Source organism: Vicia villosa, unplaced genomic scaffold (genome assembly GCF_029867415.1).
Source record: "Vicia villosa cultivar HV-30 ecotype Madison, WI unplaced genomic scaffold, Vvil1.0 ctg.002711F_1_1, whole genome shotgun sequence".
NCBI lineage: Eukaryota > Viridiplantae > Streptophyta > Magnoliopsida > Fabales > Fabaceae > Vicia > Vicia villosa.
The window spans coordinates 871-145,049 of NW_026706010.1; the positions used below are offsets into that span (position 1 = coordinate 871).

The 144,179-nt window shown below is 35.1% G+C and overlaps 5 protein-coding genes, 1 non-coding gene and 2 pseudogenes across 13 annotated transcripts; 6 read left to right on the forward strand and 2 right to left on the reverse strand.

Annotated features, from left to right (window-relative positions):
- Positions 1-23,069: 23,069 nt before the first annotated feature.
- On the reverse strand, positions 23,070-26,002 carry LOC131639616 (uncharacterized). Its single transcript, XM_058910103.1, has 4 exons — positions 25,348-26,002; positions 24,309-25,303; positions 23,735-24,219; positions 23,070-23,661 (listed from the first exon to the last, which is right to left on the reverse strand). Exons 1-4 carry the CDS (start codon positions 26,000-26,002, stop codon positions 23,070-23,072), a joined length of 2,727 nt encoding a protein of 908 aa, XP_058766086.1.
- Positions 26,003-28,977: 2,975 nt separating this feature from the next.
- LOC131639617 (protein neprosin-like) lies at positions 28,978-44,024 on the forward strand (annotated as a pseudogene).
- An 8,912-nt stretch (positions 44,025-52,936) lies between these two features.
- LOC131639620 (DNA repair protein RAD4-like) lies at positions 52,937-67,566 on the forward strand (annotated as a pseudogene).
- Positions 55,672-56,970, reverse strand: LOC131639619 (uncharacterized). Its single transcript, XM_058910104.1, has one exon. The coding sequence runs from the start codon at positions 56,968-56,970 to the stop codon at positions 55,672-55,674; it is 1,299 nt and encodes a 432-aa protein (XP_058766087.1).
- Positions 57,656-57,762, forward strand: LOC131639629 (small nucleolar RNA R71). Its single transcript, XR_009294998.1, has one exon. It is a non-coding gene; the product is annotated as a small nucleolar RNA R71 (small nucleolar RNA).
- Positions 67,567-87,287: 19,721 nt separating the features above from the next.
- On the forward strand, positions 87,288-88,833 carry LOC131639621 (protein neprosin-like). The gene is made up of 7 exons (XM_058910106.1): positions 87,288-87,434; positions 87,531-87,617; positions 87,700-87,891; positions 88,002-88,166; positions 88,281-88,334; positions 88,523-88,669; positions 88,792-88,833. Exons 1-7 carry the CDS (start codon positions 87,288-87,290, stop codon positions 88,831-88,833), a joined length of 834 nt encoding a protein of 277 aa, XP_058766089.1.
- An 18,321-nt stretch (positions 88,834-107,154) lies between these two features.
- On the forward strand, positions 107,155-112,621 carry LOC131639626 (CSC1-like protein RXW8). 4 transcript variants are annotated; one of them, XM_058910113.1, is made up of 11 exons: positions 107,156-107,333; positions 107,544-107,651; positions 107,757-108,756; positions 109,466-109,612; positions 110,122-110,185; positions 110,286-110,495; positions 110,664-110,962; positions 111,129-111,405; positions 111,560-111,835; positions 111,931-112,164; positions 112,247-112,620. In XM_058910113.1, exons 3-11 carry the CDS (start codon positions 108,497-108,499, stop codon positions 112,457-112,459), a joined length of 1,980 nt encoding a protein of 659 aa, XP_058766096.1. In that variant the 5' UTR covers positions 107,156-107,333; positions 107,544-107,651; positions 107,757-108,496; the 3' UTR covers positions 112,460-112,620. The 4 variants fall into 4 exon arrangements, with proteins under 4 accessions (XP_058766095.1, XP_058766096.1, XP_058766097.1 ...); XM_058910112.1 differs by having other exon boundaries at positions 107,155-107,651; positions 108,488-108,756; positions 112,247-112,621; XM_058910114.1 differs by lacking the exon at positions 107,544-107,651 and having other exon boundaries at positions 108,488-108,756; positions 112,247-112,621.
- Positions 112,622-132,800: 20,179 nt separating this feature from the next.
- Positions 132,801-140,243, forward strand: LOC131639614 (DNA repair protein RAD4-like). 5 transcript variants are annotated; one of them, XM_058910096.1, is made up of 14 exons: positions 132,801-132,901; positions 133,714-133,746; positions 133,847-133,932; positions 134,083-134,376; positions 134,474-134,566; positions 134,927-135,019; positions 135,154-135,255; positions 135,791-135,840; positions 136,392-137,141; positions 137,570-137,813; positions 137,899-138,093; positions 138,198-138,353; positions 139,069-139,278; positions 139,621-140,243. In XM_058910096.1, exons 1-14 carry the CDS (start codon positions 132,853-132,855, stop codon positions 140,017-140,019), a joined length of 2,754 nt encoding a protein of 917 aa, XP_058766079.1. In that variant the 5' UTR covers positions 132,801-132,852; the 3' UTR covers positions 140,020-140,243. The 5 variants fall into 5 exon arrangements, with proteins under 5 accessions (XP_058766079.1, XP_058766082.1, XP_058766081.1 ...); XM_058910100.1 differs by having other exon boundaries at positions 132,854-132,904; positions 134,099-134,376; XM_058910101.1 differs by lacking the exon at positions 132,801-132,901 and adding an exon at positions 132,936-133,607 and having other exon boundaries at positions 134,099-134,376.
- Positions 140,244-144,179: the final 3,936 nt, after the last annotated feature.

Here is a 144,179-nt window from a genome sequence, read left to right on the forward strand (position 1 = left end):
AAGTGATAATTAATAAAACATAATTTAAGCCAATTTATTTCGGATCCCTACGGTTAACTTACTTTACATACCGACACTTTAGTATTTTAGCCAGACATATTAATACGATTAAACATACATATATCGGTTCGGTTCATAATAATAAGCATATTAAATGGCATATAATATATCATGCAAATAAATAATATAAATAAGGCGGTAAATAAAAACCTGAATTAAAATAAATCTGAATTGAATTGAATCTTGAAGTACTCGAACTTCCACCACAGGTTGGCTGGATCGTTCTTCGGAATTTAAATGGCAGAAAATAAAAACAAGGAAATAAAGCGATAAATCTAACGTAAGGCTAGATCTATGAAAAGTTCACAACAATTTCCAGTGTAGAAATCGTTGTGAGAAAATAGACGGTTAAATGAAAACAGAATAAGGAAAAGCAGTTCGCGGTACAATTTCGGCAGCACTTCGTTGGCAGGAAATCGGACCCTTTGGAAGTGGGATAGCAGGTCCTATTTATAGGAGGAGGTTTGCAGTTGGAATCCGTGAATTGAGGGACTTTCTGCAGACTGGGCGTGGAGACGTGGGTCTCCGTTTCTTCAGGAAGACTTGAGACGTGCGTCTCAAGTGGAGAAAATCTAGGGCAGTTGGAGACGGGTGTCTCCTCTTGGTGACGTGGCTGAAGAGAACGTGGAGACGTGCGTCTCCACTTGCTTGCAGGTCTGGGCCACGCGCCTTTTGATTCATGGTGGGCTGAATATCTCTTTTGGGCCTTTTGGGTCCTAATTGCACCCTTCTTTCACTTCAGCACTCCCTTTTCATCTTTTAGGCATAAATATTGGTCATTTAAGCCCAATTTTCTTTCCTTTTCGCAAATAGTCGAAATTGAAGTGTAAAACCTGAAATAAAGCAAATACACGCGTAATATCATAATAAATTAACATAATAAACGGAAAATGCTATAAATATCTATGGATTTTAGGCTAAATATACGATATAAAATCGTGTTATCAATATTATTCTGAAAGACTTGCTGAAATGCTGTTCAATTCAAAGCTCAGAAACTTCATCTTCATCAAAGCTCACTACATTGCTGTTGTAATATATTAGTGAGATTAAGCTTAAACGTTAAGAGAAATATCACTGTTGTGATTATAGCTTTTCAGAAGCATTTGTAATACTCTTAATTGATTACATTAAGTTGTAAGGAACTAGAGTGATCGTGTTGATCAGAATACTCTAGGAAGTCTTAGAGGTTATCTAAGCAGTTGTAACTAGAGTGATCGTGTTGATCAGGAAACTCTAGAAAGTCTTAGAGGGTATCTAAGCAGTTGTTCCTGGAGTGATCAAGTTGTGATCAGAATACTCTAGAAGACTTAGTCGTGGGCTAAGTGGAAAACCATTGTAATCCGTGCGATTAGTGGATTAAATCCTCAGGTGAGGTAAATCACTCCGTGGGGGTGGACTGGAGTAGTTTAGTTAACAACGAACCAGGATAAAAATAACTGTGCAATTTATTTTTATCGTCCAAGTTTTTAAACTACACTTATTCAGACCCCCCCTTTCTAAGTGTTTTTCTATCCTTCAATTGGCATCAGAGCGCCGGTTCTAAGGTGCAAGCACTTAACCATGTTTAGAAAAGATTCAGGAAGAGAAAAACGCTTCAGTAAAAGATGGCTGGTCAAATTTCAACAGATCCACCTGCATCTACATCTGGCTCTGCTGAGCAATACAACGGTAACAATGGTTATACCAGACCACCAGTATTTGATGGTGAAAACTTTGAATACTGGAAAGATAAACTGGAAAGTTACTTTCTTGGTCTAGATGCTGATCTATGGGATCTTCTGATGGATGGTTACAAACATCCAGTGAAAGCTAGTGGCGTAAAGCTTACAAGGCAAGAAATGGATGATGATCAAAAGAAGCTTTTCAAGAATCATCATAAATGTAGGACTGTTTTGCTGAATGCTATATCTCATGCTGAATATGAGAAGATATCTAACAGGGAAACTGCCTATGATATATATGAGTCATTGAAAATGACCCATGAGGTAAATGCTCAAGTCAAGGAGACCAAAGCTCTTGCACTAATCCAGAAGTATGAAGCCTTCAAGATGGAGGATGATGAAGACATTGAAAAGATGTTTTCAAGATTTCAAACTCTTACTGCTGGATTGAGAGTTCTGGATAAAGGCTACACCAAGGCTGGTCATGTAAAGAAGATCATCAGAAGTTTTCCCAGAAGATGGGGCCCAATGGTGACTGCATTCAAGATTGCGAAGAATCTGAATGAAGTTTCTTTGGAAGAGCTGATCAGTGCCCTGAGGAGTCATGAGATTGAACTTGACGCTAATGAACCTCAGAAGAAAGGTAAATCTATTGCATTAAAATCTAATATTAAAAAATGCACTAACGCTTTTCAGGCTAGAGAAGAAGATCCTAAAGAATCAGAATCTGAAGAAGAAGAAGATGAACTGTCCATGATCTCCAGAAGGGTAAACCAACTCTGGAAGAGCAAGCAAAGGAAGTTCAGAGGCTTCAGAAGTTCAAAGAGATTTGAACATGGAGAATCTTCTGATGACAGAAGATCTGACAAGAAGAAGGCTGTCTGCTATGAGTGCAATGAGCTTGGACATTACAAGAATGAGTGTCCAAAACTTCAGAAGGAGAATCCCAAGAAGAAGTTTCATAAGAAGAAAGGTCTTATGACAACATGGGATGATTCTGAATCAGAATCAGGATCAGACTCTGAAGGAGAGCAGGCAAACTTTGCGCTGATGGCGACAGAAGATGATGGATCAGAATCTACATCAGAATCAGATTCTGAAGAGGTATTTTCTGAACTATCTAGAGAAGAGTTAGTTTCCAGTCTAACAGAGCTTCTTGAATTAAAAGCTCATCTTAGTATCAAATACAGAAAGCTGAAGAAGCAATTTGAATTTGAAACTAAGAAGCTGGAATTGGAAAATTCTGAACTGAAGGAAAAAGTTTTAAATCTATCCAAAAATAGTGGATCTCCTTCCGAAACAGAAAAAACCATTCCTAGCATGAATCATATTCTGAAAGAATTTGACTTGAGCTTCAGAAAATTTCTATCTAGAAGCATAGGCAGAAGTCAACTTGCTTCTATGATATATGCTGTGTCTGGGAACAAAAGAGTAGGCATTGGTTATGAGGGTGAAATCCCATACAAGCTTGAATCTGTGGATGATATGAAAATATCATACAAGCCTCTGTATAACCAATTTAAATTTGGCCACTCCCATGATATTAAGCACACATCACATGCACAGAAGTTTAACACTGCTCACACAAAGAAACATGTAACACGACCTAAGAAATATCATGAATCTCCTATTAAAGATTATCATGTTGTTTCTCCTATGTCTTATATTGCTAAACCCAAGTTCAATCAGAACTTGAGGAGAACTAACAAGAAAGGACCCAAGAAAATGTGGGTACCAAAGGAAAAGACTATTTCTATTGCAGATTCTCTTGGTGACAAAGAAGACAACATTCAACATGTCATGTCACCTGGACTCAAGATGTTCTCAACACTTGAAGGGAAGAAGGACTGTTTTCCAAGTCCTGGTACTTAAATCTGCTGGAGAGGTTGAGTTTGAAGGAGATCAGAAGAGCAAGTTTATTAGTTCTGGAACCATCTGTTTAGTTTGTTTCTAAAGCAATGGTGTTTCGTTCTTGGTTATTCTGAATGCTCTTAAAACTACAGAATATACATTATTGAAACATTGATTGTAGAAGAATCAATCAATATCTGGATTGATGATAAACTTGGTTTTGAAGAACCAAAGCAGCTTAAATTTTTTTTTGCAGATATAGTGTGTCTTATCAGAAGCTGCAGAACCAAGAAGCAAATCTCCAGAAGCTGGCAGTCTCAGAAGCAATGGATCAGAAGATCAAGCTGCTGCATCTTTAGAGAATCTGAGAATCTCTGAAGAACCAACAGTCAGAAGATCACCTAGACTTGCTTCAGCTCATTCAGAAGATGTGATTCTTGGAAAGAAAGATGATCCTATCAGAACCAAATCATTTCTTAAGAATGACGATCAGAAGCAGTGATCAGAATCTAAAGGCGTAAAGTCTATTCAGAAAATTACAGCTGTCATCTATTATCTGATGATGAACACGTGTCTGTAGGGTTAGTACAAAGCGTGCAGTTGAAAAGACGCCGACCTAGGTAACTGTATTAAATCATTTCATTTACTGTGTTCTCTCTCTTAATGTCATTTCTCATTAAATGCATAATAATTTCTTTTTTAAAAATCTTTTAAATAACCCGCTTCATCTTCATTCCCTCTTTTTCTCTCTTTCTCTCTCTTTTGTGCATTCACTTCGTTGCATCTCTTTTCAAACCCTAGTTTTTGATTTGATCTCAAAGCATAATCATCATGAACTCATCTTCTTGTTCATCAAATTCAAAAGAAAGGCTCACTTCTACACAGATCTCTTTACGCAAATACGAGTATGCTCCATTGAAAACATGCTTAATACCCACGAAAGAACTGGAAGTTCTATGTGAATCTGCTGTGGACATCAACAACCTTAAAGCAAATGGCTTTCAGTGTGATGCAAGAATCTTTGAGCAAGGATGGTCTAAGTATCTTGATAGACTGGTTGGTCCAATTTATCCTGAACTTGTGAAGGATTTCTGGGTACATGCAACGGTTACCCCAACTGCCATCATTTCATTCGTGCTAGGGCATGAAGTGGTTATCACTGAGAAGCTCATCAGGAAGCTGTACAATCTTGATGATGAAGAAGGTTGGTCTGGTCTTCAACCCAATACAGTTGACTGGACTCCAGTTGAAAAACAAATCTCTACGGTTTTTGGAGTTGATTCTCATAACACAGGCACCTTAAGGCCTTTTTATAAAGCATGGGCTGAGATTATATCGGGCTCTCTTCACCATAGAAAAAGGATGCTCTCCTCCTCCTACATCAGTCCGACTCACAAGTATACTCTTTTCTGCATTGGCAAAAAGATAGAGATCAACATCTCTTATATTCTGTTTGAGAATCTGAAAACTTCTATCTTTGAGTCAAGAGAAGATGAAAGGGCGAAGTACCCTCATATTCCAAGAACAACCATTCCATTCGGAAGGATGATTTCAGATATTCTGATTGAAAGCAAAGTGGTGGACTCCATCAGAAAACTCAATGCATCGCATTTTCTTGGAGTGGTTCAAGGTCCCATTTTCAATGGTGTGGATTTGTTCAGACTGGAACTCATTCAAAATGTACCTTTTGTGTGCACAAGCTTTCTTGACATTCTGTCAAGAAGAATTGTTGTTGAAGGATTCATCTCCTTGTTTCATAAAGAACTTGATCAAGTGGTTAAGCTTTACCTGGAAGATTGTGTTAGGAAGCAATCAGATGTTGATCCTGCTTGGATCCGTGGCAGAGTACTCCCGTTCAAAGCTGATATTCTGAAGAAGGATAAGAAGGAACGACAGGCAAGGCTAAAAAGAAAGGCCCAAGAAGATGAGGCTGAGAGAGCCAAGAAGTTGAGGGTCACCTTTGATCCTGACAAAGTAGGCTCTTCTGAACGCAGGAATAAAAGGATCAGAGACTCCTTTCACAAAACCAGATCTTCTTCTGCACACTCCTCCAGGCAGGTTTTTACTCCACCTCCTTCTGTCCCTAAACCTTCTCCCCAATCACCTCGTTCTGAACCAAAAGTAAACCTCACCTTACCAAATCCTTCTCCATCATCCTTCTCCTCTCCCATTCTAAACCCCACACCTTTAAGTATTCTTCCCCCAACTCCTTCTGATAAATCCTTCTCACCAATTCCCTTTACAAATACTCCATCCTCTTCTCAATCCATCCCTTCTGATATTCCACCCTCATCAATCATTCTCTCAGATATCCCTTCTTCCTCATCCTCCGCACCTCCACTTCTATATCCCATCCATTACCTACCAGAGAATCCCAACCCTACTGTCTTCTCTACCCTGACTATAAATTCACCTTCAATCCGCCTGAACCTAAACCCTATACCTGCTTGGAACTATTCAGACATGAGGTAATTAGCAGTCTAGACCTTCTGAAGGATGCTTTTCTAAATGGTCTAGATGACGTTTCTACAAGAAATCTTTGGAAAAGATTTCGCAAGGATTTTCAAGTAGAAGCAATGGGAGTACATAAGAGATTAGTGGCTGCTGCCCCTGGTTCCCCTGGATATCTTCTGAAGGATAATAATGGTATATACTACCATCCTCTCAGAAACTGTGTTGCTGCTGAGTAGAAGCCCTTTATGGACGAATTGGAAGTAGCAAGATTGGCTGCTGCATTGGAAGCTAATCCTTGCAGGGAGATTATGGTTTGGAGACCTCAACATCCAGTTCTGCTTGGGGATTTCAAGACTCTCTTTGACTTTCTGAGGGAAAACCCTTCTAAGGAAGATCCAAGCTTGGTCATTCCAGAAGTTGTTGACCCACCAGAAGTTGAAGGTCCTTCTACTCCCAGGAATCTAGCTGCCATTCTTCGGGCACTTGAGAATGGAGACTCTGAGATTCCGGCTGCAGTATATGAAGATGCTTCTATGCAAGAAGTAGTTGCAGAAGATCATGTTGTTGAAACAGTTCTTGTTGAGGAAGATTCTGCAAATGATTTATCTATAGAAGCTGCAGATCATAATGCCATCCATGTGAATAGAAGCTGTGAAGCTTCTTCTGAGGAATCTTCTCGTCTTGCAAGGACTCTGGAAGATATTCAGAAGAAACAGGATGAGCAAACCTCAGTCAATGATGAGTTTAGAGCTTTCATGGAGAGGCAAGAAGGACACAACAATATGGTTCAAGAGATGCTGGCTAAGATCATGTCAAGGCTGGGGCCATCTTAGATTGAGTCTTTGTTGTTTCGTTTTGTGCTTTTGCTGCATCTGTTTTTTGTGCATCTTGTCTTCCTTCTCTTCGTGTACTTATGTACTTCTGGATTGTTGAGCTTAAATGAAAGTTATCCTTTTCTTCGATGTGTTTCTTTTTAGTTTTTCATCTGAATCTTTTATGCTTTTTGATGTTATGACAAAAAGGGGGAGAAAATATATGATAAATGATCTGGTTAATATTATCAGTTACCAAGTAAAAAGACTCCACATTTACTAACAGAACTTGCAAAGTTCTATGTTTTTAAGTTGTGTTGTTGCAGGAATCAAAGATTCAAGATCTACATAAGAAGCAACAAGATGAATCAAGCCCTTGGATTCTTGAAGCAAGCTGAGTGCTAGGAAGCTTCAGAATCAGAAGCAAGAAGGAAGAATGATCAGATATTCTGATAATAGAATATGATCCAAATCATTGTCTATTTGCTCTGATACATTGTCTATTGGATCTGATATATTCTATATGGCTTATATGGTTCTGATACATATTTTGTGTTCTGATACACATTTTATGTTCTAACTCATTCATGCTGACTTTTGTCGTTTAGTGTTGTTCTGTAACATTTCAGGATGTAGAGATGCTCTGATGATGCTCTGGTACATTCAACAATGTTCTGATACAACCTAGCATGAAGTGATGTAAGAAGAAATTCAAAGCTCTGAAGCTATCCGAGGGAAGCAGAAATCAGAAGCTGTGAATATTCTAAAGATCCAGAAAACTCAAGTTCTGAAGCTGTCCTAAATGGAAGCAGGAATCAGAAGCTGTGAATGTTCTGAAGATCAAAGAAATTCAAGTTCTGAAGCTGTCCTAAAGGGAAGCAGAAATCAGAAGCTGTGAATGTTCTAAAGATCCAGAAAACTCAAGTTCTGAAGCTGTCCTAAATGGAAGCAGGAATCAGAAGCTGTGAATGTTCTGAAGATCAAAGAAATTCAAGTTCTGAAGCTGTCCTAAATGGAAGCAGGAATTAGAAGCTGTGAATGTTCTGAAGATCAAAGAAATTCAAGTTCTGAAGCTGTCCTAAATGGAAGCAGGAATCAGAAGCTGTGAGTGTTCTAGGGATCTAAAGAAATTCAAGTTCTGAAGCTGTCCAATGGAAGCAGAAGTCAGAAGCTATGAATTATCAAAAGACAGAAGCTTGTGTGATCGTCTCTACCGAAATAATCAGGGAAGTCTTTTATTATTAAAGTTCTTCGAGTATTTATTTCAGGGGGAGATTATTCATCTCAGGGGGAGATTGTTAATCTCAGGGGGAGACATATTCACATGCTTATGCTATAGCTGTGTAATTTGTCTTTAGCCGTCTGCTCTTTCTGATCGCAAATTCATATTATTTATATATGTTTTTGTCATCATCAAAAAGGGGGAGATTGTTAGAACAAGATTTGTTCTGATCAATATTCTTAGTTTTGATGATAACAAGGATATGAATTTTGTGTGAGATAATGTGGTACTCTAATACATTGCAATTTCCCTTTCAGGAAATATATAAAGAGTATGCACAAATCAGCGCTCAGAAGCTTTGTCTCAGAAGGTTCAGCATGCAACATCAAAACATGGTCTGGCAAGACATCAGAAGATGGTCAAGGCAGAATCAGAACATGGGTCTATGGAAGCATCAGAAGAACTTGAGATCAGAAGCAGAAGCACTGAAGTTCTCATGGTATCACGCTCAGAAGCACTTCAAGGTCAGAAGACAAGAAGATGCTATGCACCAAGCTGTTTGACTCTGATGATATTCAAATATTAAATTTAAACATCAGATCAGAAGAAAGTACAAGTGGCAGGCTACGCTGACTGACAAAAGGAACGTTGAAAGCTATTAAAGGCAGCGCCAGTAGACACAGCGTGAACAAGGCTTGAGGTAGTTGACAAAAGCGTGAAACATTAAATGCAATGCTGTACGGAACACGCAAAGCATTAAATGCACCCAACGATCATCTTCTCAAATGCCTATAAGTATGAAGTTCTGATGAGAAGCAAGGTTACCAATTTTGAACGATATTATTCTGAAAGACTTGCTGAAACGCTGTTCAATTCAAAGCTCAGAAACTTCATCTTCATCAAAGCTCACTACATTGCTGTTGTAATATATTAGTGAGATTAAGCTTAAACTTTAAGAGAAATATCACTGTTGTGATTATAGCTTTTCAGAAGCATTTGTAATACTCTTAATTGATTACATTAAGTTGTAAGGAACTAGAGTGATCGTGTTGATCAGAATACTCTAGGAAGTCTTAGAGGTTATCTAAGCAGTTGTAACTAGAGTGATCGTGTTGATCAGGAAACTCTAGAAAGTCTTAGAGGGTATCTAAGCAGTTGTTCCTGGAGTGATCAAGTTGTGATCAGAATACTCTAGAAGAATTAGTCGTGGGCTAAGTGGAAAACCATTGTAATCCGTGCGCTTAGTGGATTAAATCCTCAGGTGAGGTAAATCACTCAGTGGGGGTGGACTGGAGTAGTTTAGTTAACAACGAACCAGGATAAAAATAACTGTGCAATTTATTTTTATCGTCCAAGTTTTTAAACTACACTTATTCAAACCCCCCCTTTCTAAGTGATTTTCTATCCTTCAGGTAGTGCTCCCTTCTTCCTACGACGCCCCCTCTATTTGGTTCCTCTTGTGTTTGAGTCGACGACCCCTTAATGCATTCCGGGTCTACAAAATATGTGAGTCGTCCTTGACCTCTAGAATCCCGCTATAGGAAAGGCGGTGTCTGCGATGCCTTCAAAGTTTTGTCTTGGTTGGTTAAAATTTCTCATAGTGGGTGCGGCCTCGAAGTTTGGTCTTTGGATGTTGGTGGTGGATTTGGGATGGTTAAAATACATTGGTTATGGTGGTGTATTGAAGTTCAATGGTTGTTTGGGGTATTATGATGTTTGTTGGTCGAATGAGTTGTATGGAGGGTATTCTTCTTGTATGCCTATGTCGGGGGTAAGTGGTGGTGATCTGGAAGAGCCCGCCATATTGAGTTCTTGGAAGCGTAGGTGGTGGGGTTGAGTTTCTGGTTGAGTTTGAAATGGTTGTTGGTGGTGGTATTGTTGGAATTGTTGTTGTTGTTGTTGTTGGTAAATAGGTGGTTGTTGGTTTATTGGTTGTTGTTGGTAATTGGGTGGTTGTTGTTGTGGGTAATTTTATTGTTGGAAATTTGGTGGTGATTGTTGATGTTGGAAATTTGGTAGCGGTTGTTGTTGTTAGAAATTTTGTTGTTGTTGTTGTTGTTGGAAAATATGTGGTTGTTGTTGTTGGAAATATAGTTGTTGTGCTCGAGGGTCTGCCAAATAGAAAGGGTCAGACACAAACATTTCAGGATTTGTGACCGTTCTGTACCAGTCGACATATTCAGCCGTTGGTTTCATTTCGGCTGGCGCCACAAGAAATTGTAGGACAATGGTGGACGACGAGCCCATATTTTACGGTGCTCTTTATCGAACGTCTTCCAATTTTTTACATACCACTGTTGGCTGACCTTTTGCAGATGCCAATGTTCCAAACACTCAGGGGGTCAGGGATACCTTGATGCATGCCGAATTGGAGCTTCACACAATCACTTTGGTGCATCTCCACAGTGGTGAACCGTATGATGGGTGATTTTACCGTCCAAACAGCCGCCTCCTTAGGGTCGAGTTCATGGCCCAGTTCCAGATGATGATGGATTTTCGTGTATGAATGAATATGTATGATTTACTGTTTTGGAATTTGTTGATGTTTTCTCCATGGATGAACTTTTGAAGGTTTTGGGATGAATATGATTTTGGGATAAAGGAGTTTAATGTGTTAAACCTGATGAATTAGTGTGTTAAGAATGTATTATCACATGAATGATTTGTTTTGGATCAATTTTTGGGAGCTAGAAGTGAAAACTGGATTCTTATTTGAACTCTGAAGTAGAAATCATTGATTATGCTTCTGGTTAAGGGTGATGGACGTTATCAGCGTGATGGGTAGGGCGTCATGCATTTTGAGCCGGTGACTTGCGTCACTAGGATGACGCCCAAGGCGTCACACATTTATGATTTGTGTAGTGGATCTGTTTAATTGTATAAGATGCGGATCTTTGATTATTTTAACTTGGGAGTCACTGTTTGACTTTTGTTAGGGTTAAGATGATGAAAATTAATTATCCTAAAATTATTTAATCGGGTAAACGATGATTGGTGTGATTTTAGTGTTGTGTTGTGAGTGATTTATGAATTGTGGTGATGTTATAATATGTTTAATTGCAATTGTTGTGTTATTGTTTGGATGAGAATATAATTGTTTGAGAAGAGTTTTATATGCTTGAAGTGTACATAGTCATGTTCTGGTGTGCATGTATTAATTATCGCAGTGTGGTAATCCAGAGAGGGGATTGCGGGGGTTGTCAGTGCATTATGTTAGGATTAGAGAAGAGTCATAACACATTGATATTGATGATATGATCATGCATCATTTGAGTTGTATCAAGATACATGTTCTTTAGTTCAGAGAGGGGACTAGTGGCATGTTCCATGCTTAGAGATGGGGCTTGGAGCTCAGAGAGGGACTTATGGGTTCAGAGAGGGAACCCAGTTTTTGAGAGAACCAAATGTTGAGCTGGTACCACATGCATATGCATCGAGTTGCATAATTGCATGATATATGTGTTGTGTGTGATTATTGAGTTATGTGTGAAAATGTGTAGTACAACGTTGTATGCAATTACCTGTAGAATATGTATGTGTTTATACTCTACCTTGCAGTATATACCGCTTACTTTATTAATGTAATTTCTCACCCCTTTATTGTTGTGGTTTGTGGTCCTCTTTGTAGTGCAAATAAGCAGGTAATTGAGTAGTTGCTTAAAGCTGAAGGATGTCGAGAGGTTGTTCTTCTTTCCTTTTTATTTTGTGTTATTAGAATTACGTTTCTTTGTTCTGTAACACTGGGTGGGAGGAACGATGCTATTTTTATTATGTTTATGTTTATTGAAGTGAAATGTTATACTTTTGTGTTTGATGCTTACTATGTCATTTTGAAGATATTTTAACCGTATTTGTTGAAATTTAGTAAAGTATTTTATAATACTTATATGAGTTTGCAAGGCATGTTTATCTTTATGATTCTGATGCGATGAGACCTTAAATGAAGGTGAGCATGCGATGACATGTGTTGAATATCTTGTTTATGAAATTATGTGTTATAGAGCAAATAAGTTTGATCTCGAGTAACATCTTAAATGTATATATGTATTCTTGGCATGCTTTATTTTATAATAATAAGCACGTGGCTTTTTAAGGTGTTACAAATAGTGTTGTCGGTTTACATTAACAATTATCTATGTAATATTTTATTATTTATGTATCTCATAACAATTATCGATGTTAAACTTTAGGGTTAAATAAGTTTTTAGTCCCCATAAATATAGAAGAATTCAATTTTAGTTCCTCTAAATTTTTCTTTCAAATTTAGTCCATCCCTACAAATGACCCCCTAAATTTTTTCATCCCTAAATTTAGTCTCTCCCATTAGTTTTCACTAATAAAAGCTTACGTGTCACGCCACGTGGAAGATAGTTTGGCAAAAATTAAAAATGATTGAGATTGTGGGGGTTTTTAACCTCCTCTAAGAAAACCCAGAAAAAATGAAGAAAGATATTGGTTGTGAACTTTTATCCAACACATTGCGAACAAGATGCAAACTGAACAATGTCACATCCTTTTTGTTGCATCTCTTTAGTTTCTTTTAAGATATTGGTTCATTTTTCTTCTATCATAATGTACAAGCTAATTTGATATATATCCGTTAATATGCAGACTGAGTGGTCCATTATTGAGAGTTTTATAGACGGAGCAGAGCTTGTATGACAATTAGAGTTTATCTCTTGAAACGGCATAGTGAAAGATGCCGATATTTATGTATTAAAAAATTGAAATCAAAGTGTGGTTATCTCATAACTGAATGTTTAGGGAGAATTAAGAAAACAAAGTTTAGCCATATGGAAAACAAAAACATAATATAGCTAAATAGAATAATATAGCTAAATAGAATCTGGAAAGCCATACATTTATTTAGATAATTTGTATGTAATGTGTGGAGGAAATAATTTGATTTTACGTTTTATTTTTCTCTTTTTATTAAAGAAATAATCTTATTTATGTCAATTTGTCAAGTATTACATTAATTCAATGAATCAAGCCAAGAGATTACAGTCTCACATGGAACTTCAACTTTTTCAACCTACAGATTCCTTCATCCATAACCAATTTCTTCATATATATGTCAAATGTGGAAAACTCTCATATGCTCAGCAACTATTTGATGAAATGCCTAAGAGTGGTATTTATTCTTGAAATACATTTCTTTCTGCTTATGCCTAGGTGGGTTTCGTTGAGGATTTGTTAGGATGCAAAATGCTAACCCTTACAAGGCTTGCAAAACTAAGGAGAAACAAGTAAACAAACTAAGAAAATAGAATTAAAAGATAACTTTGATTTCATTGATTCATTTTCAAGTGTCAAAGACACTATATATATATATATATATATATATATATATATATATATATATATATATATATATATATATATATATATATATATATACTGTAATACTAATGGATAATACTCTAAAGGCCCATACTAATTAAATCCCAATTCAACACATTTAAAGATCCTAAGAACATTCTAGAGTTATTACAAAAACAACAACTAATATAAACTACTAAATAATATATTAACTCTCTATCATTGCCGCCCGGTTCACATTGAACCTTGTCCTCAAGGTTCTAGATTTGGATAATAATAGAGATTTCAATATGATTTTCGCTTTTATCAGTAACTCTACCAATCACTTCTGCTTTGAACTTTAGTGAATTAAGTGTATCGATGTGCGGTTTAGCATCCGGAGGTTTTGGTGGGGTGGCGGAATGAAGTTTTCTATTTTGCTTTTAAGAGCATCAAGGAACTTGTTAATATAAGGATTGGATGTATCTAGCTGACATAAACAGTTGTTGTGAACCAATTATTTATTAATTGAGAGTGCTTCTAATTTGATGATAAAGCTAGTTTGATGCACATTCACACCTACTTCTCCATAGTGAAACTGAATAACCATTGATTCTTTTCCAGAACCTTCCACACAAACAAACTTGATTCCATCACACCTACTTTTGCTTATATTCCTTTCCCCTAATTGCCCCAGCTTGGAATCTTCAGCCTCATCCTCTGAATCCTTAGCCTCTTCCACCACTATCTCCAATTCAAAACTAGTCTTGTTATATTTGTCTTCAGGAAGAAACACCCAATTTGAATATTTAGCAGCTGCAGTGTTCCTCCCATAGTCCCCAACAGCCAAATGTTCTCCATTTCCGCGGATACCGAATTGAGGAGGAACATAAGTTTCAATATGCACATGTGTAACGCCCCAGACTGCTTTCGGGATGATCGACTGACCCCACAAACCAACACGAGTCTTTTCAGCATGCTTTGACCTCACTCGCATGCTTTCCGGGAAACTTCCCAGAAGGTCACCCATCCCAATACTACTCCAAGTCAAGCACGCTTAACTATGGAGTTCTTATTGAACGGGCTCCCGAAAAGAAGATGCATCTTGTTGATATAGGTAGTACCCATCAATCCTTATAAGCTTTCCTTCGACCATGCAGTCTCATACCTGCACAGCCTTAGGATCCCTCTCATTCCGAAGTGGCAACCACCCTTGCCATCTCAGGCCTCAGGTGTTACATGCGGTGCAACCACCCCTCGCCTTATTCGGCCTCGGGTGTTACATGCCCACCAGCTTCCGCATGGTTCGTCCTCGAACCACATCGTACTAGGAGAGGTCTGGCTCTGATACCATTTGTAACGCCCCAGACTGCTTTCGGGATGATCGACTGACCCCACAAACCAACACGAGTCTTTTCAGCATGCTTTGACCTCACTCGCATGCTTTCCGGGAAACTTCCCAGAAGGTCACCCATCCCAATACTACTCCAAGTCAAGCACGCTTAACTATGGAGTTCTTATTGAACGGGCTCCCGAAAAGAAGATGCATCTTGTTGATATAGGTAGTACCCATCAATCCTTATAAGCTTTCCTTCGACCATGCAGTCTCATACCTGCACAGCCTTAGGATCCCTCTCATTCCGAAGTGGCAACCACCCTTGCCATCTCAGGCCTCAGGTGTTACATGCGGTGCAACCACCCCTCGCCTTATTCGGCCTCGGGTGTTACAACATGCACATCAAAAAGTTTATTTATATCATCCTCATGCACGGTCTCGTATACGTTGAGTTACTTAGGCATTGGATTACCATTCACATCCTGACTTTGCAGCTCAGGGACAATCACAAATTCAAAAAAAATTTGAACATTTACAAGATCTGGAGAAATATAACTGGTTTCATCCTTCTTGGTTAAAATAGAGACTACCAAGTATATTGCACAAGCCTTGTCCTTCCAATTCCTTGTCGGGTTCGCAGCCAAGGAACTTAACAAACTCTGTATTTGCCCAGAAATGATGTTTCTTACAGCATCTCCATAATGTGTGGCAATTCCCTTAAGCAGCTGACCAGCAATCCTCCTGCGTGGATCAACGTGACTGCCTTCCATATCCCTCATAATATACTCAATAAGATTTATCTCAAACAGCTCCTCATCATCTTCCCTCAGCCTCACATTAGGGATCACAATTCCATGAAAATTTGCGGTATAGTCCAATCGGCAGCAAACAAATTGTGGTGAACACTGGTGTTAATTGTGGTCAAAAACTTGATAGCTGTGATGGCAAGTTGATCATGACTAGTCAACTGTGATACATTCCCCAAAACAGTCCACACAACAAGTTTCAAATCATTCAAGAACCCCTTAAACTCCTCCTCATACTTTTCCATATAATGATTAATATTATCACAATCAGAAGCCCTAAGTTCATCCACAAGAGCAAGATTTTTCAAACACTCACACCCCAAATCACCAGAGCCAACAACAAACACTTGAGAATCCTCTAATTTTTTTTGTAACTTCCGTCCAAAAACTAAAATTTGTGCATCATAATGACTATTAACTGGTCTGAAATCATCAGAGTCCCGTGGTTTAGAAGGAAGTGATTCCATAGAATCAAAAAATTGACAAAGTGGATGAAACTTCCCAGAGCATGCTTTGACAACCTCTTGTCCAATAATTCCATCAAACATGGAAGCCATGGGGTTCAGTACAGCCTTAGTCTCAAACGCAAATTGTTGCAAAAGTTTTGGATTTATATCGTCTATTTTCTCATCACCTTAGATGTCATTCATATGACTAGCAATGGCTATAAGCTTTTGAGCATCATCCCTTACGCCAGGAACAGGGAAGCTTCCTAGCTCAGAAATGAACCTATAAGCAAAACAATCTTCACTGCCACTGACAATAAGTCTTTATGCATGTGAATCAATTGAATAAACAATTGCAGTATGACCTACCATCTCCATTTTTGTTATTTCTCGACCATTCATAAAAACCTGTATGTTTCCATTGCTAACATCAGGCTGAATGAGACTTGCGATATTCAGATGAGCACTAAGTATACTAGAATGCTTATGTCCTTCCTTCCCCAAAAATCTAGATACTTTATCATACCAATAGTTTCCTGGCTTAAGCTTCTTTGAGGATTTGGACAGTTTTGCAAGATAAACAGTTCTTCATAAGAAAGAGGCTTACCATTCACACAAATGCATTCGGGTATGATTCCCATATGAGGAACAACACCATGTGAAGATCAAAATCCCAGTGTCCCACAAAATCCAGCAAGTACTCTCACGCCTCTAGAAGTATCAACACCCATAGAGAAATCAACAAAATTAGCAGCAAAACCTACTGCAGCACCACTAGAGGAGTCAACCGGTACACGATTAAGAATAATAGGATTTGTAGGTGTTCCGAAATGCGGATTTTCGCCACTAATTCCATAAGCCAATTTGCCAAAAACTGTAGTTCCAACACAAGTAGCATCAGATTCAATGAGAGCTGAAACAATAGGAGATGTAGAAGAAGCATTCTTTCGAACAAATGGATGATGATGTTCGAGATTCGACAAAGTCGAAGGGATCAATGCGCAAATCGGTTTTGTCGATGATTGAGGAGTCTTAACGAAGAGAGCTTCAATTTCCTGGTCGAGATTTCTCAGTTGGTCAAGGGTGAAATCGGAGTTCCAATTTTTTCGCAAACGAAGAACCGAAATTGGGGGAAGTATCAGGGACTGAACGAATCGGTTGAAGACCGTAGCTAGGAACGCTGAAATTGTTGGTGGAAGGAGTGGGAGATTCGTGAGAGAGACTCAGATCCATTATCTGGTTGTCCATCAATGACGACGTTGCCATTGATGCTGTGGCCATCGATGAGATCAGAGGTCTTTGAGACCAGTGTGGCAAAAGATTTTTGGTGGGTTTTGATATGGGGCAAGAATAGGGTGCGGATTTGGTGATGGGAGAGAGGAGAAATCGGGATCGGAACGGCACTCGAAGGTGAAGACGTGGTGGAGGCTTGAAACGGCCATTTTTGCGGTCGTTTTGGGGTCTGGTGAGGTGTGTTGATGTTAGGTTTTTTCCTACGCCTAGTCTCACTGACGAAATGAAATGTTGACTCTGTGGTTTTTGTGAACTTTTTTTTGTGTTTTTCTTAAAAGAGGGAGGAGTGACTTGGAGATTCTTACCAAAATCTCTTCTATTTTTAGAACGAGTTTGATATTGATGACAAGATGTGTTTGTTGGTTAGAGTTGTTGATGATAAGTATTGTAGTCATATGAATAAGGAGATGATGAGTAGGTTGAATATGGGTTAGGGTTAGGTGGATGTGGTGAATATCCATGATTTGGATTCAAATTTTGTGATGATGATCCAACACAAGAGTAACATGATGTAAAAAGTTCCCATGGAAAAGATGGAAATGAAGGTGTGGTAGGGAATGTAAAGGAGGGGTTTGTGGGATAGGTAGGAGGAATACTTCATGGATGATATGAATGTGTATGAAAATGATAATCCATAGGAGGATTTGAGTACATGATGAAAGCACCAATTGTTAGGATGCAAAATGCTAACCCTAACAAGGCTTACAAAACTAAGGAGAAACAAGTAAACAAACTAAGGAAATAGAATTAAAAGATAACTTTGATTTCATTGATTCATTTTCAAGTGTCAAAGACACTATATATATATATATATATATATATATATATATATATATATATATATATAATAATGGATAATACTTTAAAGGCCCATACTAATTAAATCTCAATTCAACACATTTAAAGATCCTAAGAACATTCTAGAGTTATTACAAAAACAACAACTAATATAAAATACTAAATACTATATTAACTCTCTATCAGGATTTGAATGCAGTCTTTGATCAAATGTTGTATCGAGTTTCAGCGTACTCAGTCTTTGCAAGTTATCCGCTTTCGAGTAAAGCATTGAATTTTTTTGTGAGAATGCAAGAAGACGGGTTCATGGGAGAGTTGTGGTTGGTGAGTTTGAGAAAATTACTTTTGTTAGGAACGCTGTGACTGATTTGTATGCCAAGTGTGGCGATATTGATAGGGCTCACTGGTTGTTTAATATTGATACTATCCTTTGCAAAAAGCAATACCATTTTTAAAACAGAAAACTAAGTATATCTAATTACTGACTTATAAACTTTTTAATATAATTTCTATTTGGAATTATCCTATTGGTGTTACATAGTTAAAATCTAATCAGTTTAATATTTGCCTTCATTATGCAGAAACCATTATTCTTATCTCCTGTTAAAGTAAAAGCAAAAGTCATTTGGCTTTTGTTGACCTTGATGAAAAAATTGGCAGTAGCACTATTATATATGATGATTTCTTTGCTTGTTTTTGTAATGGTTTATTTTCTCTTAAAATAGTAGAAATGAATTTGAAGCATCAACAAATAGTAGATAGTAGTAATTATAATGGACGAACATCAACTTGAATTTTCAACATCGGGTCATCTAATACGTGTAAAATGGAATAACAAATATAGAAATTCAAAAGTTTAAATAGTCAGACAGTTGGAGGTCCACCATCACCTTCCCATATCTCAATTCATAAGAGCCGCACTAGAAAGAGTTATTTTCAACTGACTCTTTCTAACCCAAGACAAACACCGACTCGAATTTTCAACATCAAATCTTCCACAAAGTGTAAAAGAAACTAGCAAACATAGAAATTTAAAATTTTAACTATTAGAGGTCCACAATCACCTTGCGAAATCACAGTTCATAAGAGATTTAAGGAAATGGTCATTCTCAACTGACTCTTTCCTAGACTAGACAAACACTGACATGAATTTTCAATGATGGGTTATCCATAACGTGTAAAACAGACTAACAAAAATGGCAATTCAAAACTTTAAACAATCAGGCACTTTAAGGTCCATCATTTCCTTACCAGATCATAACTCACAACTGTCATACTAGAAATGGTCTTTCTAAATTGTCTTTTTTCAACCCTAGACGAACATCGACACATTTTCAACATTGGGTCGTCCAGAAAGTGTAAAACGGAGTAAGAAACATAGAAATTCAAAATTTTAAACAATCAAAATTCTAAAATTCCACCATCATATTTCTAAATCATAATTCACAAGTGTCATATTAAAAAGAGCCCTTATCAACAGAAACTTTCCAACCTTGGACGGACACCAACTCAAATTTTTAACATCAGACTGTACACAACAAGTAAAATGTACTAAGAAACATAAAAATTCAAAACTTTAAATAATCATATTCTCAAAGGTTCGCCATCACCTTCCCACATCACACTTTACAATTGTCACACTAGAAAATGCCATTCTCAACAGTCTCCTTCCAAACCTAGACAAACACTGGATCACATTTTCAACAATAGACCGTCCACAACTTGCAAAGTGGACTCACAAAAATAAATTCAAAGATTTTAAAAATCAAACTCCCGAATTTTTACCATCACACTAGAAAAGGTCCTTCTCAATAATCTATTTTCAACCTTGGACAAACACCGACTCAAATTTTCAACATCGGGTCGTCCACAATATGTAAAACAAACATAAAAATTCAAAAGTTTAAACAATCAGACTCTTGGAGGTCCACAATCACCTTTCTAAATCACAATTCATAAGTGTCACACTAGAAAGCTTCCTTCTCAATTGACTCTTTCCAACCTGGACGAACACCGACTCAAATTTTCAACATTAGACCATCCACAACGTGTAAAACAGAATAACAAACATAAAAATTTCAAATTTTAAACAACCTAACTCTCTGAGGTCTATCATCACCTTCCCATATCACAATTCACAACTTTCACACTATAAAGGTTACTTCTCAATTGTGTCTTTCCAACCTTGTACAAACACTGAGTCACATTTTCAACATCGAACCATCCATAATGTGTAAACCGGAATAACAGACATAGAAATTCAAACATTTAAACAGCCAGACTCTTGGAGGTCCACCATTGTAACACTCTAAAAATCTCGCGCCTATTATTATAAGATAAAGCATACTTAAATCACATAATAAAATAACTTTACCAAATAAAGGAAAATATCTGTTCGCCCCGCTCAGATTGGAGCAACGTAATTTTTAAAAATACCAAACAAAAAATAAAAGAAGAATAGTATTGCGCCATCTTCCATTCTAAGCAACTACTCAATTACCTACTTATCTATACTTCAAAGAGTAGCCCAAACCACAACGATAACAAAGGGGTGAGAAATCACATTAATAAAGTAAGTGGCACATACTTCAAGATAGAGTATTAACACATACATATTCTACAAATAATTGCATACAACATTGTACGATACATTCTCACACTGAACTCAACAATCACACATAAACATATATTATGCATACAATACATTCATGTAATGTAACTTAACTATGCAACTCGATGCATATGCATGTGGTATCAACTCAACATTTTGTTCTCTCAAGAACCGGGTCCCTTCTCTAAACCCATGAGCCCAGTCTCTGAACTCCAAGCCACCTCTCTAAGCTTGGGACAAGCCACTAGTCCCCTCTCTGAACTAACGAACATGCCTCTTGACCCAACTCGAATGATGCATGATCATATCATCAAAACCAATGCGTTAAGACTTCTCTATGATCCTAATATATTGCACTAACAACTCTTGTAATTCCTCTATTTCCCATTTTAATTAAATAAATCACAATAAACTAAATTAACTATCACCACATAATAATTAAACAAATTAAACATGTACTAAATATAAGAGTTTATAAAACATATTGATGTACTAAATATTGCTTAAGTGGATTGAAAATTAGGCATATTGCTGAAACTAAATTTAGACTCAAAAGTCAAAATTGGGCTTTCGATATTTTAGTTAGTTAATTTTTATAAAATTTAATTAAAATTATTATTAATTTATTTTATAAAAAAAAAAGTTAAATACAGTATAACCTCTTTAAATTAATAATATGAGGATCGGAGATATTTATTAATTTAGAGAGTTATTAATTTATTGATAAATTAATAATTATTAATTTAAAGAGTTTTTAAGTAATTATATTGTACATACCAAACAAAAATGCAAATTTGTCTATGCCTCTTAGAATTACGTTGCAACGAACCTTGAGACTCAACATAAATTAGTAACTATTGTGTTCATATACATTGGAAATCAATAATGACTTTTGAAATTCGATAAATGTAAATAAAATGAACAAATGTGTTCAATGTATTCTTAAAGGAAAATGAACAATTATTGAATCATATTTGGGAAAATACCCTTTTTCGTCCTTTAACTTTGGCTCGGGGTCCATTCTGGTCCCTTAACTTTTAAAAAGTGCAAATCAATCCTTTAATTCTTAAAAACGGAGCACGTTTGTCCTTTCCATCCATTTAGAGAAAACGGCCGTTTGATTCTGCATACGTGGCACATGACATGGATCTTCTATTTCATTCTCCCTTGTTCCCCCAGAATTTGCCCTAGCCGCGTCCAGAATTGGGATTAGGGATAACACAAATTGGTATCTTCTTTCAATTCGTTCTCCATGAAACATCAAGTTAGGGATTTAGGGAATTCATCAAGCTTCAATTCGTCCTCCATGAAACAGAAAAGCGATGATAGTATGAAAACCAGTTCTTTTACGGTGGAGAATCTTCCATGGAAACCAAGTTGTCATTGTGGAGATACGGCTACTCTTCGCAGGTCATCAACGTCGAAGAGCTATGGAAAATATTTTTGGGGTTGTTCTCATTTTAAGGTATGTTTGTATTTTCGGGGTTGTTCACATTTTATCTCCATTGTTCATTTTTGTTCCTTTGTAAAATGCAGGGAACAAGGCAACCTGGGTGTGGGTTTTTTGAATGGTTTTATGAGGATGTTCAAGATTACAAAGGTCAAATTATAATGTCCAGATTGGAAAAGTTATCAAAAAAATTGGATGATGCAACAATGGAGATTGAAAAAGTAAAGCTGACAAATGAAGAATTAAGGAAGGAGATAAACAAGATTATGAAGTTTAAGAAAATCTATCTGTTTGTTATTTTAGGTGCAGCTATTGTGATTATGTTCTTGATGAAATGAAACGATAAATATTGTATTGTAATTCTTCATCTATTGTAATGTAATGTTTAAGCTATAATGAAGTGAGCTTTGTTGTTAATTTCAGTTGTTACATTTTTGTTAAGATCAATCCAATTGTTGTAAGATTTATGTTAATTTCAGTTTAATCATGTATTAACATTGCAAAAGTAACAGGAAAGAAGAAAATGATGTGAAAACACAAAAGTAACACACTTAATTTCAGTCAATAGTGTCTTAACATTGCAACACAAAATACCAGTACACAGATTGAGTTTCAACATGAGCATAACATTACACAAAATGACATTAGCATAACCTTGTTCAACATGACACAAAATGACATCAGTACAAAATGACACAAAATGAGTTAAGACCATTACACAAAATGACACCAGTACAAAGTGCAATACATTAGCATAACATTAGACAATCCTCCTAATTTTTTTTCTTGGGTGTTGTCCTCTTGGTTGGTGTTGTCCTCCTTGTAGTTGGGCCAATCATATTCTTGGCAGCACTTAGTCGTGTAGTTGGTCCAGGGGGAACAAAAGGTGTTGTTGGTCTTCTAACACCCAACTTTGTTGGCCTCATAGTTGTCTTCTTGGATGGTTGAGTAGATTTCTTGGATGGTTAAGTAGATGTCTTGGATCCTTGTGCAGATGCAGGCTGAGACAGATTCACAGCAGGTTGAGTAGCAGACTGAGTTGGCTGAGTTGGTTGAGAAGCAGGCTGAGTTGACTGAGTTGCTTGAGTGTTCTGTTGAGTACCTTGAGTACTCTGAGTAATCTTACATGTTGTTTTGTTGTGACCCGGTTGCTTGCACCTTGAACACCTAATTGCCAATCCTATTCTCCTCATTTTTTTGTCAGAACCATCTATCTCTCCTTGCTCCAAATTTCTCCTCTTCTTTGGTCTCCCAGGCATCCTCCTATACTTAGGAGGGAGCACATCTGGATATTCAGTTCTGGCCCATAGATTTGATCCATTCAAAGGATAAATTATAGATGAGTACACTTTCATGTACATTGACTTCCTATAATATGCAGGGATGTATTCCTCAACCTTGAAGTTCCTACTTTTAATGCTAGCTAATGCATGAACACATGGAAGTCCAGTTAATTCCCACCTCCTACAGGTGCACACACATTCCTTCAAATTCACAACAAATTTATCTGCATGGTTTTCTACATGATGAACCTCAAATATGTGTTCAGCAGACATCCTACACAATAATAGAAAACTTAGAGAATTGATGGAAAATTTTAAAGTAACATATTACAATAGATAACTCATACCTCACAATCCATGAATTTGTGTAAGTACTTGTTCTATCAACCTTCTTTCTGATGTTAGGCAGCACATCATCATCAGCCAAATTTTGAAACCTCATCCTATTTGTTGCCCATTTTTCCATACAATATGTCCTGATCTCCTCTACCATAGTCACTAAGGGTTTGGACCTTGCTTCAAGAATAACACTGTTGAAAGATTCAGACATGTTATTCACTACAACATCACATTTATTAGTCCCTCTAAAGTAAGATCTACTCCAAAATCTTGGAGGTGTCTTCATCATATGTAGGTATGCTTCTTCATTGATCAGCCTCATCCTCTTCATCTCTCTTTCCCAAGCCTGAGCATAAGTAACCTTAGCAGCCCTCCATATTATTTCCTTAAGCATCTTCCTAGGATATCTTTTCCTGAAATTGTTGTACAAGTGTCTGACACAGAATCTTTGCTCTACATTGGGCAACAGTTCATCCATGGCTGGTAATAATCCCTGCAACACAGTCAAAGAAATAGAAATCAAAATACTTAAAACAATAGGAACCATAATCAAATTAATAGAAAACAAAAGAAAGGTAATACCTTTTGCTGATCTGACATGAAGGTGTATGTGAGGCACTCATTTTTTCCACCAAGGTCATCAATCAATAACTCCAAGAACCATGTCCAACTGTCTCTATTTTCTCCTTCAACTACTGCAAATGCTATAGGTAGCATTTGATCATTTGGATCCCTACCTATAGCAGCTAGTATTTGCCCTCCACATAGCCCCTTTAGAAAACAACCATCCAACCCTATTACATGCCTAGAAAACTTAAAACTTTGCTTACATGCTGCAAGACATATATACAACCTTTTGAAGTATGGAACATGATTTTGTGAGCCTTCTTGAGATGGTTCAACACCAACCTTCACTGTGGAACCTGGATTTGTTCTTAGCAATTCATGACAATAATCATAGATTCTGGTGTAATCCCCTAGGAATGACCCATCAACCATATCTCTTGCTTTAACTCTTGCCCTAATTGCCTTGGTTTTGTTCACACCTACATTCCATTTCTTTTGTGCCTTTGCCTTGATATCTTTGATTTTCATCCTAGGATTGGTTTTTAAGGAGTTTTGTAACCTCTTGCTCAGCCACTTGGTAGTCATCATTTTCACATTATAATCCCTACTGCAACTATGTACATCAATCACCTTCCTTAATTTCCAAGTTTCTTCCCTTGATGATTTAGCACAATAGGCTTCCCAATCACATCCATCCTTACACTTTACCCTCACTCTTACATTATCATTTTTGGTGAACTTTAGGTTTCTTCCACTGTGAACAGCATATGATGTGATTGCCTCTTTGAAATCATCTTTTGAACTAAAGTAGGAACCCACCTCCCATTTGAAATCAGCCATATTCTTTTGAATCTTAAACATAGGGATATGTTTTTTTTGCCCACCATAACTGTCATCACTGTCACACCCACTCACCAAACCTTCACTCTCACTACCACTCCCAATTTTACCACCCTCATCTCTCTCTTCATCATGTTCAACTAGATTGTCCAATTCATCCTCATCTATATCTTCATAACCATCAGAAGAATCATAAATTCAACATCAAGAGCACTGTCATATTTGTATTCACTATCATCACTACTTATGGAATCATCCACTTCCCCACTATCAGAATTGTCATCTTTCTCATTTTCCATACGATCTTTCTCAGCCTCCAAAACAACATGTTCAGCATGTTCAGCCTCCAACACAACCTTCTCAGCCTCTAACACAACCTTCTCAGCCTCCAACACTATATTCTCATCCTCATCCTCCAGCTCAGCTTCATTAGAGTTACCAGTTACTTCTTCATGCAACTTAGAAAGCATTTCTTCAACTACCCTCTCCTCCTCATCTCTTACATGCTCCTCAGTGACACCATGCTCCTCAACTACAACATTTTCTAACCCTGCTGGATCTGCAAACTCATCCTGGCCAGTTGTGTGTTTAATAAAAATGTCTACACCTAAATGAACCTTATACAAATCAGCTACTTCTAATGCTCCTGCATCATCATTCAGTTGTTGCATCCCAAATGTTGGGTCTTTGTAATAGATTTTCTCAAAATCCCTATACCCTAAACACTTAAGTGAATCTGTCAGCTCAAAGTAACTCCATGTGTCAACATCTATTTTCAACTCAGAAACTTCCCCTCCTTCATAAACTCTAAGATCACCATCAACAAATTCACCACTATGGTGAATTGTGAGTACGATATACTCGTCCATTTCACCTAAAATCATAAATATGTAAAACCCTAATTACTCAGATTAAATACATACATGCAATCAATCGATTTACTATGAAACCCTAATTTATCAGAAGTAACAACCTGGATTTGACGGATTTAGCAAAATAAAACCCTAAATTCTAACACTAAAACATGCAAAAACCCTTATTTCTACCACAATCAGACAAGCCAAATATCATGAACTTTCTAACCTGGTTGCAAAAGCTTTGAGGATGGCCTCCCTCACTACACTACGATTCGCCTTCAACGTTCTTCGCTGCACCACGAACTTTTTCTTCACAATGGGCAAGTGCTTGAAATGTTCAGAATGAGATGTTTTGTTCACAAAACTTAAGAATATAACTTTTAAATGCCAGGTCAGACAATCAAAATGCCACATATGCACGCTTACTAACAGAGTCAGACGGAAGGACAAACGTGCTCCGTTTTTAAGAATTAAAGGATTGATTTGCACTTTTTAAAAGCTAAGGGACCAGAATGGACCCCGAGCCAAAGTTAAAGGACGAAAAAGGGTATTTTCCCATCATATTTCAATAGCGTGTAATTTTTTTTCCAATTTCTATGAATTATTAATTTATAATTTTCTTGGGACCAAAAATTATAAAGGGATCTCTCGAAAAATTATTATCTTTTTATTTTATCGAGTTTTTTAATTTGTTACATTGGTCTAAGTCGCGACCGGACAAATTTATTATTTTATGTTGGTGATTTTAGTATCATAAATGTATTTTGGTAGTAATGTGATTTACTATAGGCCGGTGCAATTATGCGTTAAGTTTGAAACGAGTTAGGGTAGTGCGGAGTGCACACTCGTCGAGCCAAACGTGTAATTGAATACGAATAATTGAAACGGGGTTCCAAAGGGCGTATCCCCTGGCGGGGTGCGAGGCAGCTCCCCGTCGGGGTCCAAGGGGCAGCGCCCCGTTGGAAAAATTTTCCCAACGGTTGTACCCTTTCCCAACAGACATGACCGTTTTTTATGAACAGGTGTGTCTTTTCGCTTTCTGTTATTGATCTCCTATATAAGGAGTCATTTGGCCTCGATTTTGGTACACAAAAATAATACTTCCTCTCTACATTCCTGATTTGTTCTCTATTGTCAGAAACAGATTGCTCTTCGAGAATTATCCCCACAAAGATTTCGTGAACTCGTGCAAGAATAGGGTCGAAATACTTTGTTTGAAAAGTGTACATACACGATTCTTCGAATTTATCCAGGATTATCATACCGAATTTCTAACATTTTAGAGAGTTTATTAATTTACCGAGTATTAATATAAAGAGTTTCTACTGTAATAAACTAGCTTAGTCATCACTGCCATTTAATTATATTTTAATTAATTAATTATTATAAAACTTAATTAAAATTATTTATTAATTTATTTTATAAAAATTGTTAAATAATAAACTAACTTAGTGATCCATTTAATTAAAAATAATTTTTATATCCCAATTATCGTTGTAAAAGTCAAGAAATCTCAAAAGAAATAAAATTGAAGGATAAAAAAACTGAATTTTAAAATAGGAATACCAAAAAGTTAAAACAGTACCTAAATAAAAAATTCAAAAATCCATGTAAACCTAATTAATCTATTTAATAATAGGCTTGAGTTGGGAGGCCATATCCACCATTTTTTATTTATCGATAAATATAGAAAAAACATTATTTAATATATTCATATACAATGAATATTTAATTATTTATGCATATTTTATAACTGTAAAAATCCTGTACCTTTGTGGGTGTGACTGTGATATAAGCTCTTGAACAGAAAGGTGTGTGATAGGAAGACACAGTTATGATTTTTGTATATAAGTTTGATTCCAACCGTAAAGTGTAACAAGATCATGATTTATTTTAAGACAAAAAAAGATATATTGGATTCAATTGTATTTAAATTTTTGTCTTTTGGTAATAGTTAAAACTTGTAAATTCTCTTTCACAATTAATTAATAAATAGTTACGAAAATATTTTAAATAAAAAGATAATTATTATTGGAAAAATAATAAAATTTATTACTAATTTTTAGTATATGTATAAAAGTGAAAAAGATAAAACTTAAAAAGAAATGAAAATAAAAGGAATAATAATTTAATTAAAGAAATAGAATTACTCCTTAAATAAAATCAACTTCTACTCCAAACAAGCATATCAATGTGCTTGTTTTCAAAAATAAATAAGATACGACCATTTATTAATTATTTAATAAAATGGATTTTTAATTTAATAAAATGGAGTTTTATGAAGAAAAAAAATTAATTAAAATAAATTCAAATTTAACATCTAATAGAATAATAGAATAAGGTTGATGTGTCAAAGCGAAAAAATAAAAAACAAAACTAAAATCTTCTTTAATGAAGATAATGACGTGGAATACCAAAAAAGAAAAGAAAAAGAGTGCTTTCTAAATTTGATTTTTTTTTTTCAAATAACTAAGTTTTTGATATAAAACATTCAAATATTCTTTTGTTCTTGCCAAACAAACTCTAAGTTATCACTTTACTCATATTGAGTGCCAACATTGCTATAAAAAAATAGACAATAAAACTATTTAAGCATAAACATTTTATTCAAACTCTTGACTTTAAACATTCATGGATTTAAAACTATTTCAATGAACTTAGACAAGTTATTCAAATTGATTTTAAATATCATTACTATTTTTCTTATTATCTAAAAAAAGTGACTTTTTTAATTGAAAATCTTATCCATCCGATCTACATATAGACAAAATATATGAGATGATCAATAAATTAACAAAAATCAAATTTTGATATAATTGGGAATATATTGCCAGCATAACATTAATATTCTTTTCTATTCTACGTCTATGGTCTAAGTCTATATTCTTTTCATTTATTTTTTCCATATTTAATTACCTAAGGAGTATAAAACGAAAAGAAGACTCAACAATGATTCATCAAATCATTTATATTCGGTAAAGATAAAGATGATGAATGTACTATTCATTTTCATGTGTTCGGTATCCTTTGTTACTAGCCATCAATTTGATAATAAGCAAAACACATTGAAAGAAGATTTAGAAATAGAGAGAGAGCTAAAATGTTGGTGATTTTAGTATCATCAATGCATTTTGGTAGTAATGTGATTTACTATAGGCCAATGCAATTATGCGTTAAGTTTGAAACGAGTTAGGGTAGTGCGGAGGGCACGCTCGTCGAGCCAAACGCGTAATTGAATATGAATAATAGAAACGGACATAACGATTCGTTTGAATAGTTGCACCCGTTCCAACAGACATAACTGTTTTCCGAAAAGGTGTGTCTGTTTGTTTCTATTATTGGTATCCTATATAAGGAGTCTTTTGGTCTCGATTTGGAATATGAAATTACATACTTCCTCTCTACATTCTGATCTGTTCTCCATTGTCAGAAACAGATTGTTCTTCAAGAATTATCCCCGCAAAGATTTCGTGAACCCAGACAAGAATAGGGTCGAAATACTTTGTTCGGAAAGTGAACGAACACGATTCTTGAAGATATCCAGGATTATCATACCATATCTCTAACAAACGAACAAAGTATTTTCCGATAATCATGGATGGAGGAGGAAGCACCGTCAAGGAGAGAATTAAAAGTTTCGGAAAATTGGACAAGTTTCATGGACAATTTAATATGGTGAACACACGAAAAATTTACATCATAAACCAGTGTTTCAAATAATGGTAATTGAGGCTTTCGAATCAAGAAATCAAAAACCGGAAAAGAATCGTCATCATAAATCTGGTACGCATGTATCGTTTCTCATAGGTTTCATACGATGCAACCAAAATGAACGTGTTACTGTTCCTGTATTTTTCATTTGAAAATCGATAAGTTGTATCATATAAATGTTGAAAATGTTTGAAGAACTCTTATAATTCATTGTGCCGTAATTTAGTTAAATTTGTACCTGTCATACTTGCCGAACTTAATTGAATTCATATATTGTCTAATAGCAGAAAGTTTTACTTTAAAGTCATTTCCGTTGATATACAGTCTAAGTATATATGCTTTTTGAAGTAAATAAATTACAATATGAAACAAAATTAATATGATATGTGCACATGCATCTATACATGTTATATTACTCACATGAAAGTTCATGGAAATCATATAGAAGTGTTTCAAATTAGCATGAAACGTAAATACTCCGGCCAAACTCACATATGTTATTACTTAATTTTATATCTATTTTCTCATGAACCTTTACATACATTGACAATGTGTAATTTTAAATTCATAAATGATACTGTGCTGGCATGGTATGTGTGGAGATGCAAGGAAAAGAATCGAGTAATAATGTAACTAAATTCTTTCTTGCCATTAGATAAAACGAAAATATACAGTAAATTGTCAGTAGATGTAAATAAATGTTATTGTCAATATAAATGCTGATATACACATTAGTAAATTTATATGTGGGTCAATTTTTTGACAAAATTATGTGTTTCCCTGATTATCAGTATAGTAGAAAAGTGTACGATTAAATTTGAAATTATTTGAGTAATAAATTTGTTTATCGTCAAAATAGTCAAATTCATTAGTGTTTATAATTTCAAAATTATGTGATTGAATTATTGTGACTAACATGTTTGTGTTTAAAGAGACTTATTATAAGACATATAAAGAGCATCTAAGGATGAATCATGACTTATATAGACCTCTGAATTTGGAATCTAATTTAATTATTAAATTCAGAGATGTGAAATTTTGAGAACCTTATCTTGGAGGGATAAGGAATTCAAGTTTTTGGCAAATGAAGAACCTTGTGAGAAAAGTTCTCCGCGGATTGTTGAAACACAAACCGAAAGTAAGTCAATGATTGTTGAAAATCAAATCGAACATAGAATAAAAGAAAGCCTAAAAGGCTAAGGATCTAGGACCGAACAAAATCAATTTCCGACATATTTCTTGTATTTAGTAGAAGAAAACAGTGAAAATTTTGTTCTTAAGATTCTAATTATTCTTCAAGTCGAAGATGGTCCTAAGATTTAAAATGAAGAGGTAACTTCAAGGGACTTCTTTTAGAAGGATGTTATCCAAGACAAAATGGATTCAACAATCTCAAACCATACTTGGTTGGAAACAAGTGAGTGTTTAGAAGGAAGTATCATAAAGATGGTATACTAAACACCTACAAGTCTAGATTAATAGCCAAGTGTTTAGACAAGAAATGTGTTAATTATTTAAACGCATATGCACTAGTAGCATAGACGGCAACAATTAGAGTATTGTTTGCATTAGCTTTTGCATGAACTTATAGTTCATCAAAAGGATGTCAACATGACATTCCTAAAATGGAGATCTCGATGAGGATATTTACATGGAGATATTAGAAGGTTATATAATTCTTGTTAATGAACAAATAGTGTACAAGCTTGTTAAATCCTTGCATGAATTAAAACAAGCACTGAAAGAATGACATTAAAAGTTTGACTTTGTCATTGTAAGATTCTCCGATTAAGGAGGAAACATACAAATTCAAAGAGTTTGTCATCATCAAAAATGGGGAGATTGTAAAGAATATATCTTATATATAGTTTTGATGAAGACAAAGGTTATCAAAGAGGAAAGGATCAAAAGTTTCTTGCACGTCAATGATGAAGTTGATTAAGAAGGATTAATATAGAAATTCAAGTGAAGACTTGAGATAAGTGAACATAACCAAGGTACTCTTTGTAATTTATATTATACTATTTTAAATTGCTCATAATTTCATCTCTCACTTCATCTGAAAACCTTCTTGCATCATCATGCATGATTATCTAGAAATATTTTTTCATCTAAATTCTTGTGACAAGTGTTGGTACACAAAGTTGTGTGAGAACATTGTGATTTTCTTGTCTCCATGTTAATTATATGTTGATCATTATCAATGAGATGAATGGAACTTTATAAATAAAGAGGTTTCTAGATTCGACATTCAAGATGAAAAGATCTTGAAATGATAAACACCATTTTCGATCAAATCAAAGTGAAATAGTGGGGGTTAAAAACATGTATAACTAGTTCCACAATGGAATATGAGTTTGTAGCATTAGCTGTTGCTGGTAAAGAAGCAGAATGGCTAAGGAACTTGGTATATAAGATTCCGATATGGCCTAAACCGATATCACCAATTTATATCCGTTGTGATAGTAATGCCACACTGGCTAAAGCATATAGCCAAATATACAATGGAAAGTCTAGACATTTGGGTATTAGACATAGTATGATTAGGGAATTAATCATGAATGAGGTGATATCTATTGAGTTTGTTCGGTCGCAACAAAACTTAGCTGACCACTTGACGAAGGGGTTAGCAAGAGACTTAGTAAAGAAGTCGGTAATTGGGATGGGATTAAAGTCCATTTAAATCTATTAGTTATGGTATACCCAATTCCCTTCTAATACAACGTTAGAAGCAGAATTCAATGTGGAAAGATCATAGTTAAAGATTGGAGCAATTGTGTTTATCTTCCCAAGGTATGTGCTCAGACCTGCAAGTGATGGCTAGGTTGAAGTATATCTTCTTAATGGTTCTTTTGAAAAATTGTTAATGCAGGTGCAAGATTAAAAGGATCACCTATGTAAGCATGAAGTTTTGCCGCTTCAAGAAGCTTGGACTTGGCTTCCTATATGCTTATTAATGGATAAGGACACATGGCTTGTAAAGTGTCAAGTATGAATAGTAGAGTATTGTAAGAAACATATGTGTACTATATCTTTAGATATTCAAATGGATTGACGGGTTCAATCATTATGACACCCCGATTTTCGAATATTTGGAATGTGTATTTGTACTAAGATGAAAATTCAATCGCAAGACATTTTCTTCTATGCATTTGTTTGATCGTTATACCTGTAAAGTAAATCAAGGATTATACTAAAATGGGGGGAGTTTGTTGGTGATTTTAGTATCATCAATGCATTTTGGTAGTAATGTGATTTACTATAGGCCAATGCAATTATGCGTTAAGTTTGAAACGAGTTAGGGTAGTGCGGAGGGCACGCTCGTCGAGCCAAACGCGTAATTGAATATGAATAATAGAAACGGACATAACGATTCGTTTGAATAGTTGCACCCGTTCCAACAGACATAACTGTTTTCCGAAAAGGTGTGTCTGTTTGTTTCTATTATTGGTATCCTATATAAGGAGTCTTTTGGTCTCGATTTGGAATATGAAATTACATACTTCCTCTCTACATTCTGATCTGTTCTCCATTGTCAGAAACAGATTGTTCTTCAAGAATTATCCCCGCAAAGATTTCGTGAACCCAGACAAGAATAGGGTCGAAATACTTTGTTCGGAAAGTGAACGAACACGATTCTTGAAGATATCCAGGATTATCATACCATATCTCTAACATAAAATTGCTTAATAAGGCTCCTGTCAAGAGTATTTATGTATTTCACTCTCATGTGTAATTATGTTATCTTTTCTTATGGTTAAATTTCATCCCTGCATAGCTAATTTTATTTGTTTGACTATGGTTTTTATAGACAAAATTTGGATACATTATTGATTGCATCGATATTAATAATCAACCAGCTTTTGATCATTCTTTGCTTATGAATCATAAGTTACAGGTATATATTCAATTAATTCTAATGACAAAACTTTGAAGAAATTTAATTTATTTTTATTTTTATTTATTTTATTAACTATAGGAAAAACCTAGCTTTCGAACAAAAAAAAAAAAAAATAGTGTGAAGAGTTCATCAACTAAGACTGTATTCGGTCTTCAAAAAGCTCAATGTCCAACTGGAACGGTTCCTATTAAGAGAACAACAAAGGATGATTTAATTCAAGAAAATCATATTTTAATAATGGTTTGATTGGAAATCTTCATGGTAATCATGTAAGTTTTCATCAGTACTTATAAGTTTGTTTTTTATATATGTATAATTACTTTATAATAGTTTCATCTATAGAGTAACAGAGTAGTTACACTACAAAAAAACTCTTCCCCAGCGACATATGTAGCGACGTGGTTAACACATGGGTAGTTGCGACGTGTTTCCCACGTCGCAACAAACTTTTATAATTAAAAAATCAATCCAACGTTATAATCAGACGTGTCAGAGGTTGCTTTTTTTAAAAAACTGTTGCGAGGTGTGTGACACGTCGCTAATAAAAAGAAAAAAAATAAAAAAATACAAACTTTAACGTTGTAGTTGGTGGGAGATTTGAAATTTTTTGAATTTTAGTAGTGACGTTACTCCCACGTCGCAACGTATTACTTGGGAATATAACTCTGTCACTTTTACAGATGTGTCATTATTATTATGACCGTTTGAGTGTAGCGACGTGGGATCCACCTGGCAAAGTAGCGACGTGGTCAGCACGTCGCTGATGTCCTTATATATTTTTTCACAAAACCAAAACCCTCGGTTCCAGAAATCAGAAACACACCAAACACATTTCCCCTTTTCTTCTTCTTCTTCAGCGCATTTCTTCTCCAACTCCCCCTCCATTGCTGCAACTCCAACTCCCCCTCCCCTTTTCTTCTCCATTGTTGTCTTAACCTCCCTCTCAAATATCACTAAAGGTAACGAATTTTATTTTTTATTTGTATAATTTTAATTTTTTAGAACTTTTAAATTTCTGAAATTAATTTAGAGTATTTTTTGAAGGATTGAAGTTTGAAGATTGAAGAATTGTGAAGAAGAGGTACTACAAGAGTGAAGGAGATTTGAAGAAGAGGTATTTTAGTAATTTTTTATATTTTATTTTTATTGTGATATATATTCTGTTTAAATATTTTGTTTTTTATATATATATATATATTCTGTTTAAATATTCTGTTTTTTATTGTGTATAATTTTTTATATTTTAATATATATATTCTGTTTTTTATAACTAAATAAATTTATTTGGTCTAAGTTTAAATTAAATTTGTATATATTCTGGTGTTGAAGTATTTTTTTCTATACTGGTGTTGAAGAATTTTTTTTCTATTGTGATTTAGTAATTTTATTTAGTATAGGAGGAGATTTAGATAATATTTTTATTGTAAGGAAATGGAATTTTCTGAATTTATTTAGGTGGTAATTAGGTTTAGTTTAGTTTAGGTTTTTTATTGTGATATTTTAGAATATAAAATATATGTATTTTAGAATTTTAAAAATTAATAGAAAAATGTTTAGGTTTATTTTTAAAATATGTTTTTTATTTTCTAAATAAAATATATGTATTTTATCATATTATTCTTAAAAACTAAATATTACTAAAAAAGAGTATATATAGAAAAAGAATATATGTTATGTTATTGTTATTATATTAGAAATACATTTTTTTTAAATTAAAATATATATTAAAAGTAGAATATATGCAATAGAAAAAGAAAAGTATTTACTATTTACTATAAAGTAAATATTATATGCAATAGAAAAAGAAATGTAATATAAATTTTAAATTATAAAAATGATTTTTATGAAATTATTTTTTATGCTCCAAATATTTTTATAAATTATTTTTATTATTTTTTATGCTCCAAATATTTTTATAAAATATGTTATTATTGACCAATTATTCAAAAAATTGTCTTTATTTACTATTTAGTTTAAAAAGGAATTTTTATTCGAGAGAAATAAATAAATGATGAACACATCAATTACTTTAATAATAATTTATTGTATATTCATATATGTGATCATTAAAAGAGATGAAAATATTTAGTGTAATAGTGTAAAAAAAATAATGGATATCAAATTAAGAAATTAAATTTTAAATTATAAAAATGATTTTTATGAAATTAATTTTTATGCTCCAAATATTATAAATGGTATAAAATAAAATAAAATATAATATGATTATATGGTATATTTCTAAAATTGAAATATATGTTATTGTTATTAAATTGAAAATACATTTTTTAAAATTAAAATATTATATTAAAAGTATAATATATATTATATATGTATTTTTAAAATAAAAAATATAACATGTATTTCTAATAGTAGTATTTTAAATACGCGTAGTTAAAAATATTTAATAGTAGTATTTTTAATATAACATGTGTAGTTAAAAATATTAGTAGTATTTTTATTAAATATAACATGCGTAGTATACGTCTAAGAATAATATCAAGTTGATTAGTATTCTAACTCAAAATGACAACGATTGTATAAATGTGCAGTTTGGAATATTATCGGTATTATCGTAGTTGGATGTACGATAGAACATTTCCAGGAAGAATGGGACTTAAACCCAATTTTATAGTAGGAGTTGAAGGGTTTATCAGTTGGGCGTTTGCTCAGGAATTATGTCGAAGCGAAGGAGGAGTTAGGTGTCCCTGTCTTAAATGTGAATGTAGACCAATAATTAGTGACCCACAGGAAATAACAGCTCATTTGCATAGAAGGGGTTTCATTGCAAATTATTGGGTTTGGACGTTTAACGGTGAAGAACTGCCTAGTAACGTACCAGAGACTAGCAACTCTCAAGCTTCAAGTAGTCGGCCGCCTGTGGAATATGAGGAAAACTTTAATCTGATTGGTGACATGGTTGAGGATGCTTTTGGTGTGAACGTGACCTATGATGAACCTGAAGATTTTGGTGGGGAAGAGATGCCGAATGAGGAAGCGCAGAAATTTTATCAGTTGTTGAATGAGATGAATACGCCGTTGTTTGATGGATCGTCTGACTCAAAGTTATCAATGTGTGTGAGATTGTTGGCCGCCAAGGCAAATTGGAATGTTCCTGATAAGTGTTTGGAATTCTTCGTAAAGATGATGTTGGACTCAACTGCAATGAAAGACAACTTGCCTACAACATTTTATGAAGCAAAGAAGTTGGTGTCGAAGTTGGGCTTAAGAGTAAGAAAGATTGATTGTTGCATTAATGGCTGTATGTTGTTCTACGACAATGAGTTTGGTACTCAAGATGGGTTGTTGGAGGAATGTAAGTTTTGTATGAGTCCAAGATATAAAGTTCCAAGTAGAGCCGTTAACACTAATCAAGACCGTGTAGCAGTAAAGTCCATGTTTTATCTTCCGATAATACCAAGGTTAAAAAGAATGTTTGCTTCAATGCACAGTGCAAGTCAAATGACATGGCATCACACAAATAACACAAGTCCAGGCACTATGCGGAATCCATCTGATGGCGAGGCATGGAAGCACTTTGATCGGATGCATCCTGATTTTGCCGCAGAACCTAGAAATGTCAGGTTGGGATTATGCTCTGATGGATTTACTCCATATGTCCAAGGGTCGGGAACTGCATATTCTTGTTGGCCAGTTATTGTAACCCCTTACAACCTCCCTCCTGAGATGTGCATGACAAAACCATACATGTTTTTGACGTGCGTCATTCCAGGACCTTCGAGTCCAAAAGCAGGAATTGATGTGTATTTACAACCTTTAATTGATGATTTGAAGAGATTGTGGATTGGAGAATGGACTTATGATATATCACGTAAAGAAAACTTTACAATGCGAGCTTCATTGATGTGGACCATCAACGACTTTCCAGCATATGGCATGTTGTCTGGTTGGGGTACGCACGGCAAAATGGGTTGTCCGCATTGCATGGGAAACAACAAAGGGTTCACGTTGGATAAAGGTGGGAAAAGCTCGTGGTTTGACTGTCACCGCAGATTCCTACCACGAAATCACTCCTATAGAAGAAACATGACAAACTTTAAAAAAGATGTACGAGTGAAAGATGCGCCTCCGCCTCGATTGTCACCATGGGCTATATGGGAACAAGTTAGTGAGCTACCAAAATTTACAGATACCGGCAAAGAATGCCGAATTGAAGGATACGGAGTCACGCACAATTGGACAAAAAGAAGTATATTTTGGGACCTCCCGTATTGGAAAGATAACTTGTTGCGCCATAATCTAGATGTTATGCATATTGAGAAGAATTTTTTTGATAATGTATTTAACACAGTGATGGATGTGAAAGGCAAAACGAAAGATAATGAAAAGGCCAGAGAAGACATGGAAAAATGGTGTAACAGAAGAGAGTTGGAGTTGAGGCCTCTACCGAATGGAAAGTTATTAAAACCCAAGGCTTGTTTCACTCTGACTTCCCAAGAAGCCAAAGCTGTTTGTCGATGGCTAAAAGATTTGAGAATGCCCGATGGGTATTCATCAAATTTATCAAGGTGTGCTGACCCTAACACTGGAAAATTGCATGGAATGAAAAGTCACGATTGTCACATTTTCATGGAACAATTGTTACCAATTGCATTTGGCTCGCTACCCAAACATGTTCTTGATCCACTAACTGAAATTAGTCAGTTTTTTAAAGATATTTGTGCGTCAGCTTTAAAAGTGGAAGACATCATGAAGTTGGACCGAAACATTGCAATCATTCTTTGTAAGTTGGAGCAAGTATTTCCTCCAGGTTTCTTTGACTCCATGGAACATTTACCTGTGCATCTTGCATATGAAGCTTTTCTTGGTGGACCAGTTCAATATAGGTGGATGTATCCGTTTGAAAGGTTCATGGGTGATTCAAAGCGATCAGTGAAGAATAAAGCAAGAGTTGAAGGTTCTATATGTGCACATTACCTGCATCGAGAAACATCACATTTTTGCAGTCATTATTTCAATCACTTGATGTTAACTCCTAGAACCATACGGAATCCGGTAAATGTCAACCAGAGGAGTCAATTCACCTTATCAGTATTCGGTCTTCCAGGTCGACCTTCTGGAAAGAAGAGTGTGCATTGGTTGACCCAGAAAGAAATGCAATCCGCACATGTCCATGTCTTGATCAATTGCGTTGAAGTTAAACAATACCTTGAGTAAGTTTACCCAATTTTTTTACCTTTGTTGACAATGTCTGTATACCAAACTTATTTAACTTATGCCGTATATTTTGTAGGGAATTTAACAATGCCTATTTTCATAGTACCGGTGTACAGTCAACATCCGGCGTCATTCATGCTGAATTTCCCTTATGGTTCAAGCAAAGATTGTCTACCGTGTTTCCACCAACTCCAGAAATACTTCATTTGAGAAACTTGGCAGAAGGCCCTATCCAAAGTGCAAATGATTGGCACACATACTTCGTGAACGGATATAAGTTTCACACTGAGGCATGGACCGAAGGGAAAAAAACCATAAACAGTGGTGTATTTGTAAAAGGAGTTACAGATGGTGGTGAAGATGACTTTTATGGAGTTATTAAACATATCTACGAGTTGGTATACCATTACTTGGATTCAGACAATAAAGTTGTCTTGTTTTATTGTGAATGGTATGATCCAAGTAGAGGCACCAAAATAGACAGGTCATACGGTACTGTTGAGATTCAAATGAACCGAAAATACAAAGAGTATGATCCTTTCATAATGTCAAATATTGTTAGGCAAGTTTATTATGTACCCTATCCTTCATTTGTGACACGTAAAAGACGATGGTGTGTTGTAATAAAAACAAAACCCCAAGGTCATATTGAAAATGGCGATCAGGTAGAAGATGTTGCCTATCAAGTTGATGATGTTGATCAAATTAATGAAGTGGTTGCAGCTGAAGACATTACAAGTTTGAATGACACAACTGTTGAGGGACATCAAGTTGATGCATCTATATTGTTGGTTGAAAATAATGTGGATGAAGAGAATGATGAAGAGTTTGAATCCGATGACAATAATGAAGAGAATGACGAAGAGAATGATGAAGAGAATGATGAAGAGAATGACGAAGAGAATGAGGAAGAGAATGACGAAGAGAATGATGAAGAGAATGATATGGATAGCGAAGATGAAGAATAACTAAACATTGAATGTAATATCTAATTATGTGTTAATGAATAACTATTTATTTGTTAATGAATAACTATTTATGTGTTAATGATAATCTATTTATGTGTTAATGAATATCCAGTATGTGTTAATGAATATTTATTTATGTGTTAATGAATACTCTATTTAGTGTTAATGAATATCTTTGATGGTGAATAATAAAATAGGTAACATGCCACCTAAGAGTAAAGATAGTGGTAGGAAGTCCCAACGTCCGATCTCCTAGTCCACGCCCCACACAGGCTGGAGGATCTCCCCGTCCGCGTCCCACACAGGCTGGACGATCTCCTAGTCCACGCCCCACACAGGTTGGAGGCTCACGCACCCCACATCCCACACATGTACCAGCACGTGAGGTTGATGAGGCAGTTGATGAGATAGATGGAGCTGATCTTCGTGGGAGGGATGATCCTGGTGAGATTCATGTCATTGACGGCGGATTTTGGATTCAACCCGAAGGAAGCAAGTAAGTTTCCTATTTAAATTTTTTTATAGTATGTATACATTTTCATTTTTTCTATAAATTTATATCTAACATTTTCATTTTTTGTTTCAGTTTTACGCCGAGTCGGACTGCTGCTAGGGTTGTTAACTATATAATTCAGCAGATGTATAAATCAGCTTTTAAGAGCTATGGGGACGTCAAAAATAAAGATGAATGGTTTAGAATGTTTAAGGTATTGTTATTTATATATGTTATGCATTTAATTTATTGTTTTAGTTATAGTTATTTAAATAAAATTCTCATTATAATTACTTAACATTTTATTTTAATGTCATACATTATTGCAGGAGAAATGTGTGTGGGATCCTTTGAGTGAAAAAACTGTTCAGAAAGTTTTCAATACCAGATGCTCTAAAAGAATGTCTGATATGCTGCGGCGAGTAAGGGAGAATCATGAGCTTCATGGCATCCGTCCTAACTGGATAGGCGAGGAGGTTTTTCATGAGCTTGTTACATATTGGAGGAGTCCAGAATTCCGGGCTAAATCAGAAACTTTTAAGAAGATGAGGGCATCTGAAAAGGGCGGTTGTGTCAACACAGTTGGAAGTATTAGCACCGCCGAGCATGTCCGACGATTGGTAAAAATTTTATAATTTTTAAGTTACATCTTTATTCATAATATATTTTACTAATTATTTTTAATTATATTATTTAGGCTAAGGAGTTGGGGAGAAAACCATTGATGCCTGGGCTGATTTCGAGGACCCGGACAAGGAGATCTGGAGGTTTTGTCGACGAGCGTACGAAGTCGTATCTTGTAAGTGAAATTTACGTTGTTTATTTTTTTTTAAATTAATACAAAACTTCTGACGTGAATTTCATGTGGCAATTGATAAATTGCCACATTAAAATCATGTGGCAAATCATAAGTTGTGGCGTGAATATCACGTGGCAACTTTTTAATATATTTTAATTTATAGTATATACATATTTAATTAGTATAATTAAATATGCATTTAAATATTTAACTTACATTTTTTTTATTGAATATGTGTGCAGGAAGATTATGATAGTCGACTTGCCATTTTTCTGGAAAATAATCCTCAATACATGCCAGCAGAGGGGGAGCCGCTTAAAGCGGATGTTGATCACTATATTTGGGCTGAGGTTATTAAAGAAAAAGGACCTAATGGTTGCTTTTTTGGTGCTGGAAATTTGGCGGCCAACTATAGGCGTGGTGACCGCAATCTGTTTCAGAGAGTTCAAGATGGAGAGGGTGGATCGCGTCAACCAAATCTGACTCAGGAACAAACTGAATTAGTAAGGCAATTGGCGAGACGCGAAAGTGAGGCCCAGATCGAGATGATGCGGAAGAAGCAAGCTGATATGGAGGAGCAGCATGCGCGTCAGATGGAGGGCATTATGAAGAAGCAAGCTGAGATGGAGGAGCAGATGAGGCGGTTTATGCAAGGAGGTGGAAATTACGGTAATGTTCCTCCTCAAGAGCCGGAGGATGACGGGGTGGCTGATGATTTTAATCCGGATAATTATTTTCCGGATGATGCCTCTTAAAACATTTTGTATTTTATTTGTTTTAAATTTATTTTTATGTAAAATAATCTACATTTTAATTCATTAAAACATTAATTTCAAATTTTTAGTTTTAATTAATTGAATTTAATTTTAAATTTTTAGTTTTAATTAATTGAATTTAATTTTAAATTTTTACTTTTAATTAATTGAATTTAATTTTAAATTTTTAGTTTTAATTAATTGAATTTATTATATAATAATTATTATATGAACTTATATAATACAAATTTATTATATAAATTAATTTTTATGGATATTAAATAAATTTTATTTTATAGGTTTTATTATATAAATTTTATTATATATATTTTATTATATATATTTTATTTTATATATTTTATTATATATATTAATTAATTATATAAAATATAGGCTAAATTACAGTTTTGGTCCCCCTGTTTCAGGTTTTTCACGATTTTGGTCCCTCTATTTTCTTTTTAAACAGTTTTGGTCCCCCATCCTAATTTTGTCCATGAACAGTACATGTCCGTACATGAACAGTACATGTCCGTACATATGAACAGTACATGTCCGTACATGAACAGTGCATGAACAATTGCATCAAAATTGAGATGGGGACCAAAACTGTTTAAAAAGAAAATAGGGGGACCAAAATCGTGGAAAACCCAAAACAGAGGGACCAAAACTGTAATTTAGCCTAAAATATATCAAACAAAACAGCGTGAATAAATTTTAAAAAAAAAAAGTATTTAATGTAGCGATGTGGTTCCCACGTCGCTACCTTAGTCAGCAAACACACTGTCCCACACCTGCCACACCTGCTGTGTGTGCAGATGGATGTTCCCCATGTTTCCTTGTTGCAACGTGGGAGTCACGTCGCTACTTTCTGACGTGGTCTCCACGTCGCTACAAGTTGCCACTTTGTCTCCTGCGACGTAGTGACTCACGTCGCTACTTTTTTGTTGCCACGTGATATTTCATGTTGCGACGTGTTTCCCACGTCGCTGTAGAGCATCTTTTTTGTAGTGTTAAACATATATATTTATATTCTAGTATGCAGAAGTCATCACATTAGAAGATGATGAAAAGAGTTATTATGGAGTTGCTGGAACAAATAGTGTTTGTAATTTTAAGGTAAACAAAGATCAATCAAGTTCCTCTGTGATGTTTGTTCGAGATGGACCTGAGAGCATAAATTATATCGGGATGGGATGGCATGTAAGTTTTATTTGATTATATATATATATATATATATATATATATATATATATATATATATATATATATATATATATATTGTAAGTCTTGTTTTGTAAGATTTGTTAAATTGATGTAATGCATTGATGTCAGGTGGCTCCACAATTATACAATGACGATGAAACTCATTTTTATGTCGTATGGACTGTAAGTATTTTCATTACCTTTTTATTTCTCTTGAACAATTTATTAGAGTTAATAAATTTCTATGCATATAATTTTGAACATATTCAATTATTTTCATGTTCTTTTAATACTTATTTTTATTTTAAGTTAATTACAAGAATAAAAGTTTTATTTCTAAACAATATAAGGTGATGTTGAAAAATGACAGACAGACAACTTCAAGAATACAGGATGCTTTAATTTACTATGTCCAGGATTTGTTCAAACTAGCCAAACAAATTACCTTGGTGGTCAATTTTCGAATACATCAATCCATGGTGGACCTATTATAGAAATAACATTGTCTATTAGTCAGGTTATTTCTATACCTCTAAATTTTACACTTAATATTTTTCAAACAAGTATTTTTAAGAATTTATAATTAGTTGTTTTATATGCAATGTTTAAAGGCATGTTATGGTATATTCATTTTTGTAGTTTTTTTTTGGTTTCCAGGATCCTAAAACAAAAAATTGGTGGATAAGTAATGAATATGAAAATCTTGGATATTTTCCGCCGTCTTTGTTCTCAAACTTGTATTCTGCTGGTCAAGTAGGATGGGGTGGTAGAACATCAACTTCTCCAGGTGCTCCTAGTCCTCCAATGGGTTCTGGATTATTCCCTGATAATAATTATTATCATGCAGCATATTTTATAAATGTTTCACATCAGAATGACTCCACAACAAGTTATGGACCCGAATGGTATTTAACAGAGTCATACTTTGATAAACCTGATTGCTTTTCTGCTGAATACTATGGAAAACAAGATCGAGAGGTTGGATTTTCTCTCCAATATGGAGGGGTAGGGGGTAATTGTGGTGATTAATTCATATTGGTATAAGTTTTTATCGAACTTAAATATAAATAAAATTTTAATTCCATCAATTTATATATTTCTCTCTCCACATTTAACTGCTTATTATTTTTAGCCATTAGATTGAACAGAATTAATTGTCAAGGTGTGGAGTAACTTAAAGTAAGAATATCCCTTATATATATATATATATATATATATATATATATATATATATATATATATATATATATATATATATATATATATATATATATATATATATATATATAGGGCATATCATATGAGAATGGTTTTTTTATATGAGAATGTGAGAATTAATCTGAACCATTGGATTTTAAAATAAATGGTGGAGATTATATGTGAATCTTTTTTTATCTCTCATCAATTAATGACATAGGAGAGAGAAAAAAAGATTCACACATAATCTCCACCATTTATTTTAAAATGTAATGGTTCAGATTCATTCTCACATTCTTATATAAAAAAACCATTCTCATATGATATGTTTTCTATATATATATATATATATATATATATATATATATATAGGGAGTATATCAAGTGAGAGCATTTTTAAATGAGAGATGAGAGGAAGAAATATCAACCATTTGATTCATCAAGAGAGAGAATGTTAACGCATTAATGAGGCTATTAATTTCTCTCTCTTAATGAATCAAATGGTTGATATTTCTTCCTCTCATCTCTCATTTAAAAATTGCTCTCACTTGATATACTATATATATATATATATATATATAAGGGATATTCTTACTTTAAGTTACTCCACACCTTGACAATTAATTCTGTTCAATCTAATGGCTAAAAATAATAAGCAATTAAATGTGGAGAGAGAAATATATAAATTGATGGAATTAAAATTTTATTTATATTTAAGTTCGGTAATAACTTATACCAATATGAATTAATCACCACAATTACCCCTACCCCTCCATATTGGAGAGAAAATCCAACCTCTCGATCTTGTTTTCCATAGTATTCAGAAGACACTTTTAGCAACAGTACAAAAAAGAGTTTGGATAAACGGTATTTGAAGACTAAAATTACTTATCCAACCGTAGGTATAAGGTGTACACAATTTTTTCCAATTAATTAACCTAAATAACTTTAACACTCACTATCACAAGACAAAACCCATTGCCACAATTTCACCTCTCCAAAACCGCACAACTCTGACCTTTCTGAAATCCATCAAAAGCTTTTCGATTTCAACTTTTGTTCACCGCACTCTATGAAGTGTGAACTCTTGCAGTTCTGAGGAAAATCTTCATCGAATTAGGGTTTCACGATCTACACATTACCAATGGCCCCAGTGATCATGTTGCCGTTGGGATTCATGGCGGTGTTAGTCATAAGCAGCAACAGTTTTGGAGATCGGCGAGATCAAACAAGGTTTCTCATTTCTTGGTGGTTGAAATTTTGATTTCCTCTTTATCGTACTGGTTGTTACTTTCCTCGCGTTTTTCTTGCATTTCTAAAGAAGGTGAAGTTCTATTCTGAGTTTCAGTTTAGGGTTTTCTTTTGTGTCATATCACAATTGATTTTTCTTCTTTGGACTTGTTGAAATTATCATTGTGTATTTTGATAGATTTGAGTATGTGATCGAAAAAATAGCAAGTGTACTATTTTCACCGATGTAGTAATAATGGGTTTTACCCCAAGTATCGATCACGAGGATTGCGTAGGAAACACAAGTTATTTGAGTCAATTAAACAAAAGAGCAAATAGGTGTTTTGTTATAATGCAATAAGTAAATTTAAATAAAAGAAATAATAAAAATAAGCTGAAATTAAAGTTTGACTTTTTAGATGTAATTTGAGGTAATGCCAGGGTAGGTGTTTGATCTTCCTTATAATGACTCTGTAAAAAGATCTCTTCAACAAGTTCATAGACTGCAACTATTTGTTCTTAAGGGTGTTTCCCTAAGTCCATAGTGGAAAGCCTTTTGGTTTTCAATCCTATTGCCTAAGTCCTTAGAAACAAAGGTTTGCAAACCAAAGATGTAAATAAACAAGAATGTTCAAATAACCTTTCGGTATCCCTAGTCCTAGGTGATAACTACTAGATCAAATTGTTTAAAAACCTTAACAACCGTAGTCCTACAAATTGTTAACCGTAGATCAATCTTTGTTTTTCCGACAAAGAAGGCATAAAAACATTAAACAATCAAATTGCATAAAACTAATACTTGATTAAAGAAATACGGAATTCAAAAGTCATTACAATTCAAATCAGGGACACCCCCTGGCATTGGGGGGTTTAGCCTCTCATAATATTCAAGAAAGACAAAGTAAAGAATTTAGACATTACAAAGATAATTGGGAACTTTGATCTTCAATGGTGTCCACCGTTGAATCTCTCCGTCTCCGAAACCCTTGATGAAGCTATCTTCTCTCTTCTGTGAATTTCTATCGTATGATGCAAAAGTCCCAAAATAATTCTCTCAAACTCAACTAAATAGTCTAGGTACCAATCTCAGGCAAATGAAATGTCTAAAGTACCCTCAAGGTGGAGATTTAGTGAAAAAGCCCTAAAATTGGAAGTTTTCACGCTCACAGCAGCACTGGCCGTGCTTGGACGCACGGGCGGCCGTGCTGCTTTTTATTTTTATTTTTGCTCCCAGCCATCCTGTCACGGGCCGTGCGTGGAAGCACGGGCGGCCGTGCGTGGTCCCTGGATTTTGTATGGAGAGTGCCATTCTCTTGACACGGGCCGTGCGTGGAAGCACGGGCGGCCGTGTTAGACCCCAGAACCTTGAATTTTCATCTTTCTCTTGCCTCTCCTTCCTTCATAGTTGCTTTGACACTTAAGATGACTTGTTCAAACCTGAAATTCGTACATAACTAACCAAACGGCATAAAAAGCATCTAAATAACTTAAATTAAAACATAATGCAAAGTAAACATAAAAACAATCAAACATGAAATACTTAAACAAAAACAATAAAACATTGATCAAAGTGTTACCGAATCAACAAATTTAGACCGAATCCATGATAGAAATTAGGTAGAAATGGTGACCGATCACAACCCCAAACTTATCTCATTGCTTGTCCTCAAGCGATGCAAGAGACCAAACAGAGGTCACCCTGGATTTTTCTTTCCACAACACTGCCGATGTTATTCGCAACTTGCGTCTACCATTCTATTAGAATCTCTGGCTTGCCAAACCAAACTTTCTACCACACTTCCACATCAGAGTACCTTTTTACCTGCAAGCTTTTTCACACTTCTCGCCAAATCTCTCAGGGTTAAAGTGTTTTACACTCACAAAATAAAGGTATGCAATATCAACTCTTAATTTTGAATAAATTCTACCTACACTACACTAACAAAGTTCACACACTTTTCGAGGTCTTCTGGGTTGTAATGGGGTTTAGGTACGGTGGGATACACAAGGAAATGGATAAACAATTGGTTTTAGGTTCAACATTCATGTTGTGTTTCTCGTAATTGTGCTCAACTTGTTACACTGGGAATTTATTCGACTTAGACTCTTTTGCTTCACTCATTCTTCGTGAGTGCTTAATGTAACTGAGTCTTTCATTCGGGCAAGTTTTTCTCTTTCTTTCTTTTTTTTTTAATGGGACATACATTCATATGTCTCAAAAATTTTATTTTCATTTTTTTTTACTTGCCCTCTTCTTTGATGATTACTACCCCAAACTTAGATTTTAGCACAACTCTGAAAACCACAACATTTATGCCGAGCAAGGGTTGGAAGTGTTTGGCTGCGGGTTACAGATATGGTTATAACAAACAAAAGGATATGGCTCAACTGGGGTAACAACGGATAAACATCTAATTTAGGATGGCTAGAAAGGCTCAGGTGGTAAAACAAACAAATGCCTCAGAGTGTGTCCTCATATTATGCTGTGTCAGTAGAACGTACGCAAAATCAGAATGATAAAGTCATACCTGAATGATTTCTCATGATGATTATTTGTTGTGTTTGGCTTTTTGTAACCTCACCATGTTGGATAAGCTTAGAGGTTCCAAAGCACTCCTCGTGTCATATGGCTCTTTTCCGGTGCAGGTATACCATACAATCCTCTTGGTCCAGTATCAGCAAGTCGCGTCCAACAGTTACTTTTCTTTCGGCTGCATCAACTTCCAGGGTGCCTTGGGGGAATAGGTTCAGGTTGCACCTTTCATCCACTAAATACCATTCATCAGTCATTCGGCATCCATAAGTCAATCTATAACACAATGTCAACATAACACACAAATAAAAACAAAAATGGAAAACAACTAAAAGCAAATGAAAAGAACCCCTCCCACACTTGAACTCAACATTGTCCTCAATGTTTTAGAACCAGCCTTGGAGAGGTTGCTTACAGAGGTATTGCATTCCAATGGTCACTTCCTAGCTTTCACTAGAGATGCTCTCTTTTATTTCCTGAAAATAAAACAAACAAACAAAGAAATTAATTATTAAAACCGTGGGTTGCCTCCCACGAAGCGCTTCGTTTAACGTCGCATGGCTCGACGGTCCATTACCCTTTATTATGGAGGGTATTTCCTTCTCCAAACCTTGTTGCTTGTTACTTTCTCCACCAAAAACTCATGGGGATGAAAAGCATGGACCACTTTTCTCGTTAACTCACTTTCAACCTTCATCTTCTCACCTTGGTTTTCTTCTTTCTTTTTCTTCTTAACTTCTATAGCGACCTTAGGACTTTTGATAGAAACATGAGCCGGTTCCACCTGAGAAGCTATGCTTGAAACTTTTTCTTGGAGATGTTTAGGGCTTTCGTATTCTCTCTCACTTTCGATCATACCAACAGAAGCTTGATCATATACACCTTCACTTTGTTTCTTGACTTCTAGCATCTTTAAGGTTACTTCTTCATTAAAGGCTTTCACCGTCAAAGTCCCTTTCTCTATGTCAAAGTTGCAACGACTTGTCAACAAAAATGGTCTCCCAAGAAGGATAGGAGTTTCTTCATCTTCAGGAATGTCCATGATGTGGAAGTCAACAGGGAATACAAACTTGTCAATCACCACTAGTACGTCTTCAGCTATCCCATATGATTTCTTGATGGTGTGATCAACGAACTTCAGCTTTGTCTCACTTTCACTTATCTTTCCCAATTCAAGCTTTTTAAAGATAGATAATGGCATTAAACTCACACTAGAACCTGAATCAATTAGTACCTTTTTGAACATTCTGTTCTTGATAGTGCATGGTATAGAAACCGCTCCAGGGTCTTTCTTCTTGATGGGGATCTTCCTTGCTGGAGAGACTATACTACACTTTTCTGTTGCAATTTCTGGTTCTCCCCCCATTGGCTTCTTTTTACCGATAACCTCCTTCATAAACTTCTTGTACAAAGGCATTTGCTCAAGTGCTTCAAAGAAAGGTAGATTAACCTCTAATTTTTTAAACAAGGATGCAAACTTCTCAAAATCCTTTTCTGTTGAATTCTTCTTTGTCACTCTAGAAGGAAAAGGAAGCTTGATTGCCGGTTTAACATCTTTCTTATTTTTCTCTTCAAGTTGCTTAACCGGTGGTATCACAATTTCGGGCTCTTTCACATTCTCTCTTATCTCCAAATCTACCTCAATCACCAAGGGATCATCTATTTCCTCTTTTTCCGGTTCTGCCACTTTCTTACTCCTTGTAGTAACAACATTAATCTTCTCTTCGTCTTTCGGATTTTTCACAGTTGAACTCGGAAAGGTACCTTGTGCCAGTAGAGTGAGATGATGTGCTATTTGACCCACTTGAACTTCCAGATTTTTTATCGAAGCTGTGGTGTTCCTATGATTGTTTCTGGTTTCTTCTTGAAACAGAGAGCATTGTCCAACCAATCTCTCAACAGCTACTTCCCACTCCGCCTTCTGAGGAATTTGTTGTTGATCTTTCCAAGCAAAGTTGGGATGATTCTTCCATCCTGGACTATAGGTGTTAGAATACGGGTTGTTTTGCCTCAAGAATTTGATTTCTTCAATTTGCTTGGGGGTAGCAACACAATATACAGTTTGGTGAGGACCTTGGCAAATTTCACAAATTACAGGTTGAGCTTGTTGGACTTGAGCAACCTGTTGAGTACCTATGTTCATAGCCTTCAGTCTCTTTTCAACTTCTGCAGCTATAGCATCTTCAACCCGGATTTTTGAAGTGTCCAATTTAAGGTCAATGATTCCTTCCGGTTTGCTAGCACACCTGTCATACAACTCCAAATGTTCATTTGCAGCTATTGCTTCAATGATTTTGATGATGCCGGAGGCTGTTGTGAAATTTGTTGAGCCTCCAGCTGCTGTATCAATCAACTGCTTTGTTTTCATTCCGAGCCCATTGACAAATACTTGCATTTGTTCAGTCTTGTCCATATTATGAGTGGGACATGCTACTAGAATTCTTTTAAATCTTTTGTAGGCATCTCCTAAGGGTTCACCCTCTTTCTGCTTGAAGTTCAAGATATCATACCTCTTCCTTATAAATACAGATGCGGGAAAATACTCATTCAAGAAAGCCTTCTCCATCTCTTCCCATGATGTGATACTACCTGCTGGAAGAGAATAGAACCACTCTTCTGCTTCCTCGGCTAGTGTGAACGGGAACATTCTCAGCTTCTTTGCCTCTTCTGTATGCCCTTCAATTTTTAGAGTTGTACTCATGGTCAGAAATCTCTGTAGGTGCTTGTTTGCATCTTCATTAACCTTTCCGGTGAAAGGTTTTCGTTCCAGCTGATTTATTGTACTCGGATGCAATTGAAAATTTGCCGCATTTACCGGTTGGTTGACAATTGTTAGTCTACCACCCGGTGTGTTAGTAGCACCGTAGTCACCAAGGAGTCTTTCCGGCGCTGGTGGATTCTCTCCCATGACTTCTCCTTCACTTTCAGAATCTGAACCGGAATGAACTGAAATAATTTCTCCTTCAGATTCCAGATTTTCTCGACGAGCTTGTCTGCGCCTTGCGTGCAAAGTTTTTTCGATTTCTGCGTCAAAAAGAAATTCAGCTGAGGCCTTACCTCGCATAAACAGATTAGACAATTTTTTGAATAAAAAAAAATAAAAATAAAAAGTGCGGAAAATAAAATTTTAGTCGCAGAGCAACAAAATTTCAATTGAACTTATGTTAAAAATCTGTATTTTGGCCTTCCCCGGCAACGGCGCCAAAAACTTGATCGGAAAAATAGCAAGTGTACTATTTTTGCCTCTGTAGTAATAATAGGGGAAATTCCCCGAATGTCGATCTCAAGGACTGCGTAGGAAATACAGATTCGTAAAATATGATTCAATTGAACAAAAGATTAATGTTTTGGTTTTGGGGGATTAAATCCTTGCAAAGTAAAATAATGAGAAAATAAATTGATTTTTGTTATCAAATATATGAGATGCTAGGGTGAGTGGTTGATTTGGCATGCAACACTTCAGAATTAAGATCTCTTCAACAAGTTCATAACATTCAGTTACCACATCCTTAGGGTGTTTCCTCCTAAGTCCTTAGTGAGAAAACCTTTGGTCTTCCAACCTAAATCCTAAGTCCTTAGGAACCTAAATTGAAACCAAGCTTTTATATAATCAAGATTATGTGGTAATTATAGGGTATCCCTAGTCCTAGGTGATATCTACTATAATCAAATTATGCACAAACCCTAACAACTACAGTCCTGTATTTGTTAGCCATAGATTAATCCTTATTTGACCGATAAAGAAAACAAGAAGAACATTGCATAATTTAACTGAATAATATAAACCAATGTATTGACGAAATCACAAATTCATCGTTATTACAAAACCAAATCAGGACCACCCCCCTAGCATTGGGGGGTTTAGCCTCTCATAATATTCAAGAAAGACAAAGTAAAGAATTTAGACATTACAAAGATAATTGGGAACTTTGATCTTCAATGGTGTCCACCGTTGAATCTCTCCGTCTCCGAAACCCTTGATGAAGCTATCTTCTCTCTTCTGTGAATTTCTATCGTATGATGCAAAAGTCCCAAAATAATTCTCTCAAACTCAACTAAATAGTCTAGGTACCAGTCTCAGGCAAATGAAATGTCTAAAGTACCCTCAAGGTGGAGATTTAGTGAAAAAGCCCTAAAATTGGAAGTTTTCACGCTCACAGCAGCACTGGCCGTGCTTGGACGCACGGGCGGCCGTGCTGCTTTTTATTTTTATTTTTGCTCCCAGCCATCCTGTCACGGGCCGTGCGTGGAAGCACGGGCGGCCGTGCGTGGTCCCTGGATTTTGTATGGAGAGTGCCATTCTCCTGACACGGGCCGTGCGTGGAAGCACGGGCGGCCGTGTTAGACCCCAGAACCTTGAATTTTCATCTTTCTCTTGCCTCTCCTTCCTTCATAGTTGCTTTGACACTTAAGATGACTTGTTCAAACCTGAAATTCGTACATAACTAACCAAACGGCATAAAAAGCATCTAAATAACTTAAATTAAAACATAATGCAAAGTAAACATAAAAACAATCAAACATGAAATACTTAAACAAAAACAATAAAACATTGATCAAAGTGTTACCGAATCAACAAATTTAGACCGAATCCATGATAGAAATTAGGTAGAAATGGTGACCGATCAGTATGGTTTTCTGTTTGGTTGTTAGTTAAAGTTGTTGAGTGGGAATGGTGGTTGAATATGTGATTTGTATTGGTTTGGGGTTCTGCATTTGGTTGAATTGGGATTTAGTTATTTGGGAACTCAATAGGATGTTTGTTTAATCATTATTGATTTTAAACTTTGTTGTTTTGAAGTGATTTTGTTTATGTTGTTTTAATATTGTTAATTTGAGTTTGAATCCAATTTGGTTCTGCCAGGACATATTTTTTTTGCAATCTGATTTAGAACTAGTTTCCCTGCATTATGGATAAGACGGGCTTATAATTATTACTTATTTATTTCATTGCCTTTCCTTGTTGATATTTTAGGTATCCAACTGATGTTTTTTTAAGAGGCAAAATTAACTCTGTATTGGATTGACACCCCTCTGATTTACAGTATGGAGCAGGTGCTTTACTCTTCTAAGTCCAACCGTGTATAACAAACCTCAGCCTGGTTTTTGTACTCACACAACTCGAGGTAACTAAATATGACTATAATTGTTGATGTTATAAATGCTGCATCAAATCAAATTACCCTGGTATCTTGAAATCTTTCTTGAGCAATACCATGACCATTGATTTATCATGAATTTATGACTTTGTCTCATTGTTTTCTTGCGAGTCCCAACGATTTCTCAAGCACAACGTTTCGATCTTTTATCTCTCACAGCTGACGAGTCACTCAGAACAAACATTCCAATTTCTCTAACAACTCATGACACAACTTCCTTTTCTCTTGCTTCTCAATTGTTATTCTCGCCACAACCCTTAACAGCCAGGTAGTACAGACCTTTTTTAGTTCTTGTGTTCCTTTATTTTAACCTAGTTTTTTGTTTTAATTGAAATTTAGAACATTTTTATTTTAACTTGTTTGGATTGGATATTTTTTTATTTATTTTTTAACCTAATTATCAGCTTGGGAATTTTGATTTCCTGTGTTTGTCTGAGCCCGACAACTATGGAAACATTTTGCTCATAATTCTTCCTAAAGTTTATTTGAAATGGAAAATTAGTTAAATATCTTTAAAACATAAAAACTGTCTCACTACTACGAAAATTATATTTCACTTGGGTTGAAAAAGACTTTCATTTCGGTTGGGTGTCTGAGGTAATATAGAGTGTCATAGAAGATGCGATATTATTCTCACGGGTTAAAGACCACAATAAAAATCTAAATTGCATGCCACTTTCCCTTCGATTGAATCTGTAAAGAAAAATTAAAAAAAGTTGATCATGGATATGAATTCCAACAATAATATTTTGCCATTTTCAAAACGTTGCATTGTACATGATACTAGTTCGATGATATGTCTCCACATGCACCTTATATATATATATATATATATATATATATATATATATATATATATATATATATATATATATATATATATATATATATATATATATATATATATATATATATATATATATATATATATATATATATATATGACGTATCATATGAGAATGACATTTTTATATGGGAATATGAGAATGAATTTGAACCATTGAATTTTAAAATAAACGGTAGAGATTGTGTGTCAATCTTTTTTTCTCTCTCCTCCATAATTAAAATAAATTATGGAGGAGAGAGAAAAAACAATGACACATAATCTCAACCATTTATTTTAAAATCTAATGATTCAGATTCATTATCACATTCTCATATAATTTACCCATTCTCATAAGATATGTCCTCATTATATATATTGTTTCGCCGTACATTATATATATCCAGTGAGAATTGATACTTATATGAGAAATAAGAACTATTAATATCAATTATTAGATTTAATTAACGTTTGCGATTATAATAATTAAAATCAAATATAATGTACATGATTATTTTTAAATAATTATAACACTCCATTAATATTATAAATTATTCACTATCTTAGAGATTGAAATTATAACACTCCATCAATAATCTCTAATATTAGTGGAGTGCTGTACTTATTTAGAAATAATCATGTACATCATATTTTATTTTAATTCTTATTATCTCAAACGTTAATTAAATCTGACGATTGATATTAATAGTTCTCATTTCTCATATAAGATATCAGTTCTCATCAGATACACTCCATATTATATATATATATATATATATATATATATATATATATATATATATAGAGAGAGAGAGAGAGAGAGAGAGACTGACTGACTGACTGTGCACTACAATATATAGTAGTTTGGTGATATCGTCTCCCATGCACCTACACTAGTCTCCGATGGAGAACCACCAAAACTTTTAAGGTAGCTTGTATAGTTTTTAGGTGGACTGAGGTTCTCTATAACTTCTATTTTGGCTTTGTCAACTTCTATGCCTCTCTCGAAGACAATGTGCCCTAAAACTATTTCTTCATTGACCATAAAATGACATTTCTCCCAGTTCAGCACAAGGTTTACTTCCACACACCTTTCTAATATTTTCTCAAGGTTAGAGAGACAATTTTTAAAATCGAATCCGCATACCGAGAAATTGTCCATAAACACTTCCACAATACTGTCGAGATAATATGCAAAAATTGACATCATACAACGCTGGAAAGTGGCAGGTGCATTACAGAGTCCAAAGGGCATTCACCTATAGGCAAATGTTCCATAAGGACAGGTAAATGTTATCTTTTCTTGGTCCTCTGGATGAATAGGGATTTGGAAAAATCCTGAATATCCATCTAGATAACAGAAATATGAATGCCTAGCTAGACGTTCAAGCATCTGATCTATGAATGGGAGAGGGAAATGATCTTTCCTAGTGGCCTTATTCAACTTTATAAAGTCGATGCACATACTTCATCCTCCTTCCGTTTGTTTTTCTACTCGCTCACCCTTCTCATTTTCTACAAGCGTGATGCCTCCTTTCTTAGGCACCAGATGTATAGGACTTGCCCATTCACTATCCGAGATCTGATATATTATACCAGCTTCAAGTAACTTGAGAACTTCCTTTTTAACCACATCACTCATTATAGGGTTTATTTTTCTCTGATGTTCTCTTGAGGGTTTCGAATTTTCTTCTAGCATAATCTAATGCAAGCATACGGATGGACTTATTCCTTTTAAGTCAGAGATTTTATAGCTAATGCCGAGGGACATTTTTGCAAGATATCCAAGAGCTGATTTGTTTCTTTTTGGTTCAGAATGGCATTAATTATAACAGGGCGATTCATGTCTTCATCCAAAAACTCATATCTTAGATTCTTGGGTAATTCTTTAAGTTCTAAAAATGGCTTTTTAGGACACGGCATATGGTCTGGTGTAAGAGCTAAACATTTAAAGAGGTTGCCATCAATGTAGGGTTTCATACTCTTGAATCCATCATCCTCTAAGATGGGGGTTGAAGGTAGTTTAATTAAGGATTCATCTCGCTCAAGTTCATTTATGCATTCATCAATGATATCGATTGTATAGCATGCATCTCCTATCACCGGTGCCATGAGAAACTTTAAGAGGATGAATTCTATCCTCTCATTTCTTACTTCGAATGTTAGTTTTCTTTTCTTAACGTCTATTATGGCTCCGGCTGTTGACAAGAATGGTCTTCCTAAGAGAATTTGAATTTCTTCATCTTCATTAATATCCATTACTACGAAATCAGTCGGAATATATAACTGACCTATTTTAACTGTTTTATCTTCTAATATGCCTATAGGGTATTTGACAGATCTATCAGCTGATTGTAAGGACATTTTAGTCGGATGAAGTTCTCGTAAGTTTAACCTCTTGCAAACTGCCAAAGGCATTAAACTTATGCTTGCTTCTAAGTCTAAGAAAGCTTTATCGATCATATGATTTCCTAGGATGCACGAAATGGAAAAACTTTTGAGGTCTTTATCTTTCTTGGCAAGTTTATTCTCGGAGATGAAATGGCATTCTAAGGGTTTATGATCGTCGAGTCTGCGCTTGTTAGGCAAGATGTCTTTTAAGAATTTAGTGTATGATGGTATTTGGGTGATTGCTTCTGTAAAAGGGATTTCTACGTGAATTTTTTCTATCACCTTGATAAATTTTAGGTATTGACTTTCCATCTTGGTTTTCTTAAGTCTCTGCAGATATGGAATTGATGTCTTATACGGTGGTGGTGTGTAATTATTGTCTTTTGTATCTACCCCTTGGTTTGGTTGTTTTATATATTCCTCTGGTTTCTCTACTTGGTCTGTGGGCACGACATTTTCCTCAGGTTTTTTGGGTGCGCTCAATGTTGGGTTTCTAGGTCCATCATAAGTGGTTCCGCTTCTTAAGGTAATGGCGTTTGCTTCCCCTTTAGGATTGGGTTGAGTTTGTCCAGGGAACTGTCCTCCATGTGTAGTTTGTGCAGCCGGTGTTTGAGCTATTTGCGAGATCTGAGTTTCGAGCATCTTATTGTGGGTTATGATCTGGTCAAACTTGGTTCCTAGTTTTTCTATTAGGTCATTCGTATGAATGTTTTGGTTGTGGAACTCTTTATTTTGTTGAGTTTGGGCCAGAATGAAGTTTTCTACCGTCTCTCTAAGATTGGGTTTTTGTGGTACAACCTACATAGGTTGGTTTTGTTTTTGGGTTTGGAACCCTTGCGGTCCAGGATTTTGGATTGAGTTATTATTTTTATAGGAAAAATTAGGGTGATTCCTCCATCCAGGATTGTAAGTGTTGGAAAAAGGGTTTCCTTGGGTGTAATTAACTTGGTCTGAGCTAAACTCGTTTAGTAGGTAGCAATCAGAGGTTTGATGTCCTTGGATTCCACAGAGTTTGCATTCTAAATGGAGTGCAACCACTGTGGTAGGGTTTTGAGACATATTTTCTACTCTTAGGGTCAAGGCGTCCATTTTGGCATTCATCATGTATAGGCAACTTATTTCATGTACTCCTTCTTGGGCATACTTTTTCTTCATTGTTGCTCGTTCTGCTCCCCATTGATAATGGTTTTGGGCCATGTATTCTATTAGGGCGTAGGCTTCAGGGTAAGGTTTGTTCATCAACGCACCACCAGCGGCAGCGTCGATGGACATTTTGGTGTTATAATGGAGTCTATTATAGAAGGTGTGTATGATTAACCATTGCTCTAGGCCATGCTGCGGACAAGCTTTTAAAAGGTCTTTATATCTCTCCCAGGCTTTGAAAAGTGATTCACCTTGGTTTTGAGTGAACCTAGTGATCAGGTTTCTAAGGACAACTGTCTTGTTTGGGGGAAAATACCTAGCAAGGAATACTCTCCTAAGGTCTTCCCTGGTTGTTATTGAGTTGGCATGGAAGGAATCTAACCAGTTGTGTGCCTTACCTCTAAGGGAAAAAGGGAATAGTCTCAACCGAATAGCTTCGGGTGTGGCACCATTTTCCTTCAAGGTGTCACCTAACTGAATAAAAACTTTTAGGTGTTGATTCGTGTTCTCGGTAGCGAGACCGGCGAATTAATTTTGTTGTACTAATTGTAATAGTGAGGGCTTTAGTTCGAAATTATTAGTTGTTATAGATGGATTTACTATACTAGAACTAGCTCCCAATATCATTTCATTTGAATCAATATCCATTGAGTTATGGTGAATTAAAGTTGGCTGAACATTGTTTATAGCTTGCATGGAATTCTTGTAAGTTTTGTGCAAATCTCACAATTTTCTTACCGCATATTTTGACATGGTGGTCCCCACATCACACGCTGACGCTTATCTCACTTTTCCTTGCCATTTTGAGCCAAACAAGCCAATGTATCATGCATGCATACGTGATCAATCATCTCATACCAAAAAAAAAAAAAAAAGTCAAACACTTTTCAAAAAAAATTAACATAATAACAGTTGTGTTTCAGTAAAAGCATAAAATTTCTTTAAACCATCTTTCAAAAAAGATTAACATAGTAAGTGTTGTGATTCACTAAAAACGTAAAATTTCTCTAAACCATCTATATATTTTAATTAAATTCTTAACAACCCACAGCGAATGTAATTTAAAATAATATCCACCCATTTTAATTAGTTTCTCAAATTATTTTCTTTAATTTTAAATTAAGTTTTGAAATAAAATTATTTTATCTGCCCTTAATAATTTTGGGCGGCGACGACGTGTTTCACTTCCCTCTTTCCATTTCTGAAGAAGATGACTATTAAGAAAGCAGATTCGAAAACCTTATTACTCAAGTCATTCTATTTAAGCTCCTCCTTCACCCTCATTTCTTATTACTCAAGTCATTCTATTTAAGCTCCTCCTTCACCCTCATTTCTTATATTACTCAAGTCATTCAATTTAAGCTCCTTCACCCTCATTTCATACAACACACCCAGCCATAGAGAGTGTTGAAATTGCTACAAATTTCTAGAATATTCTAAATATAATATGTATGAAAATGGTAGAATATCCTAGAACTAAAGTATATATGAATATGATAGAACAATCTAGAACTATAGTGTGTATAAATATGGTAGATCAATCTAGAACTATAAGTATATAAAAATAATAGAAGAACCTAGAACTATCATGATACTAAACTATCATGAAAAATCTAGAAAGAACTAATATAGTGTAGAAACCTTCACCACCATTGAGAGGTTGGTGATTTGAGCCTATAAATAGGCACTTTCTATCTTGTAATTGATCATCCAAGAAATCAATGACATAGCCTTCTTTCTAAACAACTCTCTAAAACTATCTTTTATCAACTATCAACTAATCAACTACTAACAGTGGCATCAGAGCTACGTTCGGTCATACATTGGGCGTAGTTATATTACCTACCTAACATTCCAAAATCCTCCCAACTACTTCAAAAATTTCCTTTGTAATATTAACCCACTTCAAAAACAATTTCTAAGCTATGGATAACACCACTCAATCATCATCTATTTCTGTCCCTATTTTCAATGGTGAAAATTATGATTTCTGGCGTGTTAAAATGGAAACATATTTTTCATCTCAAGATTTATGGGACATAGTAGAAGAAGGCTTCACTGTTCCCGCGGATACTTCAACTCTTAATGCAACTCAAGAAAAGGAGTTGAAGAAAAATAAGCAGAGAAATTCAAAGGCATTGTTCACCTTGCAACAAGCCGTGACTGATGCAATTTTTCCAAGAATTATGGGAGCTAAGACTGCCAAAGATGCGTGGAACACATTGAAGGAGGAGTTTCAAGGAAGTGATAAGGTACGTGCTGTTAAACTTCAATCTCTAAGAAGAGATTTTGAACTATTGAAGATGAAGGATTTTGAGACAGTTAAAGATTACTATTCTAAAGTCAAAGAAATAGTTAATCAAATGAGAGCTTTTGGGGATGATATTCTTGACAAGAAAATTGTTGAGAAAATTCTAATTACTATGCCTCCAAAGTTTGACCCAATCGTGACAACGATTGAGGAAACCAAAGATTTGTCCACTCTATCAGTGACAGAACTGGTGGGCTCTCTTGAAGCATATGAGCAAAGACTGAATAGGCATAAAGAAGATACGCTTGAAAATGCCTTCCAATCAAAGCTCAAATTTCGGCCCCAAAATAAAGAAGATGAAGGAAAGAAGAGTTATGGAGAAACTTCTAGAAGAAGAGAAGCTTCTAGAAATTTCTTTAAGAACAAGCCATATAAAAATCATCCATGCAATAAATGCAAAAGACCAGGCCACACAGAGAAAAATTGTTGGTACCGTAATAGGCCACAATGCAACCATTGCAAGAGGTTCGGGCACATAGAGAAAAATTGTCGCAACAAAGATAGGCATCAAGCTAATATCGCAGAGGAGCATGATCAAGAACAATGTATGTTTTATGCCACTCAAGACTCAATGAAAGAAAAAGGAGGAAGTTGGTACTTGGATAGTGGATGTAGCAATCACATGGCCAAGGATGAGACTATTTTCAAAAGCATTGACGAGTCTGTCAAAGTGAAAGTCCGACTGGGAAATGGTAGTGTGGTTGAATCAAAAGGAAAAGGCACTGTCATGGTGGAGACTGATAAAGGTACGCGACTCATCCACAATGTCTTACTAGTTCCCAGCCTAAAAGAAAATCTTCTAAGCATTGGTCAAATGATGGAGAGAGGCTATACACTTCACTTTGAAGGAGGTGTATGCAAAATATTAGACAACAAAAATAAAATGACCGAGATTGCCCAAGTGAAGATGAATAAGAGCAATAGAAGCTTCCCGCTAAATTTAAAATATGCAACTAACATTGCCATGAAAGTACAAGTTGATGATTCATGGCTCTGGCATCAAAGATTTGGCCACTTCAACACACATGCCTTGAAGCTGTTACATGAGAAGAATATGATGAGAGATCTTCCAAGCATAAAGGACAACAATGAAGTATGCGAAGGGTGTCTCCTTGGTAAGAAACACCGATTTCCATTTTCAACAAGTGGAGCATGGAGAGAAAAAGACCTGTTGGAGCTGATATATACCGACGTATGTGGACCGATGAGGACGCCATCACATGAGAACAACAGGTACTTTATACTCTTCATTGACGACTTCTCTAGAATGACATGGGTTTATTTCCTAAAAGAAAAATCAGAAGTCTTTGGAGTATTCAAAAAGTTCAAGGCCCTTGCGGAAAATCAAAGTGGAAAATGGATAAAAGTACTAAGAAGTGATCGCGGAAAAGAGTACACCTCTCGCGAGTTTGACAGATTTTGCGCGGATGAAGGCATAGAGCGACAACTTACAGTCGCATATTCACCTCAACAAAATGGTGTGTCTGAGAGAAAGAATCGCACAATTATGGAGATGGCTAGATCGATGCTCAAGGAGAAGGGACTGCCTAACACATTCTGGGCTGAAGCGGTCTACACTGCTGTTTACATACTCAATAGATGTCCAACTAAGGCAGTGCAAGATAAAACTCCAATTGAAGCTTGGAGCGGGAAGAAGCCATCAGCAAAGCACCTAAGGGTCTTTGGATCTATATGCTACATTCATATTCCAGACGTGAAGAGGCATAAGCTTGAAGACAAGAGTATACGAGGTATCTTCCTGGGGTATAGCACAATCTAAGGGCTACCGTGTCTACAACTTACAAACTAAAAAACTCATCATCAGTCGAGATGTGGAAGTTGATGAGAATGCTTCTTGGAATTGGGAAGAAGAAAAAGTGGAGAAGAACATCCTTATACCAGCTCAACTACCTCAAGAAGAACCCGAGAATGAAGAACCTGAGGAAGAAGAATCAGGTGAACCTCTTTCGCCTCCACAACAACAACAACAAGAACTATCATCACCAGAGTCTACTCCAAGACGAGTAAGATCCTTGGTGGACATATATGAAACCTGCAACATGGCCATACTTGAACCTGGAAGTTTTGAAGAAGCGTCAAAGCAGGAAATATGGGTCAAGGCAATGGAAGAAGAGATAAAGATGATCGAGAAAAACAACACATGGGAGTTAGTAAATCGTCCCCATGGAAAAGATATCATTGGGGTTAAGTGGGTCTATAAGACAAAGCTCAACCCTGATGGAACCATACAGAAACACAAGGCGAGGCTAGTAGCTAAGGGTTACTCACAACAACCTGGGATTGACTACAATGAGACATTTGCACCAGTAGCTCGTCTTGATACCATAAGGGCTCTAATAGCTCTTGCGGCACAAAAAGGATGGAGTATCCATCAACTAGATGTCAAATCTGCCTTCCTTAATGGCGTACTTGAAGAAGAGATCTATGTGGAGCAGCCACAAGGATTCATATCTGAAGGTGAAGAAAACAAAGTGTTAAGACTAAGAAAAGCACTCTACGGTTTGAAGCAAGCACCTCGAGCATGGTATAGCAGAACCGATCAATATTTCATGGATCGAGGATTCAGGAGGAGCAAGAGTGAGCCTACACTTTACATCAAGTCCCAAGCTACACGGCCAGATATAATGTATGTTACAAGTCTTCTATCAAGATTCATGCAAAGCCCTAGTCAAATACACTTTGGAGCAGGAAAAAGAATTTTGAGGTATCTTCAAGGAACAAAAGAGTTCGGTATATTGTACACTACCGAAACCAACTCAGGATTACTTGGCTACACCGATAGTGATTGGGCAGGTTCGGTAGATGACATGAAGAGCACCTCTGGCTATGCTTTCTCTCTAGGATCAGGAATGTTTTCTTGGGCATCAAAGAAGCAAGCTACAGTTGCACAATCAACAGCAGAAGCTGAGTACGTGGCAGCTGCTGAAGCAACGAGTCAAGCTATATGGCTTCGCAGGATACTCGAAGACATGGGAGAAAAACAAAATGAACCTACTAAGATCAACTGTGACAACAAATCAGCAATTGCAATGGCAAAAAATCCAGTTCATCACAGCAGAACAAAACACATAGCAATCAAGTATCACTTTATCAGAGAAGCTGAAGCAACTAAAGAGATCAAACTCGACTACTGCAGGACAGAAGATCAAATTGCAGATATATTCACGAAAGCGTTGGCAAGACCTAGATTTGAAGAGTTGCGAGATATGCTTGGAGTTACAGAAATTTGCATCAAGGAGGAGTGTTGAAATTGCTACAAATTTCTAGAATATTCTAAATATAATATGTATGAAAATGGTAGAATATCCTAGAACTAAAGTATATATGAATATGATAGAACAATCTAGAACTATAGTGTGTATAAATATGGTAGATCAATCTAGAACTATAAGTATATAAAAATAATAGAAGAACCTAGAACTATCATGATACTAAACTATCATGAAAAATCTAGAAAGAACTAATATAGTGTAGAAACCTTCACCACCATTGAGAGGTTGGTGATTTGAGCCTATAAATAGGCACTTTCTATCTTGTAATTGATCATCCAAGAAATCAATGACATAGCCTTCTTTCTAAACAACTCTCTAAAACTATCTTTTATCAACTATCAACTAATCAACTACTAACAGAGAGAAATCAGATTCGAAAAGTTTTACACATTTGAAGCAATGTCTTCTTCTTCACCTCCAGCCGTTGCGCCCAAGACACATGAGGAAGTTATCAAGAGACCAGACAAAAAAAATCATTCCGAGTTGATCATCATTTTTGTCACAATCGCGATTATCGTGATTGTGCTTTTCACAATCTGTTGTTTCATGCGCATTCGCGCTAAGAGATCTGCAACTAGAAAGGATGCGGTGGAGATAACAGAATTTGTTCCGGGTGGAAGCAACATTTGAACCTCGATGATGTTTGTATGATCTTTTCTTATGTTTATGTTTTTAGATTTTGGTGTGATAAGTTCTTCAAACACCTTTGTTTGTATTGAATATTAGTAACTCTGACAAGCTGCAATAGAAATAAATCAAATTTGGGATACGACAATTATGCAGTTATTTGTTATCTTGTATTTGTATAATGAAACCATAATATATGAATTTTATGAAACCAACTAAAGTATTATCTTGTATATTCAATAATTCAATAGCAATGCTAATATCAACTTTTCAGTTTCATTGGAAATTCCATGTTATTATATAATTTATATTTTTGAATTTCAAATGAATGAAGCAGCCCTTCCAAAACGGGCTTTACATGAATTCTTCACTCTCGTTTCCTCTCAGATCTTGTAAGTTTTAACCACTTGCAGGATTTCACATTTTATTATTTGGGATGTGAGTATAATGTTCAAACAGTGATGTTGTATGTGATGAAAGGAATCTAAAACGGAAAGATAATAATAATAAAACAATTATATTTTGATCTTCATGGTGAAAATTTTGTAGAATAATAAAGTTCTAATTCAAGAGGTACATAGCCAAGTCAGAAGCCTAGTTTTATTGAAGAGATAAAACAAAATATTCCTACTATAAGGTTTGGTAGAAAATATGCAAATATATGGAGTTTTCTTATTGAAGGCATATTTCAGGTTTGTCTCCATTTTGGATGTTTCACCTCTTAAACCAGTAAGGGAATATTTAATACTTCAACACCAATGGTATCTAAGCAAAAGTTGGATTTCAAGTCACCTAAAAAATCACTGTCTTGTAAGAGAGAGAAACTATGTCTCTTGGTCATTCACGGAAAAGTAAGAAACGAATTGCACCGAGCGATATGGATCAGTCTAAAGATCCATCTGTTGCTGAAGATTTGAATCATACGGTGGCAAACCTCCCAACTTCTAAGGCGCAAGTCAATGACCCTGAATCACATATAACTGACAAATCTCATAAACCAAAGAGGAAAGGGGATCTTGAATTTGAGATGCAGATGGAAATGGCTCTTTCTACTACAGCAGTTGAATATTCTAAGAGTAAAGAAGAGTCTGGTGAAAATATTGATTCATCAAATTTTTCTTGTCCATCAAAAAGAATAAAAAGAGTTATAGATGAAGAATCTTCAACCTCTCCCCAACTAATTTCTACAGCAGTTGGATCAATGAGAGATGTTGTTGCTTTTGCTGGGCAGGGGGCCAAAGACGTGACCCGCAGGTTTGATATTTTCTACTTTGTATATGTTCAGCATGAATGCAATGATGGTTTGTAACTTCGTTAACACTAGTCAATTTCTTGATAGCTTTGTGTAAACACTTGCTTGTTTACTGCTTAAGTTGCCACTTTATTTGTACATGTATGGAAATTTCTCATATTTTTAGAATAACATGCAATTCTGTCACAAAATCCCATTGAAAACATTATTGACCACTAACAGAAAGGCAGCACATGGGAATATTTTCTAATTGATGTTCTGTATTGTTTTAGCCCTACTCGACTCTCCATGCATGCTAATTTTTAGCGTCCATAAGGCTGTAAAGTTACATTTCGTTGCCTGAAGGTGCTAGTTCATATTGACACATTAGGTACTGTATGAGGTGGCATAAAATTTCATCACAACGAGTTAATTCAATATGGTGGGATTCAGTGTTGGCACCACTGAGAAACTTAGAGTCTGGAGCAACTGGAGGTGTGGTTCATTCGAGAACAAGCCAATTCACTTCAACCGAAGCCAACATGAATGATTCTTTTCTTCCTACAAGGAGCTCTCTTGAGGGATATTGAATTAGAAACCAGGGCATTCACTGAGCCTCTTCCAACCAACCAGCAGGTATTTTCAAAAGTAACTTTAGCCAACATGATGATAGATATTATATATAATAGTGACATTATGGGAAAGTGGCAACTAGAACCATTAAATCTTCCTCATGCAGTGAATGGGATAGTTCCTAAGGTATTGTGTTTACATTCTATGAGTACTCTTAATGTAGAGTGAAGGTATAGGTTTGAGAGACAGTGTTCAACTGTTTACCTTTGGAAACTTCTTAAATAGACAAGGCGTCCCATGTGATTTGCACACCGAGACAATATATGTTAGTTAGACATTCTTTAGATTTGGGTCTCGAAAGGTAGATTTTGTTGCACCACCTACATGTTCTCAAGGGACCAGTGCACAACTGTTCTGATGAATACTATATTTGTTCCGAGTTACCTTGTTCTGTAGACAATGAGGTTGCAGTTGAAAAGGCCATAACAATTCCACAGCCAAGGCAATGATTGAAACTAGATTCTTTAAGCTCAAACCTTTTATCACATTTCCAATTTTTAAAACAACACTTCAAACTCCCAATCTTTGTTCTGTGGCTGTGCAAAGCTACACGCAGTATTTTTGTATAAAAAAATAAAAATACTACTGAAGTATGAAAGGAAAAGATTTAGTGAAAAGATCCATGGGTTTTGAGTTAAGCGAATGAAGTTGATATAGCCTGAGCTTAGGCTTGTTGGCATCACTTGCTGCAATGTGTTAAAAATACATGCATATGAACTAACTGGACAATGCAGAAGTGCAGATTTGAACAAAATTATATTTGCTTGTTTTTTGAGAATATAGGAAAATTTCATATTGCTCACTGTTACAATTTCTATTTTACATATAGAACGATCGCGGTCAAGTAGATGTTTGGTCTGAGAAATGTCTACCACCGGGTACTGTGCTGTGCACTTGAGGTTTCCAAGGGCTTATACTGTTGCCAAGAGTCTAAAGATTGATTATGCGCCTGCTATGGTTGGTTTTGAATTTAAAAATGGCCGATCATATCCTGTCTATGATGGTATTGTGGTGTGTGCTGAGTTCAAGGATACACTGTTAGAGGTATTTAATTTCTTTTTCCCAACGAATAAGTTAGTGTTGCAGTATTACGGATAAACTCGCTTTTAACTTGGGAAATGTTTATTCTGTCTTCTGTCTTATGCTCCTCCATATATTTGATAAAATTAATTTCATGTGCATGTTGCAGAGTAATTGTAGCCTAGGATGTTTACAGGGGTTAGTAGTTTCTTAATATAGATTTATTCTGCATATATTTTTCATTCTTAACATCCTTTGGTTTTTTTAGATTAGTTTTAAAATTAACTTCTAAAATTGCAGCTTATGTGAATGTCAACACTGCATTCTATTTTTACAGTTTTTATACACATGATATAACTTGTTTTCTTCCTCTTTTTCTCAGGCATTCGCAGAAGAAGACGAACGACGGAAAGCAGAAGAAAGGAAAAGAGATGAAGCACAAGCTCTTCGTCGATGGTACCAGCTTCTTTCATCTATTCTAACTCGACAAAGGTTAGACAATCGATATAATAACAATTCAAATTCAAAGGTGGCAAATGCTGCCCATGATATGAATGATAATGTGTCAAATGCCACAGTTTGTGGTAGTAATGACCAGAATCAGACCCCGTAAACCATCAGATGGACAACCGCGAAACCAATCTTGATGAACCGGTAAATATTTCAGTAAAAGACCATGAGCATGTTTTCTTGAAAGAGTACGAAAGTTTTGATGAGGAAACTTTTTTACTGACAAAGCGATGCCAATGTGGATTTTCTGTTCAAGTAGAAGAATTATAAATTTAAATGAAATACCTTCATGTTCATGATTTTTGGAGTCTTTTCCCCTAGTTTTGTTGTCTCTAAAACTCATAATCATTGTTCAATTAGAGACTTAGGATTAGATGTAAGATATAATGTGATATATCTGATCAAAACTATGACAAACACTAGTTTTTGCTACAAAAGAATGTAGACATGTTTACAATCTAAAAAATGAAAGTCCATGTTTTTTTTTCTCCATTCTTAGGTTTTTTTCATGCTAGTTATTCACATATATTTTATTAAGAATTAATGTATAGATTTGTACTTTAATGAAATAGAATCACTAATTCACTTTTATCAGTCCTCTAATTTTTATGTAATAATTTACCAAAGAATATTTTAATCATTACCTTTAAAACTTTACATTTTGTTAATCCTATAACAATTAACATATAACAAAATAAGTTCTAAAACCAAGTCTCAATTAGTGTTCTTTTTCCTATGTTGTATTTTCTTGAAAAGAGAGATCGAGAATAGAAAAAAGATTTTTTTTTTGAATAATCATATTTTAAAAAAAAATCAGAAATAATCAATATTTCAAACTAATTACACAAATGACCACTTTTTTGCTAAAAAAACACGTTGTCGCCAGGGGTGGCGACAACACTTAAATTGCAAAGGAGTCGCCAGGCCCATTGGCGAAGACGTTCATAAAACAGGTGTTGTCGCCACCCTCCCACTGGCGACAACACCTCCCCTAATTTTTGTTCTTCAAATTTTTTATATAATTTTTGTTACCTATTACTTTTAACTATTTTTTTAGTTTGGAAAAATAATATAAATAAATAAACAAGTACCAAATACATTAATCATAATAAAAAAAAAAGTAGATTAAAATTTAAAAAAGTACAAAATACATTAATGATAATAATAAAACTTCTATGGACCGCGTGGACCCTGGTACGATCCGCACCCAGGTTGTCTAATAACTCGTGTAGAAGGCTCACGAGTTGGTAGTGCTCCCTTATTCCTATGACGCCTCCTCTATTTGGTTCCTCTTGTGTTTGAGTCGACGACCCCTCAATGCATTCCAGGTCTACAAAATCTGTGAACCGCCCTTGACCTCTAGAATCCCGCTATAGGAAAGGCGGTGTCCGCGACGCCTTCAAAGTTTTGTCTTGGTGGGTTGAAATTTCTCATAGTGGATGCGGCCTCGAAGTTTGGTATTTGGATGTTGGTGGTGGATTCGGGATGGTTAAAATACATTGGTTGTGGTGGTGTATTGAAGTTCAATGGTTGTTTGGGGTATTATGATGTTTGTTGGTTGAATGAGTTGTATGGCGGGTATTCTTCTTGTATGCCTATGTCGGGGGTAAGTGGTGGTGATCCGGAAGAGCCCGCCATATTGAGTTCTTGGAAGCGTAGGTGGTGGGGTTGAGTTTGTGGTTGAGTTTGAAATGGTTGTTGGTGGTGGTATTGTTGGAATTGTTGTTGTTGGTAAATAGGTGGTTGTTGGTAATTGGGTGGTTGTTGTTATGGGTAATTTTGTTGTTGGAAATTTGGTGGTGGTTGTTGATGTTGGAAATTTGGTGGCGGTTGTTGTTGTTGGAAATTTGGTTGTTGTTGTTGTTGTTGGAAAATATGTGGTTGTTGTTGTTGTTGGAAATATAGTTGTTGTGCTCGCGGGTCTGCCAAATAGAAAGGGTCTGACACAAACATTTCAGAATTTGTGACCGTTCTGTACCAGTCGACATATTCAGTCGTTGGTTTCATTTCGGCTGGCGCCACATGAAATTGTAGGACAATGGTGGAACGACGAGCCCATATTTTACGGTGCTCTTTACCGAACGTCTTCCAATTTTTTACATACCACTGTTGGCTGACCTTTTGCAGATGCTAATGTTCCAAACACTCAGGGGGGTCAGGGATACCTTGATGCGTGCCGAATTGGAGCTTCACACGATCACTTTGATGCATCTCCACAGTGGTGAACCGTATGATGGGTGATTTTGCCGTCCAAATAGCCGCCTCTTTAGGGTCGGGTTCATGGCCCAGTTCCAGATGAGGATGGATTTTTGTGTATGAATGAATATGTATGATTTACTGTTTTGGAATTTGTTGATGTTTTCTCCATGGATGAACTTTTGAAGGTTTTGGGATGAATATGATGTTGGGATAAAGGAGTTTAATGTGTTAAACCTGATGAATTAGTGTGTTATGAATGTATTATCACATGAATGATTTGTTTTGGATCGATTTTTGGGAGCTAGAAGTGAAAATTGGATTCTTATTTGAACTCCATAGTAGAAATCATTGATTATGCTTCTGGTTAAGGGTGATGGACGTTATCAGTATGATGGGTAGGCCGTCATGCATTTTGAGTCGGTGACTTGCGTCACTAGGATGACGCCCAAGGCGTCACACATTTATGATTTGCGTAGTGGATTTGTTTAATTGTATAAGATGAAGATCTTTGATTATTTTAACTTGGGAGTCACTGTTTGACTTTTGTTGGGGCTAAGATGATGAAAATTAATTATCCCAAAATTATTTAATCGGGTAAACGGTGATTGGTGTGATTTTGGTGTTGTGTTGTGGGTGATTTATGAATTATGGTGATGTTATAATATGTTTAATTGCAATTGTTGTGTTATTGTTTGGATGAGAATATAATTGTTTGAGAAGAGTTTTATATGCTTGAAGTGTACATAGTCATGTTCTGGTCTATGTATTAATTATCGCAGTGTGGTAATCCAGAGAAGGCATTGCGGGGGTTGTTAGTGCATTATGTTAGGATTAGAGAAGAGTCATAACACATTGATATTGATGATATGATCATGCATCATTTGAGTTGTATCAAGATACATGTTCTTTAGTTCAGAGAGGGGACTAGTGGCATGTTCCAAGCTTAGAGATGGGGCTTGGAGCTCAGAGAGGGACTTATGGGTTCAGAGAGGGGACCCGATTTTTGAGAGAACCAAATGTTGAGCTGGTATCACATGCATATGCATCGAGTTGCATAATTGCATGATATATGTGTTGTGTGTGATTGTTGAGTTATGTGTGAAAATGTGTAGTACAACGTTGTATGCAATTACCTGTAGAATATGTATGTGTTTATACTCTACCTTGCAGTATGTACCGCTTACTTTATTAATGTAATTTCTCACCCCTTTATTGTTGTGGTTTGTGGTCCTCTTTGTAGTGCAAATAAGCAGGTAATTGAGTAGTTGCTTAAAGCTGAAGGATGTCGAGAGGTTGTTCTTCTTTCCTTTTTGTTTTGTGTTATTAGAATTACGTTTCTTTGTTCTGTAACACTGGGTGGGAGGAACGATGCTATTTTTATTATGTTTATGTTTATTAAAGTGAAATGTTATACTCTTGTGTTTGATGCTTACTATGTCATTTTGAAGATATTTTAACCGTATTTGTTGAAATTTAGTAAAGTATTTTATAAGACTTATATGAGTTTGCAAGGCATGTTTATCTTTATGATTCTGATGCGACGATACCTTAAATGAAGGTGAGCATGCGATGACATGTGTTGAATGTCTTGTTTATGAAATTATGTGTTATAGAGCAAATAAGTTTGATCTCGAGTAACATCTTAAGTGTATATATGTATTCTTGGCATGCTTTATTTTATAATAATAAGCACGGGGTTTTTTTAAGGTGTGAGATATTGGATCGAACTCTAGTATTGTCGAATGGTAGCTTCTTGGTTCGACAGTTCGACAGAGTTAAGCATGAAGTCGAAGGATTGTTCACATGCTGGTGTCGAAGTGTGCATGCTGTAGTCGAAGATGGGTCTAGCATGCAGATGTCGAAGATGCTAGAGTTGTTAGCATGTTAAATTAGGTTTTAGTGTTTAAACCCTAATTTGTTAAGTTAGCTTGTGTATTAAGTTGGCTTGTGTAATGGGCCTTGCTGAAAAAGCCCATTAGTTAGTATGTTAGGTTTTATTATAAATAGCATACTAGTCTCTCATCATTGCTAAGCTGCAAATCCTAATTTAGGGTGAGAGAGGTTATTTGTTATTCTTGTAAACTTGTAATCTTGTTTTAAGAGAAAGTGAAAGAATAGCAGTTATAACCAATTCTTGTGTTCTTCTTCTCCTCCCTAATTCCCTATTATACTTTGTTCTTGGTATTCAATTCACAACAAATTGGTGCGGTGAGCGTGGAGAAGATGCCTTCAACAAAGTATGAGATTGAAAAGTTCACCGGAGTGAATGATTTCGGTCTGTGGCGCTTGAAGATGAAAGCCCTACTGGTTCAGCAGAGTTGTTTGGAAGCGTTGAAGGGAGAGGCAGCCATGAATGCAGAATTGACGGCAGCGGAGAAGACAAATATGATCGAGAAAGCACACAGCGCAATTTTGTTGAGCCTTGGTGATAAGGTTCTCCGGCAGGTATCAAAGGAGACGACGGCATCAGGGTTATGGGTGAAACTTGAAAGTTTGTATATGACCAAATCGCTGGTAAATCGACTCTACCTGAAGCAAGCTTTGTATTCATTCAAGATGGTTGAAGACAAAGTATTGGCTGAGCAGTTGGATATGTTCAACAAGCTGATTCTTGATCTTGAAAATATTGATGTGAAGATCGATGATGAAGATCAAGCGCTGTTACTATTGTGTTCTTTGCCTCGATCACATGCTCACTTCAAAGAAACTCTCTTGTATGGAAGGGAGTCCCTGACGTTTGAAGAAGTTCAATCAGCCTTGTACTCTAAGGACTTGAATGAACGAAAGGAGCATAAACCTTCGACTGTTGGCGAAGGTTTGGCCGTTAAAGGAAAACTCTTACGAAAGGATGGTAAGTTCGACAAGAAGAAAGGCAAAAGCCAGTCGAAGACTTACAGTGGCGAAGCATCTGGCATTCGGTGCTACCATTGTAAGAAGGAGGGTCACACAAGAAAGGTGTGCCCTGAACGCCTGAAATATCATGGAGGTAAGGATAATGGCAACGCTGCCATTGTTCAAGATGATTTCGAATCATCTGATGTTCTTGTGGTTTCAAGCAGTGACTCTAAGAAGGAGTGGATTATGGATTCAGGTTGCACTTGGCACATGACTCCAAACAAAGACTTGTTCGAGGAATTATGTGATCAAGATGGTGGATCAGTATTGCTGGGAAACAACAAGGCTTGCAAGATTGCAGGTGTTGGATCTGTGAGATTCAAGCTCCATGATGAGTCAATAAGGTTGTTGACTGAAGTCAGGTATGTTCCTGATTTGAAGAGAAATTTGCTTTCTCTTGGTGAATTCGACAAGAAAGGATATGTTTTCCAAGGAGAGAAAAGTATCCTAAGAGTCATGAAGGGGTCGAAGGAAGTCTTGAGAGGCGTGAAGAAACAAGGTTTATATACCCTTGAGGCTGAAGTTGTAAGTGGTTCGACAAATGTTGTATCCACGAAACCTTTGTCGAAGACAGAAATCTGGCACATGAGATTGGGCCATGTCAGTGAAAGGGGTCTGGTCGAATTAGGGAAACAAAATCTGCTTGGTGGAGACAAAGTCGAAAAGCTGAAGTTTTGTGAACCCTGTGTACTTGGAAAATCTTGCAGAGTAAAGTTCAACAAAGGCAAACAAAGAACACATGGATCCCTTGATTACATCCATGCTGATCTTTGGGGGCCTGCAAGGTGTCCATCACATTCAGGAGCAAGGTATTTTCTATCCATAGTAGATGATTATTCCAGAAAATTATGGGTATTCATCCAGAAGACTAAGGATGAAACTTTTGAGAATTTCAAAAGTTGGAAGACTCTGGTTGAAAATCAGACTGGCAGAAAGGTCAAGAGGTTGAGAACCGACAATGGCCTTGAATTTTGCAATGAGGCATTCGACAGTTTTTGTGCTGCCTTTGGTATTGCAAGGCACAGAACTACTGCAGGTACTCCACAGCAAAATGGTTTGGCTGAAAGATTTAATCGAACTATTTTGGAGAGAGTCAGATGCATGTTGACTAGTGCGGGGTTAAAGAAGGTGTTCTGGGCTGAGGCTGTTTCGACAGCAACATATCTGATAAATAGATGTCCTTCGACAGCGTTAGATATGAAGACACCTGAAGAAGTTTGGTCGGGACATCCACCAGATCTCGACAAACTGAGAGTATTTGGCTGCGTAGCCTATGCTCTCATTAGGCAAGACAAGGTCGAACCTAGAGCTCTGAAATGCATGTTCATGGGATACCCAGAAGGAGTCAAAGCTTATAGGCTATGGTGCCTAGAGCCAGGTCACAGGAGGTGTATCACCAGTCGAGATGTTGTTTTCAATGAAGCTGAAATGGCTTTTAAGAAAACTGATGATGTTGGTCGAAGTACAAAAACATCTGACGAAGAGCTGGAACAGGTAGAGATTCCTGTTGAGGTGGAGCATGTTGATGCTGAATTGCATATCCCAGATGAAGTCGAAGAAGAAGCAGAAGATGCTGAAGTTGAGGAAACTGACGATGACTACCTATTGTCGAGAGATAGGTCGAGAAGAGTCATCAAGCCACCTCAAAGACTTGGATATGCAGATCTTATAGCTTATGCCTTAATCTCTGCAAGTGAGGTTCTAGACGAAGAACCTAGAGATTATAAGGGAGTTATGAGGAGTCAAAATAAGACTGAATGGCTGAAGGCCATGGATGATGAGATGAAATCTCTTCATGATAATTACACTTGGGAACTGATCAAGAAACCTGCTGGGGCAAGGTTAGTCAGCTGTAAATGGATTTTCAAAGTTAAGGAAGGAATCGAAGGAGTGACGTCGAAAAGATACAAGGCAAGGCTGGTCGCAAGGGGTTTCACTCAGAAAGAAGGTGTCGACTTCAATGATGTGTTCTCTCCTGTTGTGAAGCATAGGTCCATTCGAATGTTGCTTGCCATGGTGGCACAGTTCAATCTTGAACTGGAACAGATGGATGTGAAGACTGCGTTCTTGTATGGTGATCTAGATGAAACGATCCTGATGAGGCAACCTGAAGGGTATGTCGAAAAGGGGAAGGAAGATTATGTGTGCAAGTTAAAGAGATCTTTGTATGGGCTGAAACAATCTCCTCGATAGTGGAATAGGAGATTCGACAAGTTCATGGCACGCATAAGTTTCATTAGAAGTCAGTTCGACCACTGCGTTTACTTCAGATTTCGACCTGGTAATTCATTTGTTATTTTGTTGCTTTATGTGGATGATATTCTCATAGCAAGCAACAGTGTTGAAGATGTGATGAGGGTGAAGGCTGAACTCAATAAGGAGTTCGATATGAAGGATCTGGGAGCTGCTTCCAGGATTCTTGGAATTGACATTCGAAGAGATAGAAAGAAGTCGAAGTTATGCCTATCTCAAGAGGCATATCTACGGAAGACTCTTGAAAAGTATGGTATGTCGAATTCGAAGCCAGTTGTGACTCCAACAAACCCTCAATTCAAGCTGAGTATTGATCAGTGTCCCAGTACTGATGTCGAAAGAGCCTATATGAATAACATCCCATATGCTAATATAGTCGGCTCTTTGATGTATGCTATGGTCTGTACTAGACCCGACATAGCATACGCAGTAAGTCTTGTAAGCAGGTACATGGCGAATCCTGGAAAGGCTCACTGGCAAGCATTGAAGTGGATTTTAAGGTACATAAATGGGTCTCTGAATAGAGTCCTAATTTATGGTGGAGCCTTGGGTGAAAATAGTAAAGCAGTAATAGAAGGATATGTCGACTCTGATTATGCAGGTTGTATGGATTCCAGAAAATCTATTTCTGGATATGTTTTCACTATGTTTGGCACTGCAATTAGTTGGAAAGCAACACTTCAGAAGGTTGTTGCTCTATCAACCACTGAAGCGGAGTATATTGCCCTAACTGAAGCTGTGAAAGAAGCATTGTGGCTTGAAGGTTTTGCGAAGGAGCTGAAACTTCAAGGTCGAGGTATCACTGTTAAATGTGATAGTCAAAGTGCAATACACCTGTCGAAGAATTCAGCCTATCATGAGCGAACTAAGCACATTGATGTGAGGCTGCATTTCGTCAGAGGAGTAATCGAGCGTGGAGAAGTCCAAGTGCTGAAGGTTTCGACTGAAGACAATGCTGCTGATATGATCACCAAGACATTGCCGAGTTGCAAGTTTTTCCACTGTATGCAGTTGATAAAGCTGCATGAAGAAAGCTAGTTTGTTCCTTGACGTTGTAGAGTTAGGTCCAAGGTGGAGATTTGTGAGATATTGGATCGAACTCTAGTATTGTCGAATGGTAGCTTCTTGGTTCGACAGTTCGACAGAGTTAAGCATGAAGTCGAAGGATTGTTCACATGCTGGTGTCGAAGTGTGCATGCTGTAGTCGAAGATGGGTCTAGCATGCAGATGTCGAAGATGCTAGAGTTGTTAGCATGTTAAATTAGGTTTTAGTGTTTAAACCCTAATTTGTTAAGTTAGCTTGTGTATTAAGTTGGCTTGTGTAATGGGCCTTGCTGAAAAAGCCCATTAGTTAGTATGTTAGGTTTTATTATAAATAGCATACTAGTCTCTCATCATTGCTAAGCTGCAAATCCTAATTTAGGGTGAGAGAGGTTATTTGTTATTCTTGTAAACTTGTAATCTTGTTTTAAGAGAAAGTGAAAGAATAGCAGTTATAACCAATTCTTGTGTTCTTCTTCTCCTCCCTAATTCCCTATTATACTTTGTTCTTGGTATTCAATTCACAACATAAGGTGTTACAAATAGTGTTGTCGGTTTACATTAACAATTATCTATGTAATATTTTATTATTTATGTATGTCATAACAGTTATCGATGTTAAACTTTAGGGTTAAATAAGTTTTTAGTCCCTATAAATATAGAAGAATTCAATTTTAGTTCCTCTAAATTTTTCTTTCAAATTTAGTCCATCCCTACAAATGACCCCCTAAATTTTTCCATCCCTAAATTTAGTCTCTCCCATTAGTTTCCACTAATAAAAGCTTACGTGTCACGCCATGTGGAAGATAGTTTGGCAAAAATTAAAAATGATTGAGATTGTGGGGGTTTTAACCTCCTCTAAGAAAACCCAGAAAAAATGAAGAAAGATATTGGTTGTGAACTTTTGTCCAACACATTGCGAACAAGTTGCAAACTAAACAATGTCACATCCTTTCTGTTGCATCTCTTTAGTTTCTTTTAAGATATTGGTTCATTTTTGTTCTATCATAATGTACAAGCTAATTTGATATATATCCGTTAATATGCAGATTGAGTGGTCCATTATTGAGAGTTTTATAGACGGAGCAGAGCTTGTATGACAATTAGAGTTTATCTCTTGAAACGGCATAGTGAAAGATGCCGATATTTATGTATTAAAAAATGGAAATCAAAGTGTGGTTATCTCATAATTGAATGTTTAGGGAGAATGAAGAAAACAAAGTTTAGCCATATGGAAAACAAAAACATAATATAGCTAAATAGAATCTGGAAAGCCATACATTTATTTAGATAATTTGAATGTAATGTGTGGAGGAAATAATTTGATTTTACGTTTTATTTTTCTCTTTTTATTAAAGAAATAATCTTATTTATGTCAATTTGTCAAGTATTACATTAATTCAATGAATCAAGCCAAGAGATTACGGTCTCACATGGAACTTCAACTTTTTCAACCTACAGATTCCTTCATCCATAACCAATTTCTTCATATATATGTCAAATGTGGAAAACTCTCATATGCTCAGCAACTGTTTGATAAAATGCCTAAGAGGGATATTTATTCTTGAAATACATTGCTTTCTGCTTATGCCTAGGTGGGTTTGGTTGAGGATTTGTTAGGATGCAAAATGCTAACCCTTAATAGGCTTACAAAACTAAGGAGAAACAAGTAAACAAACAAACTAAGAAAATAGAATTAAAAGATAACTTTGATTTCATTGATTCATTTTCAAGTGTCAAAGACAATATATATATATATATATATATATATATATATATATATATATATATATATATATATATATATATATATATATATATATATATATATATATATATATATATATATATATATATATATATATATATATATAATACTAATGGATAATACTCTAAAGACCCATACTAATTAAATCCCTATTCAACACATTTAAAGATCCTAAGAACATTCTAGAGTTATTACAAAAACAACAACTAATATAAACTATTAAATACTATATTAACTCTCTATCATTGTCGCCCGGTTCACATTGAACCTTGTCCTCAAGGTTCTAGATTTGGATAATAATAGAGATTGCAATATGATTTTCGCTTTTATCAGTAACTCTACCAATCACTTTTGCTTTGAACTTTAGTGAATTAAGTGTATCGATGTGCGGTTTAGAATCCGGAGGTTTTGGTGGGGGTGGCGGAATGAAGTTTTCTATTTTGCTTTTAAGAGCATCAAGGAACTTGTTAATATAAGGATTGGATGTATCTAGCTGATAGAAATAGTTGTTGTGAACCAATTCTTTATTAATTGAGAGTGCTTCTAATTTGATGATAAAGCTAGTTTGATGCACATTCACACCTTCTTCTCCATAGTGAAACTAAATAACCACTGATTCTTTTCCAGAACCTTCAACACAAACAAACTTGATTCCATCACACCTACTTTTGCTTATATTCCTTCCCCCTAATTGCCGCAGCTTGGAATCTTCAGCCTCATCCTCGGAATCCTTAGCCTCTTCCACCATTATCTCCAATTCAAAACTAGTCTTGTTATATTTGTCTTCAGGAAGAAGCACCCAATTTGAATATTTAGCAGCTGCAGTGTTCCTCCCATAGCCCCCAACATCCAAATGTTCGCCATTTTCGCGGATACCGAATTGAGGAGGAACATAAGTGTCAATATGCACATGTACATCAAAAAGTTTATTTATATCATCCTCATGTACGGTCTCGTATACGTTGAGTTCCTTAGGCATTGGATTACCATTCACATCCTGACTTTGCAGCTCAGGGACAATCATAAATTCAAAAAAAAATTTGAACATTTATAAGATCTGGAGAAATATATCTGGTTTCATCCTTCTTGGTTGAAATAGAGACTACCAAGTATATTGCACAAGCCTTGTCCTTCCAATTCCTTGCCGGGTTCGCAGCCAAGGAACTTAACAAACTCTGTATTTGCCCAGAAATGATGTTTCTTACAGCATCTCCATAATGTGTGGCAATTCCCTTAAGTAGCAGACCAGCAATCCTCCTGCGTGGATCAACGTGACTGCCTTCCATATCCCTCATAATATACTCAATAAGATTTATCTCAAACAGCTCCTCATCATCTTCCTTCAGCCTCACATTAGGGATCACAATTCCATGAAAAATCTGCGGTATAATCCAATCGGCAGCAAACAAATTGTGGTGAACACTGGTGCTAATTGTGGTAAAAAACATGATAGTTGTGATGGCAAGTTGATCACGACTAGTCGACTATGATACATTCCCCAACACAGTCCACACAACAAGTTTCAAATCATTCAAGAACCCCTTAAACTCCTCCTCATACTTTTCCATATAATGATTAATATTATCACAATCATAAGCCCTAAGTTCATCCACAAGAGCAAGATTTTTCAAACACTCACACCCCAAATCATCAGAGCCAACAACAAACACTTGAGAATCCTCTAATTTTTTTTTGTAACTTCCGTCCAAAAACTGAAATTTGTGCATCATAATGACTATTAACTGGTCTGAAATCATCAGAGTCCCGTGGTTCAAAAGGAAGTGATTCCATAGAATCAAAAAATTGACAAAGTGGATGAAACTTCCCAGAGCATGCTTTGACAACCTCTTGTCCAACAATTCCACCAAACATGGCAGCCATAGGGTTTAGTACAGCCTTAGTCTCAAACGCAAATTGTTGCAAAAGTTTTGGATTTATATCATCTATTTTCTCATCACCTGAGATGTCATTCATATGACTAGTAATGGCTATAAGCTTTTGAGCATCATCCTTTACACCAGGAACAGGGAAGCTGCCTAGCTCAGAAATGAACCTATAAGCAAAACAGTCTTCACTGCCACTGACAATAAGTCTTTATGCATGTGAATCAATTGAATAAACAATTGCAGTATGACCTACCATCTCCATTTTTGTTATTTCTCGACCATTCATAAAAACCTGTATGTTTCCATTGCTAACATCAGGCTAAATGAGACTTGCGGTATCCAGATGAGCACTAAGTATACTGGAATGCTTATGTCCTTCCTTCCCCAAAAATCTAGATACTTTATCATACCAATACTTTCCTGGCTTAAGCTTCTTTGAAGGATTTGGACAGTTTTGCAAGATAAACAGTTCTTCATAAGAAAGAGGCTTACCATTCACACACATGCATTCGGGTATGATTCCCAAATGAGGAACAACACCATGTGAAGATCGAAATCCTAGTGTCCCACAAAATCCAGCAGGTACTCTCACGCCTCTAGAAGTATCAACGCCCATAGAGAAATCAACAAAATTAGCAGCAAAACCTACTACAACACCACTAGAGGAGTCAACCGGTACACGATTAGGAACAACAGGATTTGTGGGTGTTCCGAAATGCGGATTTTCGCCACTAATTCCATAAGCCAATTTGCCAAAAACTGTAGTTCCAACACAAGTAGCATCGGATTCAATGAGAGCAGAAACAACAGGAGATGTAGAAGAAGCATTCCTTCGAACAAATGGATGATGATGGTCGAGATTCGACAAAGTCGAAGGGATCAATGCGCAAATCGGTTTTGTCGATGATTGAGGAGTCTTAACGACGAGAGCTTCAATTTCCTGGTCGAGATTTCTCAGTTGGTCAAGGGTGAAATCGGAGTTCCAATTTTTCGCAAACGAAGAACCGAAATTGGGGGAAGAATCAGGGACTGAACAAATCGGTTGAAGACCGTATCTAGGAACGCTGAAATCGTTGGTGGAAGGAGCGGGAGATCCATGAGAGAGACTCAGATCCATTATCTGGTTGTCCATCAACGACGACGTTGCCATTGATGTTGTGGCCATCGATGATATCAGAGGTCTTTGAGACCAGTGTGGCAAAAGATTTTTGGTGGGTTTTGATATGGGGCAAGAATAGGGTGCGGATTTGGTGATGGGAGAGAGGAGAAATCGTGATCGGAACGGAACTCGAAGGTGAAGACATGGTGGAGGCTTGAAACGGCCATTTTTGCGGTCGTTTTGGGGTCTGGTGAGGTGTGTTGATGTTAGGTTTTTCCCTACGCCTAGTCTCACTGACGAAATGAAATGTTGACTTTGTGGTTTTTGTGAACTTTTTTTTGAGTTTTTCTTAAAAGAGGGAGGAGTGACTTGGAGATTCTTACCAAAATCTCTTCTATTTTTAGAACGAGTTTGATATTGATGACAAGATGTGTTTGTTGGTTAGAGTTGTTGATGATAAGTATTGTAGTCATATGAATAAGGAGATGATGAGTAGGTTGAATATGGGTTAGGGTTAGGTGGATGTGGTGAATATCCATGATTTGGATACAAATTTGGTGATGATGATCCAACACAAGAGTAGCATGATGTAAAAAGTTCCCATGGAAAAGATGGAAATGAAGGTGTGGTAGAGAATGTAAAGGAGAGGTTTGTGGGATAGGTAGGAGGAATACTCCATGAATGTTATGAATGTGTATGAAAATGATAATCCATAGGAGGATTTGAGTACATGATGAAAGCACCAATTGTTAGGATGCAAAATGCTAACCCTAACAAGGCTTACAAAACTAAGGAGAAACAAGTAAACAAACTAAGAAAATAGAATTAAAAGATAACTTTGATTTCATTGATTCATTTTCAAGTGTCAAAGACACTATATATATATATATATATATATATATATATATATATATATATATATATATATATATATATATATATATATATATATATATATATATATATATATATATATATTTATAATAGTAATAATGGATAATACTCTAAAGGCCCATACTAATTAAATCTCAATTCAACACATTTAAAGATCCTAAGAACATTCTAGAGTTATTACAAAAACAACAACTAATATATAATACTAAATACTATATTAACTCTCTATCAGGATTTGAATGCAGTCTTTGATCAAATGTTGTATCGGGTTTCAGCGTACTCAGTCTTTGCAAGTTATCCGCTTTCGAGTAAAGCATTGAATTTTTTTGTGAGAATGCAAGAAGACGGGTTCATGGGAGAGTTGTGGTTGGTGAGTTTGAGAAAATTACTTTTGTTTGGAACGTTGTGACTGATTTGTATGCCAAGTGTGGCGATATTGATAGGGCTCACTGGTTGTTTAATATTGATACTATCCTTTGCAAAAAGCAATACCATTTTTAAAACAGAAAACTAAGTATATCTAATTACTGACTTATAAACTTTTTAATATAATTTCTATTTGGAATTATCCTATTGGTGTTACATAGTTAAAGTCTAATCAGTTTTATATTTGCCTTCATTATGCAGAAACCATTATTCTTATCTCCTCTTAAAGTAAAAGCAAAAGTCATTTGGCTTTTGTTGACCTTGATGAAAAAATTGGCAGCAGCACTATTATATATGATGATTTCTTTGCTTGTTTTTGTAATGGTTTATTTTCTCTTAAAATAGTAGAAATGAATTAGAAGCATCAACAAATAGTAGATAGTAGTAATTATAATGGACGAACATCAACTTGAATTTTCAACATCGGGTCATCTAATACGTGTAAAATGGAATAGCAAATATAGAAATTCAAAAGTTTAAACAGTCAGACAGTTGGAGGTCCACCATCACCTTCCCATATCTCAATTCATAAGAGCCGCACTAGAAAGAGTTATTTTCAACTGACTCTTTCTAACCCAAGACAAACACCGACTCGAATTTTCAACATCAAATCTTCCACAACGTGTAAAAGAAACTAGCAAACATAGAAATTTAAAAATTTAACTATTAGAGGTCCACAATCACCTTGCGAAATCACAGTTCATAAGAGATTTAAGGAAATGGTCATTCTCAACTGACTCTTTCCTAGACTAGACAAACACTGACATGAATTTTCAATGATGGGTTATCCATAACGTGTAAAACAGACTAACAAAAATGCCAATTCAAAACTTTAACCAATCAGACACTTTAAGGTCCATCATTTCCTTACCAGATCATAATTCACAACTGTCATACTAGAAATGGTCTTTCTAAATTGTCTTTTTTCAACCCTAGACCAACATCGACACATTTTCAACATTGGGTCGTCCAGAAAGTGTAAAACGGAGTAAGAAACATAGAAATTCAAAATTTTAAACAATCAGAATTCTAAAATTCCACCATCATATTTCTAAATCATAATTCACAAGTGTCATATTAAAAAGAGCCCTTATCAACAGACACTTTCCAACCTTGGACGAACACCAACTCAAATTTTTAACATCAGACTGTACACAACAAGTAAAATGTACTAAGAAACATAAAAATTCAAAACTTTAAATAATCATATTCTCAAAGGTTCACCATCACCTTCCCACATCGCACTTTACAATTGTCACACTAGAAAATGCCATTCTCAACAGTCTCCTTCCAAACCTAGACAAACACTGGATCACATTTTCAACAATAGACCGTCCACAACTTGCAAAGTGGACTCACAAAAATAAATTCAAAGATTTTAAAAATCAAACTCCCGAATTTTTACCATCACAGTAGAAAAGGTCCTTCTCAATAATCTATTTTCAACCTTGGACAAACACCAACTCAAATTTTCAACATCGGGTCGTCCACAATATGTAAAACAAACTAACAAACATAAAAATTCAAAAGTTTAAACAATCAGACTCTTGGAGGTCCACAATCACCTTTCCAAATCACAATTCAGAAGTGTCACACTAGAAAGCTTCCTTCTCAATTGACTCTTTCCAACCTGGACGAACACCGACTCAAATTTTCAACATTAGACCATCCACAACGTGTAAAATGGAATAACAAACATAAAAATTTCAAATTTTAAACAACCTAACTCTCAGAGGTCTATCATCACCTTCCCATATCACAATTCACAACTTTCACACTATAAAGGTTACTTCTCAATTGTGTCATTCCAACCTTGTACAAACACTGAGTCACATTTTCAACATCGAACCATCCATAATGTGTAAACCAGAATAACAGACATAGAAATTCAAACATTTAAACAGCCAGACTCTTGAAGGTCCACCATTGTAACACTCTAAAAATCTTGCGCTTATTATTATAAGATAAAGCATACTTAAATCACATAATAAAATAACTTTACCAAATAAAGGAAAGTATGTGTTCGCCCCGCTCAGATTGGAGCAACGTAATTTTTAAAAATACCAAACAAAAAATAAAAGAAGAACAGTATTGCGCCATATTCCATTCTAAGCAACTACTCAATTACCTACTTATCTATACTTCAAAGAGTAGCCCAGACCACAACGATAACAAAGGGGTGAGAAATCACATTAATAAAGTAAGTGGCACATACTTCAAGATAGAGTATTAACACATACATATTCTACAAATAATTGCATACAACATTGTACGATACATTCTCATACTGAACTCAACAATCACACATAAACATATATTATGCATACAATACATTCATGTAATGTAACTTAACTATGCAACTCGATGCATATGCATGTGGTATCAACTCAACATTTTGTTCTCTCAAGAACCGGGTCCCTTCTCTAAACCCATGAGCCCAGTCTCTGAACTCCAAGCCACCTCTCTAAGTTTGGGACAAGCCACTAGTCCCCTCTCTGAACTAACGAACATGCCTCTTGACCCAACTCGAATGATGCATGATCATATCATCAAAACCAATGCGTTAAGACTTCTCTATGATCCTAATATATTGTACTAACAACTCTTGTAATTCCTCTATTTCCCATTTTAATTAAATAAATCACAATAAACTAAATTAACTATCACCACATAATAATTAAACAAATTAAACATGTACTAAATATAAGAGTTTATAAAACATATTGATGTACTAAATATTGCTTAAGTGGATTGAAAATTAGGCATATTGCTGAAACTAAATTTAGACTCAAAAGTCAAAATTGGGCTTTCGATATTTTAGTTAGTTAATTTTTATAAAATTTAATTAAAATTATTATTAATTTATTTTATAAAAAAAAGTTAAATACAGTATAAACTCTTTAAATTAATAATATGAGGATCGGAGATATTTATTAATTTAGAGAGTTATTAATTTATTGATAAATTAATAATTATTAATTTAAAGAGTTTTTAAGTAATTATATTTAACATACCAAACAAAAACGCAAATTTGTCTATGTCTCTTAGAATTACGTTGCAGCGAACCTTGAGACTCAACATAAATTAGTAACTATTGTGTTCATATACATTGGAAATCAATAATGACTTTTGAAATTCGATAAATGTAAATAAAATGAACAAATGTGTTCAATGTATTCTTAAAGGAAAACAAACAATTATTGAATCATATTTCAATAGCGTGTAATTTTTTTCCAATTTCTATGAATTATTAATTTATGATTTTCTTGGGACCAAAAATTATAAAGGGATCTCTCGAAAAATTATTATCTTATTATTTTATCGAGTTTTTTAATTTGTTACATTGGCCTAAGTCGCGACCGGACAAATTTATTATTTTATGTTGGTGATTTTAGTATCATAAATGTATTTTGGTAGTAATGTGATTTACTATAGGCCGGTGCAATTATGCGTTAAGTTTGAAACGAGTTAGGGTAGTGCAGAGTGCACACTCGTCGAGCCAAACGTGTAATTGAATACGAATAATTGAAACGGGATTCCAAAGGGCGTATCCCCTGGCGGGGTGCGGGGCAGCTCCCCGTCGGGGTCCAAGGGGCAGCGCCCCGTTGGAAATTTTTTCCCAACGGTTGTACCCTTTCCTAACAGACATGACCGTTTTTTATGAACAGGTGTGTCTTTTCGCTTTCTGTTATTGATCTCCTATATAAGGAGTCATTTGGCCTCAATTTTGGTACACAAAAATAATACTTCCTCTTTACATTCCTGATTTGTTCTCTATTGTCAGAAACAGATTGCTCTTCGAGAATTATCCCCACAAAGATTTCGTGAACCCGTGCAAGAATAGGGCCGAAATACTTTGTTCGAAAAGTGTACGTACACGATTCTTCGAATTTATCTAGGATTATCATACCGAATTTCTAACATTTTAGAGAGTTTATTAATTTACCGAGTATTAATATAAAGAGTTTCTACTGTAATAAACTAGCTTAGTCATCACTGCCATTTAATTATATTTTAATTAATTAATTATTATAAAACTTAATTAAAATTATTTATTAATTCATTTTATAAAAATTGTTAAATAATAAACTAACTTAGTGATCCATTTAATTAAAAATAATTTTTATATCCCAATTATCCTTGTAAAAGTCAAGAAATCTCAAAAGAAATAAAATTGAAGGATAAAAAAACTGAATTTTAAAATAGGAATACCAAAAAGTTAAAACAGTACCTAAATAAAAAATTAAAAAAATCCATGTAAACCTAATTAATCTATTTAATAATAGGCTTGAGTTGGGAGGCCATATCCACCATTTTTTATTTCTCGATAAATATAGAAAAAACATTATTTAATATATTCATATACAATGAATATTTAATTATTTATGCATATTTTATAACTGTAAAAATCCTGTACCTTTCGTGGGTGTGACTGTGATATGAGCTGTTGAACAGAAAGGTGTGTGATAGGAAGACACAGTTATGATTTTTGTATATAAGTTTGATTCCAACCGTAAAGTGTAACAAGATCATGATTTATTTTAAGACAAAAAAAGATATATTGGACTCAATTGTATTTAAATTTTTGTCTTTTGGTAATAGTTAAAACTTGTAAATTCTCTTTCACAATTAATTAATAAATAGTTACGAAAATATTTTAAATAAAAAGATAATTATTATTGGAAAAATAATAAAATTTATTACTAATTTTTAGTATATGTATAAAAGTGAAAAAGATAAAACTTAAAAAGAAATGAAAATAAAAGGAATAATAATTTAATTAAAGAAATAGAATTACTCCTTAAATAAAATCAACTTCTACTCCAAACAAGCATATCAATGTGCTTGTTTTTAAAAATAAATAAGATACGACCATTTATTAATTATTTAATAAAATGGATTTTTAATTTAATAAAATGGAGTTTTATGAAGAAAAAAAATTAATTAAAATAAATTCAAATTTAACATCTAATAGAATAATAGAATAAGGTTGGTGTGTCAAAGCGAAAAAATAAAAAACAAAACTAAAATCTTCTTTAATGAAGATAATGACGTGGAATACCAAAAAAGAAAAGAAAAAGAGTGCTTTCTAAATTTGATTTTTTTTTTTCAAATAACTAAGTTTTTGATATAAAACATTCAAATATTCTTTTGTTCTTGCCAAACAAACTCTAAGTTATCACTTTACTCATATTGAGTGCCAACATTGTTATTAGATGACATTCTATCATAGCTATAAAAAAATAGACAGTAAAAATATTTAAGCATAATAATCAACATAATTGAAAATATACCAATCAAAATTTATAATTCATTAATATTCATGAACTTAAACATTTTATTCAAACTCTTGAGTTTAAACATTCATGGATTTAAAACTATTTCAATGAACTTAGACAAGTTATTCAAATTGATTTTAAATATCATTACTATTTTTCTTATTATCTAAAAAAAGTGACTTTTTTAATTGAAAATCTTATCCATCCGATCTACATATAGACAAAATATATGAGATGATCAATAAATTAACAAAAATCAAATTTTGATATAATTGGGAGATATATTGCCAGCATAACATTAATATTCTTTTCTATTCTACGTCTATGGTCTATGGTCTACGTCTATATTCTTTTCATTTATTTTTTCCATATTTAATTACCTAAGGAGTATAAAACGAAAAGAAGACTAAACAATGATTCATCAAATCATTTATATTCGGTAAAGATAAAGATGATGAATGTACTATTCATTTTCATGTGTTCGGTATCCTTTGTTACTAGCCATCAATTTGATAATAAGCAAAACACATTGAAAGAAGATTTAGAAATAGAGAGAGAGCTAAAATTGCTTAATAAGGCTCCTGTCAAGAGTATTTATGTATTTCACTCTCATGTGTAATTATGTTATCTTTTCTTATGGTTAAATTTCACCCCTGCATAGCTAATTTTATTTGTTTGACTATGGTTTTTATAGACAAAATTTGGATACATTATTGATTGCATCGATATTAATAATCAACCAGCTTTTGATCATTCTTTGCTTATGAATCATAAGTTACAGGTATATATTCAATTAATTCTAATGACAAAACTTTGAAGAAATTTGATTTTTCTTTGATTTTTATTTATTTTATTAACTATAGAAAAAACCTAGCTTTCGAACAAAAAAAAGAAAAAATAGTGTGAAGAGTTCATCAACTAAGGCTCTATCCGGTCTTCAAAAAGCTCAATGTCCAACTGGAACGGTTCCTATTAAGAGAACAACAAAGGATGATTTAATTCGAGGAAAATCATATTTTAATAATGGTTTGGTTGGAAATCTTCATGGTAATCATGTAAGTTTTCATTAGTACTTATAAGTTTATTTTTATATATGTATAATTACTTTATAATAGTTTCAACTATAGAGTAACAGAGTAGTTAAACATATATATTTATTTTCTAGTATGCAGAAGTCATCACATTAGAAGATGATGAAAAGAGTTATTATGGAGTTGCTGGAACAAATAGTGTTTATAATTTTAAGGTAAACAAAGATCAATCAAGTTCCTCTGTGATGTTTGTTCGAGATGGACCTGAGAGCATAAATTATATCGGTATGGGATGGCATGTAAGTTTTATTTGATTTGTTAAGTTTTATTTAGTATGGGATGACCTGAGAACATATATATTATAAGTCTTATTTTGTATGATTTGTTAAATTGATGTAATGCATTGATGTCAGGTGGCTCCACAATTATACAACGACGATGAAACTCATTTTTATGTCGTATGGACGGTAAGTATTTTCATTACCTTTTTATTTCTCTTGAACAATTTATTAGAGTTAATAAATTTCTATGCATATAATTTTGAACATATTCAATTATTTTCATGTTTTCTTTTAATATTTATTTTTATTTTAAGTTAATTACAAGAATAAAAGTTTTATTTCTAAACAATATAAGGTGATGTTGAAAAATACAGACAGACAACTTCAAGAATACAGGATGCTTCAATTTACTATGTCCAGGATTTGTTCAAACTAGCCAAACAAATTACCTTGGTGGTCAATTTTCGAATACATCAATCCATGGTGGACCTATTATAGCAATAACAATGTCTATTAGTCAGGTTATTTCTATACCTCTAAATTTTACACTTAATATTTTTCAAACAAGTATTTTTAAGAATTTATAATTAGTTGTTTTATATGCAATGTTTAAAGGCATGTTATGGTATATTCATTTTTGTAGTTTTTTTGGTCTCCAAGAGTAATTTATCAAACTTACTTTTGACCATTAATTCTTCTCAATCTAACGGTTTAAATTAATGAGTATTATTTTCTCTCTCCATATTTAATTGCATATTATATTTAGCAATTAGATTGAGCAAAATTAATGGTCAAGATATGGAGTAACTTAAAGTAAGAATATCCCTTATATATATATATATATATATATATATATATATATATATATATATATATATATATATATATATATATATATATATATATATATATATATATATATATATATATATATATATATATATATATAAAGAGGGATATTCTTACTCCAAGAGTAAGTTATCAAATTTACTTTTGACCATTAATTCTTCTCAATCTAATGGTTTAAATTAATGAGTATTATTTTCTCTCTCCACATTTAATTGCTTATTATTTTTAGCAATTAGATTGAGCAGAATTAATGGTCAAGATGTGGAGTAACTTAAAGTAAGAATATCTCTCCTATATATATATATATATATATATATATATATATATATATATATATATATATATATATATATATATATATATATATATATATATATAAATTTTCCTATTGGTTAAAACATCCAAGATTGGTTATCAACGACCTATCATTAGAGCATCATACATAAGTCACACATCGAAATGCCTAGACAATTCAAAAGGACAAAGGGTACCAAAGGATTGGTTCAGGACCTAATGGTCCAGAAGGAGACTATAACTTGAAGTTCCGCTCGAAAGCATTCTACGCATAAGCATTACTAGTCAGCATAAGCATAGTCGTTGCATGGTTTAAACAAATTCAATGGATTATAAGGAGATAAAATCAGGGGATCATCATACAAGCATTCGCATTAGCATATACATGCTGACTAGCCTACACATATAGGCACTTATCTATACATATGACATTTACATACAGACGGTTCATACGTCGCATTGTATAAACAACAGGATCACATGCATACACACAGTTCATATGCATTTACAAAACAATCTTTTACACAGGTGATCTTGCTAGCACTATAGCAAGTAAATCTTTTATACAGGTACGCTTGTCAGAACCATGGCAGGTAATTCCTTTGGTGTAGGAAAGCTTGTCAGAACCATGACAAGTGATCCTTTTTATACAGATAAGTTTGCTAGAACCATGGAAAATGATCCCTATTGGTGCAGGTAAGCTTGTCAGAAATATGGCAAGTGATCCCTATTGGTGCAAGTAAGCTTGTTAGAACTATGACAAGTGATCCCTATTGGTGCAGGTGAGTTTGCTAGAACTATAGCAAATAATTCCTATTGGTGCAGGTAAGCTTGTCAGAACCATGGAAAGTGATCCCTATTGGTGCAGGTAAGCTTGTCAGAGCTATGACGAGTGATCCCTTTGGTGCAGGTAAGCTTGCTAGAACCATAGCAAGTGACTCATTTATGCAGATAAACTTTTTAGAACCATAACAAGTGATTCCTCTCTCATCCAAGATAACTACGAAGACTTACTAAAACTATAGTAACTGGGTTACACAAACTGCGAAGATTTACTAGAACTATAGTAAGTGAGTTATTTATAGACTGGGAAAGCTTGCTAGCACTACAGCAAGTTGATCATCTTCTACACAACAAACTGTGAGCCTTCGCTATTGATAGCTACGTTTGTTCATCACGTTAGTCCCTCGGCAGTGATCTCCTTCCAATCTTCTCGCTAATTAATATCATCTCCGACAGCAAATAGGGATTTATTTTCCCTGATCACAGATTGTTATACGAAGTCACTAATGCGCTTCAACCAAATAGTGGAGTCCATACATCTCTCGTCCTTTCCATGAACTTTGGTGTAGGTAACCTAGTGTGGCAAGTGAATTATTTTACAAAAGGGTCTTACGACAAGGATCTATAAAGGGTTTTTCAAAGGGTTCCTCAATTGGGTTTATTCATCACGTTAGTCCCTCGGTAGTGATCTCTTTCAAAACTACAAAGGGTTTTACAAAGGGTTTTACAAAAGGGTTTTACGATAAGGATCTACAACGGGTTTTACAAAAGGTTTTACAAAGGGTTTTACGATAAGGATATACAACATAGTTTTACAAAAGGGTTTTACGATAAGGATCTGCAAAGGGTTTACAACAGGGTTTTTCAAAGGGTTGCCCAATCGGGTTTATTCATCATGTTAGTCCCTCGGCAGTGATCTCTTTCAAAACTCCACCGGTAACAAACAAGGGTTCTATTTTTCTTTTCCAAATCTACTTACATACTTCAACTAACATAGCTAATAGTCATGCATCATTCAATTACATACCTCATTCATACATAGTGCATATACATACATTGCTCTCATTTATTTTGAGGAGCTCACTGCATCATACATCATGACATTGCATAAGAATAAGGTTGCCTTTTCAGGCCATGCTATAATCAAAGCACAGGATTCCTTTTGAAAAGCACTTGCTTCACATTAGGATAAGGTATTTTACCTTGGATGGCATCTTTAAGCCCATCTCCTACGAAACTTCTTCCCGACAAGTGCAAATTTTAGGGTATTCAGTATTCAATCCTCTTCTACCTTTAGATCATGATAGGCAGACGTGTCTATCTGACTCTTCAAGTTTAAGAAGATTGAACAGGGGCAGCTGTCATACCCCAAAATTTTCCCGATCAAATCTACGTCTATAAATTCATCAGGGATATTAAAATAAGGGTCATGGGGTTTAACATCTCTATTGTTAAACTCATTCTCTTATAAACCGCTTTGAGTTAAAACAGGGGTGTAATCAACAGATATTTGGGCCAAATCAGTTGACCCAATTTATCCTTAGAAGGTTTGATCTCTTTTACAATAATTAATCAATATTTATTTTATTGTTATAATTTTATTAAAATCATTATTATTTATTAATATTAGGATTTAGTATTATTTTTAAACATTTGAAATAATATTATATGATTATTATTATTTAGATTAAGGTTATTATTATTGTTAGAATTAGGATAATTAGTATTTTATTTTTATTCATGATTAATATTATAATAAGATTATTATCAATTTTGGTTTAGCTTATTTTAGGTTATTAGGTTGATTAGGCAATAGGCCCATTGGTGAGAAAACCCTAATGTTGAACACTATAAAAAGAGGCCACTTTCACGGATCTGGATTCACTGACATTGTAGCGCCAACTACAGAGTGACTTTCAAATTCTTTGGACCATTAGATTAATCTGAAGCTTCACATTATGCCACATGTCTTTAATTAATTTTTAACAAACTGAAACTTAAAGTAACACACCATTGCACAGCACTGCATTTCCCATGTCTATGTTTTGTCACCATCCTCGTTCTGACTATCTTGTATTGACTCTGAGCACCACAATCAGTCTAAAGATAATAGTTGTCTCCTTTTATCGCCCATGATTATGGCCATCAAGGCCACAGTGAATTTGGTGAATACAAAAAATAATTTCATTTGGAATTATCAAATAGAAAAAGTAAATCATCATCTGGATAAACAATCGAGCACCATTCCTTTAAACTATTTAAATTCTAAAAATATCATGATCATTTGAACTTCGAATTGGTTTTGATTAGCCCGTAAATTTGAGCACCGCTTAGTATTTGAGCACCGCTAACTGTAAACTCAAATGGGAATAACTTTCTATTCCCTAAAAAAATGATGAAAAATAATTGGAAATAAGGGGAAGAATTATAGTTCCATCATACTATATATGCAGAAAAGGAGAGAAATGGTGATGAACGAATAACCATGCACATTGCACAAGAGGTAGTGGTGTTGTAGCCTGTAGGTAGTGCTCCTTTTGGCTTGGATGATGGCGGCGTAGGCGAGAATGAAGATGGAAATGCTTTTCTCTTTTTGAATGTCATTTTTTTCATGTTTAAAAAAAAAGACACATGGCACAACATGAAGCTTTACATTAAACAAATAGTCCACATTGATTGAAAGTTACTCTAACATTGCGCAAACGTTAGAGAATCCGTATCCCACTTTCACAAACCCTGACACTGCATAATTTCCAAGTTTTTGTACATATGATACAGTAACAAGCCACACACGAAAAAAGTTCACAATTTCCATCCAAAACCATCATATTTTTCTCAAAACCTCACGAACATAATATACTAACAGTTTCTAAGTTTCTACACACTATACATTATCCCACTAACAATTTAACACAAAGAATCCCCTCTTAAGAAAAATTCATATTTTCCAATCACACTCCCTCCTTCCCATTATATTCTTTTGAAAATCCATCTCCAACGTGTTCCACTCTCCGATTGTACCACTGCATGCGAAATACAAACAATTAAATCATGTTTCTCTTGTAAAGAAGAAGTTTTTGTATTTAAAATCATGTTTCCACTGTAAAAAACAATGAAAAGGTCAAAACAGAGAAACAAACATGATTCTGCTTATTTCTTGTTCTGCTTCTCTTGTATTTGTAACAGCACTCAAGGACGCATACAGAACGAAGGAACTGGACCTTCTCGACCGCAACCGTTCAGCTTCCAAGCGCAACAACAACACCGTCGAAGCTCAACATCCACCCTCTTGCGATATCGTTTCCGATCACCGCTACCGCTGCCTTGTTCTCAACCGCATACACCCACTAGTGAACCGCTTCAAGCTTCATAAATATGAAGCTTCACAAACTAGTACCAAGCACCTTGACAAAACCTGTGACTTATAAGAACGCAGTCTCTATTTCGGTAACTGTTGCCTCTTACTTGTTCTTGATGTTTTATGTTTGTTCTGTTGCTTGACAAATATGATTTGATCGATGATATAGGGTTATGTTTAGAATTTTTATTGTTTGATTTTTGATTTTGAGAAGAATAGAGGTTGTATTTGTTGTTGAAAAGATTAGAAATATTGTTGTTGTTCATGAGAGAATAGAGCATTTGAGGTGAAAGAAGCAGAGAGAATTTGCGAAGCAGTGGATAGGTGAGAGAGACCTTGAGTGATTTGGTTGGGGCGGACAGATTTTCTTAGTTTCCCCAGGGTTTTCTTGGCTTATTGTCACAATTTGGGCCCCATTTGGATCCCAGTCCGAAGCCCATCCGATCTTGGTTCTGCACCATCAGTGTGCAAATACACCCCTTGGAGGCAGATTCAATAATGTTTTTGGGCCTTCATGTACTTTGGGCCAGCGCCCCACCTGCCATCCACATCTCCATTTTTTTTTTCTTTTAGCCCATGTTAATTGGAAAATTTTACTTTGTACCCCTACAATTATACCTATACCCCTACATAAAAAAAATTTGGACCGAAATACCCTTGTATAAATAGTACATATTTAAAAAAAATTCATTTTTTCCTCACATTTCAGAAAAAATTTTGAAACACCCAAAAATATATAAATCGGAACACTTTTTCAAAGTCTTCCGGTTTAGAAAAAACTACACCGGAACACTTAGAAAAAGAGTTCCGGTAATTTTCAGTTGTTTAAAGTTGCATAACACTTATTAAAAGTGGTCCGGTGACTTTTTTTTTATATAAAATTTTAGATTTTACGCAACAGTTTTAAAGAGTTGCCCAAATTGAATGATAAATTAAAAAAGCGTTGCCTAAAGTGTGGTTTGAAGCAAGATTAAGCAATCAGCATAGGCAACGGTTTTATTCTATTGGCCAATACCTTTTGGCAACGGTTTAAAACCGTTGCGTAAAGTTTAGAATTTTTTTAAAAAATTAAACCTCCGGAACAGTTTTAGTAAGTGTTCCGGTATGCATATTTAAATCCCACTTTTAAGTTATCGGAACTCTTTTTATAAGTGTTCCGGTGTGATTTTTTTGAACCGGAAAACTTTGAAAAAGTGTTCCGGTTTATATATTTTTGGGTGTTTTAATTTTTTTTTGAAAATGTGAGGAAAAAATGAAAAAAAATTAAAATATGTATTATTTATAAGAGGGTATTTCGGTCCAAATTTTTTTCGTGTAGGGGTAAGGGTCTAATTGTAGGGGTACAAAGTAAATTTTTCTGTTAATTGTTGGTTTTATTATAACTTTTATTTTAATTCACATGATATAAAAAATCTAAGAAAACATGTCTTATTTCATTTAATTAAATTAATTTATAATTTAGTATTAGGGTTAATTTATTAATCGTTTTGATCGAATTAATCGATCGCGATGATTAATAATCAATTATTTAATTAATTAAATAATATAAACTCAAATAAGGCTTATTTTGCTAAATGGTGTTAACCGATTCTATTGGTTACGATGATTAACATACTTTTATCAATTCATTATTTATTTTGATCAAATCTATTGATCGCGAGGAGTAACGCTAATTAATAATCTAATTAAAATACACCTATTTGGTAATAGTGATAATCGAATCAATCGATTAGAATAATTAGCAATCTTTTATCAATCTGTTATTTATGGTGATTAAATCTATTAATCATCGCGATTAATAGAACATATTAAAATCAGGGTTGTACGCTTTAAAACTGCGATAAGGTAATTCAAAATACCTTGCAAACTACAAATTTCAAAACTACGATAAGGTAATTCAAAATACCTTGCAAACTACAAATTTCAAAACTACGATAAGGTAATTCAAAATACCTTCAAAACAACCTCATACTAAATATAAGGCGTATAACCCTGCCCGAACTACGTAGACTCTGATCCTCCATAAGGAGGTACGTAGGCACTTGGCAACAAGGCGAGTCCCTTTCCTAAAATTCTAATTAGGTTCGAATTTTGTCATTCACCCTATTCATTTCCTTAGCTATTAAACCTTAACATTTTAACCATACACATTCGCCTTAAACTCAAAACCTTAGGAAAGGGTTAAGGGTGTCTAACACCTTCCCTTGACCCGAATATAATAATTTACCCCGAATCTCTTGACTGCGTAGGGTTTCCTATTCGCCCTGGTAGAATAGGTGGCGACTCTAAAGCTAATTTTTTAGGGCAGGTTGCTACAAAAACATAAAATAAATACATCACAATATTCAACAATTAGACGCATTCATTAAAATCATAGTAACAGAAACTTACCAATGAACTGAAAAGGAAAAAGAGATGTAAAAGGGTTTGACACAATGAACTGAAATGGATTGCTGTGAATGAACGGTTACAAATTCGAAAAGGGGAAAACAGAAGGATATGAAGTATTTGAAATGATTGTAAAACAATAAAGTGAAAAACAAACCTCTAAAATTTGAGGAGAGTCAGCGTCTTCTTCATTGTTTTCAATTCATCTCTGAAGCGAGGAAAATCTGAGAACGAAGCCATTAAGTTGACTCGACTCAATATTTCAGTGAAAGTCGTCACCGCGCTTTATTATTTCCAAAGGAAAAGGGAAAAGAATAAATAAAACCCAAAATTTAAAACAAGAAATAGATCTTAGGTACGGGTGTTGATTATACAAGGGGAAGGTTTTAAGCACCCCTCATATATGTGGTACTCTACAAGAACCTTTTTGAAAATATGTGTCGTGTGTGCTAAAAAATGGTTTGTTTGAATTTTAAAATAAGTTCGGCAAGACATTACGTCTTGTGCCTACATACCTCCTCGATGCTATGGAGAAGTCAGAGCTAATGCAGTTCCACTTAAAAGGGAAAACGTTTAAAAATCGAATAAACACTTTATCATTGTCGGAGAGAAATACTCAGCCATTAATCTTAAGCATGAGAACAAATGGATTCTTTACATCACAAATGAAAGAAGGGCTCCAACTCGGATGAAAATCAACGAGTATGCCACTAGCTCTCTCACGTGGAAAAGATCTCATTATATCAATCAATTTCAAAATTGTGGGGTGTAGTACAGTGAACTGACTTTATCGGAATTTCGCGGTAAGCAAGAGTCGCCATCGACTTTTATTTTATCCAAATTAACATAAAGGCTAAAAGAACAGGAAAAAACCTTTTTAAAGAAAACTAAGTATGGGGGTAATTTATACAAAGGGAAGGTGTAAGGCACCCTTTGCATCCGTGGTTATCCATGGGCTCTTAATTGCTTTGCTCTTTGAAACCAAAAGTTTAGAAATGTAGAAGATGAAGAAACAAGGACTTTAGCTCGTAAATGAGCGTAGCCTTGAGAGTGTTTAGTAAAAAAGTAATAAAAAAGATTTAGGCCAGAGCAAGGTAATTAGGGGCAATTACCTGGTTAGATGAAAAATGTTCTCTTTAGCCTTTTAGGGCAATCCATACCATAAGAGGGTAAGGAAGTCCTTTGATTTGGAGGTTAACGGGTCATCGAATTATCGTTCCTCACAAGACTGTCCCATGCCATAGAGAGGCAGGTAGTCTAGGGGAAGGATCAGAATAGCCATTTGTTAGGCAACCAGAGGATACCTCAGCACTTCGTAGGCAACTTCGAGGGACGAAATCATATTAGCGAATCAAAGGCAGCATCATTAGGGACTTATGATCTTTGAATGAACCGAGGGCAACATTGCTGAGGTATCCTCGTATTCGAGGGACTTGGCTTTTCTACATTAAAAAACACAAGGCAACAGGCAACAGGCAACAAGAGGGGTACCATAAAAGGTGCGTGGGTGCAACAATCATGTGATCAGATTCAAAATAAATTATCTTGTAAAATTAATGATTCTAACTCAATTCGAGGTTACCACTCCCTAGGATTACTAACCACGCAGTTAAATAATATACAGTGTTAAGTGCCTTCAAGGCCACACAATACAACCAGGGAACAGTTACATAATCAGCCATGGGGACGGGGAAACAGGGAAATAATAAAACTTCAATAGAGCAGTAGGTCTGACACAAATAATAATTTAAGAGAAATAAATTGAAATAAGTTAGGTTTTAGGGTTACCGAACATTTGAGCTTTGACTGGTTAGTTAACCCTGAAAATTGGAAAAGGAAAAATAAACAACAAAGAGGTGAGTGTATGACCAATTCATTGATATTGAAGATAAAACCATAATTTTAAATTAGAAAGGCAAATAATAAATATTTAAATTAGAAGGTAAAAATAAATATTTAAATGAATAAGAATAAAATCAGGGACTTAGCTTTGATCTGATATGGCTCGTAGTCGGAGGAATCTTTGGTGAACCCTGAAAATGAAGAAGAGAAAAGGTAGAAAACTTTTTGTAACAAATAAAAGGCATTGATATAAGAGGTTCTGAAAAAGGCAAAGGTTTTGAAAATATTCAAGGTAAACTCTGATTTTTAGGGAATGAAGGTTTTATGAGAAAACTTGACACATTAATTAATGGACAACACCTACCTAAAAATTTCTAAGTTAATTACTGATTATATAAACCTAAATTAAATTAAACCTAAATTAATAAAACCTAAATTAACTATTTATTAAAACCCTAATCCTAAGTTTATTAAATTAATTATGTTTAAAATAATAGAAATTATATCTACCTATTTTAATTAATTAAAAGAGATTAAAAATAACCTAATTATTTAACTAAAATCTAACTCTGATTCTTTGTATTTTTATGAGTTTTTATTGGTTAATTTAAAAAATATTTTAAGCAAGTAAATAAAACGAACTAAAATAAAAGGAAAGAGAGAAAGAAATGGGCCTGGAATGCATCAATTGGAGGGAGGTGCATGAATACAATAGGCCCGATGTTGGAAGTTGAAGCCCAAGGCGCCTGATCCCATGTGGCAGCCTTCTGGAGGTCCACTGTAGGGGCTTGTTTTTAGACCTTCAGATCTGGATTCGCTGGAGATCCAATGGTGGTGAGCAAAGGCATATCGCGCGTGCTGATTAGTGAGGAGCACTAGATCTGTGATCAAATAAATGGCAAAAGTAGTGTAGTATGGTGGTGAGCAAAGGCATACAGTGCGTGCTGATTAGTGAGGAGCACTAGATCTGTGATCAAATAAATGGCAAAAGTAGTGTAGTCTGGCCTGGGGATCGAACACAGGCTCCCTTGCATGCTAAGAGCCAAAACACGCCTTCCACTATGCCATTGTTACTTGGTTGTCAATAAAATTACTTGCAATTAATATATGAATAAATAAAATAAAATAAAAATTCAAATAAACTCAACGCGCCAGCACTGTTCTTCTCCTTCATTGAGTTTTCTGAAAACAACACACTTTTGCCCACGGTTCCTATGCGTTGCCATAGGTTCTGCAAACATCAAAACTCAACAATTCAAGTTATAAATTCAAATCAAGTACATGTATCGACTGGAAATCGTCCCCTGAAGCCCATGGTGCCCTTGGTTTTGACTAATTTTTCCTCTAACTTGAATTCCCAATTTGAAGCTATGTAAACCTAGCAATGGTGGATTTTGATTCCTGCAACTAAAATCCAATTAAACTATCCAGAAATCACAGAAACAAGATTAAGAACACAATCATATAATCAAAACATGCTGAATATGCGCATAAGCATGAATTCGATCCCAAAAGTTTTGGGACAAACCGTGACCGTACTGCTTGCGATTTGGTATGCTTCAATTAAAGGTGATGATTGCAATTGCTTCAGAACACGTTGGGGATGCTCGGTTTATGCTTTGAATGCCTTGAATTGGCTTGGAATGTTATTTTCCATGTTCATCTTTTTACGACTTTTTAAGCTTGAATGGGGTTCCTTTTGCAGCCAATCCTTATGAATTTTGTCCCTGAACATTTGCACACGTTTTGGTCTTTATAGAGATGGATTTAGGTCAAGAAAACTACATCAAATCTCTATATTATGAGAGATTGATATTTGACTTTGAAAGTATATTGAATCTTTCCAAATTTGGTTCAATTCCAATCTTTTCCAACAATTATGCATAGGAACCAATTTAATATCAATTATAGAGTATCTTGATGATTGGAATGATTAGAAATCAGAGATGAATCAAATCTTTTTATATTTTCTTCAAATCCTTGATTTTTAATCATAACTTCAATGAATAAAATTCACTAAAAAACCAAATAATTATTAATAATTAGTGGTTTTTGGTTTGGATCTTCTAGATAACTTGGGTAACAAGATTGAATCATAAAAACTTGGGCCCATTTGCAAAGAAATCCATTTTGAAGCCTTTTACTTCACATTTTTTCTCTTAAAATTGACCAACTTTGACAAGGCGTATCTCCCTCAATTTTTAAGATATGGAGGAGTTCTAGGACTTTTTGGAAACCTCAAGATGTCATCTACAAGCCACTTTAGGAGATTTTTTCCATTTGAGGATTTTATCTTGATGATATTGGCTTTGACAAAAAACTGCTTTTGGTTGACTTTCAAAAAGAACCTATAATGTTTTGATCCATATCTCTCAAATGAAGCATTTCTAACCTTGGCATGTGAGAGACAAAGTTGTAGAGAATTAAATTTCCTTCAAAATGAGCTTTGAATGGAAAAATTTTGATGTTCCATGTGAGAGTTATGGCTGGTCAAAGTTCAATTGACTTTCTCCTATGAAAACCCTAATTTAGAAACTTTTGAATTTTTTGATTTCTGATCTTTCCTTGATGAATCATGATCAATTATTGATCAAATGGTGAATGATACTTCAAAATAAGGATGTTGACAAAAAATCAGGAGTTTTGACTGTACTTTGACCACAGTTGACTTTTTGGTCAAATTAGTCGATTGTTGACTTTCAGAGCATTTGAGTGATCAACTCTTTGAATTGGGCCCTGAATTTTGTAATGGAGGTAGTTTGAAACATCATAAACCATATGAGATGCATTGGAGCTTTTGGTTCATTAATTTTCTTCAAGAGACCACAAACCCTAGTTTCTTGAACCTTTGTTTAGGAGGGATGCCTTTGAGTTATTGTACTTTGATCTGAGTTTGAACAAGGGAAATAGTATGGGCAAATTTTGGGGCATGACATGGGGTATCGCAACTCACTACAATAATTGATCGTGCTTAAACTTTTGAAGAAAAAGCCACTAAGGGCAAAAGATATTTTTAAAGAAAGGTTTTGAAAAGGATTGCAAACATAAGAAGATTTTGGAAAAAGGGAGAAGATTTTGAAAATCTAAGAAGGGGAGGAGATGAAGAGGTTATCCTAATGCGTAAAATAAAAGCTAAGGAAAGAAACGGTCTAACCGAAAAAGAAGCCAACACTTGACATGAAGAGTCAAGTTAGATTTCCCATCCTTTGGACTATCAATACTAAACCAACAAATTACCACTTGGGGATCCAGATGAACTTATTATCTTTAACACCACTTTGCATTAAGCACGTTAATATTCTGACGAAAATTGGGCAGAGTAACAACTGTTTTCGGGTAAAATCCGTATCACGATTCCTTGGAATTAACCATCAAGGGCTTTCGAGGAAATACCTGCACACACAAACAGACAACAATTCAATTCCAGACTGACAGAATAACGACAGAGTAACAACAGAATAACAGGGTCCAGAGATACTAAGTCCAATAGGCCATAGAGAGTCTTATGTGTTTTTTAGATTTTAAGTTGTTTATTAGTGTTTTAGCACAAAAATAGAGTATGGCCCAAGTGGACAAAAAGAAAATAGTGGAAACATAAACAATACGTCCAAATGGACAAATAGAAAATAACGGAATATAAACGTCAAAATGGACAAAGAGAAAATGGCGGAAACATAAACATGATAAAATGATAAAATAAAGCAATAAAGCGAGAAATATAAAGAGCAATATAATAGAGTGCGGAAATTAAAGTCAATTGTTAGATATTAAAGATAACCATCTTGAAACTTGTCAAGTATGTTATCAAAGTTAGTAATAAAGATCGATGGTGAGTGAAGGATGTTCTCGGATTTAAATTCAATGGAAATTTATCAGAAGCTTGATAAAATCATAGAGACTACACGATAAACTTCCATAAGTCTTAAATCAACCGCATACAATTCTCTTCCATGTTTGATCTTTTTTATTCGGGATACGAAATATTGCGCTATGTTAAGCAGATCGCCAAATGATTTATGTAGAAATCACCCTACAACGAGGCCGGTCAAAACTTTGTGTGCTAATGCATGCGAGAGAAGCGATATATAGATCAATCTCCGAAAGCAATACCGCAGGAAAAGAAAATAGGTAGCGATCTCGTCTTTACCAAGAATCCATAAGAATTCTCAAGGTATTAAGACTTTCATCAATCAAAAGAAAAAAAGAAGGAGAAGAAGAAGAAGAAGAAGAATAAAATGCATAAAATAAAATCACTCACACTATCATTAATATCATTCATCTAATATTATGGATTTGGTCATTTCAAACCTATCAACATCCTAGATCCAATGATATTAATGAAGTAGAGGAAGAAGGAAGGCAAAACAGGCACAAAAAAGCAACAAAAAAAACATTTTGCCTCAGTGGAAATCGATTTCCCTCTATAGGAAATCGATTTCCTGCTAACAGTTTCCAAATCTGGCGCAAAAAACAGAGGGGAAATTGATTTCCCTTTGTAGGAAAACGATTTCCTACGCAAAGTTTTCAAAAAAAACAGCATTAGGAAGCATAAAACCTTGTTTAAGCAAAAACACAAACACCTTATGATCTCATATATCAATGTGCACGAATTTTCCATCAAATCTTCACCAAATGTCACCAATATAGCATCAAAGATGCATCACACACAAGCACAAAAGAATCACATTGTGAAAGATGAAAAAGGATGTAGAAATTTACGAAATCAAGAACACACAAACACAAGTCTTGATCTCTCAACAATTGAAGAAAAATAGAGATGGATGATGATTTAGCTCAAAGTTAGTGAGGTTCAAGATGTAACTCACTAACTTTATGAAAGAAAAGAGAACTTTAGGTGAATTTGGTAGGGATGAGGAGAGAAATTGCAAGAGTTTATTTGGCTATTCAAGCTTGTAAAATGAAGAGGTGAAAGCCTCTATTTATATAATTGGAGAGAGAGGTGTGGGCAATTTTGTAATTGTTCATTTGGTTATTAACTTGTGTTTAATTTGGTAAAGTATGGTTAAAGTGAGGTTAATGAAAGAAATTAATTTGTGATGAGGTAGAATATTGGTAAATGACAAAGAATAATCAAAGAAAATATGTTTGGTGCCAAAATGATGTCATGCTTTCCTCTTTTTTTCAAATTTTGTCCATGGAAATCGATTTCCTATATGGGTAAATCGATTTCCATAGTGAAATTTTCAAAAATTCTTTTTCTTGCACTGTTTTGATTTTTGCCCGATCTTTTACCTGTAAAATATAAACAAAAGAAACAAAATACATATTTTTGAATTTTGGTTAGTATAAAACAAATTAAAAGCTAGAAGTGCTTGATGATTCCCCTCAGAGATGATCACAGTATCAAAAATAGAGCTTCAAAATGATGCTCTTGATTGATGATTAAGATGCAACTGATGATGATCTTAGGGTCAAAAGTTGAGGTATAACAATCTCCAACCACCATAGAAAACAAAAACATAGATTCTCCACAGTTACTATGAAATTATAATCGAAGAATTTGATGAAGAAATGAGAAAATGAAGAAGAGGAAGAAAGTGAAGTATGAGAAAATGAATAAGACGCTGTGAGAAAGAGAGAAAGAGAAAAAAGTGTGAGAGAAAGAGAGAAAAGAGAAAAGATAATGTAATATTTCAGTAAAATTTGAAATAAAGTACCCATTGGAATAAGACAAAAGAAGAAAAGGATTTCAATTTGTACCAAGTGACATCATCAACCAATTAAAACCTAGTGATCAAAGACATCAAAGAACAAACATGCCATTGAAATAGAAGTATATGACATCATTAGTTTAAAAATATAATATTTAGACAACATTTACCCCAAAATTAATATTGTGGCAGCAGCTAGCAAAGGGTAAGATAGGTTTTTTAACAACCATAAATGTTCTTATATGATAGATATAGTTGTTTAGCAATTTATTTGGAGGCTGGTATATGGGCCAAAAAAGTGAGGCCCAAGGCAATGGCCTTGATTGCCTTGCCCTTGGGCCAAGCCTGAGAATTGGGTGTCTCAAGTTCGATTTATTTTTATGTCAAAATAACATTTTAGAAAATTTCTTTATAGACCTCCATGTGGTGAAGACCCCTGCTGAAAACCCCAAAATACCCCTAAATTTCAAAGATGCATATCCAAAGTCACTAATTTCCATATTTTCAGTTATTTCAGAGATGTATCTCCGAAAACACCCATTTTGGGGGTGTTTTCGGATATGCATCTCTGAAAAAACTTATTTTCCAATTTAAACGTTGGATTTAAAATGTCAGGTGTTTTTTCGAAGATGCATCTCCGAAAAAAACCTTTCATATACTTTTTCCCTCCTTCAGTATTTCATTTATTTTCCTCCAAACAAAAACTCAAATGCTCTCCAAAATCTCCATCATTTTCAATCAATTTTTCGTCTCCAAATCAAGTTTCAAGTGGTTCATCATACCAAAGAGAGCATTCAAAACTACAATTTAAGGTAAAGTATCTTCATTTCATCTCTTATTCCACTACATTGTTGTTGATTTATTGTTGAAGAAAATGCGCCATTTTGGAAATGCACTTCCGAAATACACCACCTAACAGTTTTCGGAAGTGCACTTCTGAAATAAGCTTTGTTGAAGAATTTTAAAAAATAGTTTTAACAATATTTATGTGTTTCGCATATGTTAGGTTCGGTGCATCCGGACAACATTTTCACTAATGAGTTAGTAGTCCCGAAAGAGGTCAATGTAGATGCTAAACCTAAAGAGTCAGTTAACAATGAACGATACAATCTTAAAGTTAAGAAAATGGGCCCGAGGTCGGAAATGCAACACCTTTTGAAATTTTTGGGTGATAACCAATACGTTTCAAGCTTCAGAACTTATGAGGATAAAGTTACGATTCGTGATATATTTTGGACTCATCCCGAAAGTATCAAGTTGTTCAATACATTTCCAACCGTTCTTATAATTGATTCGATGTACAAGACCAACAAGTATAGGCTTCCGCTTCTATAAATTGTTGGTGTGACCTCCACGGACAAGACATATTCTGTTGGATTCGCTTTTTTGGAATGTGATAAAAAAGATAACTTTACATGGGCTTTGGGAATATGTAAGATTTTGTTGGTTGATTAAAAGAATATGCCTAGTGTCATTGTTACCAACCGATATAATGCTCTTATGAATGCGATGGCTACCGTCTTTCCGACATCAACCGTATTACCTTGTCGGTATCACATAACGTGCAATGTGAAAAGTAAGCTCAAACTCGCTGTTGGCACGAAAGAAAAAAGGATAAGAATAGAAACATCATCAAAGTCGGTGTTGTGGTCGACAAGATAACGGTCGCGTGGAAGGAGATTTTAGATGCCCATTTCGAAGAATTGTATACCGAGAAAATGGTACAATTCCGGACATTGTGTGTCGGATTGAACACTTTTTATCATTACGTCGAAAATACTATCCTTGAAAAAGTAAAAGAAAAAGTTCTTTGTGCTTGGCCGGATCCTTTTGTTGAAAGAATGGTGAAGTTCGAAGAAATGATGAAGCAAGAGAGGGAGGAAAATAGAGAGAAGTCAAAGAATTTACCGATTAAGCACCAACGAATCGTTTGGGGCATTTTATATTAGACAATATCTTTTTTGTTTGTAATGACCGGATGTGTGCCATTTTTTGTATGTATTATCGTCTGCAACGTAATACCAAACTGGTTCAATATATATATATATATATATATATATATATATATATATATATATATATATATATATATATAAATAATATACCTATATTTAATGTTGTCCAGGTTTATGTCATTCACATTTAATTGTTGTCATTTGGTGCACTTGTGAAATTGGACAAAATAGAATGCTTTTGTTCTTATTCTGTCTCTACAAAATTCGGAAGTGCATTTTCGAAAATTTATTGCTTCAGGTCTTATTTCGGAAATGCATTTCCGAAACTTCAACAGATAACAAGATAAGATTTGTTGGATCATTATTACTCCAAGCAGCCTATAAATAATGCACCTATACATTTTCATCAACATCAAGCCACAAACAACAATGACACAAACCTACACCCACCTTGATTTTGTATACTTCAGCAGTGGTTACACGATGTAGTTCCAATTTAGGTTCTCGTGCGACACGCCATTCGCAGAATTGATATCGACGCTTAGCTCTCTCTTGCAATACCCGAAAAATCGGAAGGTTGTCAAGTTTGAGTATCGTTCGCCTTCACTTGACGACGAGGGAGACGTCCAGTTCACCCCATTTGAGGTCAAGAACGACGAAGATTTAGCGGTTATGTGGACAACTTTTGATTGATATTCTTCGAAGGGTCCGATCGAGTTGAATGCGAAACTTCAATAATCGGGAGTCGACATTATCAAAATATTGACTCATCCTCAACTATCCGTGTTTGACAATATGTAATTTAATTTCATATTGATCGATCTTTGTAATTTCGATTATTTATGATAAGTCGAAGTTTTGTTAGTTTGTTTTTTGTTTTCTGCATCAGACAATATTTCGGACGTGCATCTCCAAAATATCCTAAGGGGTGATTTCAGATGTGCACATCCGAAGTCACTTTATTTCTGGAAAAAAAAATGTCTTCGGAAGTGCATATCCGAATGCACCTTTTTTTCTTTAAAAAATGGCATTTTCGGAAAAATGTGTATTCAGAAATGCATTTCCGAAATATAGAGACATTTATGAAATTTTGCCGCGAGTTGCTAAGAAATCAGGGAAATATATAAAGAAATTGTCAACATTTTATGCTTTCTATTTTGGTTTCCATAGAGTGCTTGAATAGCTACTTTAAATTAGTTTTAGTTATTTTGTATGCAGTTACTTGTTCCCTTGTATTTGTAAATTGTATCCTATTATTATTATTATCGGCACTGCTATCTGTTCATAACAACTAAAGTGGCTTATTTAATGGATACAATCATTGTTAGATTGTTATATGGTGGTTATAGACTAAGTGTGGACCATGAAGATATGTATGATCATTGTTAGATTGATACATGAATGTATGCACAATGATCTCTTTTAGAATAAGTGTAAAAATGTCAATTACTATTTCCTAAAAAAATGAAGAAGATTTGGACTCCACGTTGTACCTATGTAATTTATTAGAACCTATTTAGTGGAGGACATTTAATACATCTAAAAAAGAAAATATGTTTTAAATTTGATCATAATTTAATTAAAATGAAAAATGAAAAATTGAATCCACAATGGAGCAAATAGACTAGCACTTTTCATGAATGAAGCCGTAATAAATTTTATATTAATGAGTAAAACAAAATTAATAGAGAAATTAAGAAAGAAAAAAAGTTAAAAATGATGCGTTAATCCTTGTGTTAATAAGTACTAAGAGATAAACTTAAAAGAAATAGAAAAGAGTGAGGGAGGAGAAGTTTGTCTTAAATATCAATATTAGTCACTAATTAAGTACTTTCAATTATTTTTAATTTTAAAAAAAGAAATAAAAAATTGTTATTTATTTAGAAACCCAGAATTGCTCGGGTTCAGCATCCCTCACATATCTCAACCCACAAATTCAGAATTTATTCTCATGCTTTTCAACTTCATTCTTCATCCCTCATTGTTCAAGCTTTTTAACATCATTCTCCATCCCTTACTTTCTTGGCCTCTTCTCCCTTGAAAGGTAAATAAAAAACAATTTTTTCTTCTCAATCTCTCCTTTCATAACTCTCTTATTGCAAAGAAATGAAACATTAAACCAGATCTGAATCTTGGTCTCACGCTCTCACTGATGAAGATCTCAGAAAACTTCTCAAATTAAAATACCATTTCCACACATACCAACCTTAAAATCGCTTATTGAAGCTGATGCTCTCCTCTCATACTCACACAGCGAATGGCTTAGTCTCTCTCAAATTCGGAACTTTTTAGGAAGTTTACGGTTCAGTTTCGCGTCTCTGAAGCTTATGCCAATAGGCACTTTTTCACGCAGCTTTTTGCGGTAAGCTTCAACTCGGATTTGGCTTTGAATTGTTTCAGAATAGTTTGTTTTATGGTGCTATTTTTTGGTTTCCTATTCTAATCCTTCAATATTTCATTCATGTAGATTGATTTGGGGTTCTGGGAGTTCAAGAAAAAAAGCTCTTTTTTTGCCCTATGTCAAGTTGGAGTTTTAGCTAAAATAAGTGCTTATTCAAGAAACTACTTCATGACAGTAGCTTAAATTGAGAATATAAATAAGTGCTTATTCAAGAAACTACTTCATGACAGTAGCTTAAATTGAGAATATTGCTAACAATTTTTATTTTGTGTTAAGTAATCATTTATTTATTCTTTATATTTAATTAAAATGTTTTTGAAAAATAAAATATTAAAATACAAATTAAAAATAAATACTCAATTGAATTTAATGAGGTGGGAAGTGACTGGTTAATTTTTGGACAGCCATGTCATTAAAATAGCTGACAGATGGCCAGGGACCATAAAAAATCCAGATTATTTGATATCGGGGGACCTAATAGTTGGTTTTTTTTGTAGGGGGACTAAAAGGTTAAAAAAATTAATATAGAGGGACGAAAAGTGCATTTAAGCCTAAATTTTATATTAATGAGTAGAACAAAATTAATAGAAAAATTAAGAAAAAAAAGTTAAAAATGATTCGTTAATCCTTGTGTTAATAAGTACTAAGAGATAAACTTAAAAGAAATAGAAAAGAGTGAGGGAGGAGAAGTTTGTCTTAAATATCAAAATTTGGCTATGTGCTGTTTCCAGCTTTCCTATATAAGTATTTCAAATTTGGGTTTCTAATGTCTTCTTCATCGGTGATATTTGTTACAGGGAGCAAGGATGGACATTGTTGCTCTTTTTACTTCAGTTGAAATTAACATTGTTGTTTGTGCGGTGCTGTTTTCACTTTATTCTATATTAAGAAAACAACCCAGCAATGTTAACGTGTACTTTGGACGGAGATTAGAATCTCATGGCTTGTTGGAAAGATTTATTCCCTCTTCTGGCTGGATTTTAAAAGCATGGGAAACATCCGATAAAGAGATATTGGATACCGGTAGCTTGGATGCCCTAGTTTTTGTAAGGATACTTGTGTTTAGGTAATTTGATTAATTTAAGCTTTGTGCCTTGAGTTATCATTTATCATATATCACTTTAGGGATTGGTTTTGTTAGAAAATTTGAATAATTTGATTTATGATAAACTTAATTTAATAGTTATATATGTATTTAATATTTTGAGAATTGGCATTGACTCCATTTTGTAGTCATAAGTATCATTTTTCTTAGATGATTCTGAACTTAATCTTGATTTAACTTTATTTAATAGTTATTATTTTTGTTCTAGATTAAAAGGGAAGATGTCTTCCAAGTTTTGTGAAATCAAAAGTGTTTTAGATTGTTGTTTTAGTGAGAGACTCATGGTATATGATTCAAATTGCAAGTATTCAATAGTTTTTTAGTTTTATTGATTTGAATTATCATACTTTATATTTTTCGTATATTTTGTGTTGGTGTGAATATAGTTTAAATGAAAATGAGTACATTTTTTTTTCAAAATTTTGAATAATAGAAACATTCCGCGGTTTAAATAAGATACCAGCAATCACTATACAATTTGAAACATTTTTTTTAAAATTTTGAATAGTAGAACATTGCATTTTAGAAACTCCCGCTAAACAATTTGCGGAGTTAAAAATCTCAGAAATTTGGTTAAAAAACCCCCCACAATCCAAGCGCGTTTTTTGTAGTGTATTATTATTCATCGTGATGTTATACTAACTATAAATATTGTTATTGACTTCTACAGTATCAGAGTTTTCTCCATCGCTGCTGTCATCTGCAATGTTCTACTGCTTCCTGCAAATTACTATGGTAAAAAAAGAGTTCATAGGATTATACCATTGGAGTCACTCGATGTTTTTACTATTGAAAATGTCAAAACAGGTTCAATATTGTAAGTGTTATATCTTATTTTTCAATATTAATATTGTAAGTGTTATTTCTTATTTTTCAATATTAATTGTAATTATGATCGGAAACAATGTATTTAATATTGACCAAAGAGAGTATAACATAAAGGTTAATCGAGGATTTATACGTAGGAATAAACAATGCTAAGAAAATAAAATGTAGTTTTCATATGTCCTCTAATGGTCACTTTAATTTTTTTTTTCTCGTTGACTTTTCCTTGTAGCTGAGTGAATTACTAGAGTTTCCTTTGTTTGGAGTTTTTTATGCTATTTTTTCTCTTCAACATTTTGAAGAGTGAATTATGGCTTATAAAGTAAAAAAATGTGAAATTAGAGTTACTACAGGCTTGAGTCATTCTACTTAATTTATTTTTGTTCTGTTTTTAAAAGATTAGAAGTAATAAAGTATTAATTCATAATTTTATTAAGGAATAAATGTCCAAACTCTAAATTACTTATTTGTGGTTTTTCTTTTCTTTTTTTGGTACGTCAGGCTTTGGGCCCATTGTTTTGCATTATACACCATTACAATTGCAGCTTGCACTCTCCTTTACTTTGTAAGGAACTTTCCCTGCCTGTGTTTTAGCATAATGACAATACGTTTTATTTTTTTCTCCAATTCTTAAATATGACTAATCAATTGGTGTTTTTGTTTAGGAACACAAAAGCATTACTAACTTGAAGGGACTTCATATTAATGGATCTCCTCCCAGACCAAGTGATTTTACTATTCTTGTCCGGTCAATTCCGAGATCTGCAGACGAATCATACAGTGACACGGTGAACAAATTTTTCTCATACTACCATGCATCAACATATTTGTCTCACCAAATGATTTTTAAGTCTGAAAATGTCCAGAAATTAAAGGTATGCTTCTTACTTTTTTAAACTTTTTTTTTTGCTATTTTTGTTCATTATTCTACTGTTTTTTTTTTTTTGTTGAAGTAATATGAAGTATGTAAATAATTTCACATTATGCAATAAAATTTTTTTATGTTCACTAATTTATGGTTTAAATACGGATCTCTGATGCAGGAACTCCCAGCAGCTTTTGTGTTCTTTAAAAGTCGATATGCTGCTCTTTTGGCTTCACACACTCTGCAAACATCAAATCCAATGTTATGGGTTACAGAGTTAGCTCCGGAACCACGTGATGTTCATTGGTCAAATATTGGTATAAAATATAGGCAAATTTGGATCCGCAGAATGGGTACATTTGCAGGTTCAACTGCCTTTATGATAGTGTTCCTCTTTCCGGTAACATTTGTACAAGGTTTGACTCAGCTAGACAAACTTCACAAAATGTTCCCTTTTCTAACAGGGATACTTAAAAAGTAAGACATTTATGCACATACATGGATCTTTATTGGAAAAAGAATTTGGTTTTTTAATTTAATATGTTGCATAGGCATTAATATGAATAATGTATGAAGAACTTTAAAGTAGTTTTAATTGATATAAAGGTTGACTATAAATTGATCATTTTGATTTTTTTTACAGGAAGTATGTGATTCAGCTGGTCACAGGTTACCTACCAAGTGTGATATTATATATATTTATGCGTGCAGTTCCACCAATAATGAGTTTACTTTCAAAGGTTGAGGGTTCTATTTCTCGAAGTGGAAGGAAGAAAAATACATGTCGGAAAGTTTTGCTCTTCACAGTTTGGAATGTGTTTTTCGTTAACGTTTTAGTTGGTTCTCTTATCAGTCACCTTTCAGTCTTTTCTAGCATAAGAGACATGGCTGGACAGCTTGCGAAGGCAGTGCCATCTCAGGTAGACTCCTACGTGACATCGTTATGTTTGTTATGTTTTCTTGTTGAAATGGTTTTTGTAGAGATATGAGCAACATGCAGCAAACAATAAACACTCTTTTTAATTTTAGAAAAGCTATGATTCGTAATTCACTATGCTTTTTCATGGCATGCAGACTACCTTCTTCACGACTTATATTTTGTCATCTGGTTGGGCAAGTTTGGGATTTGAACTTGTGCAAATTTTTCCTCTTTTAGAAAATCTATTCCAGAGATTCCTACTCAGGGTTAAGGATGTTACACTTGATGGCATATCTTTTCCATACCATACAGAAGTTCCAAGGGTATTACTATTTGGGTTTCTTGGGTTTACATGTTCTATTCTGGCACCTCTAATGCTTCCCTTCTTATTGATCTACTTTTTCCTTGCTTACCTGGTTTACCGAAACCAGGTTAGTCTAAAAACACATGTTTGGCTTCTCCTTTCTGGTTATCAAATGCATTTTCTTAATTTTCCATTGATTAAATACTTCCTAACATTTTTCAGATTCTGAATGTGTATATTACAAAATATGATAGTGGGGGACAATACTGGCCTATTGCACACAACACAACGGTCTTCTCTTTGTTAGTTGCTCAGCTTATTGCACTCGGGGTGTTCGGAATAAAACACTCCATAGTTGCATTTGGATTTACCATTCCCTTGATCATTATCACCCTTCTTTTTCATCAGTATTGTAAGCATCGATTTCTTCCTGTATTTAAAAGCTATTCAGCACAGGTAAATCTCTCTTTCTCGCGGCTCCTTCTCCCCTCCCTAGTCTTTTATTCCCCCGCTTTAAACTAAACTCGGTTTGTTTTAGATTCTTGTTGACTTGGATAGGAAAGACCAAGATAGTGGAAAGATGGAAGAGATTTATGAACAATTGCGTTCAGCCTACATCCAACCCACTTTAGTGTCACAAGCAGCCCCAAGTCCATCTGAACAAGCAGCCCCAAGTTCATCTGAATCCACCAGCCCACAAGACGACAGACATTCGTCTGAGATTTCAAAAGATGTGATATCAGTTGTATGATATTTGATGTATTAGTATCAACGTTTAATGTGATGATTCTGGCACTATCATATTTTAGAGTTGGTTAAGACGTATATGCTAAAGACTATAAAAAAAACTATGAACTCGCCTCTGGTTGCTGTAGTGTCCATAGAGGTTAGATATTAAGAAAATGAAGAAGATTAATCAAAGAGACAATAAATGTTATTTGTGTAATATAATTTATTTATTGTTTATTTGTCTAACGCACCAATTTTAACGCTAACACAAATGCTAGATATATAATATATTATGAATGTGAATGGCACCTTTGTTGGCCTCAAATACATGGACAAGATGAACTCCAAGCATCCATCCGATCCTTAGCATTTATTATCCATCCAGCTAGTGTTCTAAGAAGAACTCTTTTTACATATTCAAGATGCAATACTTTAGCTTTAAGCAAGTAAAACGGTGCATAAAAACTAAGTATTTGAGCATTGAAACCTAATACTATGTGGAAAATTCCAAAAACCAGACAAAAAATACAACTCAAATGTTTCAATTTTCTCAAATGTATATGTGGTAAAGAAAGCAAATATTGGATTTAACATCCAATGTTGTCTTCAGCGCTTAAAACCAAGATAAATCAAATCCATAACGAACCTAGTGCTTAAATTGTAAAACCAAATCAAAAACTGAGCATTAACATTTACAACGATAAATAATCTGATTTAACATATGTAATAAAACTACCTTAGTGGCGGAGTATGTTTGTGTATTGAGATTTCAACGAGAGTATAGATCTAAGTCGAATTCAACAATAGCTCCAAATGCTATGTGAAAAAAGAAGAAAATAAATTGAATGAGAAACTAAATACAAGAAAATTTTGGTTTAACAAAAGAAAAGGAACAATATACCTGCAAGTGATATAGGCGGGTGAATGAAGGTGAAGAGAAGAGATGACCACTGTAAAAGAAAAAGAATGAAAGGAAAAAAACCTAGAATTTTTTGTGTTCTATAAAATATGTTGTAAATTTGGTTTCCTCACTTGTCTTAACTAATTTCTTGTATTATTATTTCTATTCTAGTTTAGTGTGTCACACCCAAGTACTAATAAATTACTAATGTATTTAATACTGTAAGTTATAGTATGAAGTTTTTTTTTTTATTATTACTTAATATACTTTAGAAAAGGTAAAACTAAAAAATTCATATATTACGAGTTCGACACGGTTTCGATTAGACCTTTAAACTTTAAGGGTGTGTTTGTTTAAAGGATTAAATTTATAATCCCAGGAATATTATTCCTTGAAACAATATTATTGGGAATTTTATTCTTGTCTATGTGTTTGGTAATTAATTGGAGTTCTTTGGAATATTTGAAATATATTAAATTTATTTATTTTTTAAAAAAATTTAAAAGAGTTAAATTAATTTAAAGTGGGAGGTTATGGGTGGTTACCACTTATTCCCATGGGAATATAAGATTCCCACCTATTTACATGGGAATAAAAAAGATCAAATTCATGAGTAAATCATATTCCCAGGAATAATAAATACTCAGGTATAATTTGAGAAAACTTGAAACAAACATTGGAATATGATTTCCAACCCCACACATTCCTGAGAATAAAATTTAAATCCATGAAACAAACACACCCTAAGTCTTTGTCTATCCTAGCTAAATGTCCATAAACCCAATCACATGTCCTTTGGCTTTTGTCAAAGCTTCAATTATTTCCATAATACATGTATGTTTCCTTTATCAAAGCTTCAATTCTTTCCATAATACATGTATTGAGATGTTCTACCATAATCCATAATTGAGAATGAATGGCCAAGCGAGAAAGATTACTAGGTCTAGGTCAGATTTTGAGGTCGCCATATAACCCTGACTATTTGCTTTATAGGACCCTCCATGTTGTATATGGATACAATTTTCAATGGTATAACCTCTTTGAGGCTCATATTGGCTTTTCCAATTCACATTCCCTCAACCATGATGTTGGGATGGGCAATGTGATCAAGTCAAAACATACAAGTTCACAACCCTTCAAATAGAAGGTTTCGTAGAGAGGTGTGATTTATGCTGGTCATCCCAATCCATAGTCCCTTTAATATATGGCATGGAATGGTAAGTATTTAAAGCACAAGGATCGGAAGGGAGAATCTCTAAAGCACGAATACCTGAAAAGGAAAATTTATTCAGGTGTGTTTAGCCGAGGCGAAGAGACGTGCCATCTTTTATGAGCATGATGTTTTTACAATATTTAGGTCACAACTTAAGCAGATGTGACCATTGGATTTTTAAGATAAAAGGCACATTTATTAATTTAGCATGACGAAATAGCCTTCAGAGGACCAAGTCATATGCAACGCTAATCTTTTTCCATGTCAATGGTAACGATTATTGATGCTTTATCCTTACATCAATAATTGTGACCTTATTAGATGTTTGATGTTGAATCAACCTAGCCTAGGGGGAAGTCGTATTCTTTAAATACAAGAGTCACGATTTCTTTTCTTTCACTGTCTCCTTTTGCCTTTGTCTTTGTGCTTTCTTATGTATTTTAATTTCTTCTTTGAATACATGCTTTTCATCTAGTCACTCAAACTTTAGGAATGAATAGTTTTCCCCTTTTGTATATCATGGTTAGATATGGCAATGGATCAGTGCACTTTGATGCACGTTCCCTTATGTTTGTACTTCGGCATTTCTATGGTTTGGTTTGTTTATTTTTCTATTTTATAATGCTTTTGTAATTTAGTTTATTTTTATTGTTATTTGATTTTCGCACTTTATTTTCAACATTAGCATACTGCATTAAAATTATCATAACTGGAGCTACGGGAATCCGATTGACGCGTTCTAATAATCGCCAGAAAGCTAAGAGAAAGAGATACAACTTTCATGTTGGAATCAAAGGCATATTCTGAGTGCATAATTACCAGAATTTCGTTTGAAGTTGTGGCTTAGAAATAATTAGTTTTAGACTGGTTTTTGGGTCGGGTTTTTAATGTTTTTGACCCAGTTGGGTTAAAACCGGAATTCCTTGTTTCTTCCATATAGTTAGGTCTGACCGCTACTGCTCAATATTACGTTTTACTATTCACGAAAAATTGGAGAGCTTTGTACGATTACGATGGAAAGCTAATTCCAAGGATTGATCTACTGTTCATGTTCCACTGAATCTTTGAGGTTTTATAATTTTAATCCCAGATCTTTTCCCTTTCAATATTAATCTATGTCTCTTGTTTGCTTAATTCGATTTGCATAGATTATATTGATTTAATTCTATTGGTTGTATGATCCTAACTATAGTCACGTTATCATTTGCTTAATTAGTTATCGTGTCTGTTTAATTCATGTTTGCTTAATTCATGAAACTTAATCTCGTTTGTTTAATTCGGATAATAGGAATATAAACCAAATAGTGTCAATTTTGCTTTGTTTATTGTCGATGTAATCGAATAGGGGATAGAATTCGCTTGGGGATTGGATTTATTATTACCGATGATAAGTGGAGAACCCGGATAGTAGGTTGATTCGCTTTAGATTAATTCAATAATCACTTAATTTAATCTGTTTTATAAATTGATTCTAAATCCATAAACCCCCAATTCAATTTCTATTAGTAAATAACAAAACAAGAATCTTTGTGACACGATACTCGAGTTGTCGTTACCGTTAACTATAGTTTTTAAAAATACTCGTTTTTTATTCGTGCGCGACAGTGGATCAGCAATCCATAGGAGTTAGATGAAAATTATTTATAGTAAATTCCAGGACACTCGAGGGGAATTATGAGATGTGGAGACATTGTGTATAGAATTCAATATGACTAGACGAGAAGGTCAACCGAAATCTCATAGAGTTAGTAAAGTTTGTGATTTATGATTACAGTTCTAGTAATTTCGACTTTGACGACTATAATGATAATTATAGAGACCTTATTTTTCTTTCTCCTTGTTATTTCCATAGGCAAACAAGATCGTCATTGGTGACTTCTAGTACCGGTTGTGGAGGCGAAGATGATATTAAGACAATATACACCAGCAAGGCTATGACGTTCTTGTTTTGTAAAGGCTTATACATGTGACAAGAGCAAAAAGGTCGATATGACGCCTTCCCCAAGATAATAGGGTGTCATCTTTTACTTGTACCTAATCGCAGGGTTGGCCCAACACTTACGAAGACTCATGGACAGACTATCGTGCTAAATATTAGTTATTTTTAGGATATATATATATATATAGTTTATTTTATTAAATTTCTATAAATTCCAACCCAAAATTAAGACCTCTAAATATTTGAGATCTTGTGTTATGGGTCTTCTTCCACATGCTCAGAGTTAGTCTTGCCTAATCGTCATTTACGAGCTGCGAGTGGGGATCTCATCTATTATATTTAAGTTTGAGATCCTAAAGACTATCAATGACGCCCCTCAAAAATAAATATTGAACAAATTGGCCTATATATGAGGGTTTGATGTCATATGTAGGAATTTGAATATCACACTTATAAGTAAGTTATTTTTCTCATTTAATGGCACAAGGGTTTAGGGGTATATGCTCTCGCAAAAAGTAAAATGGATTCTCTCCTACAGAATTCTTTCTACCTTCCATGCTGCCCCTAATCCAATGACTAAATAATTTTGAAATGAAATAAGAAAAATAAAATTTTGGCAAAATTACAGGTTTAGTCCCCTTATTTTGTCCTATTCACGAAATCAGTCTTCCTATTTATTTTTTAAACAGTTTTGGTCCCTCTTAGACATGTGTTAGCTGAAGATTTCGACTAAAGAATTGTAATGCTTTGAAGTATTGGATTATAATAAAGAAATGGCTTTCGTAGAGCTATTTAAGGGTCTTTCTCCTTGGAAGAGGTGTTATTATGTAACACCCCAATTCTACCCTGCAATTATAAGCGAAAATCAGAGTGCATTTAAAAATATTCTTCAAACGATGGGATGTCACATTTCGACTTAACCAAACAGACATACTTATATTTCATTTAACAAAGATACATAGCATTCTGAAACAAAACTTTATCCAACAACTTCCAATTTCAACTTATAAACATCTTTCAATTCAACTTAAAACAAATGTCATCATGGAATACAACAATTAAATAATAACGACTAAACCCCCTGAGTGCTACGTATCAGAGCAATGGACACCAACTCGACTTGCCATAAAGCAACATAAAGACTTCATAAAGTCACTCCGAAGATCCACAGCTATTCTTGAATACCTGCCCATTTCCCATAGTAGGGGAAATATCAGCAAAGGGGTGAGATATCTTACAATATAAAGGAATGCATGATAAATAATATAGGAGATATAAATCAGACATAATTTCACCACTTCGCGTCACATAACATCTTACAACGACTTTCATCACAAAATAACTCATCAATATAATACGACTTTCAAAACGGCAACAACATCATTAATCAATTAGGACAATGTATTCAAATTCACTATTATAATATCATCACATCACAATAAACATCTCATCATCTCAATAATTCAAATCACATAATCAACTTATGAAATGGCAACAATGTCAACAATCAACCATGACAAGATATGCAATTCACAAGTAAGATTCCAGCGCAGCACGACAAATATCTCATCATCAAATCATCACATCATAACAAACACACATTTAAAGCAACATCAAATGCAATTCAAATGCGACTCAAACTTATGCAAATCCATGTGGTACCATTTGGAGTAAAACTCCCAACTTAAACAATTGCCACTTAGGCCACATCTCATTTTCCATTAAGGCCACATCTCATTTGTCTTTATGAGACCGTCGTGTTTGCCATAGTTTCCAGGCTGTCTTTATCAGACTGTCGTGTTTGCCATAGTTTTCAGGCTGCCGTGTTTGCCATAAGTTTCAGGCATGCATTATGCAATGGATGCGACTCCAATGATGCACATCCACAAATACCACATAAACAATACGTCACAACATCATCTAAATCACCATCGAACATTATCAATATAATGTCGAACTTCAACAACAACAAAATCTTCATCATTCATAAGAATGCATCACTTCACAATCACGTCGCTATGTTGCACACATCATACAACAATACATCACTTCACAACAACAATCACGATACAACTTATCAACATTGACCATAGGGTCTACGACAACAACAATTTCCACATACTAGCAATAGCTACAACAAATTCATCATATTAACAACAACAACAACAATTCATCATGTTACAACAACAACAACAACAACAAAAACAAATTCATCATGTTACAACAACAACAAAAATTCATCATGTTACAACAACAAGAACAACAATTTCATCATGTTACAACAACAACAACAATTTCATCATGTTACAACAATAACAACGAATCCATCATGTTAACAACAAACATCGACAATTCATCTTATTAACAACAACATCAACACCTTCATCATATTCCTTAATTCAAGTAATCATCATAACACGTTATATTCAACTTTATATATATTGTTAATTCATCACATGGCATCACTATTAGCTCATACGTCTCAAGATGTACAAATAATCACATATAGCATACAACATCATTATCAGTTATGCATATCATCACATACATCATTATCTCATCATAAGGAAGGTACATATCATCATCTCAATAGCATTGTATCATCATAAGAAAAACATACGTCAAGTTATACCACAACATGGTTACCTCAATTCATAACAAAGAGCACACTTCGCATGTTAACACAACATAGTTCATCACTTAATCCTAATAAACATAATAGGAGACTCAATCATATGAATAATTTTATTACATCATGGTATAGTTCATTGCGTTAGCTTTCCAGCGCTTTGAACGGTGCATCAATCGGAGTCCGGAAACTCAAGTTATGATTTTTACAAAAATTTGTCCAAAATTGGATGCTGCCTGCGGGTTTGCTCAGGTCGACCCTGCCTGCTGTATAGGTCGACCTGTGTTGCGTAAAAACCCAAAAATCACAATTTTCCTCCCCTAATCTCCCCATACAACAACCACTAACCCATACATCAATTGAAAGCAATTTAGCACACATTTAAGGTTCCTAAACATGTTTCTAACCATGGGTTCATACACAAATATCAACAACATGATTATTGGCACAATTTCATGGATTCTATCATAAACCCTAACAATTTCAAACTCACACATCCATGGAGAATAACATACAATCTAACCCATCATAAACACCATCATGCCAACCCTTAGAGAGTAAGAACCTCACCCTTACCTTAGCAAAAGCTTCATCTTCTTTAATGGAGTTCTTCCCCTTTATGCCCAAGCTTTCCTCTTCCTTCCCTTCTTTCTCTTCTTTCACAAAATAAGTTATGAAACTAAATCTCTAAAACCCTAAATCTTACTACTCATTCTTACTAATGGGCTTAACCCATAACCCATCCATGTGTTATATTTCTTCCACTTAGGCCCAATTCATAATATTCCTCTAATTAATCAATTAAGCCAAATAACACACATAAATAAATAATCACATAACATAACGAATATTATTTCCAATAATATTCCACAACTACAATCGATCCATAACACAAATAATAACAACTCGTAATTGTATTTCTCCGACTAATCCGACCTTAACTTAACTGCTCAAATCAACATATAATCCAATTACGCCTTTAGAATAATACCGATAAATTCCGACTTCGACTAATTCCAACGAATAAATCCTTGATCAATTTAATTAAATAATTAATTAAATTCGGGGCGTTACATATTCGATCAAAGATAGTTTTTATAATCTTTTACAAATATCCTTCGTCAGAAGCACTGGCATAGTCGAAATGCTGAAGCAAGAAGATTTGAAATTCAAATGCAACGACTTTGTCTAGCGGACGCGTGGGGACATCTTAAGAGAAGTAAACGTTCGAAACGTCGAACGTGGCAGAAATCTATGTAGAGACCGTTAGGGTCGAAATAGTATAAATAGGAGTGCTATTGTTTAGATTGGGATGTTCGGATCAATATATGAAGGATAGAAAAACACTTAGAAAGGGGGGGGATTGAATAAGTGTGACTTAAAATCTTGAGCGATAAAAATAAAATGCACAATTATTTTTATCCTGGTTCGCTGTTAACGAAGCTACTCCAGTCCACCCCCGCAGAGATGATTTACCTCAACTGAGGATTTAATCCACTAATCGCACGGATTACAATGGTTTTCCACTTAGCCGCAACTAAGTCTTCCAGAGTCTTCTGATCACAACCTGATCACTCCAGGAACAACTGCTTAGTTCACTCCTAAGACTTTTCTAGAGTCTACTGATCAACACGATCACTCTAGGCTTAGTTCACTCCTAAGACTTTCTGCTCAGCCAACTGCCAAGACTTCCTGCTCAGCCAACTGCCAAGACTTCCTGCTCAGCTAACTGCTAAGACTTCCTAGAGTATACTGATCAACTGATCACTCTAGTTCCTTACAACTTAATGTAATCTATTCAAGAGTTTACAAATGCTTCTTAAAAGCGATAATCACAACTGTGATATTTCTCTTACAATTTAAGCTTAATCTCACTAAGATATTACAACAGCAATGTAGTGAGCTTTGATGAAGATGAAGATTCTGAGTTTTGATTTGAACAGAGTTTCAGCAAGTTAATTTGAATTGTATTGGTGCGAAAATCGTTAACCTTGCTTCTCATCAGAACTTCATATTTATAGGCGTTGAGAAGATGACCGTTGAATGCATTTAATGCTTTGCGTGTTCCGTACAGCTTTGCATTTAATGTTATACGCTTTTGTCAACTACCTCGAGCCTTGTTCACACTGTGTCTACTGACGTAGCCTTTAGTAGCTTTAACGTTCCTTTTGTCAGTCAGCGTAGTCTGCCACGTGTACTTCCTTCTGATCTGATGTTTGTGAATACGACGTTTGAATATCATCAGAGTCAAACAGCTTGGTGCACAGCATCTTCTGATCTTCTGACCTTGAAGTGCTTCTGAGCGTGATACCATCTTCTGATCTTCAGTGCTTCTGATCTCATGTTCTTCTGATGCTTCCATAGACCCATGTTCTGATTCTGCTTCGACCATCTTCTGATGTCTTGCCAGACCATGTTCTGATGTTGCATGCTGAACCATTTGAGACACATCTTCTGAGCGCTGAATTATGCGTACTCTTTATATATATTTCCTGAAAGGGAAATTGCATTGGATTAGAGTACCATATTATCTTAAGCAAAATTCATATTATTGTTATCATCAAAACTAAGATAATTGATAAGAACAAATCTTGTTCTAACAATCTCCCCCTTTTTGATGATGACAAAAACATATATAAATGATATGAATTTGCGATCAGAAAGAGTAGACGGCAAAAGACAAATTACACAGCTATAGCATAAGCATATGAATATGTCTCCCCCTGAGATTAACAATCTCCCCCTGAGATAAATAATCTCCCCCTGAAATAAATACTCGAAGAACTTTAATAAAAGACTTCCCTGATTATTTCGGTAGAGACGATCATATGAGCTTCTGCCTTCAGAGAATCCATAGCTTCTGACTTCTGCTTCCATTGGACAGCTTCAGAACTTGAATTTCTTTGATCTTCAGAACATTCACAGCTTCTGACTTCTGCTTCCATTCAGGACAGCTTCAGAACTTGAATTTCTTTGATCTTCAGAACATTCACAGCTTCTGACTTCTGCTTCCATTCAGGACAGCTTCAGAACTTGAATTTCTGGATCTTTTAGAACATTCACATCTTCTGATTTCTGCTTCCCTCGGATAGCTTCAGAACTTTGAATTTCTACTAACATCACTTCATGCTAGATTTGTATCAGAACATTGTTGAATGTACCAGAGCATCATCTGAGCATCTCTACATCCTGAAATGTTACAGAACAAAAACTAAACGACAAAAGTCAGCATGAACGAGTTAGAACATAAAATGTATATTCAAATACATGATATGTATCAGAGCCAAATGTATCAGAGCATTTTTAGGCTAAAAACATGTATCAAAGCAAGTAATGTATCAGAGCCATAACATTATGTGTATCAGGGCAAATAGAATTTTGTCAGAACAGGATAGACAATGATATTCAAATTCTATTATCAGTGCTTCTGATTCATTCTTCTTTCTTGCTTCTGATCTCTGAAGCTTGACAGCACTCAGCTTGCTTCAGTTTCAATGGTTTTGCTTCTAGTGTTTGCTTTGAAGATTCACTTCACTTCTTTGTACCTGCAAAACACTTAAACCATATAGAACTTGCAGTTCTTGTTAGTGAATGTGTGGGAGCCTTTGCCCAGCAACTGATAGATTTAATCAAATCATTTATCATTTATCTTTCTCCCCCTTTTTGTCATAACATCAAAAAGTATATATAAAAAGATTCAGATGTATAAAACGACAAAAGAAAACATTTACTGGAATGTAAAACACAAGGAAACTTTTTCATTGAATAATCAAAGTTTTACAAGACGGAATGCAGAAAAACAGATGCAACAAGGAAAGGAGACTACAAAGACTAAAGGACTAAGATCCTAGCCTACGCAAAATCCGCGCCAGAACAGCATGAATCCCGTCAGTGCTTGCAGCTTGCCTTGTCATGAAGGAACGAAACTCAGCATTGGCTGCTTCTTGCGCATCCAAACGAGAAGCCAGCATATCTTGATTCTGATGAAGAGTTTCCAAGGTCTCCATCAGAGCTGAGGTTTCACCCGAAGAAGAAGCACCCGTATTTCTGCCCAGAGGAACAGCAATCTCAGCAGAGTGATCTTCTGGAAGATCTTCAGCTTGTGCATCTCCCATTTCCTCATCCGAGTCTGACTCAGGAAGAGCCTTAGTATATTCTGGTTCAGGCAGCTCAGAAGTTCCATCTTCCAATGCTTGAAGAATAGCTGCAAGGTTTGTTGGAGGAGTAGGACCAGCAACTTCAGCACGATAAACCACTACTGGAAAGACCATGTGAGGTGCATTTTCAGAAGGGTTCATTCTGAACCAGTTGAACATCCACTGAAAATCTCCAGTCAGCACAGGAAACCAGAGCACAGAAGACCGGGGTTTCCACACCACGATATCTCTGCAGAGATTTTCTTCTTCCAACTCATCTGCAGGTATCTTCTCTTCAAGAACTCTTCTGTTCCTGATGAGACAGTGATGGCTGCTCTCACCAACTTCCAACCGGAGACCACGAACACCAGGAGCTTCAGACATAATCCTTCTCTGAGTGTCTGTAGCCTTCTCCAGAAAATCCTGACGAAAGGTATTCCAGAGGTTGTTTGTAGCATACTCATCCAGATGATTAAGGTGAGCAGCACCAAGAATCTCCAACCAGCCACTTACATCAGCATGTAAGAGCTCCAGATATGTTTGAGTGGTAGGGGTTGGAGGGTTGACAGTGATCCTTGAGTCGGGAAGAACAACACTATAGGGATTAGGTGTTCTGGTGGGAAAAGGGTATGAGAGGGATGAAGAAATATCTGAGGGAAGGGTTAAAGGAGAGGAGATATCAGATGGTGAAGAAGGTGGTTCCGAGAGGATGAATGAGGAGGAAGAGGTGGTGGAGGTCTTTGAAGAGGGAGGTGATTGACGAGAATCGTCAAGAGGTTGATATATTTTGAGAGGGTCATAGGAGATCCTAACTCTTTTAGGTTTGGTTTCAGGTTCAGCAGATGCCTTTCTCTTTTGTTTCTTATCATTGTCTTGATTTCCAGAGCCTGACGATGGATTCATGATGAACTTTCAGATAATGGAGATAGCTAGGGTTTATGATATGAAAAGAGAGAGATGAAAAAGAAACCGAATGCAGAGAGAGAGAAATATGAGAGGGAAAAGAAACGTTTGAAGAGTATAAAAAGAAAACTGAAAAGAGAGTAAATGATGAAAAGCATTTAATGTTACGTGACATGAGGAGAGATAATAATGACAAAAGACGTGATTTGCACAGTTACCTAAGAAGACGTCCCCTCAACTGCACGCACGCTTGTCCAGGAATAGTGAACACGTGTTTACCATCTGGATAGTCAGTTACAGCTGTTTTGCTTTGAAGAGAGATTCTGAATCAACTTAGACATCATACGTAAGAATTTCTCATCTTCTCATTCTGAGCTTGTTTCTGAAGACCCATTTTGTACCGATTATATTGAATCCATCTGGTCTAGGAACAAGATCCCAAACATCATTCCTTGTAAACTGATTTAGTTCTTCTTGCATAGCAATTATCCAGTCTGGATCTTCTAGAGCATGATCAACAGAAGTTGGCTCGATCAAAGATACAAGACCTAATTGACAGTCTGCATTGTTCCTAAGGAATGCTCTTGTTCTGATTGGATCATCCTTCTTTCCAAGAATGACATCTTCTGAATGACCAGAGATGAGTCTGGATGATCTTCTGACAGATGGTTCTTCAGAAATACTTAGATCCTCCAGAGAAGCTGTTATTTGATCTTCAGATTCTTTGCTTCTGAGGAGCTCTGCTTCTGATGCGTTGCTTCTTGGCTCAACAACTTCTGATATGTCAATATCACAACCTGCAAAATTATCAACTTGCTTTGGTTTTTCAGAACCAAGCTTATCATCAAACCTGATATTGATTGATTCTTCTTCAACCAATGTTTCAGTATTGTATACCCTGTAGCCTTTTGAGCGTTCAGAATATCCAAGAAGGAAACACTTTTGAGCTTTGGAATCAAACTTACCAAGATGATCTTTAGTGTTCAGAATAAAGCATACACATCCAAAAGGATGGAAATATGAAATGTTGGGCTTTCTATTCTTCCACAATTCATAGGGAGTCTTATTTAGAATAGGTTTGATAGAGATTCTATTCTGAATATAACATGCAGTGTTTATTGCTTCTGCCCAGAAATGCTTAGCCATATTGGTTTCATTGATCATGGTTCTGGCCATTTCTTGAAGAGTCCTATTCTTTCGTTCTACAACCCCATTTTGCTGTGGAGTTCTAGGACAAGAGAAATCATGGGCAATACCATTTTCTTTGAAGAATTCTTCAAAGGATTTGTTCTCAAATTCACCACCATGATCACTTCTGACCTTTATGATTTTACACTCTTTTTCAGATTGAATCTGAATGCAGAAATCAAAGAACACTGAATGAGTCTCATCCTTGTGTTTTAAGAATTTTACCCATGTCCAGCGGCTATAATCATCTACGATGACTAATCCATATTTCTTTCCTCTGACAGATGCTGTTTTGACTGGTCCAAACAGATCAATGTGCAAGAGTTCTAATGGCCTTGAGGTAGAAACAACATTCTTAGATTTGAATGCAGGTTTGGAGAACTTGCCCTTCTGACATGCTTCACAAAGAGCATCTGATTGGAATTTCAGATTAGGGAGTCCTCTGACAAGATTCAGTTTGTTAATTTGAGAGATCTTTCTCAAACTAGCATGACCTAATCTCCTGTGCCAGACCCACTGCTCTTCAGAAACAGACATAAGACAAGTTACCTTCTGACTCATAAGATCTTGCAGATCTGTCTTATAAATGTTGTTCTTCCTCTTGCCTGTAAATAGGATTGAGCCATCCTTCTGATTTACAGCCTTGCAAGACTCTTGATTAAAGATTATATCATAACCATTGTCACTTAATTGACTGATAGATAAAAGGTTATGTGTTAATCCTTCTACAAGAAGTACATTAGAGATGGAAGGAGAGTTACCAGATTTTATAGTTCCAGAGCCAATTATCTTGCCCTTCTGATCTCCTCCGAACTTGACTTCTCCTCCAGACTTAAGCACCAGGTCTTGGAACATAGACCTTCTTCCTGTCATGTGTCGCGAGCATCCAGAGTCCAGGTACCATGACATGTTGTGCTTTGTCCTTCTTGCAGCCAAGGATATCTGCAATAGGAATAATCTTATCCTTAGGTACCCACATCTTTTTGGGTCCTTTCTTGTTAGATTTTCTCAAGTTCTGATTGAACTTGGGTTTAACATTGTAAGCAATAGGAGGAACAGCATGATAGTTCTTAATGTGAGTTTCATGATATTTCCTAGGTTGTGTCACATGCTTCTTAGTGTGTGCACTGTGAAAACTTTGTGCATGTGAAGTGTGCCTAATATCATGTGAATGGCCATACTTGAACTGATCATACAATGGCTTGTATGTAATTTTCATTTCATCAACAGGTTCAAGTTTGTATGGGGTTTCACCCTCATAACCAATGCCAACTCTTTTGTTTCCAGACACAGCATATATCATAGAAGCTAGCTGACTTCTGCCAATACTTCTAGATAGGAACTTCCTGAAACTTAAATCATATTCTTTCAGAATATGGTTCAGACTGGGAGTGGATTTTTCTGAATCCGAAGGAGATCCAACATTATTGGATAATTTTAAAAGTTTTTCCTTTAATTCAGAATTCTCCAACTCAAGCTTCTTTGTTTCAAATTCAAATTGCTTTTTCAGCTTTTTGTATTTGAGACTGATCTGAGACTTGAGTTCCAGAAGTTCAGTTAGACCGGAAACTAACTCATCTCTAGTAAGTTCAGAAAATACCTCTTCAGAATCTGATTCTGATGTAGATTCTGATCCGTCATCTTCTGTCGCCATCAGCGCACAGTTTGCCTGCTCATCTTCTGAATCATCTTCTGACTCATCCCAGGTTGCCATAAGACCTTTCTTCTTATGAAACTTTTTCTTGGGACTTTCCTTCTGAAGATTTGGACATTCATTTTTGTAGTGTCCAGGCTCATTGCATTCATAGCACATGACCTTCTTCTTGTCAAATCTTCTTTCATCAGAAGATTCTCCACGTTCAAATTTCCTTGAACTTCTGAAGCCTCTGAACTTCCTTTGCTTGGTCTTCCAGAGTTGATTTAGCCTTCTGGAAATCATGGACAGTTCATCTTCTTCTTCAGATTCTGATTCTTCAGGATCTTCTTCTCTAGCCTGAAAAGCGTTAGTGCATTTCTTGATATTAGATTTTAATGCAATAGACTTACCTTTCTTTTGAGGCTCATTTGCGTCCAGCTCAATCTCATGGCTTCTCAAGGCACTGATAAGCTCTTCCAGAGAAACCTCATTCAGATTCTTCGCAATCTTGAATGCAGTCACCATCGGACCCCATCTTCTGGGTAAGCTTCTGATGATCTTCTTTACATGATCAGCCTTGGTGTATCCTTTGTCAAGAACTCTCAATCCAGCAGTCAGAGTTTGAAATCTCGAAAACATCTTTTCAATGTCTTCATCATCCTCCATCTTGAAGGCTTCATACTTCTGGATTAAGGCAAGAGCTTTTGTCTCCTTGACTTGAGCATTTCCTTCATGAGTCATTTTCAAGGACTCATATATGTCATAGGCCGTTTCCCTGTTAGATATCTTCTCATACTCAGCATGAGAGATAGCATTCAGCAAAACAGTTCTACATTTATGATGATTCCTGAAAAGCTTCTTTTGGTCATCATTCATTTCTTGCCTTGACAGCTTCACGCCTCTGGCATTTACTGGATGTTTGTAACCATCCATCAGAAGATCCCATAGATCACCATCTAGACCCAGAAAATAACTCTCCAGTTTATCTTTCCAGTATTCAAAGTTTTCACCATCAAATACCGGCGGTCTAGTATAACCATTGTTACCGTTGTATTGCTCAGCAGAGCCAGATGTAGATGCAGGTGTAGGTATAGTCCTTTCACTTTCATCAACCATCTTTTAAATGAAGCGTTTTTCTCTTCCTGAATCTTTTCTAAACACGGTTAAGTGCTTGCACCTTAGAACCGGCGCTCTGATGCCAATTGAAGGATAGAAAAACACTTAGAAAGGGGGGGGATTGAATAAGTGTGACTTAAAATCTTGAGCGATAAAAATAAAATGCACAATTATTTTTATCCTGGTTCGCTGTTAACGAAGCTACTCCAGTCCACCCCCGCAGAGATGATTTACCTCAACTGAGGATTTAATCCACTAATCGCACGGATTACAATGGTTTTCCACTTAGCCGCAACTAAGTCTTCCAGAGTCTTCTGATCACAACCTGATCACTCCAGGAACAACTGCTTAGTTCACTCCTAAGACTTTTCTAGAGTCTACTGATCAACACGATCACTCTAGGCTTAGTTCACTCCTAAGACTTTCTGCTCAGCCAACTGCCAAGACTTCCTGCTCAGCCAACTGCCAAGACTTCCTGCTCAGCTAACTGCTAAGACTTCCTAGAGTATACTGATCAACTGATCACTCTAGTTCCTTACAACTTAATGTAATCTATTCAAGAGTTTACAAATGCTTCTTAAAAGCGATAATCACAACTGTGATATTTCTCTTACAATTTAAGCTTAATCTCACTAAGATATTACAACAGCAATGTAGTGAGCTTTGATGAAGATGAAGATTCTGAGTTTTGATTTGAACAGAGTTTCAGCAAGTTAATTTGAATTGTATTGGTGCGAAAATCGTTAACCTTGCTTCTCATCAGAACTTCATATTTATAGGCGTTGAGAAGATGACCGTTGAATGCATTTAATGCTTTGCGTGTTCCGTACAGCTTTGCATTTAATGTTATACGCTTTTGTCAACTACCTCGAGCCTTGTTCACACTGTGTCTACTGACGTAGCCTTTAGTAGCTTTAACGTTCCTTTTGTCAGTCAGCGTAGTCTGCCACGTGTACTTCCTTCTGATCTGATGTTTGTGAATACGACGTTTGAATATCATCAGAGTCAAACAGCTTGGTGCACAGCATCTTCTGATCTTCTGACCTTGAAGTGCTTCTGAGCGTGATACCATCTTCTGATCTTCAGTGCTTCTGATCTCATGTTCTTCTGATGCTTCCATAGACCCATGTTCTGATTCTGCTTCGACCATCTTCTGATGTCTTGCCAGACCATGTTCTGATGTTGCATGCTGAACCATTTGAGACACATCTTCTGAGCGCTGAATTATGCGTACTCTTTATATATATTTCCTGAAAGGGAAATTGCATTGGATTAGAGTACCATATTATCTTAAGCAAAATTCATATTATTGTTATCATCAAAACTAAGATAATTGATAAGAACAAATCTTGTTCTAACAATATACAGAAAGTTCACAAAAATACTCGAAGTACCAGCGTGAGAGAAAAGAGTCTTTACTGAAACAATGTATGTGTGAAGAACATCATATTTACATTTCATGTTATTTGTTCAATGCAAAGTTATATTTAAAGTCGAAAGTCATGTTATTTATGCATTTACTTTATTTCATTTTAAAGTCATTTACTTATTGCAATTTACATTAGAAAGTTGTATATATTCACAAACTATAAAGATTATTGAACATGAATCAAATCACTGAAACACTATTTGACTATGTCCTAGGATCAATCTAGGCGATCCTGCGAGTAACCAGATTGTTTAAATACTTTGGAGGACTAGTGGTTGTTTGTCAGAAATCACTGGTAAACAAATTGGCACGCCTAGTGGGACTATGTCATAGTGTTATTGTCAAGTGTTCTTCATTTCAATTAGTTTGTAGAATTGGTGATTTCGTTGTCGTCTGTGTTGTATGAACCTTAGGAGTGGTAAAATTTTCGACAATAACCAACCAATACCTAAGAGGAAATATACTAAAATAATGGCTAACAACGCCAACAAAGGGGGACAGCAGGATCCTCCATAGGGATCAAGAAATAACACTGCTAGTACAATAGGCACTACAGGTCTCAATTCCCAACCACAGGCCATGTCTGCGCCCACGCACTCAGTGGCCGTAACTAGTTCAATACCTGGATCTACAGGAACTATCCAAGGAAATAATTCAACATCCATTGTCGCTACAACCACGACACCCATCCCATCAAATGTACAAGTGAGCTAGATACCACCATTTGGTACTCAGGGGACACCCCCTCCGAACCAAGGGTTCAAAACCCAGAGACAATGGAGAGAGCAACCTTTTGGGATGCCATATTCTTACATGGCAGGTTTAAGTAGTAGTATACCTGTTTATACAACGCCCAATATGTCAGTGTTTTCCCCATTCAAAAATTCTGGTTATGGTGTGAACAATGTGGGACAAAATGTCCAAAGCCATAATGTCATACCTACACTAACAACAAATAATCGAGCAGCATTCCGATAATAGATGGACGCCAGTTATCAAGATATGGTAGGGTTATTGGCTAGAGAAATGAATGTTATCTTTTCTCCTTTAATACAAAACCTTAACAGAACCAATCAAGATAACTATGAGACATGTCAACAATTGTCAGTACAGATGGGTCGAATATCAAACTTTTAAGGCACTCCTGAGACCTCGGTGCATCGAAGAACAAACCAAATAGTCATTCAGGAGGATGAACCAACCATAAATCAAGTTTGACCACCAAGACCATCCCCCGAAAAGAAACCCATGAGGGCAGGATTAGAACAACAACTAGTTCGACAGGAGATCCATAAGAACAACCTAGGAGGATAGTGATGGTTGATAGAAACCAAAATGATGACGCAGTGATTCACAGGGTTAGACAAAATAACCAGATGGAGAATAATTTGACTGCTATGATAGAGAGGATCATGGCCCAAAATGGTCTGAACACCGGACTTCGAAGGCCAAATTATACATCCCGTTTATCAGATTATGTTTTACAAACTGAATTACCCAGGGGTCGCAAGATCCCTAAGTTTATCAAATTTTCGGGGGATACTAGTGAATCTACCACAGAGCACATAGTCAGGTATATGATAGAGGCTGGAGATTTGGCGAACAATGAGGATCTGAGGATGAAGTATTTCCCCAGTTCTCTAACCAAGAACGCTTTCACATGGTTCACAACACTACCACCAAATTCTATAGATTCTTGGTCTCAGTTAGAGAGGTTATTCCATGAACAATTCTATATGGGTCAAACCAAGATAAGTCTCAAAGAATTGGCCAGTATTAAAAGGAAGTTTACTGAATCTATAGATGATTATCTGAATAGGTTCTGTTTGTTAAAAGCTAGATGCTTTATAGTGGTGCGTGAACACCAATTAGTCGAAATGGCCGCTAGAGGTTTAGATTACTCTATCAGGAAGAAATTGGACACTCAATATCTGCGAGATATGGCCCAATTGGCTGATAGAGTTCGCCAAGTCGAAAGATTAAAAGCTGAGAAGGCTAGGGCAAATAAAAGCTATAAAAAGGAAAGGGTTACCTACGTCGAAGTAGACGAAGGAGAACCGGAGATCTCCGAGGACCAATATGGTTTCGAAGATTGCGAAGTAGATCTAACCGAATTAAAGGAAGCAGACCCCTATACCTGCAAGATGATCACACCATCGAACGTGAAAAATCCCGTCGAAATTGAAAAAAAATGATAAGTTTCCTAAGAAAACATACACATTCGACATAACTAACTGTGATGAAATATTTGATTTGCTTGTGAAAGATGGCCAAATGGTTTTGTCTCCTAACATTAAAATTCCTCCGTTAGAACAACGGAAGAAGAGAGGCTAATGTAAATACCACAATTTTTTGGGCCACAAAACCTCACAATGTTTTCTTTTCAGAGATCTTATTTAGAATGCGAACAAGGAAGGACGTCTGAAGTTTGCAGACAAAGGAGGAAATCAAATGAAGATAGACGCTAATCCCCTCAATATTGCTGACACAAATTACACTGAGCTTGTAGAGATCAACATGCTTGACATGGTCGAAGTTGGAGCAAGAGGGACCCCAGGAGATGAAGAAGATGTCCAAGTTGGAAAACAGGTTACTGATGACCTAAAGGAGGATGTCACATCTGAGACTTCAGTCGAACCAAAGACTACTGAAGGTCTTGTCGGAGAGACGACTATGGCTATTGTATGCATTGGGCCTAGAACCAAAAATACTTGTTTAACAATTTGAATTAAATAATAATTAATATAATATTTAAAATAAAATAATTTAAAAAAAGTTAAAAATAGAGAGACTAAAAATATATTTAAGCTTAAAGAAATTGTCTAGATAAATTAACAAATCTCAAGATTCATCTCTAAGCATACAAAAGTTGAAAGAGAAAAATTAAAAAAAATTACAAAAGTTGAAAGAGAAAAATTAAAAAAAATTATTAATATGTTAGTAATTATTTGAAATATATGATTGGTAAATTAACAACTGAATTTAATTGCACTACTAGTGTAAAACTTTTTACACGATTGATGCATCACAACAATTCAATGATATTAAAATAAAAGTTAAACACTTTCAAAAAAAATTAACAGATTAACAAATGTGATTCACTAAAAACGTAAAATTTCTTTAAACCGTTGGTATATTTCAATTAAATTCTTAACAAGTCACATTGAATGTAATTTAAAATAATATTCACCCATTTTAATTAGTTTCTCAAATTATTTTCTTTAATTTTAAATTAAGTTTTGAAATGAAATTATTTTTTATCTGCCCTTAATATTTTTGGGCGGCGACGACGTGTTTCACTTCCCACTGAAGAAAAAAAAGAAGAATGCCACGCAGAGGAAGCAGTTCACGACGGGAGAAGAAGCCATCTTCTGGTTGTTAGTTTCTTTCCATTCCCATTTTTATCTATTCTCTTTCTTATAAACCACAACAATGAAGTGTTACTTTTTTTGCTTTTCCCCTTTTTGATTTTGAATCGATAATGTTACTATTAGTTGCTTGCATTAAACCTTATAGTGTAGACTAGGGTAGAGAAATACCGGTGTCCATCAAATACAACCTTTCTAGCACCGACGTCTCTGAAAAAAAGTACGTCAGTGTCGAAGACTGATACTTGTTATTAGTTATTACGATTCAATTTATTATTTTTCAAATTATTATCAGTGTCAATGTGTCAGGATTCGGTGTCATGCTTCTGTGTCCGTGCTTGGTAGAATACAACACGAATATTGAAATGCTGACACCGGTAATAATTTAATAAAGCCTGAATGTGAATGTATCTTGTGTCGGTGTTGTCGGATACAACACTAATAGTGAGATGTAGACACCGATAATTATTTGAGAAAATAAGAGTGATTGAATTGAATGTAACCACGTGCATCGGTGTCAGACACTGAATACACCTTCAATATGAAGTGTGAGTACTGCATATGATGCAACTTTAGTACTTGGAGTTGAGGTTAAAGTTTTAGTTTTTACTATCGTTTTCTTAGTAGAACTGAAAGCAAGAATTTACGAGAGGGTTAATGTTTTGGATTTTCCCCAATATAACAAACTAATGAACTAATCTTAATGTTGGAGGTTGTCTAATTTTAGTTTTATATCAGTGGATCATATGTATGGTTTTCAGTATATGTTTTGTTTGAGCATATGTAATTTCTAATGCTTGTTATTGTTAAATTTGCAGAAGATGAAACGAAATCCCGACACAATGCCGGAGGTGGAAACAAATTTCAATCACCTAGTGTTAATGATTCAACGAAATTTACTGAGTAAGATCATTTTACCTGTGAGTGATTGATGCTAATGCTTAATTTCAGGATCATTGACGGAAATATCTCGGGATGCTGTGGGAAAACTTCTACGCCGTGCTAACAAAGGTAGCACTTCCAAGAAAAAGACTACGGTTGGTCCCTGTAACTTCCCGTTGCTTTTTTCATTATTTGTTCGGTTCAGCTCTTATGGTGACTTGACTTTGTTAATTAGTTTAACTTCATTGTTAGTGTTAGAAGTTGTATAACCATGACCAAATCAAGTTCTTCTGACCTTCCTATAGGTTGATTTTGAACCAGAACAAAATGGAACTCGAATCTTGGAACCGATTGTCCCACCAAAAACTTCAGAAGTTGAACACTGTAGTAGAGATTCTATTGGAAAGGATTCTGCAGAAGAGAAATGTGGTCATGTAAGTTTAGATGAGGGATACGCGGATAAAAAGGAAGAACTGGATGATTCAGATTGGGAAGATGGTACAGTTGCCATGGATGATCTTCCCATGACAATTGAATTAAATGTAACCCCTGATTCATCTCTAAAGAAACAAATACGCCGAGCTTCTGCTGAAGACAAGGTCAGTTGTTATGTTTGAACGTCACTAGAGTTGGCTTTGGTGTCAATAAAGTTTAGCTAGCCAGTTACTAAATTCTTTTTCTTTTTGAATTCTTTAGGAATTGGCTGAACTTGTGCACAAAGTTCATTTGCTTTGTTTACTTGCTCGGGGAAGATTAATAGACCGTGCTTGTGATGATGTTTTAATTCAGGTGAACTGTTATCGACATTTTTAGGCAGATGAAAAGTTCTTCTGAATGAAAAAAAAAAATATAATCAGTGTTGCTTTGCTATTATGCATAATATCATTTTGTCATCATTCCTGTGCTTCCCTAACATTTCTATTTTTGTGATAATCAATAGCTCAATTCTTTAGTCTGATATTTTCAATGCGTTTTAAAATCAGTTGTTAATATAGGGCTTTCCAAATGATATTTTCATTTTGCGTATACTATCTGTTTTATCTTCTTTCATTAATTTTGTGTATCATCCAGTTTTGTTAATTCTATTTTCTTGTCTAAATTTTAGCCCAGAGAATTGGGAGTTAAGTTGTGCATTTCTTGATATGGCAGGCTTCTCTGCTTTCTCTACTTCCAGTGAACTTGTTCCACCTATCAAAAGGCACAAATCTCACTTCAAAAGCTCTACATCCTTTAATCTCATGGGTATGGTTTGATTTAACTCGTGTACTGTATACTTATTATTTTGTTTCATTTACTGGCTAGTCATGGCCCTTGGGTGGGTTCATGCTATATCACTTGTTATATATTGTTTGATTCCTCGTGTGTAACACTTGCAGTTCCATGACAATTTCCATGTTAAAAACTATACAAATGGAGAAAAGTCACCACACTTTGCTTTGGCATCTGCTATAGAATTACGTGAAGGTAGTTCTGAAGAGGTAGATCTCTTTCAATAGAAGCTTTGTTGTTTTTGTATTTTCTGCATGATATATACTTTGCTGGAGTCCTAGTTTTTCTTTTTAGTAAGGTTTTGATAGGTTTGATAGATAGAACAACTTAGTTGGTAGTTGGGGGCCCACAGCCCACAGATAAAATAGTTATATAGTTAGAGCTGTTGGGCTGGGATGATTGGAGAAATAAGTCATGTTGCTCGTAAATAACAAAAGGGATGAGAGGTAGAGGTATCTTGTCTTTTGAAATACTTGGTACCTTTGAGCATTAGAAGATGCAGACCCCCGAAGTTTTGTCATCTGTACTGTATTGAGAGGAATTTTTACCTAATTCTTCTAAATTATAATTAAGATACTCGTTCCTATCAGGTCCGTATTCATTGCAATAAGATTAGCTAGGCATTAAATGGTTGAAAGTGCAGGATCTGTTCCTAATTCTGTTTCGGAATGAAATGGTTTGATGGTCTTTTAACCATCCTCTTCATTTGCTTATAGTGAGGACGAAATGATTTTTTTGGTGCAGATTGCAGCTTTATCGGTGGCACTATTTAGAGCTTTAAATCTTACAGCCAGGTATTCCACAAGAACTTGGAATGGTATCTTTCTTTAGTTCATCAACTTTTATTACATTGGTATGAAAATTTTGTATATTCAATAATTCAATAGCAATGTTAATTTCAACTTTTCAGTTTCATTGGAAATTCCATGGTATTATATAATTGATATTTTTGAATTCCAAATGAATGAAGCAGCCCTTCCAAAACGGGCTTTACATGAATTATTCACTCTCTTTTCCTCTCAGGTCTTGTAAGTTTTAACCACTTGCAGGATTTCACATTTTATTATTTGGGATGTGAGTGTAATGTTCAAACAGTGATGTTGTATGTGATGAAATGAATCTAAAACGGAAAGATAATAATAATAAAACAATTATATTTTGATCTTCATGGTGAAAATTTTGTAGAATAATAAAGTTTTAATTCAAGAGGTATATAGCCAAGTCAGAAGCCTAGTTTTATTGAAGAGATAAGACAAAATATCCCTACTATAAGGTTTGGAAGAATATATGGTTTGGAAGAAAATATGCAAATATATGGAGTTTTCTTATTGAAGGCATATTTCAGGTTTGTCTCCATTTTGGATGTTTCACCTCTTAAACCAGATCAATCCTTTAGACCAATTGCAAGTGGATCTAGTAAGGGAATATTTAATAATTCAACACCAATGGTATCTAAGCAAAAGTTGGATTTCAAGTCACCTAAAAAATCACTGTCTTGTAAGAGAGAGAAACTATGTGAAAGCTCTCTTGGTCATTCACGGAAAAGTAAGAAACGAATTGCACTGAGCGATATGGATCAGTCTAAAGATCCATCCGTTGCTGAAGATTTGAATCATACGGTGGCAAACCTCCCAACTTCTGAGGCACAAGTCAATGACCCTGAATCACATATAACTGACAAATCTCATAAACCAAAGAGGAAAGGGGATCTTGAATTTGAGATGCAGATGGAAATGGCTCTTTCTACTACAGCAGTTGAATATTCTAAGAGTAAAGAAGAGTCTGGTGAAAATATTGATTCATCAAATTTTTCTTGTCCATCTAAAAGAATAAAAAGAGTTATAGGTGAAGAATCTTCAACCTCTCCCCAGCTAATTTCTACAGCAGTTGGATCAATGAGAGTAGGATCTCCTTTGTATTGGGCAGAAGTATATTGCAGTGAAGAAAATTTGACAGGAAAATGGGTGCATATCGATGCTGTGAATTTGATTATTGATGGAGAAGACAAGGTTGAAGCTATGGTTGCTGCGTGTAAATCATCTTTGAGATATGTTGTTGCTTTTGCTGGGCAGGGGGCCAAAGACGTGACCCGCAGGTTTGATATTTTCTACTTTGTATATGTTCAACATGAATGCGGTGATGGTTTGTAACTTCGTTAACACTAGTCAATTTCTTGATAGCTTTGTGTAAACACTTGCTTGTTTACTGCTTAAGTTGCCATTTTATTTGTTTATGGAAATTTCTCATATTTTTAGAATAACATGCAATTCTGTCACAAAATCCCATTGAAAACATTATTGACCAGTAACAGAAAGGCAGCACATGGGGATGTTTGACATGAACAAGTATTACGGATTGTTATATGTACCACTCTTTTCCTTTTTAACGATATATATTTTCTAATTGGTGTTTTGTATTGTTTTAGCCCTACTCGACTCTCCATGCATGCTAATTTTTAGCTTCCATAAGGCTGTAAATTTACATTTCGTTGCCTGAAGATGCTAGTTCATATTGACACATTAGGTACTGTATGAGGTGGCATAAAATTTCATCACAACGAGTTAATTCAACATGGTGGGATTCAGTGTTGGCACCACTGAGAAACTTAGAGTCTGGAGCAACTGGAGGTGTGGTTCATTCGAGAACAAGCCAATTCACTTCAACAGAAGCCAACATGAATGATTCTTTTCTTCCTACAAGGAGCTCTCTTGAGGATATTGAATTAGAAACCAGGGCATTAACTGAGCCTCTTCCAACCAACCAGCAGGTATTTTCAAAAGTAACTTTAGCCAACATGATGATAGATATTATAGGTAATAGTGATATTATGTTATACGACTCTCCCTTTGCAGGCCTACAAAAGTCATCCTCTTTATGCTATAGAAAAATGGCTTACAAAATATCAACTACTTCATCCAAAGGGTCCGATTTTGGGGTTTTGTTCAGGTCACCCAGTTTACCCTAGGACTTGTGTGCAAACTGTTATGACAAAAGAAAGATGGCTCCGGGAAGGGCTGCAAGTGAAACCCAATGAAAACCCTGCAAAGGTCTATTTTGGTTGATATTGCTCAATATTGTTTTCTGATTTCGTTGTATATTTTTCCTATTTATATTCACATGTAATTGATTTGTTACCCAAAAAATCATCCAGGAGCATAAACGTTCCATTAAGCCTCAGAAAGTACAAGATTTTGAAGCTGATGACCATGACTGCACAACTGATTCTAAGGAAAATATTAAACTTTATGGGAAGTGGCAACTAGAACCATTAAATCTTCCTCATGCAGTGGATGGAATAGTTCCTAAGGTTTGTCTTTACGTTATACGAATACTCTTAATATAGAGTGAAGGTGTATAGGTTTGAAAGACAGTGTTCAACTGTTTACCTTTGGAAACTTCTTAAATAGATATGGTATCCCATGTGATTTGCGTACTGGATCGAGACAATATCTGTTAGTTAGACATTCTTTAGATTTGGGTCTCAAAAGGTAGATTTTGTTGCACCACCTACATGTTCTTAATGGACCAATGCACAACTGTTCTGATGAATACTATATATATTTGTTCCGAGTTACCTTGTTCTGTAGACAATGAGGTTGCAGTTGAAAAGGCCATAACAATTTCACAACCAAGGCAATGATTTTGAAACTAGATTCCTTAAGCTCAAACCTCTGATCACATTTCCAATTTTTAAAACAACACTTCAAACTCCCAATCTATGTTCCTGTGGCTGTGTGCAAAGCTACACGTAGTATTTTTTTATTAAAAAAAAAAATCACTATTGAAGTATGAAAGGAAAAGCTTTAGTGAGAAGATCCATAGGTTTTGAGTTAAGCGAATGTTGATATAGCTTGAACTTAGGTTCTGGTGGCATCACTTGCTGCAATGTGTTAAATATACATGCATATGAACTAACTGGACAGTGCAGAAGTGCAGATTTGCACAAAATTATATTTGCTTGTTTTTTGAGATTATAGAAAATTTCATATTGCTCACTGTTACAATTTCTATTTTACATATAGAACGATCGCGGTCAAGTAGATGTTTGGTCTGAGAAATGTCTACCACCGGGAACTGTGCACTTGAGGTTTCCAAGGGCTTATACTGTTGCCAAGAGGCTAGAGATTGATTATGCGCCTGCTATGGTTGGTTTTGAATTTAAAAATGGCCGATCATATCCTGTCTATGATGGTATTGTGGTGTGTGCTGAGTTCAAGGATACACTATTAGAGGTATTTCTTTTTCCCAACGAATAAGTTAGTGTTGCAGTATTACGGATAAACTCGCTTTTGACTTAGCAAATGTTTATTCTGTCTTCTCTCTTATGCTCCTCCATATATTTGATAAAATTAATTTCATGTGCATGTTGCAGAGTAATTGTAGCCTAGGATGTTTACAGGGGTTAGTAGTTTCTTAATATAGATTTATTCTGCATATATTTTTCACTCTTAACATCCTTTGGTTTTTTTAAACAAGTTTTTAAAATATTGCAGCTTATGTGAATGTCAACATTGCATTCTATTTTTACAGTTTTATACACATGATATAACTTGTTTTCTTCCTCTTTTTCTCAGGCATTCGCAGAAGAAGATGAACGACGGAAAGCAGAAGAAAGGAAAAGAGATGAAGCACAAGCTCTTCGTCGATGGTACCAGCTTCTTTCATCTATTGTAACTCGACAGAGGTTAAACAATCGTTATAATAACAATTCGAATTCAGAGGTGGCAAATGCTGCCCATGATATGAATGATAATGTGTCAAATGCCACAGTTTGTGGTAGTAATGACCAGAATCAGAACCCCGCAAACCATCAGATGGACAACCGCGATACCAATCTTGATGAACCTGTAAATATTTCAGTAAAAGACCATGAGCATGTTTTTTTGAAAGAGTACGAAAGCTTTGATGAGGAAACTTTTTTACTGACAAAGCGATGTCAATGTGGGTTTTCTGTTCAAGTAGAAGAATTATAAATTTAAATGAAACACCTTCATCATGTTCATGGTTTTTGGAGTCTTTTCCCCTAGTTTTGTTGTCTCCAAAACTCATAATCATTGTTCAATTAGAGACTTAGGATTAGATGTAAGATATAATGTGATATATATGATCAAAACTATGACAAACACTAGTTTTTGCTAGAAAAGAATGTAGACATGTTTACAATCTAAAAAATGAAAGTCCATGTTTTTTTTCTCCATTCTTAGGTTTTTTTCATGCTAGTTATTCACATTTATTTCATTAAAGATATAATTAATGTATAGATTTGTACTTTAATGAAATAGAATCACTAATTCACTTGTATTTTATCAGTCCTCTAATTTTTATGTAATAATTCACCAAGGAATATTTTAATCATTACCTTTAAAACTTTACATTTTGTTAATCCTATAACAAATAACATATAACAAAAAAAGTTCTAAAACAAGTCTCAATTAGCATTCTTTTTCCTATGTTGTATTTTCTTGAAAAGAGAGATCGAGAATAGAAAAGATGACAAACTCAAATGGCAGTCAAGATATAAAAAAGAAAAAAAGTTCACATTTTCAATTATAATTTGACTAGGTAGATAAATATGAAAATAAAAATAAAAAGAAGGCCTTCTTAAATGTTTTCTCAAAATGAGTTGTTTTATATTTGACCATTTCTCAACCAACCCCATGGATATCTTATACACCATGCAAAATTTTATTTTTGTCCCTAGCTTTTGTAGATTTCTTCCATAGATCCATCTACGAAAACGTAATAAACTAGTGTATACGAGGAAAAAAATACACATAAAATCAGTTCAGGAATATTTCCGTAGGTGCATCTACAAAATCTCTTAGCGTCGCATTGTTCCGCCATTGTTTCATTTCTTCAATCTTTTCATTTTCCACACCCTAAAAACTCTACATCATCAATACCCTATTTCACTCCAACACTCAAACTTTTTGGTGTAACAAATCAAAGGAAGCAAGAAGATACTGAATTCCAGATAAATAATCACTTTCAACCACTACATTGTTCACATTATCAATGTTTTTTGCTGTAAAAAAGTTACGTAGCTTCCGTAAATCCATCTACGGAATAGTCCATGTAGTTTTTTTCCACCATTTTGTAATTCTGTGTTATTTTGACAAAATAGGTATGGTGCACCCCGATAATATTTCAAGAGAATTAGCTACTTTAGTCGATGTTTGTACGAGTATCGACGGGGTAGTCGCAAATGTGGTAGATGTCGGAAGTGACTTTAGTAGCAAGCAAGACTTTGATGATCATGAAAGCATGCTAACATGGATTCGTAGGAATGCAACTAACCTTGGTTTTGGTGTGGTGATAGGAAGATCGGATAATGGTACGACAAGAAGAAACCCGTCTGTAACAATATTGTGCTAAAGAAGCGGGAAATACCATCCTCCTCTAAAGAATTTTAAAAGAGACGACATGGGTACTAGAAAATGCGAGTGTCCATTTAAAATTCATTGTTACATGTTGGCTAGCACGAAGTGGAGATGCTCTGTTGTTTGTGGTTTGCATAACCATGATTTGTGCGGAAAATTACAAGGCCATCCGGTGACATGTCAGCTCAATCCGGTTGAGAAGGCATCTATTAAAGACATGTCCTTGAATTTTGTCCAACCGAAAAATATACTTGCCACATTGAAAAGGAAGGATCCCGACAACATATCAAATATAAGGCAAGTGTATAATCAACGGTACCGCAATAAAAAAGCGAGTAGGGGAGATAGGAGCGAGATGCAACAATTGTTGAAAATGTTGGATATAACAACTACGTGGTGCGGTACAAAAATTGCGATAACGAGGTTACGGTCCGAGATATTTTTTGGACTCATCCGGATTCCATTAAGTTGTTCAACACTTTCTCGCCAGTGCTCCTTCTCAATTCTACCTACAAGACCAACAAGTATCGACTCCCATTATTCGAGATGGTCGGTGTTACATCCACCGAGAAGACATTTTCCGTTGATTTTGATTTTTTGGAGTATGAAAAAGAGGATAATTTTAGGTGGGCATTGGAGGTGTGTCACCCACTTTTGAAAAAAAAGTCGAGATGCCTAAGGCGATTGTTACGGACCGCGACCCCGCTTTGATGAATGCGGTTGCAAAGGTATTTCCTTTTTCCGATGCATTACTTTGTCGATATCACATATCATGTAATGTGAGAAGTAAGGTTAAACCCGTTGTGGGGACGAAACAAGTAGCGACCGAAGGTGGGAAAGCGGTGAAGCCCGAAGTGATTGTTGACAAAATAATGGATGCATGGGCGCATATTGCAAGTTCGTCGACAAAAGAATTGTATGCCGATTTCGTATTGCAATTTCGGAAAATATGTGAAAAATATCCTGATTTATTAAAATACATTGAAAGCACCATTCTTGACAAAGTGAAGGAGAAGTTTGTTTGTGCGTGGACTGACAAGGTCTGACACCTTGGGAATACAACCACCAATAGAGTTGAGTCCGCAGAGGCTACTTTGAAAAATTGGTTGTGTGATAGCAAGGGTGATTTGTGTAAAGCATGGGACACCATGAATCACATGATTTCGAACCAACACAACGAAATACAAACCTCGTTCGGTCGGAGCATTACAGTTTTTGGAGCATCGATTTAAGAACAACATCCTTTACTCTCAATTGATCGGCAATGTGTCTTGTAAGTACGAAGTGCGTCTAAGAGGGGGGTGAATTAGGTTCTTAAATTTTTTATCGGTTTTTGGTGATGTGTGGATTTTTTTCTGGTTTATGGTGAAGTTATGGAAAGAGTAAAATGCCGGAAAATAAATGATACAAGGATATATCCTGGTTCCCCTCACAATCCGACAGTACTCCATTCCCCTTACGCAGTAAGAGATTTTCACTATTGGTGGTAACTTGTACAACACACAACAACAACACCAAGAACAATCCTCTTGGACCAAGAGCAATCCTCTTGGATTTTTCACTAAGACCACTTATGAGAACAATCCTCTCAAAGTGTCTAACTTGTTTCCAACAATCCTGGACAACAAGTGAATAATAACCAATAGTCTTATTTTCAATAATTCTGAAAAATAAGATATAATACAAAGAATAATTTGAGTAAAAATTTGATACAATGAGTCAATCACTTGATTGATCTTCCCTTTCAAGCAACAAATCTTTTAATGTAATACAAGTGTTTATGAATGGTGTGAAATGTTCCTTTGCAATTTCCAAAGAAAATATATGCAAGAGATTTCAATGAAATTTGAAATATATGAACACTTGGTGTTTTATGAAGGTTTCTTGGAATGTAAGATTTGTTTAAATTTTTTGAATGAAGGAGGTAATTTGATAATTCTGAAATTTTGAGTTTTATAGCCTCTAAGACACCCCTATATATGGTCATTATTCATGAAAGGTTGCAAGGATATATGGTGAAGAGATGTGACATAAAACTGTTGGTGAAATATAGAATTTTTCAAAATATGCACAGGGGAACCGGTTCCCTTAAATTAGAACCCGGGTTCCCTAACCCAACGTTACACAAAATTTGAAATTTTGAACTAGGGAATCGGTTCCCAAAAAGTGGAACTCGGTTCCCATCCATTTTTACGCAAAAAGGAGCTGGCTGTGGTCTTGGGGAACCAGTTTCTCCAACTTGGAACCCGGTTCCCAAAATGTAAAAACTCAAAATTCTTTATGGTAAAGGTTTGAAATGGTTCTTTGATGCATGTAAGATTTAAGGGTGATGTATATATGTTTGAAAACACTTGTTATACATTAATAGACTTGCTTTGCCATAAACCTTAATACCTTAGATCAATCAAGTTTGAAATCATTGAGGAAATCTTGAATCTTGTTCTTTAACATACTTGATCCATTCCTTTGCAATTGAAAGCTTGTCTTCATCAAAATAAAGTTGTAGAAGACTTGTCTTCACATGTCTTGGGCCGGATTGAATTATATCTTTCACGAGACGAATCGAGGTGAAACAATTGGTGGCGATAGCGCACAATGTGGTTGCACAATTACTATCACGTATGGTCTCCCGTGTGCTTGTGCTATTTCTAAAAAGGTGAGATTAGGTGACCCAATAACAATGAATGAAATCAATCCTCATTGGAAGAGACTTAATTTTGATGATGATGGTTGTATCGAAGAAGATTCGAATA

What these genes read in the sequence shown, in the direction of transcription:
- LOC131639616 (XM_058910103.1), bottom strand. Translation starts at nt 26,002, where the DNA reads ATGGACGAGTATATCGTACTCACAATTCACCATAGTGGTGAATTTGTT. An exon ending in TAGTGAATACAAATATGACA is followed by an intron (nt 25,304 to 25,347) that starts GTGCTCTTGATG and finishes ATGGTTATGAAG; the next exon opens with ATATAGATGAGGATGAATTG. An exon ending in TCATGTCAGATCAGCAAAAG is followed by an intron (nt 24,220 to 24,308) that starts GTATTACCTTTC and finishes ACTGTGTTGCAG; the next exon opens with GGATTATTACCAGCCATGGA.
- LOC131639614 (XM_058910096.1), top strand. Translation starts at nt 132,853, where the DNA reads ATGCCACGCAGAGGAAGCAGTTCACGACGGGAGAAGAAGCCATCTTCT. An exon ending in GCTTTAAATCTTACAGCCAG is followed by an intron (nt 135,841 to 136,391) that starts GTATTCCACAAG and finishes GGCATATTTCAG; the next exon opens with GTTTGTCTCCATTTTGGATG. An exon ending in TCAAGGATACACTATTAGAG is followed by an intron (nt 139,279 to 139,620) that starts GTATTTCTTTTT and finishes TCTTTTTCTCAG; the next exon opens with GCATTCGCAGAAGAAGATGA.
- LOC131639626 (XM_058910112.1), top strand. Translation starts at nt 108,497, where the DNA reads ATGGACATTGTTGCTCTTTTTACTTCAGTTGAAATTAACATTGTTGTT. An exon ending in CTAACAGGGATACTTAAAAA is followed by an intron (nt 110,963 to 111,128) that starts GTAAGACATTTA and finishes TTTTTTTTACAG; the next exon opens with GAAGTATGTGATTCAGCTGG. An exon ending in TTAAAAGCTATTCAGCACAG is followed by an intron (nt 112,165 to 112,246) that starts GTAAATCTCTCT and finishes GGTTTGTTTTAG; the next exon opens with ATTCTTGTTGACTTGGATAG.
- LOC131639619 (XM_058910104.1), bottom strand. Translation starts at nt 56,970, where the DNA reads ATGCTCGAAACTCAGATCTCGCAAATAGCTCAAACACCGGCTGCACAA.
- LOC131639621 (XM_058910106.1), top strand. Translation starts at nt 87,288, where the DNA reads ATGATGAATGTACTATTCATTTTCATGTGTTCGGTATCCTTTGTTACT. An exon ending in GAAATCTTCATGGTAATCAT is followed by an intron (nt 87,892 to 88,001) that starts GTAAGTTTTCAT and finishes TTTATTTTCTAG; the next exon opens with TATGCAGAAGTCATCACATT. An exon ending in ATTTTTATGTCGTATGGACG is followed by an intron (nt 88,335 to 88,522) that starts GTAAGTATTTTC and finishes TGAAAAATACAG; the next exon opens with ACAGACAACTTCAAGAATAC.